The sequence below is a fragment of the Amphibalanus amphitrite genome, unplaced genomic scaffold (assembly GCF_019059575.1).
Source record: "Amphibalanus amphitrite isolate SeventyFive unplaced genomic scaffold, NRLGWU_Aamphi_draft 001041F_arrow, whole genome shotgun sequence".
Taxonomy (NCBI): Eukaryota; Metazoa; Arthropoda; class Thecostraca; order Balanomorpha; family Balanidae; genus Amphibalanus; species Amphibalanus amphitrite.
In genome coordinates, this window is record NW_024882535.1 from 1 (window position 1) to 129390 (window position 129390).

The 129390-nt window shown below is 47.3% G+C and overlaps 2 protein-coding genes and 2 long non-coding RNA genes across 12 annotated transcripts; 3 read left to right on the forward strand and 1 right to left on the reverse strand.

Annotated features, from left to right (window-relative positions):
- Nucleotides 1-166: 166 nt before the first annotated feature.
- On the forward strand, nucleotides 167-26542 carry LOC122369481 (sorbin and SH3 domain-containing protein 1-like). 9 transcript variants are annotated; one of them, XM_043344266.1, is made up of 20 exons: nucleotides 167-280; nucleotides 585-658; nucleotides 1144-1330; nucleotides 1790-1878; nucleotides 4971-5040; nucleotides 5272-5344; nucleotides 7870-7972; nucleotides 8308-8340; nucleotides 9460-9516; nucleotides 11301-11350; nucleotides 11591-11677; nucleotides 13033-13193; nucleotides 20040-20244; nucleotides 20619-20741; nucleotides 21104-21218; nucleotides 21539-21647; nucleotides 22046-22165; nucleotides 24023-24173; nucleotides 24645-24743; nucleotides 25109-26542. In XM_043344266.1, the coding sequence occupies exons 4-20, from the start codon at nucleotides 1858-1860 to the stop codon at nucleotides 25176-25178; spliced, it is 1647 nt and encodes a 548-aa protein (XP_043200201.1). In that variant the 5' UTR covers nucleotides 167-280; nucleotides 585-658; nucleotides 1144-1330; nucleotides 1790-1857; the 3' UTR covers nucleotides 25179-26542. The 9 variants fall into 9 exon arrangements, with proteins under 9 accessions (XP_043200201.1, XP_043200204.1, XP_043200203.1 ...); XM_043344269.1 differs by lacking the exon at nucleotides 11591-11677; XM_043344268.1 differs by lacking the exon at nucleotides 9460-9516.
- Nucleotides 26543-26942: 400 nt separating this feature from the next.
- LOC122369482 (coagulation factor X-like) lies at nucleotides 26943-121572 on the reverse strand. Its single transcript, XM_043344274.1, has 10 exons — nucleotides 121273-121572; nucleotides 96368-96419; nucleotides 94213-94352; nucleotides 76151-76302; nucleotides 74621-74793; nucleotides 72960-73150; nucleotides 71605-71739; nucleotides 28327-28551; nucleotides 27844-27992; nucleotides 26943-27556 (listed from the first exon to the last, which is right to left on the reverse strand). The coding sequence occupies exons 1-10, from the start codon at nucleotides 121429-121431 to the stop codon at nucleotides 27346-27348; spliced, it is 1587 nt and encodes a 528-aa protein (XP_043200209.1). The 5' UTR covers nucleotides 121432-121572; the 3' UTR covers nucleotides 26943-27345.
- LOC122369483 lies at nucleotides 51357-54095 on the forward strand. Its single transcript, XR_006254406.1, has 3 exons — nucleotides 51357-51431; nucleotides 53189-53515; nucleotides 54003-54095. It is a non-coding gene; the product is annotated as an uncharacterized LOC122369483 (long non-coding RNA).
- Nucleotides 61285-63568, forward strand: LOC122369485. The gene is made up of 2 exons (XR_006254407.1): nucleotides 61285-61417; nucleotides 63102-63568. It is a non-coding gene; the product is annotated as an uncharacterized LOC122369485 (long non-coding RNA).
- Nucleotides 121573-129390: the final 7818 nt, after the last annotated feature.

A 129390-nucleotide genomic window follows, 5' to 3' on the forward strand; every position in this document is an offset into this window, starting at 1 on the left:
AAGAGAAACATTTTTAGTTATCCATGAGGCGCATCAAAAATGCTGAATATCCGTTATTTCATGTACATTTCATTGTCCAGTATGTCACGAAACATTCCTATCTGACATTGGCGATCTTACTTCTTCCTGACCTCCCGCTGACCAGTGACCTATGTGTGACCTGTCTGCCCTAGGCGTCTGGCAGCCCGGCAGTACTCCCCCGTCCACCCCCGCCCAGCAGGAGTCAAAACGAAACGGGAAGACGGGCCGCTCATCAAGGAACCCGTCTGGACACCAAAGTGTGAGTTGTGATCACTCTGCCTTCGCTCTTGCAGCTTGCTGCTATTATTGTTATCTTGCTCTTGCTATGCTTGCCTGCCAATTCGACAGAGGTTTTCCTTTGGTGAATTTTCTGGTGAAGTTGAGTCAAAGTAAGTTTTTTAGGATTCCGTAATTTAGCAAATGAATTAGCTCATGTTTTTATGAGGATACTCATAATGGATTGCTTCAAATCGATTTTACGCATAAAATCGTGACCGAATACACCGCGCTGCGCTAGGATATCCCTCATATGGTGTTGTTGACATTACACCCACGTTTCCCAGCGAGTCCTACGTTGGAGAGGAAGCAGTACCGTCCCATCAACTACGACAGTAATAGCCTGGAGAGGAAGAAAAAGGTAAGAGGAAAACTGTTTTTACGGAGCCGGGACTTGAAAGGAGCGATCAAGCAAAATAGAAGGTGAACACTACCCCGTTATTTACATTTATTTTTTGCGATTTGATTGTCACCTAGTTTCAATAGCTTCATCGACCAGACGAAAAGTCCAAGCTTATTTTGGGAGTTGGCAAAGCATTCATGCTGAATTAAATATTTTCAACGCATGTGATGTAGGTCTTCTCGGGTTACGAACTGTAGCTCTTATCAGCGTTCTCTCTCACTCCTGACTCCCCCTCCCGCCGCCAGCCGGAGCTGCCGTCGACGCCCCCCCCCCCCCCCGAGTGGGACTGAATCCCCTGACTCCCCTGCCGGCGCCCCCTGTCACTACTGACTTCTTCGTCCGCCGCCGCCGCCTCCTCCCTCCGAGTGATACTGACTCCCCTGACTCCCCTGACTCCCCTGCCGGCGACCCCTGCCACTACTGACTCCCCCGTCCGCCGCCAGGCGGAGCTACCGTCGCCGCCGCCACCGCCTCCTTCCGAGTGGGACGCCCCAGAGCGGGTCACCGTGCCAGTGAGGTCCTCTTCTCTACCGAGACCCGAGAGCGCTACCGTCACTCTACTGAGGGAGGCCAGACAGGGTCACCTGCCGCGCGGAGCGCAGTATCTGAGTACCGTGGATGGAGGTAGAGGTGAGGAGCAGGGGAGAGAGTGGGGGAGGCCAGACAGGGTCACCTGCCGCGAGGAGCTCAGTATCTGAGTACCGTGGATGGAGGTAGAGGTGAGAGGAAGAGACGGAGAGGGAGGTCAGCAAGGGTCACAAGAATGAACTCTTGCAGCTCATCTGAATAAGATGGATCATGGATGAACAGACAGCCTATGAATGGGGAGAGGATTGGAAGTAGTAAGGGCGCTCAACGTCTAATACCTACAAGTGCACGACGGATGCCGAGCTGAGTAGGGGGAGGAATGGATCAAATGTGATATAAATGTGTAGCAGGGACTGGACAGATAATTATGATCGAAAATGAGGGTTTTTGCGCTCGTCTAATGCATGCTGAAAGATATCACCATAACGTTGGGTGACATACTGGTACATTGATGCCATAATTTCGCTGCTGTCGTCTAATCGTTATGTTTTCTGTCCCCAGTGGTTCCGCCTCGCCGCGCGCCTCCCGTGAAGGAGGTGGAGGGAGTGGGACCGACCACCACTGGTGGTATGCCAGTGGCACTACGCAGCGTGAGTATAGAGGACAGGGAGAGAGAGAGAGAGAGAGAGAGAGAGAGAGGAGAGAGAGAGAGAGAGAGAGAGAGAGAGAGAGAGAGGGGGGGGGAGGGAGGAATGGAGGAGGGAAAATGAGAATGAGTGAGTGAGTGAGACTTACTACAACCGTTAATAAAACTAATGTTGCTGTTTTGTTCTGCTCAACAATCAATACAAATATAACTAAGTACCTACAGGGTGGGGCAGCATAATCGGGAATGCTTTTTGGGCTCTGATCATGAGTAGGCATGGCATTATTTTTATAAATTATATTATGGCAATGAAACGCCCAAAAGTTGTGCATCATCTGACATGACTACATCCATGAGCATGCAACTTCCTGGAAAAGAGCAGCAAAATAGTTCGACGGTGCTCCAAGTGCTTTGCGCGCGCCCATAGACACTAATGTTAAACAAGTAAAACAAGAACATTTTGTTTAAAACCCTGCAATTCCACGTAAAGGTTGCTGGGCAGGTCAACGTGTTATCACGGACGATAAGGATTGTGTGGGGATACTTAGGACAACAGGTTAACGTAATCGTCGTAAAATAACTCTTAGCAGAGGACATACAAGATGACTCACTTGAATATAAGGAAGAAGCACTTGAGCATATTAAAAAGAAACAATGTTCAAAACTTCAGCGACAAAAAATCTTATCACCGACTGGAATACGATAAAAAAGAATGGCATGCCATATAGGGGATTGTATCGAGAATATTCCAGCGGTCATGCAAGTAAACATCCTGTTGGGGTGATGGACCTATGGGTGGTCTTCAAGGGAGGTGCACGTGGTGCACCCTACTTCATCGAGCCCGGATAAAATGAGCACCTCTGGTAAATACAGGGTGGGGCAGCATAATCGGGAATAAATATCAAACGGGATTATTTGGTCATGAATTTAAAAATATAGCTCCAAGCACTATTTTAACAACATCCCATCAATCGGTCACCTTTTACCTATCCCTCATCCTATTTGACCGCCCTTCGCGTCGATGACCTTCTCAAGGCGGGTCCAAAAGCACGCGCATGCACGTGCAGCCTCCTGCTTGTCCATGATCGCCCATCAGCTTCGTACCTTGCACTGAAGACCGTTTTTACTGATGATAAGTTGTTCATTAAACTTCTACCAAAAAACGCTCCATATAAAGAATTTGGTCGGATTTAAATCGGCGGAGTTGAAGGACCAGAAGTTTTTGGTTCATCTCAGGTGGAGGTGCCCTACACAATAACATGTCGTCCTCACTGCAGTACCAGCACGGACAGAGTCCTCGTAAGACGTGATCTGGACCGTCAGTGATCCTCTCTTCCGACGACTCCACGTGAGTCTGCCAGAGTGTGGATGTATTTACCAGAGGTGCTCGTTTTATCCGGGCTCGATGAAGTAGGGTGCACCACGTGCACCTCCCTTGAAGACCACCCATAGGTCCATCACCTCAACAGGATGTTTACTTTGCATGACCGCTGCAATATTCTCGATACAATCCCCTATATGGCATGCCATTCTTTTTTATCGTATTCCAGTCGGTGATAAGATTTTTGGTCGCTGAAGTTTTGAACATTGTTTCTTTTTAATATGCTCAAGAGCTTCTTCCTTATATTCAAGTGAGTCATCTTGTATGTCCTCTGCTAAGAGTTATTTTACGACGATTACGTTAACTTTTTGTCCTAAGTATCCCCACACAATCCTTATCGTCCGTGATAACACGTTGACCTGTCCAGCAACCTTTACGTGGAATGGCATTGTTTTAAACAAAATGTTCTTGTTTTACTCGTTTAACATTAGTGTCTATGGGCGCGCGCAAAGCACTTGGAGCACCGTCGAACTATTTTGCTGCTCTTTTCCAGGAAGTTGCATGCTCATGGATGTAGTCATGTCAGATGATGCACAACTTTTGGGCGTTTCATTGCCATGATATAATTTATCAAAATAATGCCATGCCTACTCATGACTAGAGCCCAAAAAGCATTCCCGATTATGCTGCCCCACCCTGTACAACCGCACTCTGGCAGACTCACGTGGAGCCGTCGGAAGAGAGGATCACTGACGGTCCAAATCACGTCTTACGAGGACTCTGTCCGTGCTGGTACTGCAGTGAGGACGACATGTTATTGTGTAGGGCACCTCCACCTGAGATGAACCAAAAACTTCTGGTCCTTCAACTCCGCCGATTTAAATCCGACCAAATTCTTTACATGGAGCGTTTTTTGGTAGAAGTTTAATGAACAACTTATCATTAGTAAAAACAGTCTTCAGTAGAGGTGGCAAAATGTGGACCCGGGGACCCGGTCCAAAGAACCAGTCTGGACCCATATGGGTCCAGACCGGTTCCTGGAAATTTTCTGACGGGTCCAACCGGGTCCTACCATGAACTATACATCTTGCACACTACACATTATTCAAAATATGAAGTGAATAAAGTGAATGTTTCTTGGCACACAGTAGCTCATGAGTATTCCCAGTGGGAAATAGGCTGTTTTACATGATGCAACTAATGATACCTACAAGTAGTTTGTATTAATTGACTTTTGGGGAACGGGTCCAACTGGTTCCGGTTCCAACTAAGACCGGGTCCGACTGGTTCCAGAAATGTCCAGCCGGGTCTGGTTCGAGTCTGGTTCCCAAAATTTTCATCTTTTGCCACCTCTAGTCTTCAGTGCAAGGTACGAAGCTGATGGGCGATCATGGACAAGCAGGAGGTTGCACGTGCATGCGCGTGCTTTTGGACCCGCCTTGAGAAGGTCATCGACGCCGAGGGCGGTCAAATAGGATGAGGGATAGGTAAAAGGTGACCGATTGATAGGATGTTGCTAAAATAGTGCTTGGAGCTATATTTTTAGATTCATGACCAAATAATCCCGTTTGATATTTATTCCCGATTATGCTGCCCCACCCTGTATTTGAAAGCTAATGGGTAATACTTGAAGCAAAATACATTTATTGATGTTTTTTTCCGGAAACATGCACATGTATAACTGAGCTTTCGCTGCTCACCCTTCCAACTTAGTCGCTTTCGTTGCATGCCGTGCAATGCGGTGAACCTGACATAAGGTTTTTTGCTGTTGTCAGACTGTGAAAGGAGAGAACCGTCAAGACTGGTACCGACGAGTGTACGACAACCTCCACAGGCAGCCTCAGGGTAAGGGCTTACTGCACAGTGCACAACGCACATATCAACGCTCAACAGTAGGCCGGCATCAGAGAGTCGCTATCATTGCCTTTATATCAACTTGCTAAGGAAAACCACTCCTTGAATTACATATTATTTATCATGCTCATCCCATGCCTGTTTTACACAGCTCATGCTCTTACCGGTATCGTTTACTTTCAAACATCGTTAATGAGTATATTTCCCTTCCTTTTTCGGCAGCTCGCTCCAGTTACGGTTTGGGAGGGTATAGCAGCGAACCGGACGGCGGCTACGAGGACGAACTCAATCCCAGGTAATGGTCACAGACGAAACGGAGTCGCCAATGTTCTATGTTCACTGCAAGTAGGTAGTCCCATAGCTGAAGACCCAATATGAAAACTGATCGATGTGGCTTATAGTCAATCGCCTATTGAACTAACCTCGTCCATAGATCAGAAATGTGTGGTGCAGAAAAGTTCATGCGACAGTTGGGTATTCGGATCGTGTATTTCAAGTAATATTGAATTAACATTTGAATTACGTTCCCGGCGTTAAAGGGACTATCCCACCTTCTAAAATGTTGTTAAAACCAGTTAAATTGTGCCCGACTTTATAGATTGGATGACCAGGAGCACGGTTCTGGCATTTATTTTTCACTAAACATCTTAGGCTTCCCATATTCCAAACACAAACTTTCAACTATGTGACGTCACAGCCCAAAATTACCTCCTTCCCCAGGCCACATTACTGTCATAAAGCTGATTCGTTTTACTCTGTAGGCACCACAACAAAGTTCAGACCAAGTTTTAAGCGATTTTTCAACGAACAAACCCATTTAAATCAGAATAACTAAACGAGGTGACGTCACACTAACGGTCGCTCCATGTTGAAGATAGGGCCTTGTACAAGGCCCATTTTCAAATGAAGGGAACGAATTTCTTCAATACCAAGAGGCCGCGGGGGCTGCAACCTAGATAGATAGTGGTTTCTGAACCTCGCCGCAAACTTGGCTATCTCAACTCAAACCCCATGTTAAAGGTGGGATAGTCCCTTTAAAAGCGAGACCTTCTAGTCCTGTCTACACCTTTTTAGGCTCAAGTTCGAATACGTCAAGTTCAAATTCGAATAAGTCAAATTCATATTGGAAGATGCCAAATGCAAAATCGAATACCTCAAGTTCAAATTGAGATATGCCAACATCAAATTGGAAGAAGTCAAACGCAATTTCGACTTACTCAAGATGAAATTCGAATACGTCAAATCCAAATTAGAATAAGGTAAATTCAAATTCATCGCAGCTACCTACCGTAAATAGGTCAAATTCTTATCATACTACAAAGTTTCTGTAGAGATGTAAAGTATCCATGACAGTTGGATAACGACAACTCAAGAAACTCAAGATTACCAACCGATATTTATTTTAAAATTACTTTTAAATACATGTGTATTTTACTTTTAAATTAAAATTACTTTTAAATACATGTGTATTTAAAAGAAATTTTAAAATAAATATCGGTTGGTAATCTTGAGTTTCTTGAGTTGTCGTTATCCTCCTGTCTACATAGAGATGTCAATCGGATACCAACTTTTTGGTATACCGATACCAAACCGATACCAACTTGGTATTTGGTATTTCAATCGTAATGTGTTTGGTATTTGTTGGTATCAGAAACCCTCACTTATATATAAGATACTAAGAAATCGGTAAAAAGTTGGTATTTCCCTCATTTTCCCAAGTTGGTTTGGTTTCGGTATTTTCTCGTGGTTTTGGTTGGTATTTGGTTTGGTATCGGTATTCCGATTTTCCGTAATTGACATCACTATGTAGTCCTGTCCCTTGATGACACTGTTTTTTTTGCGCCTGAAGTTGTGCTGCGCCGCACAGCGCATACGGCGAGAGCTTATAATCGTGCTCCTAGATGGCACCAGTGTGTTGCGCCTGAAGGTATGCTGTGCCGCACGGCCTCATAGATAACTTCAGTCTTCAATACCATCACATAGATGGCACCAGTGTGTTGCGCCTGAAGCTATGCTGTGCCGCGGTACTGCTCTCAGCTTTGATCCGGGGACGCTAGATGGCAGGAGTGTTTGGCGCCTGAAGTTACACTGTGCCGCTAGGCGTTTGCGTGAGCGCATTGTTGTCAGGTATTACTTTATCGAATGCGGGTCTCCTTGCTACGCTTTTCACCGTTCCGTGCTTCTGTCCTCAGGATACTGAAATCCTTCTCCTCCACGCCGCCACCCCCTCCGGGCTGGACAGGCAACTTTATCTCATGCGGGCTGCTCCCTTGGAGCGGCACCGCTGCTCCTGAGGGAGCGCACCCCGTAGCCGGGTGCAGTGAGTGCCTTGGGGCTGGGTGGCCTGTCCTCTGGACGGGCTCAGCCCCGGCGACTCACTAGGGTGCCTGCCCAGACCAATGTCTCCCCCTAAATCCTATCATCCTTCCGGCTCTGCAATGGTCTTGTCGACCGAAAGGGCCTAACCCAACAAAACAAACAAGCTACGCTTTTACAGTCACATTGCGGTCACGTCACTTCTATAAAGGTCTTTGAGGACATATGTCTCGTTGTTATTGTCGTCCCTATTCTCGTCTCTTTTTATTCCGTATCTACGTTCCATGCATAGTGCCAATAATGTGGTGTAATCATTTTTCACAACTGCTTTCCAGTCAGTTTCTGTAGATGTTATACGCCTGATTCTAGATATCATTTTCAAGACTGTCGTCTCGCTAGTCTGTGGAGATGTCGGCCTATTGTTGTTGTTGTTCACCAGATTACCGTCACGCCGGTCATTCTGTATAAGTAGATACAGGCCTCTGATTGTTGTTTCCTCGCCAGATTACCGTCTCGCCAGCCGGCAGAGCGGTACCGCGGTCAGCCTGGTCGGATAGAGGACTACACACCCGGACAGTCGTCCCTAGCCGAACAGGAGGCGGCCAAGGTCAGTAGTGGGGTCAACAGGGGTCAGAGGGTCGCGGAGGGGCCAGTGGAGGTCTAAGAGTTGCAGAGGGGTCGGCAGAAGTCAACGTCAGGGTCAACAGGGGTCAGAAGAAGTCAGGAAGCTCAGTCGCACGATAATATACTTTGTTGACTTAAATTTTTCTACTGTGTTTTCATTATTCCTAGCTGTTATATCGAAGTCACGTGTACGGTGTGCGGTTCGAGCATTGTACCAATTTCCATTTCTATCACACAACTCATGAGATTGACGTTGATTTAAGCCCCTAACTAGTAACTACACACGTTCGTGATATTGGCATCGATGTGTCCTTTCAGTATTGGGAGGAGGTGATGGGCTATTTTGACAAGGTACGCTCACTTCTGCTGCATAACTCGGTGCATTTCGAGTCTTGTAACACACCGCTGGCCTGGCTTCACGCTGATAATGCTATGTGTTACCATGTGCTAGCTTGAGCAACTTTGTCCGCAATTTTTCGTTCCGCTGATTGTTTACGTGAATGATGAAGGTGCGTCGCTGAAAACGCTTCTGTTCTGCACGGTTTGTTGGTTACTTGGTGTCATCAAAGCAACTGGATGGGAAATGTGTATGTAACTGTTGTGAAACGGCACACATCTGCTCATTATAACATATTTATTAAACAACGCATGAAATATAGGGGTTTCATTGGAATGTTCTTCTTAGGCACTGACTTTCCTGTTTTATTTCCACTTACTTATTCATTTATTTTTACGAACTTGCGCTAGATAAACGATTAAATTTGTTTCATTTTAACAGCCTTTTCTTAAAAATAAATGCCTGTCATAAAGGGCTGAATCAAAATCAACATTTCGGCCAATTAAAATGTGGTGAATTTAAATGCATTTTTTCTCCCTATTTGACCAATCACAAATATGAGTAATTTAGGATATCTTTCATGTTCCTGTCCTTCCCATTATTTTTTGTTTGCCAATTTTTATGATCAGTTATGCATGTGGGAAATATAATACAAAACGTAACAACAATTTTTTTGGCATATACAAAGACATTTGCAAGCATGATGAGGGATGACGGTGCTGACTAAAACCAATAAAACTTTATTTTAAAATATTTGTCAAGACAATGGGGATGATTTAACGTGCTTGTACTGACCTAAATTGCACCACATTTGTGTACTGTTATTGAAATGGTAAGGGTGTGTGAAAATTACAGTCTCAATGTTCCAACTATAACTTCCTTACTTTTGCTAATTGTAGCTATACATACATATGAGTTCTTGAAATACACTTGTAAGGTGCAATTGCTTGTACGCAAACTTCAGTGATGCATAAAGGACGGGCTGTGCCGCGTACTCCACTATTTCTTATTTCGCTCCGACCTATTCTGCGCCGCTGTATATCTTTATACTGTATATCTGTTCTGTCACCGTCCGGCCTGTCACCTCCGCTGTCACCATCTGTCACATCTGTCAACATCTGTCATCGCGCCAGTTTTTGGACGACCACGCGCACATTCGGCTGGAGAGGCCCCTGCGCGGAGTGAGGAGTGTGAGTTGGCGCCGGGACAGTTACTCGAAACTCACTCACTCACCCGCGCTCACTCACTCACCGCCGTGTGTGGACGCTGCCGCATGATGGCTGGGCATCGGGATTTTTCCAGGCACCGCTGCTGCCGCTGCTAGTGCCGCTAATGTTTTCCGCTCTTGGCCTGAATTTTTTTTTAATCTGGTTTGATTATTCCCTGTGCTGCTTTATATTGTGTCATTTGTGTGCCTACATTCATGCTGCCTTGAAAAAGTGTATTGTTTGTTGCATACATATGCAGGCATCGGTAAAATCCTTTTTGAAAGGATTGCATTCCCAATCCACATTCCTAGTGCCGAAGTGGATTGCATTCCTACCCGCAATCCCCTTTTTTCACTTGGATTGTGATCAAATCCGCAATCCTTTTTTGCAATCCTGTTGTATTATTATGTGCACTAGTGGATCTGGAGGAGGGAGGGGGGCATAATAGGGCCGTGCTTCCATTCCCAAATCACCCATTTCTAGTACCTAGTCTTGCGAGTACTTCCCATCTAAGGCACAGGTATTTTATGGGAAATATTTTTTGCATTAAACACCCCCACATTTAAACCTCTATCCAACCAGTGTTTTATATTTTTAAAACTCGCCCTCAAATACGTAATTTTGCCCTTCCTATGTAGTTCATCAGCGTATATTATTTTGAGCGTTTAAATTAAAAGCGTTTAAATCATTTCAAGTTTCAATGTAAAGCCCTTGATAGCAACGTACATTAAGCCGAAGAAGCCGATCTCACAATTTTCAATCGCAACAAACCATTTCAAAGCACTAATCAAACACAATCCGGATTGGATTGCAAAAATTGGAAGTATGATGCAATCCAATCCGCAATCAAATCCTGTTTTTTGGAATGGATTTCAAATCCAGGTGCAATCCACCAAAAAGGAATGCAATCAGGATTTTGCAATCCTGCAATCACAATCCTACCGATGCCTGTACATATGTTGATGTTTGTCATCAAATAATGCACAACTTCAATTAATCCCTATGACTGCAAAAACCATCTTGTTGCCCACTGATCAGCGTTGCACGATTTGCATGACGATTCGTAAAGACCGGTTCCATACGTAAATTAAAATTACGTCATCATGCATATTTAATCAACTCATGTTAATTTTCTATGTGATAAAATGAGCCTGATGTTATATTCTGGCCTTGTAATGTATTTCTTTTATATTTTTCACTCCATTTCACCATCTTGTCTTTTTTCAACGTGTATTTCTGATTACTCTGAACTCTGAAATTTCCGAAAGCAAATTGATATTCAAACGGTCTCTTAAATAGTTTATAAATATTTAAACAGAAAAAAAAATATTTATTAAATATCGATACAGTTTTTTTTCATCCAACATAGTGCGCTTAACTTCGTACACTGCATAACGCGCTTTCTGTTCCCCTTGCTGCCTCTTACTAAAGGAGGATACGAACAAAGAAGAGGCAGAGGTAATCACTCAGCGACAGCTCAAATAACTAAGTGTGTTTTGTGCATTGACAATAAAACTTACCTCTTGTTTGCCAGCACACATAATATTACAACTGCTATTTGCTGATTATCATGCTCGTCTAACGTCTAACCTCTAACCAAAGTCTAACCACTAAAATCCTCCTAAACATATGAATTAATCTGGTAAATGCCAAGTTATCCAAGCTGCCTTTACCGGCATCTACTACATTTCCATCGTTTGTTGTATGTTGCCATTTTCGGCCTCACATCCGTTCCCTATCTGACCGGGGTCGGGTCTCTGTTCCAGGCTGCTAATCAGGCTGCCCCTCCGGGGAATAACTCGAATTACGTGCCGCGGTAAGTACTACTTCAGTAACACTATCGTCATTGTCCACTTTTTATATTTCAATGACAAAGCAATTGCAGTTCATCGAATAGGGCTGCAACAAGGTATAACAAATGAAGCCATCAAAGTCACTGTCCTCTCACAACGTATGCTTATAAACTGTCACTGAGTGCTTCATGAATGGCTTTGCCCTGTCGTGAAGTCAGCCAGTCGTCAATATGTCCCTGACGCTGTGTCTCGTGTTGCTGAAGAGATGAACATGACGACTCCTCCACCCCTCGGCAAAACGGCACTGCCGCCAAAAGTCACAAGTCAGAGGTGTATAGATACATGAACAGGTATTTGGAATTACTTGTAGATATTGTGTGAATTTAGGAACATTTACCAAGCCTCGTGTGTCTCTAAACGTCATTTAAACGTGGCTTACACGCATGACCTGAGTGATAAACACGTTTAACAGCATACATGTATATTATGATAGTAGAGCAGAGTCCCATTTCTTGTTTGTACATTGCTGCGTAATATTCATAATGCATTTTTATATTGTAATGCAGCATTGTCAGCCGACATATGATGGATATCGACGGAGCTTTTTTATCCTACATTCGTCCTACCATTTATGTATTCAATGAACGGTGATTCCACTGGCCTGCCCGCTTACCTCTCGGCCTCATTCTGTCGCCGGCATTGGTCTAACGAAAGTAGGAAACTTGCTTCTCACAAGTGACTGATTTTTTTTTCAGACAAAGCCTATATTCAGTGGTTTTAGTGTTTTACGATATTGCTTTGCTCTTTATACCTACGTATGGATAATGCTTTTGTCAGCCAATAGTTTCAGATGATGTTTGCTCGTTTGTTAATGTTTTGAATGATGCTAACATTCTTGGTACTTTTGCCGATAGCAGTTGTGAAGTCCTTGTCACACTGTGACTAATGTCATTCCATGTCGCGATGCGGCGTTCAACCCGTATTTAGTGCAGTTCATCCTCTTTTTCTGGCTCTCTTCCGCATTATTTTTTGTCATTGTCGTATAGATGCGTCTCGTATTAGCCAGCGAATCTCCTACATGCTTCGATATTTGCAATTAGGCGCTGGAACTCGCTTTCATCAGACCATATGAGGAACACATTTTCTTTTAACACCCTTGTCTTTTCTCTTTTGCGTTTTTTCACCACCATAGCTCATTTTCCATTTAGAAGATAGTAGATGCTATATCTACTTGTTTTGTTTTGTTGGGTTAGGCCCTTTCGGTTCAAACCATTTCAGAGCCGGAAGGATGATAGGATATAGGGGGAGACATTGGTCTGGGCAGGCACCCTAGTGAGTCACCGGGGCTGAGCCCATCCCGAAGGACAGGCCGACCAGCCCCAAGGCACTCTCTGCACCCGGCAATGGGTGTGCTCCCTCGGGAGCAGCGGTGCCGCTCCAAAGGAGCAGCCCGCATGAGATAAAGTTGCCTGTCCAGCCCGGAGGGGGGTTGCGGCGTGGAGGAGGACTTCTGTATCCTGAGGATAGAAGCACGGAACGGTGTATGTATATCTACTCTCTTTGCTTTAGATCATAGCACCAGTAAAACGTTTATCAGCTTAGTTTTACGAACACTGTCGACATAGATGTTTCTGTCTCCTATCTCCCAATAAACTGCATCGTCATTGTAGTTGTAAAGCCAGCACGCTGCGTCGCTGTTTCTCAGGGGCCTGGACGGGTACGAGTCAGACTCCACCCTGGTATACCACCGCAACGAGCCGCCGGCACTGACATCTGGCGAGCAGCGCTCGTACTACAACCAGATCCAGCGCGGCGGGGAGGTGCCCCTCTCTGGACTGAGGAAGCCCGCGCCCGAGAGGCCCAAAGGTCAGTCCCGGTCGCCCGTCCTGGGCCCGTGAGGGGAGCAGCTACAGTGTCGGATTTCGAATGATATTGCATTTGTTTTAATAGGTCATATCAGCGTTCCGATTCATTCAAATAGTCTTGCAAGGATTTTTAACAGAGATAAGGATCTTCCTCCAAGTTTCTGAAAATTAGAAATGTTGTGTTATTTTAGCGTGAACAACGCTGCTTACAAAATAGTTACATGTTGTTGTTATTTACACCGTGTATATTGGTTTTTATCATCACTTTTACGCTAAAATGTAATGAAATGTGTTCAATCCCCACGCATTATGTGTCCTGTGCTTTGTAGTATGAAGCTGCCTATTCACCTCAGCATGTTGTTCCGAATTTGAGCTTTTGCATGCATCAATGGCTGGTATTGTTTATCGTGACTTGCTTCTACACCGCACCAAATGCCGAATTGGCCTGCAAATGCCAATTGACCTGCATGCCGAATGAAAAAAGGCTGAGCGCTGAAGCATGATGAGGTGGTATTGATCATGGGGATGTGTGTGCAATGTGCATATATGAGAGATAAATCGATTCAAATAGAGTAAGTAATGCTGGAAGTGGGCAAGTCGCGACACTGCACTCGCGTTTCTCCCAGCGTTTTCAAAGCAACTGCATTGAATGAGATGCATTCCTCATTATGCTGAACAGCACTGAGTCGTCGAGATGTGACCTGCAACTGCTCTTTCCACTTTGCCAGCTTCCTCCAAAAATCTTGAAACGCGCAGCTACGGTCTCCAACAGTGCAGTCATTGAGGTGACCGGGTCTTATCTTGGATGTCACTATGCACTCGAGGTGGCGGAATCTTCGACACTGGATGTGCGATCCGAAGTAATTAAACAAACAGAATGCAGTTCTTCGTTCGCCTGTCCCTTTCGATGTTTCTGATGGATTTCATTTACACATGTACGCTGCTTTCATTTACGGTATGCTGGAAAATGCAGTCTAGACGATGAATTTTGAATCCTAGCCTTCTGATCATGGAACATTTGCATGCCAGAACCAGAACTATTGGTTCATCTCGGTCTCAACGAGATGCTGCACAAGCTGAAGCAATAAAGATTCCACGGTGATGGTAGTAGCATTATAATCCCGCATTCCCCTCTTTTCTTCCCTATCTTCTTATCCCCTCTTTATTTTTCACTTGGCGATGGGAAAATCTGCGTATAGATGTGGACCAGTTAGTGGTCAGATCATGACGAAAAAGGACATATTTCTGATCGGATATTTTTGTCTTGGCTGTCAACATTCGACGCTGTCTTCTCCTCACAGCGGAGGTGGCAAGGCAGTCAGTGACGGCCGAATTGAGAAACTATGACGCAAGGTGCAGCGACAGATGGCGACACCGTCGCCGAGCACCGACCGGTGGAGGCTGTCCCCGAGTCGGAGGGACGGGAGCGACTGCTGAGGCGCGGCGAGGAGAAAACACCCGTCATGGCTGACACGACATCGCAGACCTCCGGGGAAGGTGAAGACGGGGGCTCAAGACGCAGCAGCGGTCAGCGCAGTCAACTGCCGACCCGGGTCAGTCAGCTGAGCCGCCAGCTGTCTTCATCCGGCGCCTCAGGCGGCTGGTCCACCCTGCCCCGGTCCGGCAGGGAACGCGAGCGTCTCAGCCAGCGGAGGGCGGTGACCAGCAACACTTTCCTGCTGCGGGACTCGGGGCGGGCCAAACCTCTGCGGCGACCGGCGAGTGCTGCTGATGTGGACCGAAAGGAAGGGCTAGGGGGTATGTCGGCAGTACCTACTGCCGCAGTCAGCACACCTTCACTGGCCTCACCTTCAGCCTCAGCGACTCCGAGACCGAGCAGCGCACTGAGAACTTCTTCTAGAGCCGAGAGCCTGCCGCGTAAGCAGTCCAGAGTGACAATCCTGACAGAGGAAGAGAAGCGGAAACGAGAGCTTGGCTGGAACAGTCCCCAGAACCTATCCAAGTCCATGCCTCGGCTCTCGCGCCCATCGCCCACAACGAGAAAGTCCTCAGCGCCGGTGGTGGAGCGTCTAACCCGACCTGCGCCCCTCAAGAAATCCCAGAGCTTCGCCAGCTCGCAGCCCACCATCAAGGAAGCTGCGGAGGAGAAATCGTTCTCCCGAGGGGCCAGTGTGAAACTGACGGCTTCGGGTGGGAAAGCGGTAGCAGCCAAAGTTCAGACTGGATTACGGAAAGTGTCGCCGTCTTCAGAAAATGGCAAGCCTGCGACAGTAACCACAGCAAAAGCATCCACAAGTGCAACAGGAAAAGCATCAGTCAGTAGCAAAACTTCTTTTACGAGGGTCACATCTCCTGGTATGCGAGTAACACCCTCTCCTGGTTCCAGGGTCACCTCTCCGGAGGCTCGCGTCATATCTCCTGACTCCAGGGTAACAACTCCTGATTCCAGAGTAACCTCGCCAATATCCAGGAACGCCTCACCTGCCACGTGTTCCCTGCCTGCCTCGTGTCGGAAGCGATCTCGGTGCTCTGCGGTGTCCGATGCAGAGTCAGCCAGCGGCTCCTGTCGCCGCAGTTCGCAGCCTAAGCTCAGCGATCCGTCCTTGTTCCGACCTCCGAGCAGTTTGGCCAAGCTGTCGGTGACAGCGAAATCACCGCCACCGAGTTTCAGTCGGGCTGCCATTCCCAAAGAGGCGGGGACCGAGAAACAGAAGGAACGCAAGCAATCCGAGGCCAGTCGGGATGCTAACACTGTTGATAACAACCAAAATGCTGAGCAGCATGTCGGTCATAATGATAGTGGTGTGGAGATTGTCGGAATGGAGACAAAGAAACAGGATGTGACAGATTCTGAAGAAACTGCTAACAAGACGTATACACTGAGTGAAACAACGGTGAAACGGGTGGAATTTTCTTCGAATGAAGTGTCTTCAGGACGCGCTACAAAGACTGACGGGAAGGAACCCACTGGAGAGTCTGAGTCCATCAGCGCTGCAATCACTCGCGAAAAGCTCTCACTCACGGCTGAGCTTCCTTTACCGTCCTCCAACCTGCCCAGTCCCGACGCCCACGACCTGAGTCACGCCACGTCTGCCAGCGAGGAGACCGGTTACGTGAGTTCTGCGTCCCACAGTCCGCCGAGTCGATCGGCGTCGGGATCCCGCGCCATCGGCATGGTGTCGGCAGAACTGGTCAGAAGGTACGGAGGCGGGTCCTCCGCTCTGAAGGAGCAGGCGTCCAGGAGGGACGTAAGTGCTGAAGGCAGGGAAGGAACTTCGGTGACAGCGCCTAGTCAGAGTGAATCAAACCAGGCCTCCAACGTTGGACAAAAACAGCGCACGGGATCTGAGACGGTTGAAAGAAACGATATCAAAGAATGTGCTGTGTCAGAGAGGCGGCGATACGATGCCTCCAGCATGTACGACATGGACAGAAGGGGTCGGCTGCCTCAGCGTTCCTTCCACGGCCCGCCGCGCGCCGGGGTCTCCTCTGCCACCCTGGACCGGTTCCGCAGGTCCTCCGTGACCCCGGACCGTTTTGGAGGGTCCCTGGACCGGCGGCGTTCTGGGTCGTCTCCCTCCGGCGACGAGGCCGAGCTGGCGCTCCTCAGGGACACCCTGCTGTCGCCCGGCGCCGGCACTCGCGAGGACTCGCCGGAGGGATATCGGGCGGGCGTGGTGCGTCTGCTGCGTCTCAGTCGCCGCTCAGCCGGCTTCCAGCAGCTGAAGCCGAACTTCCAGGCCCTGCAGAGGCTGACTGAGACGGGTCCGCCGGCGGCCGAGCTGCGCCAGCTGGCTGAGGGCCACGTGCGGTCCCTACTGGAGCAGCTGGAGCAGCAGCAGCGGCAGCGTCAGCAGGAGCTGCAAGGCGCTGGGGACCGCAGCAGGGCCAGCGCCCGCTGGTCCGGAGACGTGGGTCTCAGGTTCCGCGGTAGGTCCGTGGAGGACCTGAAGCGGATGTTCGCTGCTCAATCAGAGTCCCCCGCTCGCCCGGAGCCCCGCTCGAGGTCAGCGTCTCAGTCGCGCCGCGGATCCTGCAGCTCAACCCTGACCCAGTCGCAGGTGGGAAGACTGCGGCAGCAGCTGCAACAGCTTCACAGCGCTGACGGGCCGAGACGAGACGTCACCAGCCCCACCTCAACCCGATCCGGGTACTCAGTTGAGGTCACAGACCTAGGCGGCCTGAGTAACGTGTTGCCGGTACGACCGCCGCCTCCGCAGCCACCTGTACGGTCTCACACATCATACTCCCTGAGATCGCGGTCCACAACACTGCCCTCCGTATCGTCCTCGGCTTCGTCGCAGCCTCCGGCGGCTGGTGAGGACCGCCACCAGCTAGTGGAACGATCGGAGCGCCTTCGTCGACTCCGCGAGGAGCGTGTTGGACGGCCGATGACGTCTGCCCAAACAACCACCGCTCCTCCGGCACGGCCCTCAGCAGAGAGCTCTTCGCCACCTGACGCCGGCCTGTCCCCGCACCTTCCAAACCAAGTACAGAAACCTCCGCGGGTCAGGGACATACCAGACGACGGGTTCCGCTCTCTGCCGAGCAGCTCTCGTCTGCGGCGCCAGCGCGCCATGGCCTCGATGCAGTACATTCCGCACCGGACTGTCTCGGAGCAGCTGAGATCTGCTGCTGAAGCTGCTGCTGGTGATGATGGTGGAATGGGTGATGAGGGAGATGGACCACCAGGCGCGCGTGTAAGACCAATTCCTCCAGAGCTGCGCAGGGAGGCCCGGGAGACATCTCACCGCTCCAGCGCGCCACCGTCGTTGTCTTGGGACGTGTCGGATGCACGGAGGAAGCCTCTCCCCACACCTCGCTCCCTGGATGAGGCTAGCGGTGAGGCTCAGGTCGAGTGTAACCACCGGCCGGAGCCGGATCCACCGCGACGTCGGAGACCTTCGGTGAAGAAGATGCTGCTGTCCGGGTTCAGCAGTCTGCGCAGGAAGTTTAGGAGCAGGAGTGGCAGCAGGAAGAGGAAGGTGGAGAACGTGGTGGTTGTGAAGTTGTCCGAGAATGGAGCTGGTGCTCGAGTTGAGGGAAGAGAGAGGCGAGCAGGAAACGAACAGCGTCCCACCCCAGCTCCTGTGGTGGAGACTAAGGTGATGAAGGTGGACGCAGCGACTTCGACCATCGCTGACACAAACGTGAAGCGCGTGGTGGATTCGACTCACCGCGTCCGAACTGTCGGCCATGTTGCCACTGGCCCCAGCGCCCCTACCGGCCGCGCGGGACAGCCCAAGTCGCGCCGGCCGCCGCCAGAGGTCTCGCTGATCGGCCAGATGTTCACCTCCAGCCCCGAGCTGGCTGAAGTGGAGAGTCTGACCCGGGTGTGGCGCCAGACTGGTGGCCCCGCTCTGCGGGACGAGTTCCGCCCGGTCAGCAACTTCTCGGCACGCACTGACGGCAGCGCGCCCGGCTCGTCTGTAGTGGCCTCGACACCAGTTCCTCCGTCGGAGAGCTCGGATTTCTCAGCCGTGTGGCGCGGCCCGGCTGAGATGGACTGGTCCATACACCGCCCCATTGGGCGGTACGTGCCGGACGCCGGACCACCGGGTGGTTCTACTGGGCCGAGTGCCCCGTGCGGGTACCGGTCCCTACCGCGGCCCCGGGCGCGCCGCCACCCACCGCCGCCGACCACAGGCTCCCTGCCGAGACCGGTACCCCGCCGAACACCCTGCCCATGCTGCACCCAGCCGGGAGGACACCGGCGCGGCGGCGAGACGTCCGCCGGAGACGGCGCAAGTCGCAGCGGTGAGTAGATGACGGACAGACGGCTGGGCGGGTGATGGGGTATGATTACAATCAGAGAGCAACAACAGAGTACATATTATACCGTATGCGGCTCATTCTCTGTCAATAAGAGTCGACTCTGGATAAACTATTCGAATGAAAACTCAAAACCGTAACAAACCATAAACGGTTCTTGTGGTTCACAGTTCACTCCTACACTACACCTATCCGTGCTTCTATCCTCAGGATACTGAAATCCTTCTCCTCCACTCCGCAACCCCTTACCGGGCTGGACAGGCAACTTTATCTCATGCGGGCTGCTCCCTTGAAGCGGCACCGCTGCTCCCGAGGGAGCGCACCCCGTAGCCGGGTGCAGTGAGTGCCTTGGGGCTGGGTGGCCTGTCTTCGGACGGGCTCAGCCCCGGCGACTCACTAGGATGCCTGCCCAGACCAATGTCTCCCCCTAATTCCTATCATCCTTCCGGCTCTGCAATGGTCTTGTCGACCGAAAGGGCCTAACCCAACAAAACAAACAAACAAACTCCTACACTGCACGGTGCACACGTGGTTTTATTTATGTCAATCAAGATAGCTGCTTTGGAGTACGTTATTCGAATCAAAAGGTTACTTTATTACCAGCTCCCAATAATGGAAAATTAGAGCGTTTAGGTGATATCTAGGTCAACGTAAGTAGTTGCGTTCAGAGGCATGCTTTTGTGGTGCACTTTATTCGTCTAGTGACGCATCATTGTTTGTAGCATTTGTTTGACACTCGGTTTGTACATTTCTGTTGTGTTTGTTGTATTTTATTTGCTTGCTGTGGCTAACCTATCTTTGTTGGCGCTAACCGGCCTGCTTTGTTGTGTATCACTAACAGAGCTCGGTACTTTTATCCCCGCTACAATTTATATGAGCATACTTTCTGTGTCCCATTTCCAAATCTTCCCCCGTTTCCTAGAGGCCCCAGCTGACCTACAAAGACCCTCTATGACCTCTGGTGACTATGACCGCCGTTGACCTGCGTTGACCCTTGTTGACCCTGACGGCAGCGGCCGGGCCGCGGTATCAGGAGGCGGCCGCCGCTGACCCCCCCCCCCCCCCCACTGACCTCTATTGACCCCCCACTGACCGTTATTGACTCCGACCGCAGCGGCCGGGCCGCGGTACCAGGAGGCGGCTGTGAACATCCACTATCGCTCGCCGGTACGATGGGAGGAGAAGGAGCCGCTCTCGGAAGACGAGCTTCGCAGGCGGCAGGAGGACACGATGAGGAGGGCGTACGAGGAGGCGCGCCGCAGGAAGGAGGAGCGCCAGGCCGAGGACAGGGAGAGCAGGAGGCACGGAGACAACTTCACGTGAGAAATGACGGGGAACAGGGGGCATGGTTTGAGTGGTAGATTAGGGGGAAATTCGGGTCTTTCTTGAGTTTTTTTTTTACAACACTGTCATCTTGGAGGCATTTCAGTGATATACCTATCTTTTGCAGTAAATTTCGTTTTTATGAAGGGCAAATGATCAACGTGCTCTATCTCGAATCTGAATGGCAGACAACACGTTTTGCTTGACAAACAAAGAGTTGTCTGGCCGGGCTGCATATCTGGTCTAATATCACCCTAGGAATAGGGACGGAAAGCTGACTGCAGTTGCCATTTATGCCAAGGAAGTGCATACTTGATACGAGCACGGCACTTTGTGTATTTACGACGCTTTCCCCATGTCCCGCTTTCAGTCCCAGCCAGAAGTCGCCCATCCCGCTGGATCGGTATGAACGGCTGTTTGATGACGTCACTGATGACCGCCGGCCGACGCTGACCGCATCCGTTCTTCACGAGTTCCGCGCCCAGAACAACCGGTCAGTGACGACGTTGTGACGTCATATGAATGGGACGTCGACTGCCTGAGAAGTGACATGTGATTTGATCCGTTGTGCGAAATATGTCGAAATATGTGCAAAAAACGACTATTTTAATGGCTAGTTTGCCATATGAATGATTTAATATAATACTTTACTGAATGAATTATTGTCTAAATATCAATTTTCAAAATGAAAGATACAAATTTTTAAACCAACGATGATGACTTGCTAAAGCGAACTCGCCAATTTTGACCTACATACGTTTTATTTATTCACATAGCCTCTATAACATAAAGTTCTAGCATGGACTAACTATTATTCAGCTGCGGTTGCTGATATCACCGGTCCCACATTTTCAGCGAGCTGAGCCTGTCGCGCGGGGAGACGGTGCGAATCAGACGGAAGATCGACTCCAACTGGTACGAGGGACAGAAGGGGACCCGCATCGGCATCTTCCCCGTCACCTATGTGCAGGTTAGTGACGATCCAGGATGTCTACTGAATTAGGAACTAGGATTCATGATATTTAAAAACCATCATGTTTGGCTCGAAGTCGACGGCGTCGATGGTCGATAGCGAGTGGTTTTCAGATCTTGCTAACACAAAATATTGCCATAATTTGTTGTGATATCGGCACCGTTTGTGTTTATTTGGCCATGTATGTCTTATAGTTGTGTCTTAAGTTTTTGTTCTTGTCCGGTGTTATCATGGATCAGTTTTTTTTCCATCAACTCCGGATGGCTTTGTGTAACCCCGCACGGCCCTATCTGACCTCTGTGGTCCCACGTCCACAGGTCATTGACCCCCGGGAGCGGTCAGCAGACCGGTGGTCGTCCCGACCTCAGGTCAGGGCGAAACACCGCTTCAGTGCCCAGTCGGCCATGGAGCTGTCACTCAATAAAGGTACGGACGAAGGCCGGTAGTTGGTGTGGCAATGGTGGAGTGTCGAAGGAAGACATCCTACCTGCCCCTTATGCCACTTGGGATGTCTTGCTGGTAGTAATCGGTTGGAATTGAAGGAATGAAGGGCTTATAGCGACGAGCTGATATGATGGATATTTCCAGCCATTCCAAGTGACTTGGTGAATATTCACTGAAATATTCACTGTTCACTGTAGCTGACGTGTCAATCATTCCTTACCACCGTTTCAACTTCAATATGGCATATAACCATTCCAGTGGACGTGATGACTATTCCATACCAGGTGACGTGGTGACCATTCCGTTGTATTATTCCAGGTGACGTGGTGACCATCCTGCGCCATTCCAGGTGACGTGGTTACCATTCCCCTCCATTCCAGGTGACGTGGTGACAATTCTGCGCCGGGTGGACGACAACTGGTACGAGGGTCGCCGTGGGGACGCCACCGGCATATTCCCGGCCAGCTATGTGGAGCCGCTCACCGCCGACCACTGCGACGGTGAGTGATATGTGGCGTTGTCACAACTGATGAGCGGTTGGGGTTCAGCGACCTTCCTATGTTTAACCCGGCAGGCGGTGGGCCTACCAGCCACCTTCCGCGCGGTGGGGGGCACTTTTTTGCCCCCCCCCCCCGTATCTCCGAAACTACTGGACGGATCCGGAAAATTCAAACGGCGTTCGATAGCCCTGTCAAATTTGTCGAGGGAAACCAAATTTCATTGACCTCGGGGTCACCGATGACGTCACAGGTCAGGTCAAAGATAAAATGTTTCATCGTTCACGGGGCTTCTAGGGAAAGCGCTATAACACCGAGTAAAACGCATTTTGTCGAAAATCAGCGATAAGGCGTCAGTTGTCTAGTACATATGTTGCTATTAGAGGTCACTGGTCATACCAGGTCAGGTCACAGGTCAGGTCACCAAAGGTCACCAAGGGTCACCACATGAGCCCAACTTTACTAAGGTTATGCGATGCATGTTTTATGGCCAGTTTTTCATTTCCAACTCAATGGTGTTGGTTATAAGACCATCAGGTACGGTTTAGGTCACTTTCTGGTGGAGGTCAGGTCAAGGTCAGGTCAAAGAAGGTCAAATTTCAAAGTTGATATTTTTGCATAAAATGGGTATCGATTCGATGCAGCTCGTCACGGGGAGTCTAATGGTGGTCTTTGTTTTGCGCTACTAGGTCTAGGATTGCTAAAAATTGAGTTTGAAAATTTGACGTCATCAATTTTGAACAGTTTTTTCGCTATAACTTGGCCAAAAAAAAGAGGTATCGATCTCAAATTTGGTATGTAGGTAGAAGGCGGTAGGGGCTATCACATATATTCCGTTTTTTTCGAAATTCAAAAAACTTTTTGGATTTTCTGGCTATTATATTCAAAAAATCTATTTTTTGATTTTTGGGGGTCAAAATCCAAAAAATTCGAAAAACCGAAATAGCAGTTTTGTAGCCCTTTAAATTCTACACCTTTTATGTCTAAAACATTTTTCTATATCTCTAAAGCTGTAGGCCTGACAGCTCTTCCCGCGAAACCTTTTTTTGGGTCGAAAATGGCAAAAATGACGTCACTCTGACGTCATTAGCGGCCAACCTATCATAGCCTTTGGAAAAAATTTGGTCACCATGTGCGCTAGCTGCTCCCGGGAGGGTACCGAAAGTTTGGTGACGATCGGCGCAGCGGTTCTCGAGATATATCGAAAAAAACTAAAGGGGGGGGGGGGCAAAAAAATGCCCCCCCCCCACCGCCTGGAAGGTTAATGGTTTACTTATATTTAGGCGCGTCATCAGACAAATGGGCCGGTAAACTTGCCTTTGTGTGTAATTTATGTAGCCTATGGAAATCTCATCGCAGCTCAGCGTTGTTTTGATAAAACGGATAGGTATTCAACAAATTTCCCCTATTGTTTGGTTCTTGTTTTGTTTGTTTTGTTGGGTTAGGCCCTTTCGGTCGACAAGACCATTGCAGAGCCGGAAGGATGACAGGAATTAGGGGGAGACATTGGTCTGGGCAGGCACCCTAGTGAGTCGCCGGGGCTGAGCCCGTCCAGAGGTCAGGCCACCCAGCCCCAAGGCACTCACTGCACCCGGCTACGGGGTGCGCTCCCTCAGAAGCAGCGGTGCCGCTCCAAGGGAGCAGCCCGCATGAGATAAAGTTGCCTGCCCAGCCCGGAAGGGGATTGTGGCGTGGAGGAGAAGGATTTCAGTATCCTGAGGATAGAAGCACGGACAGGTGTTTGGTTCTCAACTTATGATAATCCACCAACGCTGTGGAGCGACATTTCTCGCCCGTTTTGCCGTTTCGACTGCACTTGCGGCGTTATTCTGAAGCTGCGTTTCTCCGTGTCGCCGCCAGGTGGCCCGCGTCAGAAGCCGGTGGGTGCTCCGGCTGCCCACGGTCTGGTGATGGACGGTCTGTCTCTGCGTGCGCCCGGGGAGCGAGACCAACTCAGGGCGCCCGGGGAACGCGATCAGCTCAGGGTGGACGTCAAACAGAACACCATGCTGTGAGTGGGGATATCAGGGTTTGTGGTGATGATGGTGATTTTGATGGTGAGGTCTTTCTGTCCCGTCCCAGAGAAGACAGGGCGAGAAGACAGAGGTAGCTGAGGCAGTAGAGAAGTTTGTAGTGTTAAAAAGTGTCCCCAAAAACTGTGAGACATTGCGACGTTGTTTTAAGCTAAGAGAACACCTTTTTAGCCTAAAACATGCAACATTGAGTTTCGATGTGTTCCTTAGCTTCGGGGCTTGTCAGCGAAAATATAGATCGTCGTTTCAGAACTATCACGCGAACACTATCTCCAAGCTTTTTAGGCTCGTAACTTATCGTCCGATCAAGGCCGTCACGTGAACGGTGCTTTAGCTTCCCCACCCCATGGATATTACCCGTGACCGCGGCATGCTTCGCGACTCCTCACAAACCCCTGGTAGTCCCACACCACCACACGAACACACAGTAGCTGCGCCCTGTCCCTCAGGTACCGCGTAATGTTCCCGTACCGGCATCAGAACGAGGATGAGCTGGACCTCGAGGAGGGCGACATGATCCAGGTCCTGGAGCAGTGCCCAGATGGATGGTAAGGAGATGAATAGATGATTACTCTACTGCTGCTAATGCTGCTGATAACTCGCGAGTCTTGTGACAATTGGCATGATGTAAATGTGCCCTCCCCCTCGCCTGCCAGCATCATTTATACTGTCATTCTGTGGTTGACCGTTTGATTTATCGGCCTGATGAATCCTAGCGCAGCGGTCCTTTTTTATTGTTCAAGGCTTTATTTGTAAAGGGAGGCTTATATGGGATCGATATTGGGCGAAATAACCTGGACAGAATTCCAATACATTGCACCAAACTATCGTTTAGTCTCACTAGTGAACAGTGGATAGATGAGACGTTATGTCGTTACTGTACCTATAACTCGACTTTTTTCTGTCTCGACAGGTACGTGGGCACCAACATGCGGACCGGTATGTTTGGAACCTTCCCCGGTAACTACACCCGGCGTATGTGACGTCACACACCTCACTAGATGACGTCACACCAACACCGCCCCGTGGAGGAGCGACACACAGGGAGACAAGTGAACCCAGCTCGTCGGCGCGGCCTTTACCGTTGTCATTGCAACGCAGTGTGCGACGGTCTGCGAGGCAAACTTTTGACAGAGAATTGTAATACTGCGTGCAGTTAGCAAGTTCGATTTAGTGACAGGACATTACCTAATATGCATTTTGTCACCTTGAACATGGTGAAAGGCAGCGAAATTTGATTTGCTGGGGGTGTCGTCACGTGTCTGTAAGTGGTTTTGCTAATGTACCGAGCTAAACACGGATGAAAGAAGTAGTTAGCTGTTCGAGGATACGATTTCCGAGTGGCACGAAGCGCAACGGAGTGTGAAAAAATGAGACTTCTTGCTATGAAACATGATCGGCAGACATATATTGTTTATTGGCGATTTTCTCTCGAACTTGGTGTGAATGGAAGGCCGTGTTATGAGCTGATGTTGTTACGAGAAGCTGTATTTTAGCGAGAGTTTATCGCAAGAGGCTGGTGCACTTCATAACTGCGACTGTTTAGCTAGAATTAAGAGACTTGTACAGAACCTGACCCTTACTTCACACTACTAAACTGAGTGCTACGAGTGTTTTTCTATGCATAATCTGAGTACCTATGGATAATACCGTATTTAACTGTCAACGAAGGCAACTGCAAAGTTGCAGCTTTATAATGAACTGGACTTCACCTGATAATTGTATGTACAATGACTAGACTTTGCACGTAGTTAGGGCTTAGGGCCGATACGAAACATGTGCGATTATTGAAGAGTCGTCAACGGCTCTACGTGGCTGAGATCAGGACAATAAATGCACCCCATGCCGGCCTCTGGCCGCACCCGGCTGCACCCAACATGCACCCGGGCTGGCACCCCTTCTGAACGTGGGTGTCACCCTGTTTTTAACGGTAAAGGCCGTGTTTTGCACTAGTCACTGCCCAAAGACGCACCCAGGAATGCACAGTGCTGCGTTCGAATAGACGGCTTGTGTGTCTAAGATTGTAGTTATGTGGGTCTTCTGTGCTCTTTCTTTTTGCGTAATATCTTCTTCTAGCTACTTATTAGTTACCCGTGACTGTGACTCGAAAAAATGCGCGTAGATCACTACAGACGCATTGTTGACACGTCAAATGTACTTCATGTTACGTCGAGATCTGTCACGTCCGGTTGTTGCATCTCGAGCTCTTCCAGGAGTTACCCAGGGTAGTTCACCGTCCCCCCTACTGAACGTAGTAGCAGCACGTGTAAATTCCACTAGTTCACCCTCCTTCGCTGGCCTTTGTCTATTTCTAATGACGAGTTGGCTAAATATAAGGCGAAATCAACCGATGTGTTTTACCGTGATGAGAATAATAAAAAAAAAAACAGGGAGAATGCCACGAATATGCTGACAGATACAGATGAGGAGGTTTCAAGAGTTCAGCGAACAATTTCTAACATCGTCCCCTGTTATGGCCTGTCACTGTGGTAAACAAACCAACACAGAATGGGTGCAAAATATGCAGCAGTGATTATTTACAGAGAATGTAGATATTTGTCAAATATTTCTGCGTTCCAGAAGAGCGGCATCACGAGTCACGACTAATGGGGTATGACTGCATCGTGATATATCTTCCAGGGGTGGTAGTTACAATGAATAAAACGACTCGTCGAAGCTATCCATTGGTACGAGAAATGGGTAATAAATGGGTCAAACAGTTCATAAACGTAATAAAAACGGTAAAATGCAATATTATATAATCCATATAATTGGAAACCAAGTTGCACTTACAACAGGCAGTAGGATAGCGATGAATGGGCACAGACTGGGTCCATGCGTGTCACATTTCAGTCATAAATAATAGCTAACATCTATATACACAACATCAAATATATGACTAGGCGCTCCGGGCACATATCCTTTACATCCCACCAGCTTCAGCTCAGCGCGCTGACCGGGGACATTCACATGCCATTTACAGGCTTCTCACAAACATAATTCGGACAGTAAGTGATGCGTAGAAGGAGGCACAAGAGTCACAAACACTGTCAGTCACCATTGTCCTCCAGAGGATGAGTCCCGACAAATCGTCTATCAAAAAAGAAGGACGGCGCTGTCGAGATTCGAACCGATACCCTCCGTATAACATCACGACTCCTGATTGGCCGGCCGCTTGACCTTGAGCCTCGGGCGCCGCAGGGCGACCTTGGAGCGCCGCCTGCGCGCTCGCCTCTGATTGGTGTAGCGCCGTATCACGTGACGCAGCCACTTGCGGTAATTGGCCAGTTTTACGTAGATACCGTACTTGCCCTTGGCGCCACAGCCCTCGCCAAAGCTAGTGATACCGTAAATGGACCACCTGAAATAAAAGTAGATACCTGTTAGCACATCATCGTTCGGAAAGCGCTTATCATGATATGGCTCATTTGCACTGAATAGGCCAAGCTATCTAACCGACTTATTTCCTGGTTGTTTACTCGTAAGAACCACCAACAAAAACAAGTGCCACTGATATCTGAAGTCGGTTATTACATTTCATACATAGCCAAACCACTATTCCTCCTAGGCCATAACTGTATAATTATTCCCAGAAAGCCTTAGGACTATGCACGCCTTGGTATCCATCCCACATCCCTCCCCTCTCACCCGTCGCCCTGTTTGCAGACGAGCGGTCCCCCGGAGTCGCCGGCGCAGGCGTCCACCCGGCCCTTCTTGTATCCGGCGCAGAACATGTTGCTGGTGATGTGGTAGTCGGCGTAGGTGGCGCGACACCGCGAGTCGCGCACCACGGGCACCTGCGCGTGGGGAGGGGTTGATCAGTGGTCAGTTAGGGAGGGACAGGGGGGGGGGCTCAGACGGGCAGTGAGAGGCATACGGAGTGAGGAAGGTATGGTCCATTGTTCATAACTCATTAGGTAGAGGTAAGTGACAACAATTGCTGTTCAAACAGCTGCTCTCCAAACAGACGAAGAATCCGAAGCTTCTGAACATTCATTGTAGTTCTTGTATCATTACATTGTTCTCAATAGCTTTACGTGATCGCAATGCTGCTAAATATCACGCACCTTCGTAAAGAAATTCACACGAGGCGAGGAACTAATGTTCGGCTGCCACAAGAAGCAATCTCACCTCCGCCTCTCTGAGTACGTCCGAGCCGAACAGGTGAGTAATTTTCGTCTTCCCCCAGCCTGCCACGGTGCACTTGGTGCCCGGCCGGGGGTGGCGGCCCCGCGGCAGGCACACGGGGGTCGCCTCGGACGGCTTCAGAGGGGCGCGCAGTCGGATCATAGCCAGGTCGTTGTCGACTGTCTCCGGGTCGTACCGGGGGTGCTGGATCACCATGCTGGGCGTGATCTGACGGACAGAGGGGTAAAGTGTTGACTCTTAGTGGTCAACAGGTCATGAGAATTTACACAGCAGTCGAAGTCTCTTTGATCCAGGGTTGTATACCAATCAAGTCGATTGAATTGATTGATTTGATTCAACGCGTATTTTGAGTTGATTGGATTGAGTCGATTGACTTTTCGAGATGACTGGTTGACTGACTCGTTTGACTTTAGCGACTGGTTGACTGATTTGATTCCCGAAAATTAGAGTGACTCGTATGATTGAGTCGATTGAATGGAAAGTTCAAATACGTTTTAGTTGACGAAAAATAATGACACCAATTGATGACATCAAAGATCACAAAACAACACTGAAAACTGCTTGTCATCACAACTGCAATATGGGGTAGATGGCCAAAAAAAGAACAGGGCCTAAACATGAACAGCCAACTTTGACTTTCAACTGTAATAACTGCTCCAATCCTGGTGATAGAACCTGGCGATGCACCTACCTACCTTTCTGCACCCAGCAGGAAACGTTTTTTTTTTTTAATCCAGATGATAAAGTGCAAGGCCCTATATACTAATAAAGTGTGATTAATTAATAATTCACATCTCCACATCTCCTCAGAAACAACCCACTGAACTCTATAAATATCTGAAACCCCTAAAAAAATAACTGAAACAAAAGCGCCGTTTTCGTCTCGCTAATTACGTTTAGTACCTAATTAATAGCTAATTTGCTGCATTGTTTAATTTGCAGCAGAACGTTTGTTGATCCTTTTCTCCTGAGAGCCTAAGCATAACATATTTAATATATTTCATTCTCCTTAAAGGGATTATCAGGGTTTAAAAATTGAAAGGAATCGGCATAAATTTCCAATCAATGAACTCCCCAGACTCTGCCGATTCTAAATATATGCATAAAATGTAAATCGGTACCAAAATTTGCGAGATATAGCCGTTTCAAAATTGACAAAATTGTACTTACTCACGCAAAACAAGTACTTGGGCGGCCAAGTTGGCCCATCACTAAAATGTAAACAAAGAGCAGCCTTGGGAAATTTCGCCAAGGCCGCCGCACCGCACTGTCGATTTCCACAAGACGGGCCTTGTCTGTTTTGTTTTTGTCTGTTGTTTTTAGGGCCTTGCAACAAGATTTCAGTGCTTGGCATTGAATTTGGATATGAACAAATTGAAGATTTGCTTTTCAATAAGACAGCAAGAGTTATCAACATTGCCAAAGTTATTATTTTGATTTGGGTGTGATTTGAATAGCTTGAGCTTGTTTGCTGATCATCAAATCTTGATTAATATCATTTAAATGTCAACAATTTTCAAGGGTAAATTTGAGTGTTTTATTTCAATAAATTGAAATGTAAGTGCATCAGGCACAAGAGCTAAGTTTCAATCTGATTATTTTGTCAAACTCAAGAGTGGTCAATCTAATGTAACGTCTTGCGAGAAAGCTTACCTAAGTGACTGAAGAAAGCGCTACCTACAGTTTTTCAAGATCTATGTTGATCTGTTTTTTTCGAACAACAGGTTGTACAACATGATGTTGTGACATGACCTCTGTGTCCTGTACGTCTCCCCTGCTGCTGCAGCAGAGCCCCGGCTTCAACTATAGTTTGTTATGGGTGGGCTCTCCGTGAACGTCTTGGTGCGTTTCTACATATTGCTGCTGTGAAAGGACGGTAGGTACATGAAAAAATATGTAACTTGTATGTTTTTTATTGCCCTGGTACCTACTTAATGTATATTTTTGTTGTTTATGAGTGATAAATGAATATATTTTGAGGAAAATTGAGGCATTTCAGTTTTAGTTTGTGGAACAGAACAGAAGAAGCTGCTGAGTGCGGATCATGCTTCAATTGAGAGAATCATCCTCAGTTATCTACATATAGGCATGCTTTGTAAGCTCCTTGCATTTTGCCAGCTTCTACTTGCTAGTCAAAGTTGTAAGAAGGGTTAGGGAGAACAATTGGTACACATGCCACCATGTGCAATCACCAAACGAATGAACGTGAGGGCCAAGTCCTTCACACAGCATGGATGCTTATAGGTACTGCACTAATGTATAATGTTCATTATGTTCATATTAGCAACTCACCCAGGCAGCCTGCCTTGTGGTATTTCTGAGTTTAAGATTTTGTAAGACTCACACTAATCATAAGGTAAATTATATTGATATGTATGGATGAACAATGTGCAAAGGGGTCGCACGTGCCTGCTCAGTGCTCAGCCATGGATGCACGTGCCTTCTCAACAATGGGCGTGCTTGCAGACATCTCCATGGACGAACAATGTGCAAAGGGGGGGGGGCGTGCCTCCGCGGCCGCCTGTTGGCTCAGCCGCTGCTGCTGCTTGGCGCCGCTGCTGAGCGCTGCCGGAGACGCCGCTCGCTGCCGGAGCTGCCGGAACAGTCACCGGAGCTGCCGCCCGCTGCCGGAGCTGCGGGAGCCGGGCCCGCCGCTCATCTGTCAGGACCGCCGACGGCAGCACGCCCGTCTGTCAGGGTCTGTCAGTGCCGGCAGTGGACGCGCGCGGGTGCGGGCCGGGTACGGACGCGCGCGGGTGCGCGCCAGGTACGGGTGCGCGCCGGCTATGGACGCGCGCGCGCTTGCGTGCCGACGATGGGCGCGCGCGCGTGTATGCCGACCATGGCTGCCGCCCGCTGCCGGAGCTGCGGGAGCCGGGCCCGCCGCTCATCTGTCAGGACCGCCGACGGCAGCACGCCCGTCTGTCAGGGTCTGTCAGTGCCGGCAGTGGACGCGCGCGGGTGCGGGCCGGGTACGGACGCGCGCGGGTGCGCGCCGGTACGTGCCGGGTACGAACTCGCTTGGGTGCGCCCCGGCTGTGGACGCGCGCGGGTGCGCGCCGGGTACGGACGCGGCGTGCTCGCCGGGTAAGGACGCGGCGCGCGCTTGCGTGCCGACGATGGGCGCGCGCGCGTGCATGCCGGCCATGGCCGCGCGCGTGCGCCCCAGCCATGGACGCGCGCTAATGCGCGCCGGCGATGGGCACGCACGTGCCTGCTCGGCAATGGATGAGCGACGAGCGTGCCTTCTCGGAAATGAGTATACATGCAGACATTTCATGGATGAACGCTTTCAATATGTTCAATGTGTTGAGACGGATCTGAGTAAACTGGAGAGAAACTAGGATAGTTTTAGTCCTGCTCAACTAGTTCTGCCAATAAGTACAAACACCACCTTGCTGCCAACTGCTTACCAAATACCGCATCTGTTGTACCCTTGCATGATGCATATGTACATACAGAAAAAAATACAGTCTGTTGAAATCTGAAAACATACACTGCTGAGCACTGTGGATGAATCTGTATGAACCCTGTGGCTCAGCGAAACCTTCTGGCCCAGGTTATAATTGACAGTGAATTAGGAATCAATCCTTGCGAAGAGAAAATAGATCATTGTGCTTTAGATGAGCATAATGAAGAAGCGTTCCTGAAGTTGACTTAGTGGCTTTCCATCATCCATGCCAGATGGCCAAAACACACCATTTCAATACTGTCCCAAAAATATATTTCAAAACACTTATTGCATGGCTATACACACCAGCTTTCTCAGTCACCACACTCAAACCAAGGCCATATAAGGGTAGTAGTATAGCAGGCGTCACACTTGTTTTTTTTTTGCAACCATGAACGAACGAAGAGAGGCGCTGTAGGTTAGGTTTGGTTTGGTAAGGTTTGGTGAGAAAGCATCTCTGGGTATAGCGCATCTCCTTGGTTGCAAAAAGAAGTGTGACGCCTGCTTTATGACTACCCATATAAGTAGACTCAAACACAGTCTACTGATACAAACGTCACTGGTCTCAAGTCTGCGCTCAATGCACCAGATGTACACTACTCACAATACGTCAGGACTCAACGTCAGCCACCAATTTTCTACATCAAAACTGACATCAGGTTTTCAAAGTAACAATGTATGTGCCACTTCTGTACTTTGTGCTACAAACACAGAATAAATGATATCAGTCAGCAATGCATTGCTCATTGTCAGCCAAAGTCTGCAAATTCAGTCCGCAGGCTTTGCAAGTAAGTGCAAAGTCTGCGGAGTTGCTTTACACACCACCCACTGAGAGAAAAATTTACTCTAGGCTCTCAGAATTCTCTGGAACTCCCGCCTAATAAATCTTCGAAACTCCCTCAAATGTCGGTAAGCCTAGCGTAGTGAAGAGTATTTCCAAGAGTTTTCCGGTAGAGTTGCCAATTCGGCTGCGTCCGGGGAGTGTATCGTAGAGTTTACCGAGTGTAATGCTACGAGTGTTAGGTGTACTCCCTTCCGCGATGCCTATCTACACTCCTCATTTCTAGCTGAAGCTTAAAACCAGTTTCTTCAGGTGAGAGTTTTGGAGAGTTTTGAAGAAAAGTAATGTTCTGGAAACATCGGCGGCGCTCCGATTGGCAGTTGGCATTGTCGCCATTTTCAGCGTTAGTTGGTTGTGCCCGTTGTGCCGCTGCGGCGCGTTTGTGCCGGCCTTGGTTTGTGCAGTTGTATCGGTGTCGTGTATGTATGGTGATCTTATTTTTGTTATTTTACATAGTAAGGCCAACCAGTGTTTTTATATACCTTGGGCTTTGATGGCTATAGCTCCAACTTTTTGTATGGTATGGCCTTTTGAGTTCCTTGACGTACCAACCGCGGAAGACTGTAAGTATTCTCCGAAATTCCGTGGTTGGTGACTGAGCTGGGGGAAGTTCAATTAATATGTGCTTGTACCTAACTATTCATTGTTAACTGTTCATTGTCATATCACTAATTGTCTTATATTGACTTAATCCGTCAAGTGTTGAATTTGGCTCCATGGCCCAATCTTATAAAGTGCCGTACTATTCTATTTACGGCATTTGGTAACATTCACAGTGTTACCAGGGCCCTGTTTCACCGGTGATAGCAGCACGCTGCTTTTACACGTGTCAAATTGGGTTTCCATGGAAACATCAACAGGCCCATTGCCCCAACACTACCACAAGTGTGACGTCAGCCCGCGCAATTTGATAGCAGCGTGGTAGCAGCTAGATATTGCAATCCCGGGATCGGGATCCCGGGATCCCGGCAGGATTTTAATCCCGATCCCGATCCCGAAATTCCGCCAATCCCGGGATCCCGAAAAGAATCAGTTTTCACCTTGAAAAGAATGCAGCCGCTGCACGAGTCTTGGTTACACTGTTTATTGTGCTGCGTGACATAAAGCAGATAAACTATTTAGCTGGCACCCCGTATTGGCCGTCCACAATTGACCGTGTTGGTAGCTCTCGGGTATCACCCACAGCGGTTAAGCCGCTACGTACGAAAAAAGGTCCCGAAAGCCAAAAAAATGCAGCATCAGCGCTGCAACATCTTTATCAGGATCACAGATCGTTCAGCGATTCTGACTTGCCCGTCCGTGGCCGGAACAAAGGAGGTCATCAAGACAGTCTTTGAGCTCGTGTCGCAGAAAGATGTCACAGATGTCACGCAAGTGACGGCAGAGCTCACTGATTCAGACGTTGAATACGGTAGAGTGGAGCTCTCCCAGTCAGTGATTCTGCTCTCATTAAGCGACTTTCGAGCAAATTCTGAGAGACATTAATGATGAAAGCGGAACCGGAAGGAGGTGAAGTGACCAAGCGACGTTTTGAAAACACTGTGAAATAGGGAGCTGCCAAAGTTGGCGTACACTGGTTGCGAGTTTTTAAGTAGACCAACATGGCAATGGCTTAAAATGTCGCGCTAACTACGAGTAGCGTAGACGAAGAGTGAGTGAGGCGTGGATGTGCTGGAACCTGTCTAGTAAACGATCTGGTCGACGCACAGTTTAATGAAGGCCAGTTGGGAATAAATGCTAATGCTAATCAAATCGAAACGTTTTATTCGCAAATTCAATCGTTTTTAATGCAAATGACATGGTCTAAGGATCACTGAAAACACTTTGGAAGAACGTTAAGAACGTACAGGGGTATTTAGACCCCTGTGGGGTAAAATGTTATGCCACCGTTTTTCAGAACCTCCATGGTTCTTCACGTAGACGGCTTTGCATTCTCATCAAAAGAATCCACACGATTCTTCCAAAGACTCTTATGAGGTTTAGGGTTTATAATAAGAGCGTTCTTAGCACCTAGATAAGAACCCCAAAGGGTCTGTGAAGAAGTCCCTGAGGTTTATAGGGAAACCACCCTGTGTTCTGAATATCGGTTGTAGAACCCTTTCAGTTCTATTGCAATACCGCAAAATCCCCGTTCATTCGTCTATTGAACCTCCCATGCATGGCTATCGACCTGCGCCGTCACATCTGCTGCGCAAACACAGTACTTGATACACCTTAAAATGTATTACCTTCCTCTTTACTCTGAGCAATCAGCCTGCAAGTCTCCAGTCAGGAACAACCAGCCCATGCGATCAGCCCGCAACCAGCCCGCATTCAGTCTGCGATCAGCCCGCAATCAGCCTGCAGGAACGCTTTCCATTCGGCCGCGTCACTTGCCTTACACATCCAAGCCAAAGAACTCCAGGAGCCAAATATGAGCACATTTTTAGCTTTAGCAAGTGGATGTTTTCACAAACACTATGTTTGCGCTATCGCCCATGTCAGCAGCCGGGTGGCGATATCGCATTCTCCCAAATCACATACAGTTTCTCCTTCCACCACCAGCCTCAAGCCAGAATTTTCGACGATGTCGACGTCTCCGCGCGGCGCGCGCCAGGACGCTCTCCTCAGACTCCAGGGCCTCAATCAGAGCGGAGATGGCCTCGTCCCCTAGAATGAAGAGTCGGGCGGATGCGTTATTCAACAGGCAGGGAGTAAAGAAACTTAGATTGACTTCAGAGACCATGAGCCTACTCCAAAAATAAAATAATGCACTTGACATATAAAGTGCAGTATAGATAAAATATTGCACTAATCAGCACGAACATATGTTTATTAAAATCAGCCAAATTTATACCTAAATCAATTGACCCCAAAATGGTAAGCTGATTCTATTCCTGGTTTATCTTCATTTGGAAGATTTGTCTAAATACCACATGCATAATTTAAGCTATGGGGCATTTATACAACATATAAATACTTACTGCATTGATTGGTCTTGCATATGAATTGTCTTCATCCAATGCATTCATCCATGCATTTGAAGAGCGTTGTGATATTGCTTATTATGGTCAATCACAAGTAATATAAATAATACACAACAATTGACAAGCAAAAAATTAACCTTATTTCAGTTCTTCAATATTTGATTACTTGCCATTCACCCAATCTTGCACCAGCCGCTCGTCACTGCACAAAGCGTGATCCAACGCGATCGAAAAATGGCGATCGCTTCCGGTGGACGCTAGAACGTGGTACCGCGGGCGTGGTCTTGATGAAAGCCATTACACTGATTAAACCACAACCCCTTCTTCTTAAACCCGATGCTAGTTCGTGCAAAACCTTCAAAGGGTTTATCTTTCGCGCGCTTGGTGTGACGTAATATCACGTGACTAGGGAGAACGAAGAAGAACGGGTGTTGGTCGAGTTGAAGCCCCCCTGGGGCCACTAAGATTGCACGCGAAGAAGCAGCACGTGTCTTCGGTCTATGTGAAACACTGTGTGTGTTCTTCTTGAACCAGACGTTCTGCTTCGCCTCTAAGCCAGTTTACCCTAATACCCAAAAAACCTAAGTGTGGAATATTTTAAGATGCTTTTGCATAACGTTCTTTCAACTTGTTTTCAGTGATGGCTTTTGGTTGCCTCTTTGTTTGTGGTAAGCTTAAAGACGCAAAATATGTCAGTAGGAAATCACTCTTACGACATTTAGTGACAATGCCGGGATCCCGGGATCCCGGGATCCCGAAATAAAAACTTTCGGGATCCCGGGATTGGCAAAACGTTCCGGGATTGCAATCTCTAGTAGCAGCGTCCCGTGAAACATCGCCCAGTGCTGACTGAGGCTTATCTGAGTCAACGAAATGATTCTTTAGACCGTCAAATTACGCTGGACAGAAATGTGTGAAAACCATTTTGCATTCGATCGTATGATCATTGATTTGGTCGTTTTCTGCAGCTGAACTTCAGCCAGTGCTGCCAGATCCATTCCACGTCGTTAATAAGATTCAGCCCATGTGATATTGTCACTGCAGTTTCAAACTACTTGTGAAGGCCATTTCAAGGGACATGGCCATTTCATGATTTTGACATGGGATATTCTGATGGTTTTTAAGGGCTGGAAAAAAAGAAAAAGCCTCCCTTGCATCCTATACTTAATGATTAAAAAAAAGCCTTTACAAAATTTTGGTCGGTGACGGTGCATGCTATTTTCTGTAGACAGTCACTCCCCTTAGCTGTGTGTTCACATGTTATAGGTAGGCATGATAATGTATTGTCAAATGTCAACACAGGGGGCTCAGGGCCTGGTGACCTCAGATGAACATTACATACCAACATCATTCATCGTGTAGGGTTTATGATGCGAAGGTAGAATGAAGCAGCTAGGGTTAAATCTTGTCTTGCGCCAAAATTTCTTAAATCGTCTGAGCAAAAATTTCGGTACATATAGATGGAGTCCAAGTGGTAGGTAGGTTGGTAGATAAGTCATAGGGCGGTAGGTTGTAGGTATGAAGGTTTTAGGTTAAAATGTTTTAGGTTAGTAGGTTAGCATTTAGCAAGTAAGGTTAGGTCAGAGGGCTGTTCGGCTGCGCAGCCAACATGAAACATGCTGCAGCACGCATGCGCAGTGAGGGCTATGGCTCCCGTTAGTTCCGCTGACACCACTGCGTCATCGCCTGTGTGACGTCACCTACTCTGCCGTCCAATGGCAAAAACCATTATGTTAGGTCACAGGTCAATGTAACATTATGGGTTTTGCCTTAGGACGGCAGTACTGAAGCATACTTGTCTTTCCTGCAGCACACAAATAGTTATTGCAGGAGACGAAAGTGGCGCGGGTTGAAGTTTACCTATAATATTTCTTATTGTAAGAGGTTTGTATGCTGTTATTTGGGTATCATTATCACTCTTTTCATTGGCACATTACTATTATCCACATTTGAACGCAACTCAACAGTTATTTGAGCAAAAATCACCATTCCCCCACACCACGGTTCACCGCGGGTGGAATAGGCTGCAGCAGCAGGGACACTTGGCCACTGCATACCGGCGGAGAGTGAGCAGAGCCAGGCGGCTGACGCCACCCAAGTATGACACACGCAGCACAGATTTATGCTGCAGGGACCAGAACAGCCCTCAGGTTATATTTTTTCTTCCTTGGATTTCACCTACACATTTACCAAAATTTCTTCATCCACTTGTGCGCCAAACATGTGGGTACATGAATTCTTTTCCATCCTGGGGCACATATGCTGGTGCTTGCTTGGGAGATGGCAAAACTAGGCTTAGCTGGTCATTATTTTGATACATCATTAATTTAATGTACCTGCTGAGGAAAGAACTGGCATAGTAGGATCAAAGTCATAGTAGGATCATAGTGTCATTGAAGGATCAAAGCATTTATGCAGCATTTGCTAACCCCGCATTCGATGTCTCGGACGTTGAAGATTCTAAGTCGTTCAGCCAATCCCATTCAAGGTCAGCTGCGGTTATGGAATGTGATTGGCCGGATGACATAGAATCTTCGTCGTCCGAGAGACATCAAACGCGAGGGAAGTCACAGCTGCTGACCTTGCTTTTTTCTCATCAATGAAGGCAGAATAATTAATATGAGTTGAGATAGAAAGAAAAGGTTGGGACTTAGAAGCACCTTGCTGAGTGTAAAAAGGCCAGACCAGGCTTATAATTATTCGTGTAGCAAAAAACACCTCAGTTTGAAGCAAACTGCTCAGAATTAACCCTCGCCCGCACATGCCATTTTCCCATCCTAGAACGCACATGGGGGGGGGGGTTGCCACCCCCCCGCGCCATTTCGTTCCTGTTGGAGATAGAGCTTAGCAGTAAAGACCAAACAGATTCTTTGGGAAGAGACGAATCCAATGATACCCAGTTTTACCTTCTCAGGTCAGTCATTGACCTTCCAGGTCAGGTCAAACTAAAAAATGTTGCTGTTTTGGGTCACCGTTGGATATCAAGTGCGCTGCTTATCAAATACCGATGACGATGCTGTTTTCTGGTGCCAAGCCAGCTAGAACCTCTTTGTCACACTATCCGACCAGAATTTTGCTGCTGAGGTCATTTCAGGTCAAGTTAGGTCAAGGTCAATTATATATGTTTGTATGTCTGTGTGTGTCTGTGTGTATACTGATGTGTGCACCGATTGTTTTTGGGTCCATATCACATGAAATCACGATCTGAGAAGCTATTACCAAAAATGCAGTCAAAAAACTTCACAAAATGTAAATTCAGCTTGCCTAAAACGCAATTATCTTAGATGACCTAGGTTGACCTTGACCCTGACCTTGACCCCTGTACATTGTCGAACAACATGTTCCATGATAGGTGGGAGGTAAGACTGGCAAAAAAGGCCGAAATCAGGGTGTCAAAAGCTCACAAGGCCCATGGCAAACGCAAGATGTTGAGAATTGGCCATTTGGGTCATGACATGACCTGAAAAACAAGGTCATATCTCCGAAACCAAAAATCACAGAAACTTGAAATTTTCAGTGGACATCAAGAAAGGATAGACGAGCAGCTATACGAAAAATCAGCCTTCTAGCTCTAAAAATGTTGAGTGCAGAGCAGAAAGACTGCCTGGGGGGGGGGGTGGCAACCACCCCCCCCCCCATGTGCGGGCGAGGGTTAAGTATTTCTGGGATTTATGTGGCAACTGTTTGTATATTTGTGTCATTCAGAATATTTTATCATTTTGCCGTATTGTGGCAATTTAATCTCACTACATGTCAAAATAGTCTTAGCTTGTGGCAAAACACCTTCGGATGCAACTACAACTTGTAAAAAAAAATTGCCCCACCTGGTAGACATGATCCAAACCACAGCTAAAATAATATAAAAGTTGTTACTGACTAGATACTAGAAACTGGCAAAGGCAAGGACCCAGTCCTCCCAAGTCACTGACACCGTTGGTGTGGTTCTTCAATGGTTGTCATATTTTCGTGATTTCCCTGGATAGCTGCCTTAGTTTTGCTGTGTTGTATATAAGTTTTGCAACATTTGGACACATGCCATAAAAAGTTTCTGAAATCTGGCAAGATTTCAACTACATTCAAATGTCACAAACTGAGGTATTTTGCTACAGAAGTAGTGAAATTGCTACAGAAACTGAAGTGCTACAAATTGAGGCAATTTTATTATAGAAGTAGGTACAGGATAAAGGACCAAGCAAGCATTTCACCCCATTCGAAAAGTTTATCATTATAATAAGTGGTGAACTAGTGACTTTCAATTTAAAATGATGGAAGATACATACCTCCCTGGTGCTCCAACAAATAAACCTAATCTGGCAGTCCCTATGGGATTGTAGTACTTAAATGCCACCAAATACATCACAATAATGCACTCTAATAAAATTAAAGAAGCAAGGAGTACAAAATATTACCCAGCCTTGCTTAACTGATTCCAGGATATTTCCTGCCAGAGTATGCCAAGTGATGAACAGAAATATATTTTAGCCAATAGGTATTGAACAAATATTTTAGGTTGTGTTTTGCATTTGTATTTAGGGATTCCCAAATAAAAACCACTTGATGTAAAATACAGTAAACCGGAGTGACAATGATATCCGGGGTGCCTATGATCATAGACCATTTTGGGGCCTAAAATGAGCATTGTGCAGCTGTGAACTGTATTTGCTATGCCAATGGTTATGTTTAGCAATGAAGCATTATAGCAGACACTTTGGTCCCAGTTAAAACAATCATGTTCATGTCACATATTGTTTTTTGTCATTGCCATGAAGTATGAATTCTCTAGCATCTCCAGCAATAGGTAATAATGGTAAAGATGAGAAAGACCCAGATAAAGAAAGAGAAAGCAAAGGTCCAGATACGGAGGACGGAGAGTGAGCATTGAGCTGCAGCCTCCATCTGTGATAATTGGAGCATCACAGGGAAGTGAAAAAGTCAATCAACTGGGAGGGACATGAGCAGTGTGGCAAGGCAAGTGGTCCCACAGCCACCTGCAGACAGAGTGTGATGAAGGACAGGTAGCATGTAGCTTAGGAATATGTGACTGTTACTTTACCTTGATGTCAGAGGTTAAAGTAGCTAATCTTGCTGTTTATGGCTCTATCCCGCGCCCCGCTGGGCTATTCAGCCATACGCGCCCTGCTGGGGGGGGGGGGGCAGATTCTGCCCCCCCCCCTGTCTAACTTCCGAACCGATGGTCGTAGAAAGACGGGGAAAACGGCAATCGAAAGCTCTCAACAAGGCGGATCTTAAGAGCCCAATTTTTTTTGCTTAAGTAGGTCAGAGGTCAGGTCAAGGTCAGGTCAAGGGTACAAAATGCAAGTTTCTACAGTATCGGCCTTGAACCGTAGTTGCCGAAGAATGGACTGAGACTGATTGTCCAAAACGTGTTCTTAGACTACCAAGACAATATTCGTTGCACACAATGTCATTCAAAGGTCAAGGTCAAGGTCAGGTCAGGTCACCGAAAACAAAATATAGAAAAGGGCATGTGCGACACATGTTTTATGGGTCATTTTACTCATGGAATTCAATAGGCACACTCAATAAGTGATATGGACCACCTCTGGATGAATTTCAGGTCGAGGTCAGGTCAAGGTCAGGTAAAGTGAGGTCAAATTTTGAAGTTGGTTGTTAAGGCCTAAAAAGATGTCTATCCGATGCAGTTGTTCACGGCGAATCGAATGGTGCTATTTTTGTTTCCGTACGAGGTCTAGAACTTCCAAAAAAATCATTTTTTATTTTTTTTGTGTGTCGTGACGTCATAAAATTTTGAATAACTCCCACATTTTTGAACCGATTCTTCTAAAAATTGGTATGTAGGTGCACATAGACCACTTCTTTGACATATATTCCGGTTTTTTCGATAAACTCAAAATTTTGGATTTTATAAATATTTTCCCAAAAAAGTCAGTTTTTTGGAAAAATTTTGGCCAAAATCCAAAATTTTCAAAAAACCGAGATAGCCATTTGATAGACAAAGTGGAATCACGTATAACCTTTTTTGTTACGTCTTGATTCCTTTAAAAATGAAGATGTTAGCGGCGTTTGAAATTTTGCCGTTTTTTAGGCGAAAATGGCGAACATGACGTCACTAAAACGTCAATTTCTCAAAAATTTCCGACGGATTTCGCTCAAATTTTCAGGGTACGTGTCAAATTGATGTATGATAAGGTACTGAAAGTTTGACGTCGCTGGCGTAACGCGTTTAGAAGTTATTGGCGAAAAACGGGAGGGGGGGCAGATTCTGCCCCCCCCCCCAGCGGGGCGCGGGCTATAATACGAGTTTAGGCTTGGAGGTCGGAGCATTCAACTTTATTGTAATGCCTCAATGATTCATAGTTTTGCTGTGAAATGTGTGAGTTTTTGTCAAGCAAAGCCTTTGATTCTATTTAAAACATATAAGTTGATCACACAAGCCCATTCTGAGGGCTGCTATGGCTCATGTAAGGTGATTTCAATGTAGTGATAAAAGTTATCCTGACCTGTGGGTGAGAATTATCACTTTTTGTAAAATAAATTAAAATGTTTATGATAAATTTCAAGACCTTTACTGTGCTCAGTTAGATAGAGCATTGTCCAATTGGTATGATATAACAGTTTTTTCCCAGAGTGAAAGCTCAAGTGATATAGAAGATATTGTACCATAATGGTCAAAAGTGACAAAGGTTTACAGTAATTGCTTTACCATTGCACTCTCTTAAAACTGAAGAAATTCACAAAACAAAATCAGGAAAAGAAAGAACACATCCTTCCAAGGTAGAAAAGTGAGATCACAGTAGCTCTATCCGTTTCTGAGCTATGCGTCGCTTTGTCGAAAGTTATCAAAGTTTGACCTGGGAACTGGTGAAATTTTACCTTTGGTGACCTCTGGTGACCTGACCTTTGACCCGACCTAAAAGTGAAGTAAATAATTTCTTAATTATTTTTGACGCTCTTTCGAACGCCGCCTACGGCGTGTCGCTACGTGGCCCAGGAGCCGAGTTAAAGGGTGTGTGTGTTCAAACACCTCCCCCCCCCCCAGCAGGGCGTGGAACTCCAGTTCCCCCAGCGGGGCGCTGGTCAACCATGATATGCCATTCAATAAAGCATCCTCTTCATTTGTGCAAATCACACTTCCAGCAAAAAAGGTCATTATTCTTTTCTTTCCTTTACAGGCCACTGACAATGCACCGATGTACATACTGCAGCTTCAGGACAGTTGTGTACAGAAAGTTTTGCAAACATATGCGTTCTCATGAAGATAGATCCGATTTCAGTATCAAGTGTTTTCACTGCCCCAAATCATATGTTACTTTGCGGCAGTTTCAGAGGCATATTGAGTGGCATAATGTTGTAGCAACAAGAGACGGCGCAGATATTCGAAGTACAGACCACCAAAGTAATGAGGATAGAGATGCAGTTACCACTTCTCCAGAAATTATGGGGACAGCAGCTGCATCGGTCGTGGAACTGCAGCCGCAATCATTTCTTGAGCGCCCTTCCACGTCTGTCAGAACAAGCAGTTGCACTGATGTTGCAGACTTTGTGCTGTCTCTTGAGTCCCAGAACGTTCCGCAAAAGATATGCGAAAGCATTGTCGCCGAATTCAAGAAGTTTGGCGCTAAGGTAGTGCAAGAATGTATGGAAAGTAGCCGAGTCAATGCCCCAGAGCTGACCAAGACTGATGGAGAAAACCGAGAAAACCAGCCAGGCATGCCTGCTGCTGTCGGAAGTTTGGCACAATGCGATGTAACTACTCCCTCTATCGATGCGTTGGCTGATGTGGACACTCACCACAAGCTGATGAAATTTGCAACCCAAGAGCGTGGATACATTCCTCCCAACCGTCATCTTCTTGATAGTGCAACAAAGAGAAGCGTTCAGAGCGTTTCAATCGTTGAACAGCTGCGGACGGTTCTAAGCTCTAGTGCTCATGAAATGGACTTTGGTCGAAAGGAACATTCAGGCTTGTACAGGGATGTTCGTGATGGTTCAGTGCACGACTGTAGCGAGGATATGCTTCATCTTATTCTTTACTTCGACGAGTTTGTGATATCGAATCCTATTGGAAACAAGACTAGAAAATACAGTATAGGTGCTGTCTATTACGCCATCGCCAACGTGCGTTGTCGCTCCAGCAAGCATGACGTCTTCTTGGGGGCTCTCTTTCATGCAGTGGACCTGAAAAAATATGGATGGGAAACTGTTCTCTCGCCAATGCTGAACGAGCTGAGCATCTTGGAAACAGTTGGTGTCACATACCGAAAACAAAACGCTACGCGAACCGTTAAATGCGTTTTGGCGATGATTGTCGGTGACAACAAGGGAAGCCACCAGATCGGGGGTTATTTCACATCATTCTTCAACACAAGCCGAATATGCAGGTCGTGCCACGCCACGACTCCAGACATCCAGGAGAAGTTTGAAGAATCGCAGTTTGAATTGCGTACCAGGGCTCAATATGACAGCGAAATACGCCATTTGGAGTTGGAGGGCTTCGATGAGAAAATCCAGCAAATGTTTGGCATAAGGCAACGATGTGTCTTCAATCAGCTCGATTCCTTCCATTGTATAGACGGGTTGCCATTCGACGCAACTCACGACCTCTTCGAAAAGGGTGTCGTGACGCGTACGATTGAGCAAGTTCTTGAAACACATATAAAAGAAAAAGTGGCGTCGTTAGAGGGCCTGAACGGTGGAATACAGCGCTTTACCTATCACAGAACAGATACCAACAAGCCGCAGCCCCTACGAAGGCTTCCGGGAGGAAAGCTATCTGCATCCGAAACCTGCAGCGAAACATGGACGTTGTTGCGGTTGCTACCATTGATACTGCTGGACACGTGTCCAGCAGTATCAATGTTAGCAACCGCAACAACGTGTCCAGATGCACTTCAGCTTGCTGCTAATCAGAAGCATGCCGTTTTGACATCTCTGATCCGGCTGGTGATGGTCCTGATGGCGGATGCCTTCTCTGAAGAAGACGTTGAGGCATTACAAAGGGAGGTCAGTGCTTGGCTGACAGCGTTCCATAGAGAGTTTCCCAGCTTCCAGATGACGCCTAAATTCCACAACCTCATTCACTATCCTCAACAGATACGGAAGCATGGCCCGCCTTGCAAATATGCCTCAATCCGCTTTGAGGCCAAACATCAGGAGATGAAGGGCTACCTTAGCACATCTAGAAACCGAATCAATCCCTGTAAAAGCATGGCTGAGTGTCATCAGCTAAAAACGGCTATATATCTGCATAAGCAGAGTGCTGCAAAGGAGCAGGTGCAGGTCGCACAACCAAGCACTGCTCACCCTACGGAGGTGCATGGGGACGAAAGTTGCTCAAAGTTGAAACGTCTGTTATGGCACGGCTATACCTACTACGCGGGAGATTGCGTTTCTGTTTGTGAAACTGATGGAAGCGTAACCTTCGTTGTCATTTCCGAGATGAGCGATGCAAATGGTGTATACAAATTGGATGGGTGGAAGCTGGTCGACGTCGTTTTCGTTGAAGAGTTGATGGCTTTCCGTGTGCGAAAAGGACCGATGATACATGCGAAGTTTGAAGACCTCTTCCATTACAAGCCGATGGGTGTGTATGAGGTCCGAGACTCAACATATGTTGTTCCTCAAATGATTACTCAGTTCAAGAAGAAATAAAACACTAACCTGTTTAGATCAGGCAGAATGACTCAACCGTACGACATGGCAGTTAAATCAGGTGAGAATTATTATTACTCACACCAGAGTATACCAAGAAAACAGCAAAGTATTGTGATTGAGTGCAACTTGCAATGTATGATTCATTTTCTATATTCTGACTTCTCTAGTCAGAATATAGAAAGTTACCTAAAAGTTTCCTTCTCTAGTTTCCTGAAAAGAAACGTGGGTCCTATGAAATATCAAATATCATCCAAATGATTACACTGTCCCTTTAACCGCAGCCCATTAACAACTATAACCGCTGCCCATACTGTCCATGGTTTTGATGAATCGCTACTATATAGTTATTCCTGATATTTTTATTGTTGTGTTCCAGACGGCAGACCTACATCGAATATGGCTTCTACTCGTGTACACCCAGTGGAGTACGATGGGATATGGAGGAAGATACGCGTTGCTGATGGTGAGAGCCTGTATGATTCTGTCAAGTGTGCTTTCCCGGAGCTAAGCAACATTGTGTTTGGCGTGCGCTACTTTGATGATGAAGTACAGACTTGGCTCGACGTTCGGTCAACGGAAGAGCCGCCAAACAAGACCAAGTTGCTTGTTGTTCATGGCCCCAGTCGACCTTCAACAACTTCCAGTTCTACTACGGGATGCCAGTCAGTCAACAAGTGAGTATATTGGCCGCATAACTAGACAAGAATTAAAATAGTTTATTTGAGATTTACAGTTTATTAGTATACGAATCTTAATTTCCTTGGACGGCCTTCTACGGGTGTTTTCATTTAGTCTGTTGGCCGATAATGCATTGACCCTTCTCGACTCTTCATATGAACTTGCATTGTTTTTTATTTCCTACCAATACTTTCTGACAAGCTTTCAGATGTCACCTGTCGCTCATCGCTGTGAAGCTTAGGAGCCAAGTTAGACGTGGAGGGGATGAGATATTCAATAGGTACCGGGTACCAGCGGCATATACCGTAGCAGAGTATCACACTCGTCGCTTTCGAGCATATTATAGTCAAAGAATAATTTAAATGGTCATCACGTGAACAGAGCGCGTTTTCATAAATAACATCAGAGGCCTCTTGCACCAAAATCCTCTTGCACCAATGCTTGGACTCTGTTGCACGGTACTCCCATTCCAAGACTCTACCGTGACATTTTACCTATCAATCTATCAAACACCTAGGGGTTTACGTTATTAGCTGATTAAAAAAAAAAAAAATACCACCGTTAGCTTAGCTAATTCTGAAATCGGTTTTTCGATTCTACTTAGGTATTTTGGTGCAAAAAACCTCTGGTCCCTAACTAAGTATGAGATAGGTATAGTTCGCACTGACGAGTTCCCAGTGCCAAAAGTAATGATGTTGCGGAGAAAAAAACACAGGTGGATTGAGCGGACGCATAGAAACAACGTCAAGTTTCTAGATACATAGTGCATTCCCGAATTCATCTGAAACACTCGTAATATGCCATTTTTCGAACTCTTAAGCTTATATCTTTAGGAGAGGTAGTCTGATTGCCTTCGAATTTGGTGGTTTGCTGGGGACATATGACATGCATCGCCCTAGGTGACCCTTCACGTGCACACCCCACTTATATACTCATCCCGAAAACAGCCGTATGCCAGTCACGTGCCTCAGTCGGTGGCGTTGGACTCCGTGTGCCGAGAGCACACATCCCTGTTAAAAAAGGTTGGGTTCGAAACGCGACGGGCGCTCGTTGTTTATGGACCTCCTGACGGGTATGGTGACGGTTAGTGGCAGAACGTTGCCAGTCGAATGAGGGGATCGGCCGTGCGCGGCATTTTGTGCACGTTAAACTTTGGGTCCAAATTCTCAAGACACGGCATTGCACGATCGGAGGGTGCAGGGCAGATTCAACGCAACAAGCTCCGCTTAGCGGGGGCTCTGTCCTTGATAATCCTTCCATTCAAGGGATTCGGATCAAATTAAGAATAACAAAACAAGGGATTCAATGCAAATAAGACTGTAAATGCAAACAACAAACGACTTCAACCAGTTCATAAGCGTAACTTTATATCTCTTTGTGGGTGCTCAAGCACCCCCAATCCTGAGCTCAGCACCCCCTGCCTTCTTAAAGCACCCCCAGCCTCCTCAAAACATTCCCAGCTGACTCAAGGCCCTCAATAATCAGAATGTCCATCTCCTAGTACTGTAATGAGCCCAGTGAATCATGCAAATAGGTACTATGCTTACTCAATTCAGTGACTAAGAGAATATACATTGAATAAATCACCACAAATTAAGATACATGATATTTGTGTTAACATTACATCTGATATTATCAGGGGCCCGTGAACGATTTTCAAGTTGGGGGGGGGGGGGGGGTGAGCCTAAAATACCTGACATGATGCATATAAAACAGTGGCATAGCTAGGGGTGTAAGGGGACACGTTTCCCCTCCCCCCATCGGGTTCAAAGGGACGCTTGGGTCCGAGAGGCCCTGCGGCGCCATTTGACCGCTGAGGGTTAACGATGGCCATATTTCTACTCAGAAGGGCCCCGTGGGGCTCTTTAGAGCACCTCATGGGCCCTAAATAGCCACACTAAGGTCTCCATAAGGGCCCCACGCCGACTTCTGAGGGCCTCTTGCGGCTTTTAAGGACACCTCGGTGGTCTCCAAAGGCCCGTTAAGCCTGAAACAGACTCTTTCCGCAGTCAGGAAATCGCATGCGAGAGCCTATTCAAATACATGGAAGCACGCTCGCATCAACCGCACGCACCTCCCGCGAGCGATTGATGCGAGAGGAATTACAATGTTTTTGAATAGGCTCTCGCATGCGATTTCCTGAGCGCGGAAAGAGTCTGCTTCAGCCTTTACTGGCCTCTGAGAGGTCTTACCGGCCAATGAGGGAAAGTTCTAGGTTCATTTCCCACCTGTGATGGTCCCACACTTATTTTTCTGAGGGCCCCATAACGGCAACTATGGGGCCCTCGTCGGTGCCTATGAGGGCCCACACCGGTGTCTCTGAGGGTTTCACACCCCCAACTCTGAGTGCCTACACCAGTGCCTATTAAAACCCTATATCGGCGGCTCTGAGGACCCACCCAACACCTGCGCATCTAAAGGCCACCCACTGATGACTTGAGGGCCCCACAACGGTGACCCTGAGGGCCCCACCGGCGTCTGACAGTACCATGCCGGTCTCTTAGGACCCCGCAGGACTTCTTCTGCCGGCCTAGTAATAAGGACCCCTTGCCGGTCACTGAGACCCCCTGCCGGCTTGTAGAGAGTTCGCGTCAGCAGCTCTAAAGGCCCCACACCCGTCTGTAACGGCTCTACACCAGCGTCTATGAGGGCCCGGAGCAACGCCTGTAAGGACCCTCATCGGCGCCTCTGAGAGAATCACACTAGCACCTCTGATCGCCCACACCGGCACCTGCATGGCGGCCCCACACCGGTGCCTCCCTTACCGGCGGCTCTGAGGGCCCTACGCCGATGATTCTGAGGGTGCCACCGATTACTGAAGGCACCACACAAGCCCTTAGTGTAGCTGAGCTTTAATCCCATACCGGCCCTCCGAGGGCGCCACGTCAGTGCACTCATTGCCCCACACCCCTCCCTCACACCCGGAGCGGGTAAACTGTGTTATACCTATAGCAACGATTTTACCACCGTTGTACGTTATGTATTTCTCAAAGTTGACTCAAAGTGGTCCAGTACAAAATCTGGCCTGCCACACTTATGGCCAAGGTCAGGCCCAAACACGTTTTGGGCAATCAGTCTCAGTCCATGACTCCATTCTTCGGCAACTACGGTGCAAGGCCGATACTGTAGAAACTTGCAATTTGTACCCTTGACCTGACCTTGACCTTGACCTCAAACTTTAAATTAAGTGCATGTATTTAGTTATTCGTGATGAGATCTTTCGATTGGCGTTTGAATTTTCCAAATCGGACCAATAGTTCGGGAGATAACAGGGGGGTAAAATTTATCCCCCCCAGCCCCGCGCGTTCGGCTGGAGAGTGGAGAGTGAGACCCCAGCCCCGCGCGGGTTAATGCATTGGGTGAGCCAAAATTGTTTTACAGTGGCGCTATTAAAACAAGCTCTCGAACCGATTTAACATCATTTCTTGCATGATGCCTGATGGCTACAGTAAAAAGAACAGCTAAAAAGAACTACAAAAACTATGGAATGCCTTTCTGAAAGCTACTGAGCACCCCCAATGATTTTTGGAAAACTACACCCATGAACCAGTTGGAGAAAATGTTACTATGGAAGTCACGCGAGCGAGTGCTGCTGGACCAGTTATACACCTCTCTATTCTGGAAAATATGCGACATATTAGTCCTAAAATGCACATCAAATTTGAACAAAATCCGTCGAATCGTTCTAAGATACAGTAAAAAAAAAAAAAAATGGTAAAGGAAAAGTGGCCTCTTACTTCCCGCAGCAAAGTTGTGTGTCAAATTCAGGTACCCGTGTTGTCCATGGTAGGCGGTATCTCTTCGCGCTCCGCGTTGATGAACTGGGGTTTTGCAGGGTTCTGGCGGCGGAGACTGAGCTGGACGAGTCCGAGACCCAGTTTGATGGCGTGGTTGGCGAGACTCCACCGATGCGTCTGATTCGTTCTCCGGATGCATCACAGTCTGTGATCGTCGGAGATGGAGTTGGCGTGAGGTAATTATCAAATTGTGTTTATCACGCTGGTCTGGTCGTTCTTCGCTGGGGGATGTTAAATGAAGGCGTTCCGATATGTGACAACTGACAAGGTAGTTGGATTGTCATGGATATTGATTGTCATGTAGGCATTCATGTGTGCATACATTTATTGTATGCACACATGAATGACAATATGGCAATATGCCTGTATCTTGCACATGCTCGTATATTGCTGGATTAAATACTGACCCCTGCCAACAATCTAAGTCGTTTTATAACTTAAGGGAAAATTTTAATGACGGTAATACTTTTCATGTTTGTTTTTACAGTGTTCTTGGAAGGGAAGACTGCGTGGTCCTGGATGCAGATCCGGAGTCCGTGATGGACGAACTGCTGAGGTCCCAGACTTCAATGTCGGCCACGGAAGGTGCTGTTCCGAAGACTGGACAGGGAGACGCTCGAAACGCAAGGTCAGCATGTCTGGTTTTCTGCTTGTATAAACTTGTTATGCCAGCACGGACAGGAAAACAAATATTAACGTGGAATATGTGTGGTTGATTTAAGACTTAAGAGTATCTCGCTATGCAAGGGTATGACGACCATCTTGAGATCATCGTGTTTAAAAGGATTGAAGGATATATTAAAAAGTTATTATGTTACACATGTTTGAATGTCTGTAACTTGAACCGTTCACTATGCGTGATGATGAAGTGAACTGAACAAACGCGATTATAAAGACACATGCAAAAATTGTACGTGGCGAAACGAAAATGACGAAAGAAGTGGCTTTGCTAGGCTTCGTTTCAATTGAGGGCTGTGGAGTCGATAAATTTTTGGTGGCTTTAACCCCGACTATGGCTTTGCAAAAAATTCAATCCGCGTTAAATTAGCAACCGACCAATTCAACTTTGACGAAAGAAAGAACAGTCAGTGGAAGGCCTAGCATACTAGTGTCGGTCTTACTTGTTTGTCTGATGTCCGTCCGACCTTCGAACCCTCGCTGTGCCGCTCTCCGGTTATTGGTAACAAAGACTGTCTAATACCCACGCAAAAGCCCAACGAAACATCTGGACAGCCGAAATAGAACACTGTCACCATCTCCGATTACAGTAATAAAGAAGCCAAAGGGTATTTAAAATGTTATTTAAATTATTTTCCGACTTACGGTATTATACCGGCGAAATTTTGTCGAGTTACGACGACACCACGAAAAGAGACCGAATCCTCCGGAGTTAGGTTCGATAGAATTTTGCGCTTCCAGCCTCGAGTGACGACTCGGAAAGACTCCGACTCCGACTCTGCAGCACTGTGTTTCACATTTTAGCAAACCCATAATTTGAAGTTGCGAGGCAAAGGCACGAAAAAGTAACGCAAGCCTATATTCATTAACGTACGGAACTGCTATGTAACTTGTAATGGTGTATTTTTCAGCCTCCTCAACGTTGACCGGCTGACGCGCAGCACTCGAGAGAAGCTTCTGGGTGGCCAGACGTTCGGCCGAGGTGACTGGTCGGCGCTGACTTCAGCGGTCTACGAAGAAAGCCGAGCCAGGAATGCATAGTAAGCTCGATGAACTACGCGTGTTCATTACTAAGATGAATACAAGTTGCGCTTATCATATTAAGGTGGCCATCCTTACAGATAAATGATTTATATACCTTTTGGCAAGGAGGACGTGATGATAAAACATGTAAATGATATGATCTATCAAAAAATTAATTTGGGGAACGGTGCTGCCACCTGCAGGCATACCTGTATCACTATTAGTTCGATACTCGCCACCAGAGGCAGATTGACGAAAAGGGTGCGGGATGCGGATGTTACTGAACGCTGTTGCCGAATCAGTTGAGTTAACACTCGCCCGCACACGCCTATTTCCCATCCTAGAACGCACAGGGGGGGGGGGGGTGCCAAATTTCAATTTTAAACACTGTATCGTTAATCCGCGTTCCACCAATGTTTTCTGAGATAGCACAGGTATAGTTATATTCCCCCTCCCCACGCAGCGAAGGGTCCACCGAAACTCTGTAGCACTAGAAATACTTTCCATGGACTACCAATTTTCTGAACCTCCTTTCTATGGCCACTCTGGAACCCCGCCACTTGCGTTTGGTCGCTATGGGTCTGTTACGCCTTCCTCCCGTCCTCAGCCGAGTTACCGATTCGCCTAACGTGGAGAGCGGTGCCGGGGTGCCTACTGCGTACTGATTATACCAACTGCACGTCCCATTGTCCTTTCATTTCAGCTATCCTTCCAACTACCTACCAATGGCAAGGGATATTCTCACTGCCTTCCCGAGCCTTCGCGAAGAGCTTAGTGATGTGAAAGCCACGGTAAGCCTATAAAAATGCATACAACGTATGTATTCCTTCATGGTCATGTGTCCCATCGTTTCCGCCGATTGGTTTTAATTAGTGCGCAATAGCAATGTTCAGTTCGATCAGCTCCCTCAGATCACATCACATGATTTTAGACACTATTTTTATTCTCGCTATCGTCGTTTTCTTTATTGTATCTCAGTAAATTTTATCTCAGTAACTTTCGGTGTATATGTTTCTCAACGAAGTATCATTGATATCGTTGTATATGTTATAGGCAATGTGTGGAATCAGGCATTCTATAGAATCCGTAGGCATTCTATAGAATCCCTAACCGCTTAGGGATTCTATAGAATGCCTGGCTTAACCCGCGCCCCGTAGGGGTATCGGCGGACCCTACCACCCGTAGCCCCCTAAGATCTCGGAAATTTACCGGCCGATTTTCAAAACTCAAACGGCGTTCGATAGCCCCACCGGGGAACTACCTTGTGACCAAATTTCATTGACCTAGGTCAAACCGATGACGTCACAGGTCAGGTCAAAGGTCGGATTTTCACCGTTCACAGGCATTTCAAGAAATGTGTTGTAAAATCGATAAAATTGGTAAGTTATTGAAAACCATCGATGTACATTGTTCGTCAAACACATACTTTGCTATCCGAGGTCACTGATACCAGGTCAGGTCACTGGGGGTCACAATATGAAAGTGTCGTGTGATACATGTTTTATGGTCCATTTTACATGACAAATGTGATTATGTGGGTCAGGCAGCCTTTGGGGCCAGCTTAGGTCACGTTTTGGTGAAGGTCAGGTCAAGGTCAGGTCAAATTAGGTCAAATTTCAAAGTTGATATTTTTGCATAAAATGGGATGAGTCGATGCCTGATTCCACACATTGCCTGTAACATATACACTCATAATTTCCTACCGATGTACATATGTGATGGAGATAGTGATACGCCAGGAGGAAAATGTTTTACAGCTCTGGTTCCCTTATAGGAACTCCTTGCCGCGAGGCTCAAATCTAAGTTCAAGAACCAGCGGAAGCGGTGTGGGAGCCCCATCGTGGTAGAACTGAGGAAGCAGCATGCCGACAAGCGCCACAAGTCGGACTCCCTGCTCCCCGGGTACTCACCTCCCGTCGAAAACCCGTCTCTTGACGATCAGCGATCCATCAACCGCATGTGTAATGCGCCAGACGTCTCAGAAGAAGACGTCAAACGGCTGATGGCGTCTACATTCGCGGTGCGCCGGCAGGAGGTCATCAAGGGCACTGCCATGCGACGCCTTCAAAAACGGTTTCCAAAACTGTTCTCGCAGGAGCAGGTGAGTGCCTATAAGATGGCTGGAAGTGTTTTTACTGTTAGTAAAATCGAAAACAACATATATTAAATTTGGTTCTATGCTAAGACCCTAACGGCTATCAATACATTATTTCCAATTTGGCCGAGTATATTATATTCAATTGTTATTGCGAGCCGTATACCACAGTCTGTCGGCTTTAAAGTCTTTAATTGGGACTTTTCACCGAATTCATCGTTGGGGGAGGACGAGAAGGTTGAGGGCCATCGGTTATTTTCACAGTCCAGGCTCGTAACATTCACCAACTGTATATTCATTATTTATCTACGTACACTGCAGCTCTGGACAACGGAGACTACATTCCTCCTCCCGCCCTCCACCCTCCCCCTCCCACCTCATCCCTCCTACCATCCTCTTAACACATGGTACAGCGCCGCTGCGATGTCTTAATGGCTCTGATGTTCTGCTAGATGAATTTTATGTTGCTGAAGTGCGGTGCATTTTTTTCCAGCTCTGGCTGGAGATGGGACGCATCACGGGCACTGAAGACGCGGATGGATTCAGAGAAGCATGCTTCCGCCGCCTCGATACCTGGCTGGATCGTGTGAAAGAGAAAACCGAGTGCCAGCCCGGTAGGTAAACTGTTGTACCTTGCACCCATGATGTAAATGTCCCTACTTCTGATAGCCTCATCCCAAGCAAGTCAAGCTTCGTGTCCCTGTGTCCAAAAAGGTCGAGGCAAAACTGGTTGAAAGTACATTAGAACATAGTACGCCGTATGCTGCACATGTTAACCCGCGCCGGGCCGGTGCTCCGCGACTTCCGCGCCGGGCCGGGGGTCGCGGAACACCCCCCCGTCTAACTCGGCTCCTGGGCCACGTAGCGACACGCGGTAAGCGGCATTCGAAAGAGCGTCAAAAATAATGACGGTAACACTTACGCCATTTTTTGGGTCAGGTCAAAGGTCAGGTCACCAGAGGTCATCAAAGGTCAAATATCGACACCTTTTTTTAACCCCACATCTGCTCTCCCGTGAATTTCCGGGAGGCACGAAAGATCTCCTTTTAAAAGTGTCCAATCGTCCGATCCTGATCATATATGTGTTTTCGTAGGCCTGTTCTGGTGTTGCTTTATCTGCCAAGACAGACAACCTTGAGAAAAATCGAGTGATTGTACCTTTTTTGAAGGTCTCTAACCAACTTGTCTGAAATTCACCGGAGAACAAATGTGGGGTTTAAAAAAGGTGTCGATATAGTCAATTTCAACAATTTTGGAAACTGCCAACCGCTATCTCGAGAACGAAAAGAGCTACAGTGCCGCGAAAAAGCGCATTCGATAGCCCTTTTACAGACCTTTCTGAGTAATGTTCAGATTTGACCTGAGGTCAACGGTTTAGCCTCCAGAGGGCAAACACTAAAAAAAACAGTTTTCACGAAAAGGTTTTTCGTTACTAACTTTTGATTCGAGCTAGCTACGACATTACTTTTGCTACCATCGTGTTCCTCCCGTAGGGACGCGTCGAATGAACTATTCGTTGACCTTGAAAGGTCATTTTGAAAATTTCACCTCATGCCAAGGTCATGACCTGACCGGAAAGGGTCATGCTGCATACGGTCGATCCGTATTGTCGAGCTGAATACATCTGACGTGTTTTCATCGCCCCAGCACGTCTCTATCAAAAGTTATCGCCAAAAAAACTGCTGGTGACCGTTCATGACCTGAGATGACCTCAGAGGCAGACAGAGGAGTCACAGGTGCAATTTTCCGATTCAGTGTGTCAATTTTACCTACGAACTGATGTTTGAGAGGGTTTTGTACACCATAGGTCAAAAAGAGGCACATTTAAATTTTCTCCCATTGACTCTTATTTAACCCGCGCCCTGCTGGGGGGAGGGGTGGGGCAGAATCTGCCTCCCCTCCCGTTTTTCGCCAATAACTGCTAAACGCGTTGCGCCAGCGACGTCAAACTTTCAGTGCCTTATCATACATCAATTTCACAAGTTCCCTGTAAATTTGAGCGAAATGCGTCGGATTTTTTTTTTAAGAAAATGACGTTTAAGTGACGTCATGTCACGCCATTTTCGCTTCGAAAACTGCAAAGTTCAAACGCCGCTAACATCTTCATTTTAAAGGAACCAAGACGTAACAAAAAAGGTCATACGTTATTTTACTTTGTCTATCAAATGGCTATCTCGTTTTTTTGAAAATCTTGGATTTTGCCCCAAAAGTTAAAAAAAAAAAACTGTTTTTTTGGAAAATTCAATATGAAATCCAAAATTTTGTGTTAATCGAAAAAAACGGAATATATGTTAGAGAAGTGGTCTATGTGCACATACATACCAATTTTTAGAAGAATCTGTTAAAAAATGTGGGAGTTATTCAAACTTCTATGACGTCACGACACACAAAATTTTCGAAAAATGATTTTTTTTGGAACTTCTTAACCTGATACGGAAACAAAAATAGCACCATTCGATTGGCCGTGAAAAACTGCATCAGATAGACACCTTTTTAGGTCTTAACAATCAAATTCAAAATTTGACATCACTTTACCTGACCTTGACCTGACCTCGATCTGAAATTCATCCAGATGTGCTCCATATCACTAATTGAGTGTGCCCATTGAATTCTATGAATAAAGTAACCCATAAAACATGTGTCGCACATGCCCTATTCTATATTTCGTATTTGGTGACCTGACCTGACCTTGACCTTTGCATGACATTGTATGCAACGCGTCTTGTCTTGGTAGCCTAAGAACACGTTTTGGCAATCAGTCTCAGTCCATTCTTCGGCAACTACGATGCAAGGCCGTTACTGTAGAAACTTGCATTATGTACCCTTACCTGACCTTGACCTGACCTCTGACCTACTAAAGCAAAAAAAAAAAAAAATCGGCCCTTAACCGTATTAGTGGCAGGCTCCTGGCTACCCCTATTAGTGGCAGGGGGGCTGTTTACGACCCCCCCCCTTGATATCTCGAGATCTAACGGGCCGATTTTCAAAATTCAAACGGCATTCGATTTCGCTCAACGTGATCTACATTTCTAAAAAATAAAAAATAAAAAATGTCAATAGGGGGGGTAGAGGGGGGTAAAAACGGGCAAATTGCAGATACATTTTAGACTGTTTATCACGGCCAGGTTTCTGAACCAATCTTAACGCAACTTTTGCCGATCGATAGAGAATGAACCAGGAATTCACATGGATCCTAAAAATATGCATTTTCAAAAATCATAGGCGGATACAGATCATTGAGATTGGGGGTACACAAAAAGTATAGTAAATAAGGTTTTTGTTGGTACTGTTTCTAAAAAGGGTGGTGATGGTCTTGTTATGTTACAATTTTCTTATGAGAGAACGACTAGAATTGTATTGGTCATGCATAGGCGGTGTCAGGGCACCTATGTTGGGAGGTAAAACATAACCCCCCTTTTTGGACGCCTGGATCCGCCTATTATAGCAAAAACGTGTCAAAAGAGGATGCACAATAACTGTATATGTTATCACATGATACCTTTCATTCACTGTTCGTAAAACTGGTGCAGCATCGTGATCTTCGCCCAAATGACTCGCTTCACGAATAGGACCCCCCAATTCCCAGTGCTCTGGAGCCGCCCCTGGTTAAGTTATGAACTTGAAATTTTCAGGGTATGTGCCCAATTTAGGTTTAGGAAAAGTCAGAAAATTTCAGCATCGTAGCTTCAGCGGTTTCGGAGATATTCCCGAAAAACCTGAGGGGTGGATAAAAACAACCCCCCTGCCACTAATAGGGTTAAGATCTGCCTTCTTGAGAGCTTTCGATAACCGTTTTCCCCGTCCTTCTACGACCATCGGTTCGGAAGTTAGACAGGGGGCAGAATCTGCCCCCCCCCAGCTGGGCGCGTATGGCTGAATAGCCCAGCGGGGCGCGGGTCAATGGAGAGGTCGCAAAATTGACCTGACCTTACGAGTAGGTCACCAATATCAAAATTCCGAGATATACATTATACATTGTGCACATACTGTTACTCTTATCATCGCTGAAAGTTTCAAGGCATCCACAGTGATGCAAATGGGGTTCCTGATTGGCCATAAATACTAAAAAGTCTAGTTTACCAAACCGAGTAAATCGCGATATGGCCAACCAAAGAAATGTTTAGGGCATCTGAAATCACATAGCTTTAATGTTTTTGTCAAAACCGGCCTCGTGCATGATTGTCAGAAGTCGTGACATTTTCTATGTCGTAAAATGCCTGTCAGGTACTTGCAGGTTCAAACGCCGCTAGCGTGCCGCGTTCATTTCATACAAACTGCAAAAATTATACACCGCAATGATCCCTAAAGCCTGCTGCTTCTAATGCCGGGTCACAAAAAGCCGTATCTCTTTTGGTTTGGCGGTGAACTAACCATCTGTCGTGCTGCAATCGCAGTTTTTTACTTAAAATTATTTGCTTTCGTTTCACCTACAGTAGTCAACATAGTGTGTGCCCCTTAGTCCACTTAGTCTTAGCCTTCTCCAATCATTTCTGAGCCGCACCGTGAAAGAATTAAGGCGTTAGCACAGGGCAGACCGGCGCTATCGAAGTTTTTGTCCGGCGCGGTCGGGTGTCGCGGTGGGCGGCGGGTGGGCGGATTGCTTTCACTACAGATTCGCAATTTCGACAGACGTTTGACTTTGACCTGCTACAAGTGGGGCACATTGGCGTGCATACCCCAGCGGGACACTGGCTTAGATCAAGAATATATCAACTCTTCTCATTGTGCTTTTGCGTATCATTCTATACATGAACCGCGCCACCCCCACCCCTACCCCCCTCTTCTCCCACCCCTCCTTAGCTGTTTGTGGTGCTTGTCTGTAGATGGCCTTTTTCATTGCGAATGCTTGCTAGTCACGCCATTCAATTATCGGCAGATGAGGCGGTGGAGAACCTGCTGTACCTGGCCAGAGAGGTGAATAGCGTACTGCATGTGGAGGAAGACTCCGGTGAGCCAAATGCCTCGCAACCAACCATGGTCATGCGGGGAAATAAGATATCACTGTACGTAGAAGGGAAACACATCCTCGAAGGGGATGCGGAGGACTCTAAAGAGTTCCTCCTCCTGTGGGGCATAGCCTTCTATGTTTTCAATCAAAAAACAATGCGGAAAGTAGCCAACACAAATTGGTTCCTGCGCTCCAAAATATTCATGCTCAAGGAAGAGCGGACGCCAAATCCTGCGGTGGTGAAAGAGTTCGCGAAGATGGCGGAGTAGAGATCCGGGAGGAGATGGGTATACGCGGATGAAAGCGAAAGCGCTTATCTCACTTCTCCGCGCTGTGACAGGGCAGTCAGCCCGATGGTTTGTACAGAAAGTCATATGTTCCCGAGTGCTGTTACAGCATTTTATGTGATGTGATGCTGACAGTGAAGACAGTCTCATAAATGCTGCTTTCATGGTTCCGTTGCGCCATATCGGTGTAAAGAAAGCGTCATGGTTTTGTCGAAGGAGTCAATGTCACATTTGAAGTTGAAAATGTGAATAAATTTGTATGTTTTCTACGAGGTCTGTCTATGTACGAGTTTTTGACCGTGGTGCGAACGAGGGGGGTTGCGGAGGAGGGAGTAATGGAGTGTTGCGTGGAGGCGTAATGGAGAGTTTACCGGGGAGTTTCGTGGAAGAGTAATGGGGAGTTCACGCGAGAGTTCTGTGGGGGAGTAATGAGGAGTTCACGCGAGAGTTCCGTGGGAGAGTAATGGAGAGTGAAAGGGAGTTACGTGGGGGTAGTAATGAGGAGTAATGAAGAGTTCTAGGGGGAGTATTAGTGGGGAGTAGTGATGGGTCGAGAGAGTTATGAAGAGTAATGGACAAGAGTAATGAAGAGTTCCAGTAAGAGTTATGAGGAAGAGTAAAGGGGAGTAGCTCCCTGGAGTTTTAGGGAGTCATTTTTGGTAACTCTCGATAACTCTCCCAAAGGGAGTAAATTTTTCTCTCAGTGCCAATATCATGCTGCAATGTGCTCAAAACATGCCTATACACCAACAACAAAGCACAACCATGAAGCACCACTGATAACACTTAACCTCAAAGCACACAACATGATAATTTATTTATTTTGAGTACCTACAGAAACAGAATGTCTCAAGGCCATTCGTGCTCACTCCGAAATCTGCCAGTCGCTCAGCCTTGAACATTGACATTATTTCATCTGAAATCTATTTTCTTCACTTGATCAAAGTTGATCTGCGTCATACATCTTACAACGGATGTCTCGAATTATTGGTAACGTTCAGCACTTAGGTGATAGGTATAGGTAGGTAACTTTGATTCAACACTAGTTCCATCCAAGCTTCTTCATTGCTTGAGCTATATCACTTTCAAGTTTAATTACTTGAACTAAGACATTCTTGAATTACACTCGGGATGAGCTTAGTTTGAACGCACACAACACAATTTTTTAATTTGAATTATTTTGATAACCCACAGGATATCTAGAATGAGAAGCTGAGAAGAATGAGAAGAAGGTTGTGTTCGTTGTGTTACGGACCTATGCTATATTTCCCTATTTTGTCTTGGGAAAATATAATGGAGCATGTAATCCATTATATTTTCCCTAGATCCATTATATTTTCCCTAGATCCATTATATTTTCCCTAGAAATATTTAGAAAAGTCTCCGCTAGTGTAAACCCTATGGGCGTTTAGAGATGGACCACCAAGTACTCGCAAGTTTACGCGGCTGGCAGCCGCGAAAACTTTGGAGGCCCACCATTGGAAAATTAGGCAATTTTGAGACGAATGACTTTGGATTGGGGCTTCAGTCACCTTCTTCTACACGTTTCACTGAGTAAGTCCGAAATTTTGGAAAAAACCCTGATAATACCTTTAAAATATTTTACCGAATATTATCAAGTGGTTTTTATTTCAAATGAAATAGTAATTAAAACGAAATTGGTGTTGTACAACCGATTTATTTTATGATGATCTACCATACTACATGATAATCAATGACGTCATCTTACCAAAAAATCAAAAGACGTAGAATAAGCATTTATAAAAGCTTAGCATACTTATTGGCAAAACGTTTTCTTTGTTTTTTCGCAGTCGCACCGTGCCGTTTTCGCGTTTTAATTTTCCGTTCCTACTTCCTTTGTCCTTAACTTTTCCTGTGGTTCCAGAGTCCCTGTCCTCTCCATTTCCTTTTAAATATATTTTTAATGCTCATCCCTATCCCCCAGTCCTAACAGTTTCAAATTGTATTGCAATAAAATGTTTTGAATTCTTCACATATAACCTATCTACCTTCGTTGGTACTGCTGGTAGCCAGTGACACATCCAGGCAGGTAAGTAGGTACCTACCTGCTTTCCTGCTGTCTTCATAAGGCATACCTAATGAAGTTGTCAAATTTGTAGCACATTTTCAACACTTTCATATGGTGTCAGTGTGGCATGAAACCTAGCTAGGTTCATTATGTTCAGGGTTCAATTCAGAAGAGCTCCGCATAAATCGCATAAAAGACAGACAGGGGCTTTACATGGGGTAGATGGCCTGATGACTTAGCTGGAATATGGCCAAAATTAAATTGACAACTTTTAGGTGAAAGGTGGTGATTTGGGTTAAGGGGCGTTTGTTGAAGTCAACTACTGGGTTATTTTGCACCCATTAAATGAAACTTCAGCTCCAATCTTTAGGGTGCAGGCCCCGTGTAAAGGCGGACATTTGGCCAGATGGGGATTAGAAGAAAAAAAACCATGTTCTTGATATTATCAAGAGCTTTGGAAACTGCATACGTTCCATGCGCTTATGAGACATTTGTTGCGCAGTGTGTCCTCCCTGTATATTGCCGCCAATTTCTCGGCATTTCCAGCGATTCAAACGTTTCTTCTGGGTTTCCGTTATTTGAAAAAGGGTGTTTAATCGCCCGATCAATGTAGTGGAAGGTGTGAGTCGGCCAGTGATGTCGAGGTAAGCCACCAATTAAGTGCAGCCTGCTCTTCAGTCTTCATGGACTAGACTGAGATGCTTTTTATTTCTGAGTATAATTATAGCCCCATTAGTGTGACATCGTTCCTCAGTTATTGCAACAAAATTTGTTACTTCTTTATCCATTCATATTCTTTTCCTAAAGCTGCTGTTATTTTTTCGCAACTTGTTGGGTCACAACCCTTTCACTAAGCCTTTACGCAAGCCCTTCGTAACCCTTTCGCAGCCTTTTTATAACTTATTCGAAACAACCCTTTCGTAAACTCATGGTAACCCTTTCTCAGCCTTTTATTAGTTTATTCAGAGTAACCCTTCATAACTTATTTTTAACTATGTGCAATATTTTCATAGCTCATTCAAAATAACCCTTTCGTAAATTATTTGCAACCCTTTCGCGACATTTTCCTGACTCATTCGAAAGAGGCTTTTCATTAACTTATTGTAACCCTTTCGCAGCCCTTTCATAATTCATTCAAAGCAAATTTCTCATAGATTATTTGTGACCCTCTGACAACTTTTTCATATCTCATTCGTAAAATCTCTTCATTAACTCATTGTAACTCTTTCGGAACCTTTTCGTAACTCTTTTGAAGGAACCCTCTTGCAAATTCTTCATAACTCTTTCACAGCCTTTACATAACTCATTTCAAACAACACTTTTGTTAACTTGTTGAAACCCTTTGGCAAAATTTTCATAACTCATTCGCAGTGTCCCAAAATTTGTCAATTTGGGTGGAACAAGACATCCAAATGAAAATAATTTTCCACTCCCACTTCTAACTTTCAAGAGCAACTTACCACTCATGAAAGAGCATCTACTTGCATGATCGCATCAGATTCTACCATTGTACAGAAAAGTGTGCAATTTTTCCTTCTTCTGTTCTTTATTTTTTGGGGGGCAGGGCTGACCTTATCAAGAATATACCACCCTCATCCTTTTTTTGGAGAGGAATTTTCCCCTCTAACACCCAAGCATTAAAAGAATTTTGTGACACTGCAGTCATTCGACACTGCCCTTTTGTAAATTATTTGGAACCCTTTCACAACATTTTCATAACTTGTTTGAAGTGATCTTTCATAACTACCTTTGACATCAGCTTCCCAAGTATGTATTGATCTTCCCTATTTAACATTGATGTAACAAGTAGTGCCTACTAAATTTATTATTATGCCATTACCACCCAATGTCATTACAACATGCTGCTGAAATCAGAACATGTGTCACTCATGTGCAGTTTCAAGAATTGATGTGGTGGCTCTGCAGTCTGCAACCCACTTCATTAAACAGCTGCTTGTTAACTCCTCAGATAGTAGGCATATGCTTCTAAGTCTAACCTGCATATATTAATTCAGGCTGCTTTGAAAAATTGACTTACTTTCTTTGAAATTGGTACCCCATTTGTCAAGTACTTAGGTAATATGCCCTTTTTTCTGTGCTGATTCATAGTAGTGGCAGTGTCAGTTATCAGTTTGTATTTATTGTTTTACAAATTAGAATATTACCATCAGGCTGCTCACGCATGAATGTGAAGTTTCACTGGTGGGGACCGAAATTCCTCATAATATCTATTTACCTAGGGCTAAGGGGTTTTAAATATGAGCCTTCTGGTGAATGACAGTGACACTGAAGAAAATGTTTTTGGGACAATTTGGCTTTTCTTTCCAGAGGAGTGCGACACCTACGTGCATCAACGTTTAGTGGACCTAAAGGACATCGTCAGCACCGAGATTTGCCAGCATGGAGGCACGCACGCAATGGAGGCACGCGTACCACTCGTCCTAGACAAAGAAACGTCCTCCGTGCTTCCGACGAACTTCAATCGGCGCGAAATTCCTAAACCTCGAGTCCACGAGTTCATTCAGAGTAAAATAGCATGGCGAGGAAAAATCACTGTTCGGGACGAAAAGTGGAGTTCAGTAATTTAGATAAAGCCGGCCGTCACAAAATCATATCGTTCTTGTTTTTGCCCTCCTGCCATGGATTTCCTCGGCCTCCAAAGCGGGATGCAGCTGCGACTGCTACTTCTAAAAGTGTGTAAAAGTCATGAACCTATAGGACGATAAGTCGTGATCTCGATTAACTTCGCCACGAGGTTGCGAACTTAATGAAAATGTTCCTGTCGGTGTTCTTGTCCATGATCGGCCCGTTGTTTCTTCGTATTCAGTTATTTCATGTTTGTGATTTAACTACTGGGCGGGCAGAATCTATGCAAGTGTTTACCCAACAACCTGTTGAAAAACAGGACGGAATGCGACATGCCTTGACGCAGGACGGCCGGCGACTGTTGAAGGCAGCTAAAAATTGTTATGTGACTTGAATTGCGAGCAAATGTGCACCTATCAAAATGTTGGCGCATCAGAATCTGGTGCGTGAGCGTGCGTGTCGAAATGTGTTTATGTGACTGCATTATATTTGTGATAAATGTATTGATATGCTACTTGCGAAGAATATACATTCTACATTTACGCGACGTTGATTGCGTCAATATGAAGAGATTGAACATGAAAATAACTGGCCCGCACCCTGACAGGTATCTCCCATCGCCGCCATGCCAAGGTACCTACTAAATGTTTGGATCATACCTACTGATACTTTGATTAGGTAGTCAATTTTTAAGATCAAGTAAATTATGTTCAGGTAAGTGAAGTTCTCCAATTTTACTCTCATTTGAAACGCTTAAGTAGCCACATTTGAAAGAAATAGCTTTAGCGTTTGTCCCCTCACCTTAAAAATCATTTTTGCCCGGATAAGGCCAGAGACCGCTATTGCACCCAGTGATTGGCAATGAAGACACGGGGTAAAAGCAGCTTAGGCTAGGCGCAATGGGGGTATGGGTACCATCATTCGAACAGCAATTAATTGCTGTTTGATTATCTACTGGGGCATTAACGTAATATTCAAATTTGAATGAGTTGTAAGCATTGAAATATAGTAAAAGTGTATGTTATATCGACCGATAACGAAAACAATCGCGTCAAAAGTAGCATAAGCCATCACTGACTTGTGACTAATATGCATTTTTAGAAAGCTTACTTTGTGGGCTTTCGTATTCTGGTGGGGCATTTATCGAAGGTGTCATTTATTTATTAATTTTATTAGTTAATTATGGTGATACCACAATTTTTGCCTAGTGCTTGCTTATCAAGACACGAGAAAAAAGTAGCTTAGGGTAGGCACCATTGAGGCATGCGTAACATCATTCGAACGGCAATTAATTGATGTTTAATTATCTACTGGGGCATTAACGTAATATTCAAATTTGACTGAGTTGTACGCATTGAAATATAGTAAAAGTGTATGTTATACCGACCGATAACGAAAACAATCGCGTCAAAAGTAGCATAAGCCATCACTGACTTGTGACTAATACACATTTTTAGAAAGCTTACTTTGTGGGCTTTCATATTCCGGTGGGGCATTTATCGAATGCGAAATATGTGCAATGATATTATTAGTTAATTGAAGTGATGCAATTATTTACTAATCAAATTATCCATTAAAATACCTATTTACATCGCGAGATGTATCATGAAATTAAGCTATAATATGAAATGCATTTTTCTTAAATTTTCAGTGAAGGTTTCGTTGACGCATAACGTATCGTTACTAAACAATTTGAATTAACGTGCGATCCGTTGCGATAGTTCCGACGAGCCGCCGATGGTGGCGCTGGTGTCGCTCCGGCCGTTATGGCCGCGGCCGCCGCCTATCGTTCTACCCATTGAACCTCAATATCATGATCCACCTGTCCATCACTAGGTATCCTTCCTTATTACAAAGAAACTTTGAATGGCAATTGGCATGGCAATTTATAATTTTAAATGACAATATTTTTATGTTTCTTCTGTAGGTAGGTAGGTAGGTAGGTAGGTAGGTAGGTACACCGGACTGCTATGGACACTTTTCCAAGTTGGTGGGGCAAAAAACCTAATGTACGTCGTCCACTCCAGAAGTTTTGAGACTGGCCTCGTAAAATCCATATGAACAGTGCTAAATACTTGTTCTCACAAGTCCTTACCACAGTTGTTATAAACGTACTTGCGTAATTTCGTTTTTCTGCGTTGCAAAAGACGGCAACGGTGTCACCCTGAACATGGCAAGTCGCACGCGGCTTGTCACAGTGACCAGTGTAGAGCACAGTCAGGTTGTTCATGTGAAGACAACTTGGAGGGTCGCTGTGCAATAAAATTTTGGGATTAGCTTGGCAAAAAATGCCCGAGAAACATAGCAAATTGACTCAAGTGACTTGAGACGAAAGTTTGATGCATTTTTACCCAGGGATGCGGAGCCGGAGCCGGAGTCGGAGCCGGAGCCGCCGGAGCCGGCATATTTTGCCCGGAGCCGGAGCCGGAGCCGGAGCCGTGAAACAATATAGCCCGGAGCCGGAGCCGGAGCCGGAGCCGCCAAAAAAGGGGGCGACTCCGGCTCCTTTTTATTTTTTAAAGAGGAAAAAAATAATTGACCTAGTTCGGTTTGACAGTACAAGGCAGTAAAACATATGGTACTTACGTCATGGGCCATCAAGTGAATGAAAAAAGCCGAATATTCCCAGTACCTATGCAATCAACTTCCTGTCTGCTTCCCCCTCCCCCCACGTCTACTGCATCCCCAGAACATGAGGACCGGTCATCAGGTGACGGCCATTGTTTTCAAGCCAGTGCAGTGGACTGAGACTCCCAGCACCGTCTCTTCCCACCCCCCACCCCCACCCCCACTCCCACCCCCAATGCAGTCGAGACGGGTGTCAGCTTACGATGGCTCAGTGAACTCCGATTCGCGGCGACTGCTTTTCCAATGCCATCGCTTCCTAGTCCTTTGTTCTGCCAGTTCTTTCCAGTCTCCGAGGTGCGTTTGCGCGGGGACGCGGTGAGCCGGTCATGGCAAAGAGTAACGCGTATAACCAATCCAATTTTTCTTCCACCCGTTTGATTGCATAGGGGATGTACTGAGTCGGAGCCGGAGCCGCCGGAGCCGGACCATTTTACTCGGAGCTGGAGCCGGAGCCGGAGCCGCCATAACATTTCACCCGGAGCCGGAGCCGGAGCCGGAGCCGATTTTTTTCTCCGGAGCCGGAGCCGGAGCCGGAGCCGTCTGAAATTTCCACGGCTCCGCATCCCTGTAATTTTACCATCATGAGACCAAGAGACAGAAGGTCCAATGAAAACATGCACTGATTCCTTCCGACCCAATAAAGACAGACAGCGCAGTAGGGTGTTCCATTTTCCCCAACTTCAGCATTGGCCGACATTTCGATGTCGCCCCATAACCTTGCCATATATCCATGATGTGTGCAAAAACCCAGCTCGATTGAACAATATTTAGATGTCGCGCTCTTTTGAAACTTTTCTGTATGCTAGTTTCATGAAGAATGAAGCTAACACTCGTAGTATCTCAAAGTATTGGCTTGAGCTGCTCCGCGTGCAGATGATTGCGTTCCTGCGAAAGGTTCTCCATGACGGAAGCAACCCACGCGAGGACTACGGGGAGCTTCTCCGTCTGTGCCTCGTGTTCCTCGGGGGAAGTGAGGGACAGGTCCGGTTTCGAGCTCCTGGTGCCTATCATCAAGCTAGATGGATGGCCAAAGCCATCTACGCCGTCAAGATGACGCTCTTCATCGACCAACTTGAGCTGCCAGCTCGCGTTCAACAATGCCTCCGTCAAGTGGCACTGTTCGTGAGCCTCTTGTACGTCAAGCACTCCCACGAGGCGCTGATTCCGGAGTACGCCCCGAAGAACGATCTGGAGCTCCTGCAGGCCCTCAACGATTATCCCGACGAGGAAGTCAGCGCACAGGCTACCAAGGCCCTAACCCGCCATTTCTGGTATCTTTCAGAAGACCTCATCGCGTTGGCTTTCTTCGACGACAGAGTCGAGGATTTGGAGAAGAAGCAGATGCTGGAGAACCTGGTGAAGCCTGCGTCCAAGAAGGCGCTGAAGCGGCTCGATGGGAAAGGATTGCGTGTGGATAACACCACTACCCTGAGCAATTTCGTCACTAGTCGCAGCAAACGGTTGTTCGAGCTGCTGGCGGATCGGGAAGATCATCCCCAGAACCTGATCAAGGACGAGGCACTGAAGAACCGCATCAGGGCCAGGGTTGTATACCAATCAAGTCGATTGAATTGATTGATTTGTTTCAACGCGTATTTTGAGTTGATTGGATTGAGTCGATTGACTTTTCGAGATGACTGGTTGACTGACTCGTTTGACTTTAGCGACTGGTTGACTGATTTGATTCCCGAAAATTAGAGTGACTCGTATGATTGAGTCGATTGAATGGAAAGTTCAAATAAGTTTTAGTTGACAAAAAATAATGACACCAATTGATGACACCAAAGATCACAAAACTACACTGAAAACTGCTTGTCATCACAACTGCAATATGAGGTAGATGGCCAAATAAAGAAGAGGGCCTAAACAACATGAGCAGCCAACGTTGACTTTCAACTGCAATAACTCAGTTATTGCAACTGCAATAACTGAACTGCTCCAATCCTGGTGATAGAGCCTGGCGATGCACCTACCTTCCTTTCTGCACTCAGCAGGAAACTTTTTTTTAAAATCCAGATGATAAAGTGCAAGGCCCTATATACTAATAAAGTGTGATTAATCAATAATTCACATCTCCACATCTCCTCAGAAACAACCCACTGAACTCTATAAATATCTGAAACCCCTACAAAAATAACTGAAACAAAAGCGCCGTTTTCGTCTCGCTGATTACGTTTACGTACAATTGATAGCTACTTTGCTGCATTGTTTAATTTGCAGCAGAACGTTTGTTGATCCTTTTCTCCTGAGAGCCTAAGCATAACATATTTAATATATTTCATTTTCCTTAAAATATTTTACCGAATATTATTAAGTGTTTTATTTCAAATGAAATAATAATTAAAACGAAATTGGTGCTGTACAACCGATTTATTTTATGATGATCTTTGTTTGTTTGTTTTGTTGGGTTAGGCCCTTTCGGTCTGACAAGACCATTGCAGAGCCGGAAGGATGATAGGATTTAGGGGGAGACATTGGTCTGGGCAGGCACCCTAGTGAGTCGCCGGGGCTGAGCCTGTCCAGAGGACAGGCCACCCAGCCCCAAGGCACTCACTGCACCCGGCTACGGGGTGCGCTCCCTCAGGAGCAGCGGTGCCGCTCCCAGGGAGCAGCCCGCATGAGATAAAGTTGCCTGTCCAGCCCGGAGGAGGGTTGTGGCGTGGAGGAGACGGATTTCAGCGTCCTGAGGATAGAAGCACGGATAGGTGTGTATGATGATCTACCATACTACATGATAATCAATGACGTCATCTTACCGCAAAGTCAAAAGAAGTAGAATAAGGATTTATAAAAGCTTAGCATACTTATTGGCAAAACCAAACGTTTTCGTTGTTTCGCAGTCGCGCCGTGCCGTTTTCCCAGAGTCCCTGTCCTCTCCATTTCCTTTTAATTAATCCTCATCCCTATCCCCCAGTCCTAACAGTCTCAAATTGTATTGCAATAAAATGTTTTGAATTCTTCACATAGGTACAGCCCTCTGCAAACTGCGTGGTAGGTATTCTTTTTTCGACAAAACCGAGAACAACGCGAATACTATGCTATCGGTTACTCAAAAATCGTAACAGCAAGACGCGCGAGACTCCGCACCTTAGATTGACATTATCATCGTGTTCATTTTCCATCAAGTTTGGCAACAAAATCCAAAAGTTTATATTTGCCCCTAAAACAAACTTTTGCATTTTGCTGTCACACAAGGCGTATACTTTGTTAAGTGATAAACCCATTCGAAGGAGTAGAGCATGGCGCATCTATTTGCAGTGAGTTCCGACCGACTGATAGCATAGCCTTTGAGCTATTATCGGTTTTGTCGAAAAAAGAATACCTACCACGCAGTCTGCTGAGGGCTGTACCTAACATTGACATGCCACGTCCAGAATCGTGGACCGTCAAATGCTTCAAATCCCTTCCTTCCCAATCTGACAACATCCCATGTCTCAAATGCACATTGTGTGGAATGATTTTTCAGGCTGCCCGTCAGTCTCTGTCTAACCGAAACCGTCACATGCATGATGCAGGTAAGATATTTATTTCTATTTCCCTATGGTTAATATGTTATTGATGCATATTATCCATTAAAATAGACATGATGTAGGGTAAATGGCCAAATCACGAACACTGCCAAAATCCGAGCAGCCAACTTTCAACTGCAGTATCTGATATTGAGTGTAAATGGAGTTGGAATATGGCCAAAATTAAATTGACAACTTTTAGGTGAAAGGTGGTGATTTGGGTTAAGGGGCGAGTCAACTACTGGGCCATTTTGCACCCAATAAATGACACTTCTGCTCCAATTCTACCCATTGAACCTCAATATCATGATCCACCTGTCCATCACTAGGTATCCTTCCTTATTACATAGAAAGGTTGAATGCCATGGCAATTTATAATTTTAAATGACAATATTTTTATGTTTCTTCTGTAGGTAGGTAGGTAGGTAGGTAGGTAGGTACACCAGACTGCTATGGACACTTTTCCAAGTTGGTGGGGCAAAAAACCTAATGTATGTCTTGGTTTGAGTCGTTTGATTGAGTTGATTGATTCCTTTCATTGTCGCGTTTGAGTCGATTGAATCAATTCCCGAAAACTGCTCTGACTTGATTGATTTGATTGGTTTCCCAAATTTGTCGTGATTGAATTGATTGCTATTGATTGAGTCGTATACAACCCTGATCAGGGCCCTGAAGGTGGTGAATGACAGCGCCGAGCGCGGGATCGCCCTCATCAAGCAGTTCGCTGGCGCTGTTAAGGATGAGGAACAGCGCCAGTACCTCCTTCGCGTCGTCCAGCTTCACCGCAGCCAGGTTCCTAAGCGGACCAAGGCCGCCTGCTCGGCCTTCTCACTCTTAGAGTGCTATGGCGGTCATGAGCGCGACATCTAAATATCGTCCGATTTTGTTCAACGAGGTGTCAATCGCTTTCATTTGAAGTAAGAATACAGGGCAAAATCGAAATGACGATGTGTTTTGATTTTGAATTTTTCCATAGTAATATGGAACACAGGTCCACTGGGAAGCTCAAATTAGTCCCTTACTTAGAAGAAAAAGGCAAAAACTTCATAACCTGGGTCCCCTACACGGCCAGATGGTCAACAAGGAATGATTCGTGAAGGTTCTGAGGGAGTTGAGAAAGAGATTTCGCCGCAAGAGGTCGGAACTCTTCAACTCTGGCCAGGGGCTCCTGCACCAGGACGGCACACACACCCACAAGTCCACCATGGAGACGAACAATCTGACACAGATGTGCGTCAAAACCGTCCGTAACCCTTCCCACTGTCCTGAGCTGGCCCCCGTGGCTTCTGGATGTTCCGCAGACTGACAGGGAAGCTCAGGGGCCGTCTTTCAGAGGATGTGGAGGAGATGAGTGAGGCTGTGACAGAGGCCCTGGGCACCTTCACTTTGAAGGCCTATCAGCAGGGCTTCAGGCAGTGACAGGAGGCTAAAGCAGGTGCATTGGACTCGGGAGGTTCCATTTCGAGAGTCATACAAGTTTCATGCTTCTCTGAAACAGACAACTGTCTCTACTGAAAAAGTCTCAAAACTTCTGGAGTGCACCACGTGTCTTGGTTTGAGTCGTTTGATTGAGTTGATTGATTCCTTTCATTGTCGCGTTTGAGTCGATTGAATCAATTCCCGAAAACTGCTCTGACTTGATTGATTTGATTGGTTTCCCAAATTTGTCGTGATTGAATTGATTGCTATTGATTGAGTCGTATACAACCCTGCTTTGATCATGTGATGGGTATCTTAAGGTCAGAGCAACTGACGGTCAAGGTGTCTGATGGTCGCAGTTGACTGACGCTTAGGGATCTGATGTCTCTTTGTCAAGTGAGGGTCGCTAAAGGTTCCACCTTCCTGACGGTTCGGTGCTTCATGATAGGATCTCTGACGTTCAAAGTTTTTTGGCGATCAAGGTTGACTGAGATTAGGGATCGTTGACGTCGGAGCTACAGTCAGGAGCCTTGGAGAGTCCTTTGCAGTCTAAGGCTGGAAGTTACGTCAGTTACTGGAGACGAAAAGTCCATCACTAGAGCGAAAGCTAAGGATAGGTAACTAGAACTCTAAAACACCAGCCTTCCCCAGACGACTTTTTGTGCTCTAACTCTACTCCCTCTGCTGACCTTGAATCCCCTCTCGCTGTTCTCTGGCCGGGTGAGGTCGTACTCCCCGAGTCGAATGTAGAGCAGACGACGCAGGCAGTGAGCGGCCGTCAGCACCCACTGAGGGTGGACTAGGGTGCCCCCGCAGAACGGCTCCTGTAGGGAGAAGAGGTCAGGGGTCAGTGGGTGCAGGGGTCAGTGGGCGGCCGTCAGCACCCACTGGGGGTGGACAAGGGTTCCCCCGCAGAACGGCTCCTGAGGGAGAGGAGGTCAGGGGTCAGTGAGGGTGCAGGGTTCAGTGAGCGGCCGTCAGCACCCACTGGGGGTGGACTAGGGTACCCCCGCAGAACGGCTCCTGAGGAAGAGAAGGGAAGGGGTCAGTGGGCTGCCGTCAGCACCCACTGGGGGTGGACTAGGGTTCCTCCGCAGAACGGCTCCTGAGGGGAGAGGAGGTCAGGGGTCACTGGGTGCAGGGGTCAGTGGGCGGACGTCAGCACCCACTGGGGGTGGACTAGGGTTCCTCCGCAGAACGGCTCCTGAGGGGAGAGGAGGTCAGGGGTCAGTGGGTGCAGGGGTCAGTGGGCGGACGTCAGCACCCACTGGGGGTGGACTAGGGTTCCTCCGCAGAACGGCTCCTGAGGGAAGGGAGAGAAGGGGTCAGTGGGCTGCCGTCAGCACCCACTGCGGGTGAACCAGGGTTCCCCCGCAGAACGGCTCCTGGTGGGGAGGAACGCGGGGGTCAGTGGATGCAGAGGTCAGTGGGCGGCCGTCAGCACCCACTGGGGGTGGACCAGGGTACCCCCGCAGAACGGCTCCTAAGGGAGAGGAGGTCAGGGGTCACTGGGTGCAGAGGTCAGTGGGCGGCCGTCAGCACCCACTGGGGGTGGACAAGGGTACCCCCGCAGAACGGTTCCTGGTGGGGAGGAACGCAGGGGTTAGTTGGTGGTAATCAGCACCCAATGGGGGTGCACCAGGGTACCCCCGCGGCCCGCAGAAAAGCTCTTGAGGGAGAGGAGCTGGCACTCAGGGCAGGGGTCAGTGAGGGTGCAGGAATTCGGAGGCAAGCGATCACAATGCGTCAAAATTTGAAAGTCATCGCAGGTTAGCTTTTCAGGTCAGAGACAGAGGCTACTGAAAGGAAAGAGCTCGGGAAGTCGGCGTTCCAAGATATCAAAGATATTCTCAGAGTTCAGAGAGTTCGGAGCTTTCGAAGGATACGAGCCTCAGAGGCAATTCCATCAAACCTTGAACGTCATGGGATCAGCATTTGACGGAAGAACTCTCCGCTCCCTAAAACTGAATCTATTCTGTTCAGGGGTGGTATGATCAAACTGCCCGACACCTCAGCCAGTCAGCACGTCTCTACCGACTCTCACCATGAACTGGTTGAAGATGACCGCCTGCCAGGGCCAGGCGCCTCGACTGGACCTCCGTCCGCCCACCACCCGCAGTAGCCGGCGGACGGAGCTGCCGCCGCCGACACCGCACGTGCCCGCGGCGGCCACCTTGGAGCTGATCTTAGTGCTGCTGCTGATGCTGCTGTTGGTGCTGCTGTTACTGGTGACATCTGGTGGGCGGCAGAAAAATAGTGAAGTGTTTTAACCCGCGCCCTGCTGGGGGGGGGTGTTTGAACACCCCCCCCTTGTGGTTTTTCGCGAATATCTCAAAAACGGCGGCGCGGAGCGCCGCCGTTTTTGGTACACCATATCCTACATCAATTCTACACATGTTGTGAAAATTTCAGACCAAGGTCATTCAAGGTCAGGTCACCAGGTCACTTGAAGTGACCTCACCACATAAAAAGTTTCAATGTCTGTCATAGCTACACCGAGTGACCGATCGCTTTGAAACTTTCAGCGATTGCTAAGAGCAATAGCATGTACAAAATGCATATCTCAGAATTTTGATATCGATGACCTAGGGTCAGGTCAATTTTGCGACCTCCCCATTATAAGTCAATGGGAGAAAATTGAAATGCGCCTCTTTTGGACGAATGACATTATAAACACTCCCAAACACTGAATTACAAGTGGTTTAGACACACTGAACATGAAAATGGTGTCCGTGACCCCTGTTTATGCCCTGAGGTCATCTTAGGTCACGAATGGTATCTAACAGTTTTTCGCAAATAACTTTTGATAGAGGCATGCTAGAGCGATGAAAACGCCTTAGATGTGTTCCGCTCGACGATACGGATCGACTGATATGCAACATGACCCTTTCCGGTCAGGTCATGACCTTGACCTGAGGTCAAATTTTCAAGTTGACCTTTCAAGGTCAAGTTATAGTTCATTCGATGCGTCTTGACGAGAGGAACACGATGCCGGTAAAAGTAAGCTCGTACAAGGCTTGGGTCAAAAGTTATTGCAGAAAAACTGTTTCCAAAAAAAATCGTCTATTTTTGCAGTTTTTGCCCCCTGCAGGCAAAACCGTTGACGTTAGGTCAAATCTGAGAAAATTACTCAGAAAGGGCGTTAATAGGGCTATCGAATGCGCTTTTCCGCGGCGCTGTAGCTCTATTGGTTCCCGAGTTATGCGTTGGCTTCTTGGAAATTGTCGACATTCGACCTGGAAATCGGCGAAATTTTGCCTTTAATGACCTCTGGTGACCTGACCTTTGACCTGACCAAAAAATTGACCGAAGTGATTTCGTCATTATTTTTGACGCTCTTTCGAACGCCGCCTTCCGCGTTTCGCTACGTGGCCCAGGAGCCGAGTTAGAAGGGGGGGTGTTCAAACACCCCCCCCCCCCCCAGCAGGGCGTGGAAATCCAGGACCCCCAGCCGGGCGCGGGTTAAGATACCGTCAAGAAAGCTAAAGTGAAGCAGCATACAGCCTAGGTTGATTACATTATAGCTGTTATATTTTATGCATACCGTCACGTTTTATGTAGACGGATATCCAGTGGTTTGTGACCTGGAAAGCTAACCTGCAATGACTTTCGGCCCTTGTGATTCGTCGTCTCTATTATTCTAGAATAATAACTTGGGGCAATGTTTCCAGCTTCCCTCATTTAGTCTCCCTCTCCCTCGCTGACCTCCGCTGGTGACCAGCCGCGCCTCGGCCGGTCTCTGCGTGGTCCTCTGTTTGTAGAACTCCTTGCGACTCCGCTTGCGCTGCCTGCGGCGGTGACACCTGACCCCTGACACTGAGCAGGAGGTAGTATCCTTGACACGCGCCGCGCCGCAAAACTGCGGGTACTGACACTTCCTGCAGTAATAGACACGGCTCAGTCATTGGTACGTTCAAATGATGAGGGCGAGACATGCTGTTGCCAGCTCTGTTAGATGTGCTTAGCCTTCAGGCGCTATTTCCAGCGTTAACCCTATTCCTGGCGGGCTCCGCCGGGACAAGAAACTGGCGGGGGGGGGGCCGATTCGGCCCCCCCTTCAGATCTCAAAAACTACACATCGCAGCGACAAACGGTAAACGGCATCGGATACGCACGGTCAAGATCTACAATTTTTACAAAGGTCATTTTCAGCTCAGGTCAAAGATGACGTCACAGGGGTCGAAAAAGTCAAAATGGCGGCGCTAGATATGGAGAGAGTTTTTCTCGAATAACTTTCGAATTAGTCAAGATAGGAACAAACTAAGGGCATCATCGTGATCCTCTCGTCAATCCGCATCGAATGATAAATATGTTGACCTCGAAAGGTCAAGGTCAAAGGTTGACCTCAGGTCACGTGGCCTCGAGGTCATCATGTATATCATTCGATGCGTCTTGACGAGCTGAACACAATGAGACCATCCACGCGTCTGTATCTTGTTCCTGTACGGAGTTATTGGCCAAAAACCTTTGGTGACCTTTGATGACGTCACATGACCTCACAGCTGCCCAACAGCAAAATAGACCTCAAGGTAGTGAAGGTTGATCGTATATGAAGTCATGTATGGTATATGGGGCCATTCCGACCCGTTTTAGTGGTAAAAACAGGGAGTTGATTTTTCCCCCATTGACTTATAATGGGGAGGTCGCGAAACTGACCTGACCTTAGGTCACCGATATCAAAATTCCGAGATATACAAATTGCACATACTGGTACCCTAACTAAACCCTGAAGAGAAGAAATTGATCGGTCAAAAATTCTAGCTCTGGCGTGATTGCAAACTTTTCTGAGGTAGGGTCACCAAACCGCCTCTGGTGACCTGACCTGAGGTCAGATCAACTCAAAATTTTCAGACATGTTGCGTAGAAGCCTTTTAGGAAAAGTCAGAAAATTTGAGCTTTCTAGCTCAACGCGTTTGGGAGAAATAACCAAAAAACCTCAGGGGGGGCTCCTGAGGCCCCCCGCCAGGAATAGGGTTAAGGGATTCCTATGAATGAACCAAATTAAACCTCTTCTACAGGTCAATCAATCAAACCAATTTGTTTGTTGTGCTGCTCATGATTAATATTTTTCATTGTATTTTGAAGAAAAAAAATGCACCAGAAAATTAGGCAATATTGTCGATACAGTACACAATTTAGATATCAGCCAATCTCAACAGACCTCAAAGTATCCACTACTGACATCTTGGACACCGACGCCGCCTAGCGGCGGTCACCGTAAGCTGCAGTTCTGACCTGGTCCGCCGGGTGACGCAGCGTCGGGAGCAGGGGCTCCACCCGGACCACGGTGTGAAGTAGACCCAGTTGAAGTGGCGCGCCTTAGAGGGTCGCTGGGAGCGGGTGTGGAGGCGCTGACAGATAGCGGCGGCTCCACAGGGCCGCGTGTGCTGCCGGAGAGAGGGAGAGGAGGTCAGAGAGTGGAAGGAGGAGGTCAGACTTGGAGAAAGAGATAGAAGGTCAGAGATGGGAGTGAGGGAGGTTAAGAACGAGAGAAAGGGGAGGTCAGAGACGGGAGAAATTGTGGGTCAGAGGGAGAGAGAGAGAGAGAGAGAGAGAGAGAGAGAGAGAGAGAGAGAGAGAGAGAGAGAGAGAGAGAGAGAGAGAGAGAGAGACAGAGAGAGAGAGAGAGAGAGAGAGAGAGACAGAGAGACAGACAGAGAGAGAGACAGAGAGAGAGAGACAGAGAGAGAGAGAGACAGAGAGAGAGAGAGAGAGAGACAGAGAGAGAGAGAGAGAGAGAGAGAGAGAGAGAGAGAGAGAGAGAGAGAGAGAGGGAGAGAGGGAGGATGATCAGAGACGAAAGAGAGGGAGGTCACGCAATGCTGGGAGATGTTCAAACTTCAGGCATTCATGATGTTTATGAGCATATTTGATTGACCGAATCCTCAATATAATCTGAATAAAATGGCAAATTAGCAAAATTCGGGTATATTTGATCACAGATCTTTGTCAACCCAAACATCTTTGTGGGTTGACAAAGATCTGTGATCGAATATACCCGAATTTTGCTAATTTGCCATTTTATTCAGATTATATTGAGGATTCGGTCAATCAAATATGCTCATAATCATCATGATTATTTTCCTCACAACGCTTAACTCTCTTAAATTCAGGCATTCAGTCATTCCTTTTCCACCCCCATCCCAATCTACTCTCGTTTCAGTTCAGTCATTTCCATTCTCAGTTCCATCACACAGAAAAATATTGACACCGTTAGCGGTGTAATTGCACAGTACATATCTGAGCACTTGAGGAAAGTTAATTTAGTCCCTTCCCCGGTTAAATTACTTGCGCTTCTAAATGAGCACCAGGAAGAAGGTAATAGAACACTGTTAGGAGGGTTGGGTGTTTTACTACATGTAGCAAAACACCCAACCCTCCTAACAGTGTTCTATTACCTTCTTCCTGGTGTTCATTTAGAAGCGCGAGTAATTTAAGCGGGGAAGGGACTAAATTAACTTTCCTCAAGTGCTCAGATATGTACTGTGCAATTACACCGCTAACAGTGTTAATATTTTTCTGTGTGATCTGGGCTGATCTAGCTAGACCCATCCCAGTCCCACCCGGGCTGGTCCCTGTTCCATCTCAGTCATCCCCATCCCTCAGCACGTGTAAACAGGAACTCGCGCCGCCTCACTCCTCAGTCCTCACCCAGCGCACAAACACAAACACCGCCCAGCGCACAAACACAAACACAACCGCCGGGAGATGAATGGTGGTGTTAGCGGAGAGGAACGCGAGCTGCCGTCAGCGGCAGGCGACCACAACAAACAGAGCGTGAGCGCATTAAAAACGCACCGAGGAGGGGGTGGAGTGGGGTGTAAAATAAATCAGGGGTAATGGTATCTACATACTACCTATGTATGTTCAAGTCATCGTAATGGAGTCGATTTTTCGTTACTTGGCCCTAACCGTATTTATCAAAGGGAGGTCTTTCGCTCATAACTTATTATAGCGCATAACTTATTACTCTGTAACCTCTGAAAAAAATCTGCTATGATCATCTCACTGTATAATTGCAAGTTCCTCAGAAACGGTTACCGATGATTATGTCACGTAATGTGAAACCAGATGGCATTGATGGACAAAACCGAAGGTACAGGACTCAGCGTTAGTGGCTATATCATATTACGCGACTATATTAGTGTTTCAATGTCACGGATGTCTTTAATTACTGGCCAATTACATTTAATTTATCTCATCGCCTTACCCTTCTTTATATTGGGAAAGCTATCCTACAAAAGACCGTTACTAACAAAACTTCTGAGCACCACCTCATTAGGTGTCTGGTGTCTTACGTCATTCGATATCGGCGTCCAAATTACTCACGTCATTTCACGCCACAGCTTCCGAAATATCTAACCGCTAAGTCACGTAGCTCAGACTGCCATATTGAAAGATCAGGGAGCCCACTCACGCTACCTTTCGATCGTGGCCAATGGCTTTGCAAAATCGAATCACGCGATCACGAATCGAAACCGCGGCGTTAGATGCTATGACGTCATCTAGGGCAGCTAGAATATAAATGGTTAGTGATTGCATCACTAATGCCTTGCAAGAGATACGAAGAAAAAAGGAAAAAAGATAAATATATTGAGAGAAGAACATGGCATGACGAAAATAAATCAAGCGATCATTTTCTAAATCATAAAGATTACAAAGTTGAACGCGAAATTATCGGTCATCGCCATTCGCATTGTATGTATGAGCTGAATTTCTTTAAAGTGTTCAATGTTCATGAAGCTGTATTTCTTCAAAGTGTTTGTTCCACTCGGGAACACAGCCGGTTCATGGCTCAAAATCCTCTCCCTTCGTCCCAATATATCTCAGTCTCCGTCGGCCGGACGAGCCCATCTTCCCGTCTCCAGCGCCTGTCTCCAATCCCGTCACAGTGATATCACCCGCTGTCTGCCGACACAGCTGACATCTAACCAAGCAAGGGTTTACACGGGGACCAATGACGTCACAGCTCGGACCAGTGATGTCATCCGCTGGCGACAGACAGCAGACGGCCGATCACGGGTTTACCCGGGGACCAGTGGTGGCACAGTGCAGCCCTGCAGAGGCCAGTGCAGAAGAAAGGTTAAGGGGTGGCTGTGACACCAGCGCGGCGGTGCAGTGGTTCTGACCCTCCAAAACAGTTGACTCTGACTCTGCTGAGTCCGCGGAGTAGTGCCCCGCCGATGGGAAAGTCCAACAGCTGGTGTACAAAAGAAATAAAAATCTAGCATGACTAAGCGAGCCAAATATGTACAAATATGTATATTGAGTACCCAAGGTAAAAGGAAGTTAGGTAATAATGAATCAGTAACTTGATTTACCTAAGCCTTCAAGGCTAGATCGATGAAAAATGGAAATAAATGTAGTTCTTGTTCCAAATGCTTCAGCGCGTTTAGAAAAAAGACCTAGCGACTGAAAGAAAAGAAAACAAGTTTCTGCGCTTTGCCCGTGCCAAGGGGTCTACCGCAAACAAATGAAAATTTATCGGGCATTGTCTGCAATGGACCATTAGCTGGTCCCAAAGCCATAAAACAACTCAATGGCGCTAATCTGCTCGCATCAGAATACCTGCGGTTCGTTCGAGCTGCAATGTTTTAGGGAAACCCTCGTCTCCATAAAATCTTAAGTCACTTAAGTTTACCAATGAAGTAGGTACTGGCAGCATGTCATGACACGGGAATGTTCCAATGTAAGGGTGGCACGTGTTTGAACGGTAGCGAACAAGGAAAACAAAACATCACGTGCAGCAAGTGACTCAGGAAAACGACACGTGGCGGAGACGCCCCGAGGACAATCAGGCGGACAGGTGGGGCCTGAGACGTAACTCCGTACAGGTTCAGTCAATTGTGAGTCCTCGAATGCTTACAAGCTGTCGCTAAACCATGACAAACTTACACGTTGTAGGTACGATTGTATAAAAAACGGATGGACGTATAACGACCTCTGCGGTGTCATCAGTGGCGTATCTAGGATTTCTCTCAGGGGGGATCCGCAGTCAAAAGGGCCCTTGACTGACTGGGTTGAAAGGGCCCTTCAGTGGCAAAAGGGCCCTTGTAGCCTGAGTTGAAAGGGCGTTCAACCCGCGTCCCGTGGCGGGGGGGGGGGGCGAAACGGCCCCCTGTCCTCTTCCGTAGCTATCTCCTAAATGACTGCAGATATCCCCACCAAACTTTCAGGACCTCTACGGGCATCCATTTTACACATTGTGACCAATTTTTTTCCAGAGGCTATGATAGGTTGGCCGCAAATAACGTCATGTTCTGTCATTTTCGACCCAAAAAAAGTTTCGCAGGAAGAGCTGTCAGCCCTACAGAGCTGTAGAAACATAAAAATGTTCCGAGATAAAAGGTGTACAATTAACAGGCCTATGTCAAATCTGAGCACAGTTTAGCCCCGCCTTGGGTTGGGCCCAGGCTGGAGCGTTGACCCTAGGTCAAATCTGAGCACAAATTACAGAAAGAGTGTCAAAAGAGTTTTGTTTGTTTTGTTGGGCTATGCCCTTTCGGTCTGACCAGACCATTTCAGCGCCGGAAGGATGATAGGAATTGAGGGAGACATTGGTCTGGGCGGGCACCTTGGTGAGTCACCGGGGCTGAGCCTGTCCAACAGGACAGGCCGACCAGCCCCCCAAGTGCTCACTGCACCCGGTTACGAGTGTGCTTCCTTAGGAGCTGCAGTGCGCTCCAATGGGAGCCGCCCGCATGGTATAAAGTTGCCTGTCCAGGTCCAGCCTGGATCATGGGTTGCGGCATGGAGGAGAAGGATTTGAATGTCCTGAGGATGGAAACGGCGAAACGGGTCATGTTAACCCGCGCCGGGCCGGGGGGGTTTGAACACCCCCCTGCGGTTTTTCGCTAATATCTCAAAAACGGCGGCGCGGAGCGCCGCCGTTTTTGGCACACCTGTTTGTGCATTACTTTCGCACATGTTGTGAAAATTTCAGACCCAGGTCGCCTTAGGTCAGGTCACCAGGTCACGCCAAGTGACCTCACCTCAGAAAAAATAAGAATGCTCGTCATAGCTACACCGATTGATCGATTGCCTTGAAACTTTCAGCGATTGATAAGAGCAACATTATCTATAAAATGTTAATCTCGGAATTTTGATATCGGTGACCTAAGGTCAGGTCAATATCGCGGCCTCTCCATTACCTATCAGTCAATGCGAGAAAATTGAAAAGCGTCTGTTTTGCACGAACGCTATTCTAGACACTCTCTAACATCGAGATGTAAGTAAAATTGGCACACTGAATCGGAAAATGGCAACTGTAACCCCTCGTTATGTCCCCGAGGTCATCTCAGGTCACTAACAGAATCTAACAGTTTTTCGCCAATAACTTCTGATAGAGGCGTGCTAGAGCGCTGAAAACGCCTTAGATGTGTTCGACTCGACGTTGCGGATCGACTGATATGCAACATGACCTTTTCTGGTCAGGTCATGACCTTGATCTGAGGTCAAAATTTCAAGTTGACCTTTCAAGGTCCAATTATAGTTCATTCGACGCGTCTCGACGAGAGGAACACGATGCTGGCAAAATTAATGTCATGACTCTTTTGAGTCAAAAGTTTTTCGAAAAACGCTTTGCCGAAAAACGCTGCTCGTAAAAACGGCTATTTTTGGAGTTTTTGCCCTCTGGAGGCTAAACCGTTGACCTGAGGTCAAATCTGAGAACATTACTCAGAAAGGTCTGTAAATGGGCTATCGAATGCGCTTTTCCGCGGCGCTGTAGCTCTATCGGTTCCCGAGATAGCCGTTGGCAGTTTCCAAAATGTTGAAATAGTCAACATTTTACCTTTGGTGACCCCTGGTGACCTGACCTTTGACCTGACCCAAAAAATGACCTTGGTGTTTTCGTCCTTATTTTGGACGTTCTTTCGATTGCCGCTTTTCGCGTGTCGCTACGTGGCCCAGGAGCCGAGTTAGAATGGGGGGGGGGTGTTCAGACACACCCCCTTCCAGCCCGTCGCGGAATCTCAGAGCACCGGCCCGGCGCGGGTTAAAGGGACCCTCCCACCTTCAAAAAAGTTTATGAATTGGCATTAAAGTGATGTCGCTCGGTTCAGAAAGAGCGAAAACGAATATCTACCAAATTTCACCGAAAAATATTCACCGGTTTTCAAGATATTAGACTTTTACTTTTGTTTACTTTTTTGGGATCTCCGCTGTTTCTAGCGACTTTATTTTAGAAGTGCGGCGTTTGCGGCAGATGTTGCGCGCAAATAGCATATACCACCGCGTGCTACAAAACGTTTTAGTCAAACATTTAAAAATCGTTAGATATCTGCGCTGACGTCACACATTCAGAGGGGTATTCCTCAGCATTAGCCCCTCTGAATCAAAATGCTGCAATTTTGAAATTCAATATTTCCGATTTAAGGCATTTCTCGATGTTGTGAGTGCCGAAACCGGTAATTGTGAGCCAGGGACCCCATTTTGGCTATCTCAACTCAAATCTAATGTTAAGGTGGGAGGGTCCCTTTAAAAGAGCTATTAAGTACGCTTTTCCCCGGCACGGCATTCATTTCCGAGTGATGCGGTGGCTTGTTGAAAATTGTCGAAATTGGACCAGAAAATTGGCGAAATTTAGCCTTGGATGACCTATGTGAACTGACCTTTGACCTGATCTAAAAAGTGACCAGAGTAATTTCGTCATTATTGTTTGCGTCCTTTCGAACGCTGCCTTTGGCGTGCTGGTACGTGGCTCAGAAGCCGAGTTAGAAGCAGGGGTGTGGAGCCGGGGCTGGAGCCGGAGCCGTCCAAAAAGGCGGCGACTCCGGCTGCTTTTTTGAAGAGGAAAAAATTATTGACCTTCATAGTTCGGTTTGACAGTATGTACAAGGCAGTAAAACATGTGGTATTCAAAATAGCCTTGTTATGCAAATACAGAAGCAACGTGAACCAATCCTTCATCTTTTCTCTTCCACCCGTATTTAGGTAATTGTATAGAGGATGTACTGAGTATTGGAGCCGGAGCCGCCGGAGCCGGACCATTTTACTCGGAGCCGGAGCCGCAGCCGAATCAGATTTTTTCTCCAGAGCTGGAGCCGGAGACGTCTGAAATTTCCATGGCTCCGCATCCCTGGTTAGAAGGACCCTGGCCGGCCGAGTGGGAGGGTGGGTGCCACCACATCGTTTTTTTTTTTTTGCGACAGCTCGGAACATGTCGGCAACAGAGAGCCAAAACTGGGCATAGCTACCTGACCTTTGATGCAAACCGGGCCTTATGACACCTGCATTTTCAAGGGGGGGGGGCCTATGGTCGTCTTAAGGACCCTCTGTTACCCTCAGAGGGACCCTCTGATGGCCTCTGCAGACCATCACTGGCCTCAAAGGGCACTCTAGTGGCCTCCATGGACCTTCTGGGTACCTGAAAGGGCCCTTTGTTTTCTCTCCAGGGGCCATTGTTTACCTCAAAAGGTCCTCTTTTACTTCAGATGGCCGTATGTTTGTCTAATACATGAGGCCCCTGGTGGCCTGAGAGGCCCTGTTTGTGTCCCAAAGGGCCCTTTGTTGACCTCTTAAGGCCCCTAGTTGGCCTAAAAAGTCCTCTGATTGTCCTAAAGGGCCCTCTGTTCCCCTCAGAGGGCCAGCCTTTACCTCAGAGTGCCTGCTGACCTCATAGAGCCCATAGTGGCCTGACATAGCCTTCATATCACCTCAGAGGGCCCTCTGGTGTAAGGCTCAAGTGACCTTCTCAGAGGGCTCCGGCTGCCCTGTGACTGACAATTGTCCACTCTTATCCCCCTTTTGGGTGACCTATTTCCCCCTCTGACACCCAAGCCAAAATACAATTTTGGGACACTGACTCCGAGGGCCAGTTGATTTTCAGAGGGCCCTCTTTGAAGTGGATGTGAGGACCCGCTATTCGCCTCAGAGGGCCCTCTGGTGGCTTCAGACTTCAGAGGACCCTATTTTGGTATCAGCGGGCGCCTCTCTGTGGCATCAGAGGGCCCTCAGAGGCCTCAAATGGCCCTATTACATCTCAGAGAGCTGTCTTTGAACTCAGAGGGATCTTTTTTACTTCTTTGTGGTGTCTAAGGGGGCCCTCTGGCCTTTGTTCGCCTCAAGGGGCCTCAAGGGGTCCTCCGATGACTTCCAAGGACCCTCTTTGATCTCAGAGGGCCTGATGACCTCATAGGGCTCATGGTGGTCTGACATAGCATCATATCACCTCAGAAGGCCCTCCAGTGGCCTGAGAGGGCACTTTGTGGCCTTTGAAGGCCCTCCATTCGCCTTAGAGGGCCCTCTTTGATCTCTTTGATCTCTTCGATCTCAGAGGGCCCTCTTTGAGGTGGCTGTGAAGGCCCTTTGTTCACCTCAGAGGGCCCTCTGAGGTGGGCCCTCCCTTTGTTCACCTCAGAGGGCCCTCTTTGAGGTGGCTGTGAGGGCCCTTTGTTCACCTCAGAGGGCCCTCTGGTGACCTCCAGGGACCATCTTTGATCTAGGGAAGGGCCTCATAGGGTACCTTGTGGCCTGAAATTGGCCCTTTTTGACCTCAGAGGGCTCTTTTCGACCTATTCCATATGTCTGATAGGGCCCTCGGGGCCTGAGAGGGCCCTCTGAGTGCTTGAGAGGCCCCTCTGAGTGCCTGAGAGGGCCCTCTGAGTGCCTGAGAGGGCCCGCTGAGTGCCTGAGAGGGCCCTCTGAGTGCCTGAGAGGGCCCTCTGAGTGCTTGAGAGGGCCCTCTGAGTGCCTGAGAGGGCCCTCTGAGTGTCTGAGAGAGCCCTCTGAGTGCCTGAGAGGGCCCTCTGGGCTTTGGCCCCCGTTCGTCTCAGAGGGTCCCTTTATTCGCCCCTTCAGAGGGCTCTCTGTTTGCCTCAAAGGGCCCTCTGTTTGCCTAAAACGACCCCCTATTCGCCTCAGAGGGCCCTTTGGTGACCACAGGGAGCTCTATTGTTGCATTGTAGGGCCCTCTGTTGCCTCCGAGGGCCTTTTTTATCTCAGAGGGTCCTCTTTGAGCTCAGAGGGCTCTTTTCGACCTCTTCGAGATGTCTGAGAGGGCCCTCGGGCCTGAGAGGGCCCTCTGAGTGCTTGAGAGGGCCCTCTGAGAGCCTGAGAGGACCCTCTGAGTACCTGAGAGGGCCCTCTGAGTACCTGAGAGGGCCCTCTGAGTGCCTGAGAGAGCCCTCTGAAAGCATGAGAGGGCCCTCTGAGTGCCTGAGAGGGCCCTTTGAGTGCCTGAGAGGGCCCTCTGTGTGTCTGAGAGGGCCCTCTGTGTGCCTGAGAAGGTCCTGTTTGTTGTAAAGGGCCCTTAATTTACTCTACAAGGTCCCTCGTTGGCCTAAAGGGGTCCTCTGATAGTCCTAAAAGGGTCCCTAAAAATGTAATTGTTACTTTTCATTATGTAAAAAAATGTAAGTGGTGAAAAGGGCCGTCAAAGTGTTTTCAATTTTTTTTTTTCGAGTAAAAAAAAAAGATTTTTTTTGCTCCAGGGGGGATCCTAGGACCCCCAGGGTCCCCCCTTGGATACGCCACTGGGTGTCATACGTTTTTTATATCAGTACCTACACAGCTTGGCACTACTTTACGATGACCTATTGTTTAGAGACATATCTCACAGCTCCTGTACCGGCAGATGCTGTTCCTAAGCAGCCTCGCTGCACCGTCCAACTACAAAGCTGCCGCAGCGGGCACACGGCCGGTCCGCACCCGACACCCTGCATATCTCCGTGTCACGTCGTAATCGTTAGAGGGACCGTCGCCAGTCGGGCACCGTGTCATCTTTCCGCGGTCCGCTGAGGACAGGGAGCGCCGTCACTGACGCTGCCAGGGAGAGCTAGTGGAGGGTGACGGCCAGGGGAGGGGGGGGGGGGCGAGACGGGGGGAGCAGGGGACACACCCTCTGGCACACCCAGCTCGGTCTGTCACCCGGGCCCTGTTTCAAGACGCGCCGCTAGCGGCGCGCTCACCAGCGCTTTTACGCTTCCGGTTTCCATGGAAACCTCAACAAGCTCGGACGCTCACAATGAACTTTGTTGATGTGTCCAATGGAAACCGAAAGCGAAATGCGCCAGTGAGCGCTAGCAGCGTGCCGTAAAACAGGACCCCAGTCAGTCCCAAAACCAATCTTTCCGTCTGTCAGTCAGTCTCACTGAATTCCCTCTCTTCTCACTTTTTGTGTTTATTTGTCTATTTCATTTCATATAATTAAATTATTTTGGCGCGGGTAGGGTTTTCTGTGCCTCTGGCTGTTCTCTCCGCCTTTCTCTTTCTCTCTCTCTCTCTCTCTCTCTCTCTCTCTCTCTCTCTCTCTCTCTCTCTCTCTCTCTCTCTCTCTCTCTCTCTCTCTCTCTCTCTCTCTCTCTCTCTCTCTCTCTCTCTCCCTCTCTTTCTCTCGCTCCCTCTCCCTCTCCCTCTCCCTCCCTCCCTCCCTCCCTCCCTCCCTCTCCCTCTCTCCCTCTCTCTCTCTCTCTCTCTCTCTCTCTCTCTCTCTCTCTCTCTCTCTCTCTCTCTCCTACTCGCACTACCCCCTCCCTCCCTCGGTATCACCCCTCTACCCCCCGTCACTCCCTCCGCCGATCACTCTGCACCCTCTCACCCCACGTCTTCAGTCAGCTGGTCTACAGTTACCGTGCCAACATACATCCACTCCGACACTGTGATTCATCTCACCACGGTGTTAAATCGGGGCGACGGCACCCACCCACTCATAACACAAACTTTGGCCCGACGGCGGTACGGGGCACTTTGGCAGCCTGGTGGCTGGAACTGGGCGCTGAACAGCTCGTCGGGAAGGGCCGGGCAGGCTACTGGTGGTGTAGGACCTTGTCATTGCTGAATCCAGGCAGTGTAAGGATGTTTCAACAAACGAGCTTGGGTAGCCCGCCGCTGACAGGGTCTGGATAGATTGGAGGTGGTAGAGACTGGACAACACTGAGAGGCATGGGTCATATATGTACAGTACACAGCCCGACAGTTGAGGACAAATTCGCTGCGTCCTCCACTGTGCGCCGTGCAAGTGTGCCAAGCTGCTCCTAGCGAGTGGATGGTATGCCGAGAAGTGAGGATGAGGTGCCCGTGTCGCGGGCTGGGGGCGGAGTTGAGACATAAGTGAGCACTGGTGAGCAGTGAGCACTGAACACTTTCCAACCAAACATCAGACGTTGTGTGCACTTAATGATGACCTCACCACAGCGATGGCTGCAAACCCAGCCACAGCACTCTGCTCCGTAAGCGCTGTTCATATCACCCCATCGATACGATCAGTTATATTGAGTCAGCTAATGCGGCCCGCCATAAGGAGCCGGGCACTATGAGATGAGTCGATAGATGTGTCCAGCAGCGTGACAAGAGTGATTTAGCACTGCCTGTCCTTACCTCCTCCCAGCCAGGGTCGACTCTAACAAAGTGACATCCGTGTTTGGTCAGAACTGGTCAAACAACAACATCATTCAGTCCTCGAAACAGCCGATAGGCTCAGGCTGATGACTCACTGAATAGGTATTTCAGTACCTACTTATTGATCCAGTAGTTAATTGAGAATGATCGAATTAGGGACATTAGATGAAAGTGAAGTTCGGATGAGTTGTTTCCCGTTAGCTTGTCGTAGTTACCATTGTCCCAGTGCCTTTTTCGTATAATGCCGACGAAATTAACGGTGTTTTTACTTACGACACATGAGTGTAATGTGAAGAAGATGCTAAGCACATCTTCCCAACTAAAATCAATTTCTAGCAAAAACAAGAGGGCGTTATCACTCAATTACAGCAATGAAATCAAGTGCCGGAAAACATCGGCTGGCAACCACAAATGCCAAATTACGATAATTACCCAAATTTACAGGTCCACCCCAGCCGCCCGCCGCGCTCACCCCAATCTACGGACAGCGATTAAGTCGTGGGTGAAAGTCAGCGGATAGAGTTTCTTCTATCGTCACCTCTCCCCACTGCAGCAGTCGATGACGCCAGCGGCTGGATATCAGGTTATCGGTAAGTTTACATACAAACTGATACCGCGATACGGGATGACGCAGCCAAGTCGTAAATCACCCCAGTTACCTCGCCTGCTTCATTAGAGTAACCGCGATGTCAAAAGATTAGATCCAGGGCAAGCAAAAATACTAAAAATAATACGGCCAAACCATGACAAATGAATAAGTAAAAATGGGCCTGGGTTGCATAACAATGCATCTGAACTATCATCTTGATTGCAATATTTTTGCCTTCATTTTTATGACTTTGTTTTGATCGATTTCAGCCAAAAGTTGCAACCGTGTCCCCGCCGTCACCTACCCCCCCCCTCCCTCCTCCCTCCCAGCTGTTGAGCAGCTCCAGCTGGGGTGTAGGGTGTCCGTCATGCATCCCCCTCCCCCTCCCCAACACCAACACTGGCCTGTCGTGCCGGATTGGCACGTAGCCAACACGGCGGGGCGGGGGACCCTGTGACCTGCAGGTATCAGCCACCCCAGCCTGACCGGAGAGCTTTAGGTACTCACATTCTCCTTCAGCTTCCACGAGAAGCTACACGATATCTTAAAAATAAGCGGAAAGTTCGAAAGATCGATCGGATCTTGCGGAGAGATAAGCACAATAAAGTTATTTTCCAGTCCGGATGTCAAAGCATTCCTTGTGATCTTCAGCAGTTTCGCTCATTTATAGCGGTTGAACATTTAACTGCTCTCGAAAAAAGAGCCTGTTTTTTACTCGTCACCCATTATCACGAACAAAGCTTGTTGCTTGCACCACCGCCCGACGAACTCCATATTTCCGTGAATGAGGCGGCCGGTCGGGCCGACCATTCATTCATGCGTGTCCAGGCAAGTACGGTCGTTCATTTCAGGAGTTGGCGCCTTCGGTGGCGTGACGAACGGTCGTCGTCGACCAGCGTCCTGTGATTGATGGTGGCCTCAAATAGCGCTAATTCGGCGCCGTTTTAGCGGCTGTGACAGCCCGCTCAGCAAAGGATTCAGTTTCGGATGTGATGGCCTAAACGGTAGTGGAAATGGGTTTATCGTGCGGGTGTATTTTTAGACTGGGTGAAACAGATATAGCTGGAGGTATCGTGATGGGAAGCGGTCGCAAGACACGGAATTATTCAGGTGGGTTTCAGTAAGGTGAAGCTATTCAGAGAGAACTGCGATTAAAACTATTTTGTGCTTGTATGATGGTGAGCGTTGCATTGACTTTACACCGACGTTCACCTCTGGTGATTTATCACATTATAACGCATTATCATATCGAGATAAAAGGCAAGTAACACAAGCACGAGCCGAACTAAGTTCACAAGAATACCACAATTAAATGATTAGACAATTAAATGCTTGCATTATTATATATAATTAATTAAAATTATATATAATAATGCTTGCATTATTATTATATATAATTAAATGCACAATTAAATGCTTCGATTCGACAACTGTATGCTTCGATGAATGAAAATTCTCTCAACCATCCCCCGATCCCAACACAAGTAAGTCAGACTAGTCCGCCACACACTGGTATCTCCATTCAGCGCTCTTCGCGTTAATTATCACCTCAGCTGACTCCCCGGGCTGCGATTCAACTCACAGCCACGAGCGCATTGGGCTGCGATTCAACTCACAGCCACGAGCGCACCGGGCTGCGACTATACTCACAGCCACGAGCGCACTGGGCTGGGATTTAACTCACAGCCACGCGCTACACTGCACAGTGGGCCGATATGCCATTCTATTTATTTATTTATTTATTGAACGTCTTTGGACCATCCACAGGAGCCGTGGCTATTCTCAGTCCAGTGTCACAATCGTTGAACAGTAGTAAAAGTGGGTAAAAAGGTACATGCATTCACATACACACATAAAACGCATAATAAAAGAAAAAGAGAAACATCACAGCGCAAGTTACAAGTTTCACAAGCGGTAAATAAGCCTCACAGACGATAGGTAACTATACCGGAACAGCACCTACTCGTACTCTCTCTTGAGGTAAAGACGCAAGTTCTTTTTGAAGGCATCATGCTTGAGGGCAGTCAGCTCCACCGGCACACCGTTGTAAAGCTGCGGTGCCCGGTACGCAAACTGGCGTCTACCTGCCTCCGATCGGATGCGAGGTAGGTAAAAACTGTTGTCCTGTCGCGTTTGTCGTATACGTAAATTCGAGCTTTTGATAAAAAGTGAGGCAAGTGGAGCCGGTTCTCCCCACCGGAGTGTTCGGTGGACTAGAGAAAGTGTGTGGTAATCCGACAGCTGTGTAGATGTAAACCAGTCAGGACCTTTCAAAATATCCGAAATATGGTCAAATTTGCGTCTCCCAGCAACCACTCTCGCGCAAAAGTGAATAATCTTTTGGAGTTGCCTATGATTTTTGCCAGTACAATTACCGAACACAGTTATACAGTACCTAACGTGAGAAAGTACTAGACCGTGCACTACTGTTGGTATCACCCTCTGAGGGAGGTAATGCCGGATATGGCTGAGGGCAATCAACATTCCGAAGCACTTACGCACGACATGTGCCACGTGTTCGTCCCATGACAGAGTAGGGTCGAATATCACGCCGAGGTTTCTCACACTCCGTTCCGGGCGTAGAGTCTCGCCACGGAAACGCACCTCGATCGTGGGGACACTGCGGAGGTTCGGCCTGCTGCCAAATACCATTAGTTGGGTTTTCGAGGCATTCACCTTCAGGGCATTAGCCCTGAACCACACGTCCAAAGACGTGAGGGAGCTCTCCATGCGCCCTACCAGAGCCGCAATGTCATCCTTACCGCCGGACACAAGCACTTGCGTGTCATCGGCGTATTGGACGACATGGGCATCAGGCGCGCAGAGGCTCAGGTCATTGGCGAACACTGTGTACAACAATGGCCCGAGGGCAGACCCCTGGTACACCCCCACACTGTTTCGCAGCGGTCGCGAGAGGCACCTTCGACCAGAAACAGGGTCAGTGATGGAAACACTCTGCGTGTGGTTTGATAGGTAAGAGCGGAACCATTCAGCGTCAACTCCATGCTGCTCTAGTTTGGTCAATAGTTTGGAATGGTCGATAACGTCAAAACATTTACTTAAATCTATCAGACAGAGTAGAGTAAGATCACCTCTGTCTGTCGCAGATAAAATATGGTCCGATAAAAAATGGTCCGATAAAATATGGTCCGTGCTTGTGTTACTTGCTGAGCAATGCAGTTTCTGTTGAGTGTCGTGGCCTAAAACCGTGTTGAGCTGAAGCTAAGAGATGATTGGATGACAAATAAGCACAGAGTTGACGCTGAACGACCTTCTCGACGATTTTGGACATGACGGGGACTAAGGAGATAGGTCTGAAGTTGGCTGGGTTGGAACAGGGACCGGATTTGTGAATAGGATGGATTATGGAGTGTTTCCACGCCTCTGGGAAAGCACAGTTTGACAGACAGGTATTCACGATGTTCAGCAACGGCACTCCAATCGCGTCGAAACATAGCTTGATGGTGCGTATGCATAAACCATCCATGCCACAGGCCGAAGTGTTACGCATTCCGACAATCGTTCTAGCGCGACAGGGCCTGAATCTTCGAACGGAACCCTTGGTTTTTCGCGAGTAATTCGCGTAAAAAGCGGCCGATCGCAACGAAACTTTCAGTACCCTCGTGATCACTACTTTTACAGCTAACCTGAAAATTTCATGACCCTGACCTTAATGATCTTTGACCTGTGACCTGCTTTCGAGACCATGTTTGGCCGGAATCGCGATTCAGCGTATGTCGGCTCGCATTAGCCGCGGGTTTGCAGTCTTTTCTTGGCTTAAAGCGTTCAAACATGGGATATTATGTTGCTCCCATGCATTGGGGTGGGTGTCAAGGTCACCAGAAGGTCAGGTAAGGTCATTGGCCTTTGATGACCAATTGGTTCACTTTTTCGAGTTTTACATGTTTCTAGGCTAGTTTTTGGGTCTGAATTCGAATCTAGCAACCATTTGAACATTTACTATGTAGCTTTGGTGCCTTCGTAACATGTTACAAAGCTGTCAGAGGCGGTTGCCACCTACAAATACCCGGCAAAACCCTTACTGGTTGACCTGACCTGACCTGACCCGACCTGGCCTAAATGTATGAAGACATCATCTATGATCGTAAATAACATTATATTCGTGATCAGCACCCAAAAAACCCATAGCAGCCACCCTTTACGACGTTCTAACAGGTCCCGATTTTCCCGACTTTTGGGTCATTGACCTGACCTGGAAGGTCAACCGATGACCTAGGACCTTACAAGTGGGTATCATCAGCTTCCTCTTGTCACGGGCAACACGCTCGTCTTTTCCGCGAAGCTCTAGCTCGATCAGGGGCGAAGCGGCGGGGGGGTCCAACGGACCTCTTCTATACTTTCGCGGCTGGAAAAACACCACTAGGGGCGAGGGTTAAGCCAAATCTAAGGGCTTGTTTCAGAAAGACCGCTAAAAGAGCAATTGAATGCACTTTTCCGCGACGATGTAGCTCTATTGGTCCCCGAGGTAAGAGCCGGTTTTCGAGAAATGTTGATATATGCAACATTTTACCCTTGATGACCTCTGGTGACGTGACCTTTGACCTGACCTAGAAATGACTAATTACTCCATCTGGAATTTCGGGCGCTCTTTCGAATGTCACTTACTACGTGTCGCTATGTGGCCCAAGAGCCGAGTTAGAAGGGGAGTGTTCAATCAACACCTCCCGGCCCGGCGCGTTTGACGCCGAGCACCGGTCCGGCGCGGGTTGATGTTTGGCTGCTACATCCAAAGTCGCAAAAAGTCGCAAAAAGTGACTGTTGGATCTTGTAGTGCAATGAATCATTGACATGTAGCGAGATTTTCGAAGCGGTACTCCGCGGTACTTTTTTTAAAAGTCTATTTGTGTGTGACATCAATTATGTGAAATTATATTTTCGTCTTTAAATCTTTGCGGTGCCAATACATCATAACCAAGTAAGAGTTCGCTATTTTCATGTGGTTATGTGTGTTCTGCAGACCTGGAGCTATCGTTTGATGTATATAAATGTGGAATTCGTCCTCAAATTGTGATTGTTTTCGTTGATCAAAGATACGTTGTCGAAGAGTGCGGGGGGACGAGTTCGGTCCAAACGATTCCGAAGTTCGTGTTTAAGCTGAGTTTTCGCCATGAAATAACAATTGTGTTGGAAAACAAAGACCACAGCAATGTAGTATGATCATTTTTGAACAAATTGGTATAGGTTTCATTGCACATCCACAAAGTTCGATTTTTTTACCCATGTCGTGCTAGACCTGGCGATCGGCCCAGTGTGCACTGGTAACCGGGTCAGGCGGACAGTCGATCCCCTGCAACAACACACGCCCACGCACGCTCCTGCGTGACACGCATCATACGCTCACAGTGCGGCGTCACGGGCCGGGTCACGCAGCGTCACGTCACGCTCGCGGTGTCACGCGTGTCACGCTCACCGTCACAGGCCGCCGAGGGCGCGGCTTAATCTAGTCACGTGCCGAGCCGGTAGAATGGAGGCTGGAGCTCGGTAAACGTTGGTGGCGTTGATCGTTGGTGTTGATAGCGGGTGTTTGAATTCAAAATGTGTTGGGTGTGCTTATATCTAACGACCGGAAATGTATGTATGCATTGAGCTGAAATGTTGCGGTGAGTAGGAGTGGGTAAGCATACGGAATTTACATAGGAATAAGTGCTACGCTCTAAGACTTAGCTGAGTTGGATATTTACTTTATTTTTTGCTGTGACTTGCCTTGTGATAATCAGTAATTAGTTGAGGCCATCTTTGACAACTTGTCTAGCGGAAGGCACACGCTGCACAATACTCTTTTCCCCGAGTGCCAAATCACGGATCCATTTGGCGGTGACGCGAAATGGGCAAGATGCATGAAGCTGAGAAAAAGTTAGGCGTATGTAATGTCTCAATCTGTCTAATTTCATGACCCCGACCACCTTGCACTTGCAAAACCACATAATTAACATCATTTTCTATCCACCGAGATGAATTTTCTGGACTTCCTTTGCGAGTCTCTGTTTCGCCGACTAACTTGTTGTCGTCGATGGTGGGAAAGCCCCGCTAACCCGCGGTCGTTGCTCCCACTACAGTCCCAAGGTGTGATGAGGCTGCAAATTGCAACCGCTTCTGTTCCCGCGAGCAGGAACTACCGCCTCCCGTGAACAGGCGGTCTCTGCACTGAGTGTATGCACGTCCAGCAAGGTGACCCTAAATCACGACACGGACAGTGGACACGCAATGTTACTGGTAGACGGCAGCTTTCGACATTTCTGCTGTCCTCACGGGCATTTATCCGTGATCCGTGCTCACGGATATTACCCATAATAATTAGCATTTACCCGCGCTCACTGTTGTTTGGGCTCCAGTCACGAGCTTTACTCACCACCAGTTTCCTCTCGCCGCACTGTTCGGGTCGGACGCAGCGCCGGCGCCGTCTCTGGCGACACTTCTGACAGGCTGACCAGTTGGACCAGCGCTCAAACTGCGCCGATATCGCCAGCTCCTCGTCTCGCCACGCCGCGCCTGTAGAGATGCGGCCAGTGACGTCAGAAATATAGACCAGTGACGTCAGAAATGTAGACCAGTGACGTCATAAACAGAACAGTGACGTTATAAGCAGATCAGTGACGTTATAAACAGAAAAGAAGACATGGATATTTAAATCATGTAAACATAACCTATCTTATAATTTTTATTTTTGTTTCAATTGGATGTGAATTTCGTACATTCACTTCCAATATGCTCTGTTAGAGAGTCCATTACATACATACTATCGGGGGATAACTGCGATCAGACAGTGGGCACGATGATGGGAACAATACCAACCATCATCGCCACGATTTATGGAGACGAATTATTCATCATAATTAGGAATATTTGCTATGTGTGGGTAAATAGGATTGACATAAGCGACAGGATGTCAACAATGTGGAATGTGCATGAATCTCGAGTCAGTAAATAAACCAACAAATTCATCTCCCACGCAACATAAGTACAGCAATCGATTTGAGTCCAAAATGACAGTGATTGGTCTAAATAGAGCGCCAAGAAGATGAAGCCTACGTTCCGTTTATTGTCACACTGCAGTTTGTATTAATAGATCCTCGTCCGAAGCATGTCAATATTTGACATCTACCTACCACATAAAACAACGGTAATCATAATAATCGAATTTTTTCTCCGTAGAGCTATAAAAACATTGAGAGAGAGTGACAAAGAGAGAGAGAGAGAGAGAGAGAGAGAGAGAGAGAGAGAGAGAGAGAGAGAGAGAGTGACAAAGAGAGAGAGAGAGAGAGAGAGAGAGAGAGAGAGAGAGAGAGAGAGAGAGAGAGAGAGAGAGAGAGAGAGAGAGAGAGAGAGAGAGAGAGAGAGAGAGAGAGAGAGAGAGAGAGAGAGAGAGAGAGAGAGAGAGAGAGTTGAATGCATTATCTATATTAGTAGCAGAAACAGCATATTGGAAGCCAAGTGGGATTTGTCGTCTGTCTGGTGTACCCTTCCCACCACAAATGAACATCACACATCAGAAACGGCTAATACCCGCATTCTGCGACGGTGAAAACAATGGGGTAATATACAGGGTGATCCAAAAAATTTGGAACCCCTAACTTAAAATGGCTATAAGTCCGAGAGTATTCATTTTATTGACAAATTGCGAGCACCATTAGAAAGATCATTACATCCTCCATAACATCACGTCAAATTGGTGCATGTATGTTGTAAAGCATTGGCACACTATTAGCTTTTGGAATGAGCGTCAGAAAACTGAGTGAAACGAAATAGCCAAATGTTAACCATGCGCTGAAATCAGTTAGCACTCTATCTGTTGTCTTTTTGCGAATAACACCACATCCAAATTCAATTTTATTCCATAAAAGTTTACCCAGAAGCACACAGTAGAAAAGATACACGCGTCCTAGCTTCCGCTGTTCATCACAGCATGTGCTCAACGCGATCTCCGGGGGCCGTCACGCAGGCCTGCAGTTGCTTTGGGACAGCTCCGACTGCGCGGGTCAGCAGTCTCTGGGACAACTGGCCCCAGCAGGCCGTCGGCCTTTCCTTTCCTTACAGTAGCACGTGAATGAGCTATTTTTATTCATGAACCTCCAACAAGCGACATGGTCAGAACCCAGAACAGCGTCAGCAACCGTCAATCACTGATTTGCGCATAATGTTCAAAACCGTTTCACTGAGTTTCGTGACACAAATTGTATAGGCATATATCTAGGGCAATATTTATAATAATAAGTTACTACAATCAACTTGGTTTTATAGAGAAATGAACGCTCTTTCTAATGGTATTTGCAATTTATCAATAAAGTGATCATTTTTTGACTTACAGACATTTTAAGTTAGGGGTTCCAATTTTTTGGATCACCCTGTATACCACAGACGTGATTTATTTATACGTCTGTGGACCCGACACACCTATTTATATTCTGCACTAAACCACGATGAAACCTAAGTAAGTAACAAACATATCAATAAGCAAGCAAACCCTTTGTTATTTTTGTGCTTCTTTGATTGACCCCAACACTTACCTAATCGCTGTCGATGTCTGCGTCTCCTTGACGCTGGAGCTTCGTTGGTGACCTGAAACATAGAAGATTGTATATTAGAAACAAGTAATAGGGCGGTGTTTGCAAATGGGAGTGATTCGTCAGACTTGTGATGCGACATTGCTACGCTTTGGTGATGGTAGAAAAACAATTGCTGGTCCGATTCTAACTGAGAAAGTAACAGAGCCCTTCATGTCAGTTTGGCGATTACTGGTACAATCTAGGTCATTCAATTTGTTAATCATATCATTTTTTATCTAAATCAGTTTATAAGACAGTGTTTTCATAATAATGATGCTATAGCCTATAGCATCATTATTATAGGAAATGAATAATGATGCATCCAATGCACAAAAAAGTCGTGCCTCACAAATTGCTGACGCAGGAACCTAGCTAGCCTAAAAGGTCATCGTAATTTGTTGGGGCTAAACCCTTGGAACCCACTGTCATTGGACACCATCCCCGCGAAGAATAACACAGCTTCTAACGTCAAATCATCGGAGAGGTCATAAACATGGTAGACACTTCACTAAGCCATTTCGCCGTTGAGAATGGCAGGATAGCCAGTAAAGAAGCATCGTGACAAATCACATAACCAAGACAATGGATGAATAAATCTTGCAGAAAGCTGCAGTAGCGGTTATTCATTGCTGGCCACCTTCCTTTGGAATCTGAAGACAGACAGACCCCCGAGATGCAAATCAGCTCCAAACGAGTGTCGTATCATTGTTTATGGAATGTTGTCAAAGCTGTACGCGCCTATTTCCGCTGACAAGCTGAGCTGTGTGAGCATTTGCAAATATGGCTGAAACATGGCGAGTTTCCGAGAGCTTATCTCATGTTTGGCACACCTACGAGACATGCTGCAGTGACAAAAGCTTCGCCAAGCGTTGTTCCGGTTGGTTAGCTTATACAGCGCCTTTGGAATGCTTCAAGATTGTCACATGTGGCAACGGAGACAAGAATCGGAACAGCTTTCTTCGCTGGTTAGCTCTACAAAATCTGCAAGCCAATCACTGCAAGTAGATATAAACTGTGTCTGTATACAACGCTTGTCAGTAGTCATAGCCCTAAGCTATGCACGTTTATTTTAGAACGCTTCGGAAATCCAGCGAATAGACAAAGTCATCCGGTGCGGGTGCAATAAAAAGTGATCAGCAAAGAGCACGGCTGCTAGTCGTATTTGCGACATAAATCACATGTTTACCGATTCGGTAACGAGCAACTAATCGGTCTGCAGCTTTTATTAAGGTTAGCCGGAGTGAATGCACCAATGTAATTGTAGTCCGGGGAGCGTTAAACTGTGGGTAGAGGAAATTGGCTTGAAATAAGTAGGAATGTGCTAACGCCTAAAGAAGAGAAAGACAGAGAAATAGAGAGAGGAGACGGAGAGAGGGATGGATTGATAGGATGGGATGGAACGGAATTTATCGATATTACTTTCATGCAAAAAAAGCAGCTCACTAAGTTCAAACCGTCGAAACGCAAAACGCAGCTACGTGCAGCACAGCTCAAACGCCCACACCAGTACCTGAGCACATAACGACCCGTGTTCAGTGTCCACTTTTAGCGCTGTGTCTAGGTGAGCGGCTCACCCGGCGGTGAAAATGTATGTGCCGATCATTATCGCCCGTATGGCTGGAGACATTACCGAACGACTGTCGGCCAAGTTCAGTGAAGTCGTACTGAAAATAGCCGCCGCAATGTTCGCCGTGCAATGCCACCCAATTCGGGTGGCCGGCCCGCCCTGACGTAAGTAGCAAACGATATCAAATGATCCGCTGACTGCTCAAGTTTGCCAAACAGACGTTCGCACGTCTTTCAAATGTGGGCATGGTGTGGGAGGTGGGTCGGTTTTCCAATGATCGTCCATTACACTTGCGGCACGTGAAACTGCAAACGGATGTCGTACGCGATCGGAGCGGGGTCTTAATGACACCGTGGGCGATATGGGGAGGAGGGACGGCTGGCTGAGTGGGAACACTTGGCACAGGGCGATGTAAGTACAGCGCAAAGAAAAGGAGCGCGAACACCCACGCCGATATGGCACAGCCCACTCCTAATGCTGAATCGATGACTAAACGATGTGATCTGAATCATACTGACAGTTTGTGCTCAAAATATGTGCTGCATCGATATCAATGCACTGAAAGATGCTGATATGTCCTTGACTGGGTTTGGTTCTTGTTCTATACTCGTAGTCAGTCCCCTTTTCAAGCATTGTAAAGTTACACCAGCCCCAGTGACTATCCAACTAGTATACGAATACTGCATGGGGGAGCGGGCAATAGCAAAAAATATTGCCCGATGTGACGTCACTGTCGCCCGAGGGTGAAGACCGAAACAAGTGCTATTGCCCGAGGCGAAGCCGAGGGCAATAGCACTTGTGGAGGTCTTCACCCGAGGGCGACAGTGACGTTACAGAGGGCAATATTTTTGCTATTGCCCGCTCCCCCATGCAGTATTCGTTTTATTACATGGCCAACTCTCGGAATCTTTACTTAGTACTCATTCATCCCGTAATAAAAATATCCAAACACAAATATCATGGTACAATTGAATGTATTGGATATACAATCATAGCCACGTCACATGTCTACGGCACACACTTAGTTGCTTTACATGTTAACCCTCGCCGGACCTATTGGTTTTCTACATACGCGCCGGCCGAGGGGGGGGCGGGTACGACCCCCCCTCGCCGTTTCGCCCCTGGTGGAGCTAGCGCGTCGCGGAAAAAACGAGCGTGTGCGCCGTTACGAGACGCAGAGATTGGTACCCGATTTTAAGGTCCTAGGTCAACCGGTGACCTCTGAGGTCAGGTCAAGTGCCCCAAGGTACGGTTCAGTTTTTGGTGAATAACTTCGCAAAAAATGGCCGCAGAGCCGCGATTTTGGCAGCATCGTGTTCGCCTCGCTCAGGCGCGTCGAATGATATACTTTTTGTTCGGGTCAGGTCAACTTGGGGTGTTGACCTCAGGTCAAGGTCAGGTCAGCACCCTAAGGTCACGAAGTTGGTCGAAAGGGGTCATGTCGCATATCATTCGATTCGGCAGGTCTTCCTGAGTCCATTGGTGGCTTTCCCGACTCGCTAGCTCAATTTGATCAAGAGTTATTGACGAAAAACTAATATGACCTTGATGACGTCATAAATGACGTCACGCAAGGTCAACATTGCAAAAGTGACGCATCTAACCTTGCAAGGAGTGCATCAAATCACGATTCTGTGTGCTTGAGATAGTTGGAGATCGTTCCCGGCGCCAGAATAGCAGTTTGAATTTTTCCCCATTGACTTATAATGGTGAGGTCACGAAAATGACCTGACCTCATATGACCTTTAGGAAAAATCCGAGATATACAAGTTGTGAGACTCATAATGGATACTAGATCCTGCAAGTTTCATTTCGCTGTGACATCTCCTCTGGCAGTGAGGGCGTTGCGAAGTTGCGACATCTGAAGACCGTGCAGAGGTTCACTTATGACGTCATAGGTCAGTGACCTGACCTGACCCAAAAATGCGGTTGGTGTCAAAAGATGCGGCTTGGATCAAAGGTCAGGTATGCCAAGTTTCAGCTCTCTATCGCCAGCGTGTTCGGAGCTATCGCGAAAAAACCCTATGGGGGGCGGCACCCGCCCCCCCCCCCCCCTCGGCCGGCGAGGGTTAAAGTTGAAGATGCAGCCTGTGAAGAGCTGGCCGCCGCCGGTCTGAGGCTCCGCTGATGTAGATGCTGTGGATGTCGTTGCATCTCCCACGAGGCTGAGCGTTCTGCTCATATTCCTCAGTTGATCGTCCGAGACCATCTTGGCGTAGAATTGGAGAGACGACAAGGACTTGTGGCCGCTGATTTGCTGTATATGTCGACCCTCGAACGAAGCGCGATGAAAATAGCTCATCCAATTCATGCGGCTCCAACAAATTAAATCGGGGTATTTGAACGGACATGTTCAAATGACGGTCCAGTTCTTGACTTGACTAGCCAATCACGAAATCAAACTGAATAGTCTGAGAAAACGACGATAAAATTACGACATTTGAATTTTTGTTCAAACACCACTGCACGAGCAACTTACTATTGACCGTTGACATGGCAACCGCTTCTCACCTTCAGAAATGTCAGTAACCTGACACTGAAAGGTCAGTAACCTGATGCCGGGCAATAGTAAAAAATATATCATGCCAAATTAACACAGGAGCCATGTAATAATGTTCTTTTGTGCCCCGAAACGACACCTCACCCAAGTCCAAACCATCAGAAAAAGAACACAGACAACACTGGAAACACCCGGCGTCGGGTGGCGTGAAAATAAACATTCCGCCGCCTCTCATCGGCGCTGTTTTCAACACTGCACTCTGCCAGCCTCCCTGAGGTTTGTTTGTTGAGTCCGAGTGCCTCCTACCAGGGGGCCACACCTCTGAGGTCTGCATGGCCGCCTGTAGCTGCGGCTGACTGGACTCCACACCTCTGGCCAGAGGCCTGCACAGGCCGGCTGTGGCCGCAGCTGGTTGTCATCCCACAACTCTGACAGAGCCTTCAGGTCACCCCAGCTCGCGGCATGGGCCCCTGACGTCACTTACAACTCTGCTTGCGTCAGTCGAGAACTCCCATGACCATGACGCTCCCATGTCCGTCCGTCCATCGACGTGGAGTAAACCGCTTCTACATCCCATCGACAGACAAGATATTTTTACACTCGCATCCGCTCCCCATTTGTAAACAGAACCCCGCGTGCCAAGTCACCGTCCCATAGGCAAAACCCGTCATGTGTTCAGCTGCATGAAGGTATCCAGCCCTAAGTCCACAAAGTTCTGCATCCCTTGATTTCTTACAAATGCGCCACTGACGACATCGTCAGCTCATCCTGAGGACAAATCGGCTCTGGGCGCCTTCAGTGTCCACCCCATGCTTCGCCCAAGTACAAAGATCGGAGATCACTGATCAGCGTGGCTATCCCACCTTAGCAGCTTGGCATCTTGCACTAGCGTGACGTGTTTAAATAAACGTTAGGCGACGACGCTAAGAGCCGATGCAAAGTGCGGTGTTTTTCATTTACGTTTCAGATTTCGGAGGCCTCCGACAAGTCAAATACACTGACTAGCCCAAGCTGTTCGAAACGTTCTGCTTGTAGATAAGTTCCATATGCTGGAACGTCAATGTTGATGAGTTTCAAACGAAACGGAATTCCGCTACACATACTGCAGGATAAACAAAGCGACTTCCAGAGGGTGTGCACTGTGCACTGCATGTGCATTGTGCACTGCGGTGTTAAGTACACTTTACTGAGTGAAGTAGGTTTGCAAGTGACAATCAGAGGTCATTTGATTGGTCTTTCATTTGTTAAGTGGCCGTTGATCTTTGGAAGAAGAAATCAATTGGAATGATTAGCCTGAAGATATGGGTGGGCGAAAATTCACCTAAATACATCATTTTCGACATTTGAACTTTCTATATTCGAGGAAAAGGTCATTCATTTTGAATTACTATGGATTGATTAGCCTGTTTGGTTCGTCTTCTTATTTAGGACAGAAAACCTTGCACCATACAACACCCTCTCAAAGATATCTATCCGCATCATTGCAATCTTAGCAAAACCATTTTTTTTTTTTGCATGTCCGGAGTCACCGGTATTGTATTAGGTAATCATCGGATAACTGATAATGTGCATATACAAACACACGTGTAGGTATACACCGATCGGTGGCACCGCCAAGCAGGAATGGCTGGAAAAGGATTCGCAAGTTAGTATTGTTAGAGCTCTGAAAAAAATTCGCGGGATACACGCGAATAACCTTTTCTGTGAGGCTGTTTTGGCAATCAAGGCGCACCTCGCAAGTCTGTAAACATTTAGATCTTATCGCCATTAGCGATATATGTCCCGCTAAAGTCTACCAAGATATAATTAATATTTACGGCTTGTGGTATTCCTGGGGCATTCCAACGGTATTGCCTAAAAACATTTAAACGGCAGATAAATGCAGGGTTTTCTGGGCAGTACATTTTGAGGGCAGATGGATAGCACTTGTGACGCTCGAGTCTAGTGGGTTTGTCCATTTCTTATTTTATGACGTCAAGCTTGACATTCGAACATTAGACAGTGCCGGCCATGGCATGTTTTTTTTTCAGCGTTCATGAGAAGTGTTTCATATGGGAACTGGATTAGGTTGTTGTCTCCTTGATGTCAAAGAGGACACATAACTATTTGCCATGCATGTCTTACAAACGTATCTAATAAAATAGTTTGCGATATGCGCTGTTTACTTTTACGCTATTCACACTGTTCACTGCACGGGCAGCTCCTGCAGCTGTCAGCGGTGTCACTAGCTGCATTAGCTGCACGGGCAGCTCCCGCAGCTGTCAGCTGTGACGTCACTAGCTGCACCGACAGCTCCCGCAGCTGTCAGTTTTGACTTCACGAGCTGCAGAGGCTGTGTTGTGACAAGCTGTCCTCGCGGCCGCCGGGCTGATCGGATTCCCGTGCTGGGCGCGGCGGTCGGGGGCCGCTGATCGCGGACTGACCGAGGATGTCGGCACCCCGCCCTTCCGTCGGTATTGGTGCCCTGCATGCTCCGGTGACCATACACAGCCACTCAATCAACAGATCAACAGGGTCAACAGAAGTCGGCGGTGGCAGACAGGGGCAGACAAATGCACGGAAAAACCGGCACAATTATCTATACAAGGCGGACCTAACTGTGTGCAAAGTTCTCTAATGAATTGATCTTCCACTAAAATGGGAACACAGTGCACATATAATTTGAAACTGCTAGGTATAGCACATGGAGAAAAGAAAAGAAAACTGTAAATACTTTCTCGAAGTCGAGCGTTGCCAACCACCTACCAAGCGAAGAATAATGTTGCACATACAGTACACCATACGACTTTACTATAGTTCGTTTTTCTTAAGTTTGCCCCTCACTGTAAACGTCTTTTTGAACACAGCACGAGAATTGCTAGCTGAATTACTGAGAAAACTGGTTGGCGCACATTGTATTGGAGATATGAATAATATTTTCAAAATAAGTTTTGAACACCGACGATGTAACGTTAATGTTAAACGCCGTGCAATTTATTAATTAGTTCAGACATGATTCCTGAGAAGTCGTCTATCACTGTGGAGCTGTAGGTATGGGTAAATACGAGCTATGAGTCTGTGAAATAGTAAACAAATTTGATAAAATTGATCGTCTGTGAAATCTGGTGAAATCAATGTGCGCCAACCAGTTTTCTCAGTAATTCAGCTAGCAATTCTCGTGCTGTGTTCAAAAAGACGCTTACAGTGAGGGGCAAACTTAAGAAAAACGAACTATAGTCGTGAAAAGGATTAGCTACATTTGCGACCTTTTTGTGCGACTACTTTTGAAATGTTTATACGCACATGTTGTAAAATTTGTTATATTAATGTATGACTTTACGTTTCAAAAAAGTTCGGGCGGGGTCATAATCCTTCTATGAGTACTGAAAAGGTAAGAGGCGGGGCATCAACTAGTCTGATGAAATGCTATGCATAAGCCAGACGGTCCTTTGAGAAGCAATAGCCTCCCACTTCACATAAATCTGATGAAAGATATGTTTCAGGTGCACCCGCTGCTGCGTTCCCATGAGAGGGAGTGGGAGCCAAAGACAACCTCATTTGCCTTAGGATATGCGTTGCTTGTTGTAATTCAGCAATTTAAGAATCATTGAATTGTTTTCTTAATGTTTGAGTTTAATGTTGAATGTTCTGTTGCACCTTATTGAGAAACATTTATTGGTGGTTTTGATATTTTGAGTTTATCTTATACCTATCTTATAAGAACCTAATTTCTTACATTTTTGAAGTTCTTCCTAAATCAACAAAATGCAAAACTTAAAATAGCTCGCAGATTGTATGTACAACTTGTCGAGACGGACGTTCGCTGACCGCTGAACTATCTCAGCAAGTTTGACCGACAGTCCAAACAATCGCCATTCGTCGGTGGTGTCACCAGAGGCCTGGTGTCGCACTGGTTCAAGGCCAGTGTCGCGGCTGGTGCTGGGATCGACACCACCCTGGGAGGGTCCCGTGTCCCTCCGTCAAGGTCGCCAGCACTTCCAGACAGGCGGGTGTCGACCGACAGACGCGTATGCGGAAATAGTCAGCGTGTCAATCGCGTAATGTATACTGTCGGAGGCTGAGATCGGCACCCGTTTATGTCGCGTGGACCATGTCAGCCGTGGTGTCCCGAGCTGAAACACGTCGCGCCGTATCGGGAGATTCTGGCAGGGGTGCTGTGTGGGACAGAAGAAACGCCAGCCTTGCGTTATTTTTCACTTTGAGGGTGGCTGTTTATGATCTGATACTGAAAAATCACGCATATTGAAAGACATTGTGTCTGTTAGTATTCTGTTTTGTGACGCATTGGCATGCTCACGGAAAATGAAGTGGCAAGTTTCACGAAATCGTAGCTAACAATCACAAAAGTACTGAACGGCCGTTTTCACGACGGAATAGCAGGCATCTATTTAATCCCCATTTAATCCTTTAGTTCCTCAGGAATTTTAGTAGTTCTTTTTAGTAGGTTCCCCAGCTTTCGAATGAATGGTGCGTTAGTTTGCTATTTTTCTATTAAATATCACATCGATTTACTTTATCTAAGGATTTATCACTAATATCAACATAAAGCGTAAGCACAAATATAAAATTATGAAATTATTAAATACTAGTACAATAGTTAAAAAAAGATACTGAGTTGCCAGGCTACAAAGAATATATTCATTTATGGCGCACGACAGACATTTAGAAAGCAGCGCCCTGTTTTATTGCACGCTGCTAGCCGCTTCCATTGGGTTTTGCAGGCCGACGTCATTGGTCGTTACACGTATGATGTCACGCGACTTGTGGCCTGTCACGGCTCTTTAATGATCTCCACTAAATGAATGCAACAATGGCCTTTTAAGTTGATCTCTGTGGCCATCTGTTTATGGAGCGACCAATATGAAAGTTGGGTGAATTTACCGGGGTTACATGACTATAAGCAAGCAAATGTGTATCAGGAATGGATTTAGGTGGAGAATTGCGCTGGACCATGAGTGCTCGAACGCTCCCAATTCCACGCCGGTTTGGCTTTGGAGCCGAGACAGACGATGCGGGTCAAGGTCACCGCTGGGGTAACTGTGGATTGGCTGCGCCCGAGCACCCGTAACGCGGCACAATTCTCCATTTATGGATTTTTCTATTCGCTCAGCATTGTGATAGGCGTTCGTAATAGCATTTACTCTGCTCATGTACAGTCCTCAGCAGACTGCGTGGTAGGTATTCTTTTTTCGACAAAACCGATAATTACTCAAAGGCTGTGTTATCAGTCGGTCGGAACTCACTGCAAATAGATGCGCCATGATTCACTCCTTCGATTTGGTCTATCACTAAACAAAGTACACGCCTTGTCTGGCAACAAAATGCAAAAGTTTGTTTTGAGGGCAAATATAAACTTTTGGGTTTTGTTGCCAAACTGGATGGAACATGAATACGATGATAATGCCAATCTAAGGTGCGGAGTCTCGCGCGCCCTGCTGTTACGATTTCCGAGTGACAGATAGCATAGTTTTCGCGTTATTCTCGGTTTTGTCCAAAAAAGAATACCTACCACGCAGTTTGCAGAGGGCTGTACCTATCCCCGGTTATTTAAAAGAAGTTTTTGTGGGGGAATATCACGGCTTAAGGTACTCGGTGGCCCTATTCACGACTTTCAAAGAATGCTCCGATAACTAAACACCGCACAGACCTACTGCATTAGTGAATCTGACAGAAGGTCTGTGGAATTACATCCCCCCTCACCACACCCCTAAAAACTCATCCAGTGTCCAAAACCACTTTTATCGACTCGCAAAAAAAAAAAACACACACACACACACATACACACACAAAGCATGGGGCATGTCAGCTCTCAGTTCATTTATCATTGTCTTTACCATGGTTCAATTGCATTGCGCGATTTAAAGCACGTGAGTGCCTATATAGTATATATGTAGAAAATAATATCTACATCAAAACATCCAAAATTACAAAGGCTACAATGCTTAAAAAGTAGGTTCATCAAGGAAGCCCATTTTTACTTGCGTTGTGTTCCCAACCATGCGATTCCAACGCGGGCTATTCGCAACGTCTGTTAACCCGCGCCCTGCTGGGGGGGGGTGTTTGAACACCCCCCCTTGTGGTTTTTCGCGAATATCTCAAAAACGGCGGCGCGGAGCGCCGCCGTTTTTGGTACACCTTATCATACATCAATTCTACACATGTTGTAAAAAATTTCAGACCAAGGTCATTCAAGGTCAGGTCACCAGGTCACTTGAAGTGACCTCACCTCATAAAAACTTTCAATGTCTGTCATAGCTACACCGAGTGACCGATCGCTTTGAAACTTTCAGCGATTGCTAAGAGCAATAGCATGTACAAAATGTATATCTCAGAATTTTGATATCGATGACCTAAGGTCAGGTCAATTTTGCGACCTCCCCATTATAAGTCAATGGGAGAAAATTGAAATGCGCCTCTTTTGGATGAAAGACATTATAAACACTCCCAAACACCGAATTACAAGTGATTTAGACACACCGAACTTAAAAATGGTGTCCGTGACCCTTGTTTATGCCCTGAGGTCATCTTAGGTCACGAATGGTATCTAACAGTTTTTCGCAAACAACTTTTGATAGAGGCATGCTAGAGCGATGAAAACGCCTTAGATGTGTTCAGCTCGACGATACGGATCGACTGATATGCAACATGACCCTTTCCGGTCAGGTCATGACCTTGACCTGAGGTCAAATTTTCAAGTTGACCTTTCAAGGTCAAGTTATAGTTCATTCGATGCGTCTTGACGAGAGGAACACGATGCCGGTAAAAGTAAGCTCGTACAAGGCTTGGGTCAAAAGTTATTGCAGAAAAACTGTTTTCAAAAAAATCGGCTATTTTTGCAGTTTTTGCCCCCTGCAGGCAAAACCGTTGACGTTAGGTCAAATCTGAGAGAATTACTCAGAAAGGGCGTTAATAGGGCTATCGAATGCGCTTTTCCGCGGCGCTGTAGCTCTATTGGTTCCCGAGTTATGCGTTGGCTTCTTGGAAATTTTCGACATTCGACCTTGAAATCGGCGAAATTTTGCCTTCAATGACCTCTGGTGACCTGACCTTTGACCTGACCAAAAAATTGACCGAAGTGATTTCGTCATTATTTTTTACGCTCTTTCGAACGCCGCCTTCCGCGTATCGCTACGTGGCCCAGGAGCTGAGTTACAAGGGGGGGTGTTCAAACACCCCCCCCCCCAGCAGGGCGTGGAAATCCAGGACCCCCAGCAGGGCGCGGGTTAAGGCACGTTAACAACTGACAAGCCGCCACCGCTGCCACTTATTCATAGATGGTTGATATCGCAGCTTGGGCGTCAGCAGCGCGGCCCACAACGCGTCGGCGCCAGCGCACGCAGCTGTTGGCACTCGGCAGCCGGTGTTGCGACTTAACGGCTGGCCGGCCCCATGAAGGAGAAGCTCTTGGTGAAGCTTTGTGATCGCCTCATAGCCGCCTTGGATGTCATCTTTCTTGGCAGATCCATCCGTTCAGATGGTGCGGTGCAGTCTGGATAAAGGACGAAGTCCAACGCCGCTAACCCCGCGACCGCCACCCCACAACGTGGCCGCAGACCGAACGGGCGTGAGGGCCGTAAGGGCCACCCCGCCATCCGGTAGGTTGCTGAGCAGCCGGGTGCAGCGGCGCCTGGGCGGCGGCCGCGCTGAGATGAAGTCCCAAACCGCCATGTCGCCATCACCGCCATCACCATTGCTGCAGCTGTTCCCAACCGCCTCAATCGCCGCCGTTTTGCCAGCAGTCGCGCCGCGGAATGGCAGAAGCTCCAGAGTAGCCTCCAGCGCCCCTCTCCGCACGTGTGCAGGTGCACTGCGCCGCCGCCGGGTCCGACGTCCAGGCAGAACATGATATTTCCATGCTGCTCCGACGGTGGGCTGGTCTTGTTTGGGCGTTCCTCCACTGTGACGTCGGTCACGCCTGCCCCGGCCAGGGCGCAGAGGCCGACGTGTCACCATCCGGTTGCAGTCCTCAGTCGGGTCGCAACGTGTACCTCTTCCGCAGCGTGGAGCGCGCTCCCGCTGGGCAGCGATACACTGATACAGCCAAAAGTAGCATAGCATGCGGGCGGTCAGCGCTGCGCCGGACAGCGGACCCATGCCGGGGGTATGCCGGTCTCGGCCATTAGCGGGGTCGTCGGGGCCGAGGCTGTACATACAGCTGGTGACCGCGTGAGCCGCCAATCGAAGCTCACGGCTTATAAGCTCGACGCGCGCATCACACGCCGTCCCGATGGGAGCTCCACGACGCCGCCGCGAACTCCAGCGCGGCTCGCAGCGCGAAGACCAGTACGGACGGCCGGGGCAAACGGCGTGCGGGAGTCGCAGGCGACGTTCTGCGGACAGAAAGGGTTGGGCATAAGCTGGTCGGCAGGACACTCTTGAGCCGAGCCTTTGATGTAATTACAGATGATCCAGAAGCATGCACAAAAATTCATGACACACTATTCTCATTTATGTATTTGCTACATATGATATGATATACCAGCTCATGATCAGTGACGCATTCTGGGCAATATGTTCTAAAGTGAAGTAACTGAAGTTACAGCTTAAAAGCTTTAAAAAAAAAAACAGCTTAAAAAACACACACACACACACATTCGATAGCTTATGAGAATAACATGCCTTGTGTGCTTAATGCAGGAAATATTTTTTCCACTTTTTTAGAAACAGCAAAAGAGTTGTCAACAAGCCATGTCAACTATCTAAACAATTTTTATGGAAACTGCTCTAGCTAGCTTAAAGTTCCACAACGTTTCCGGAGCACCGTACCCAAACTCAGTTCATGTTACAAGAAAAAACAGTAATAATGCCTCCTAATTTTGAATGAAATATAGGTATGAGTAATTTGATTTGGAAAGCAACAAATTTCCGCACATCATTTTAGCAAAATTACTATTTTCTTCAGCCATCAGGTTACACAAAACTATAGTAAACTTTATGATCTAGTTTACACAAAACCAAAGCCCCGATTTTAACAAATGTAGATAAAATTTAAACAATTTTAAAAAATGTATCGTGGAGAAAATGAAAAGTGTAGATTTGTAAAGCCGGGATATTTCAATTTCACGGATTAGGCACTTAAAGAAATATCTTCACCTTTCTTTGAGCCACCAGCCTTCACCCAAGTTTTACACGAATGTAGTGAAGCCGACAATGTGGCAACTCAAAATTGTGATGGTTTGAGATAATTATGACGGTAAAAGAAAAAGCAACACAAGGTTCCTTACCCTCGTTTTTTTCACATGGGTTCAGATGAGGCTTCAACTGTTGCCGACCTGAGGAGCTATAGGGACTTGAGCTTTCCAAAACTCAATTTCTAAGGGCACTGAGCAGTGTTTGGCTTTCACACGAATGCGATAGTAAGTTATATGAAGTTGACAAAGCAAGCAAAGCAAAGCATGATGCCCCGCGCGTCCGCCCGCGACCACGCCCCGCGTCCGACTCCCGACCGCCGCGTGACCCGAGGCGCCCGGCGGTCACGTGACCTACCGGCCGGGAATGCAAACGGCCTTCACCACCATTCTTGTATGACGTCATATCCTACTGAGGTGCTGATTGGTCGGAATTAGATACCTGAAGGTAATTATCTGCCGTAGTTATTTTTGTTTCATTGTTTTGCGTGTTTTCTTATATGAAATGTAATTAAAAAATTTGTCATATTTTAATCACCATTAAAACATAACTGAATAGGTATAAAAGAGAACTCGATATATACTTTCCTTGTTTTTAAGAATTCCGGAATTAGATACCCGAGGGAGCAAAGAGGGAGCAAGTTGCCACGCTGATTTAATACCTCATAGTCGAAAGGTGGGCTACTAGAACCAAAAATTGCTGTGTTTGTAAATAAATAAGTGATTTGAGGGCAAAAAAATGCCCGGATTTAAACTTCTAAAATTATTTTGAACATAAAATATTTCAGTTTGAGGGATGTTAAGGCCTCTAAGGGTAGGTACTTTTTAGGTATCAAATAAGTTCCTCTGCGAAAGTTCCGTCGTGAAAACGGCCAACGTGTCTTATCCGAAGGTTGGAACTTTTCAATTAAGACAATCACTATTCTTTAGAATTGTGATTTTCTAATTTCTATTGAAAATCCCAACCTGAGCTACCTCTCTAGGGTATTCTTGTAAACATAGGTATGTTTTCAAAGTTCTTGGATAGTTTAAAATAACCTATAGGGATGTCAAATGTCCCGCAAGACCCACTTTGTTGCGCAGGTCCCGCGCTCTTCCGTTTCATCGGGAAGGTTCTGGGAAACTATTATTGAAAGTAGTATCGGAACGGAGCTGCCAAAGTTGAGCGGATGTGTGGTCCCTCCCACTCACTACCGGAACGGAAGCCATCTGATACTGTCCCCACCAACCATGCATATTTCACTGTCATCCCGTCAGGAGCCTCATATATATCGCGCGCCGAAGTATCTCGAATCAGCGCGGTCTCAGGCCCCATGGGGTTTGACGATCTAGAACATTTTAATGATCTCTCTCCACACTTGTCTTCTTTCAATTGTTGACAATGAAATGAATACGCCCCCAAAACCGTTTTTTTAGTGGGATGCATGCAAACAGTTGTAGTTTCTAGGTCTACCTGCATACAATACCTAGCGTAAGCTTCCACACCTGAGTGGCGATGATGATGCCTTTGCGAACCGTTAAGTCGTCACTTCTTGTTTTAAGCTTGTTTCTCATGGCAATAAGAGTCTGGAGATTCCAGACAACAAAGTAGTACACGAAAGCAACATGTCCTGAGCTCAGCTTATTATAGAACCCGCTGATCTCTCTGGTATGATGTTTTATTTAATCAAATTCTTCATCATAATGCAAATGAATGACATGAAACTTCTAACCACCAACCACCATGCAGAGGTGATTTAGACCAAAATATTACAAATGATGAACATGAAGCATTGTTCAGTGAAGTTGCCTGATCATTTTATGGCATTATTTTGTGTTCAATCTACAACGTATGTATAACTTGTTCAATCACACTTTCCAATTTCCATATCGGTGCGCGGGTAGGTCGTGGCTTGTGTTGGGGCACATAAACCAGTTATTCTAATTAAAAATGCACGCTTGGGTGGTAGCTGTCAAGCCCTGCGCAGCAACTAGTTCAGCATGAATTGTGACCTCAGAAATACTCCGCATTCGAGGCATCCGGGCTAAATGTATACAGAAGAGCTATGCACGTGACGCAGAATCGGTGCTGGAGGGACCTGTAAAACCAGTTGTCGCCAAGCTGCTAAGGCGTGGAGTACTTGTGATCCATAATTCATGGGTAGCCACCACGGAGTGCTCAGCCTGGGAGCCCCCAGTCAAGACGGAGCCCAATACGAGCATAGCACAGGGGCTCTCGGTAGATCCCTGTTGACATCCACATCTGTAGGGGACTCGAAATGAGCGGAGATGTTGAAATAAATTTTTTCATTGGTGCATATGATGATGAAAAGCATTAATCAATAAAAGGGAAGGTATTCATTCTTACAAACGACGAAGGTGTTAAAGATGTTTTCAGGTGAATTATACGTTCAGTTATTTTCAACGAGACTCTTTGTTGAAAGAAATATAATTATGAAATCATATACCCGATTTTTATCAAGAACGCAGATTAATCATTCATTAAAAGTGGCAATATAACATATTTTAATTATTAGTGTTAAGTCCCGTTACAGCCCCCATTTAATTGCTCGTTTCAAACAAGCATAACAAAAGCCAGTGATCAAAAGCCCGGGTGATTCCCAAGTAGGATGAACTGTGGGCGGATCCCTTTCTCCACAGAATACGGGGACCATTGCTTTGTGAGATAGCCATGCGAGATAGCCAAGAGAGGCCCTCCCTCTCGCGATTTTACTCATTTGCGGCCATTCGGGCATCGCTGAGGTCACGACCTGTTCGGAAACGGGCCGAACGTTTCGTGTCACGTGGGAGGAAGGTAGGACCGACACCCAAACTGTACCGGCCGAGATAGACAGCTGTATTCATAACGAAGATCTCCCCGTGACCCCTCCGTCCCTGTCACACACACACACCCGATCCCGATACAAGCAGCCACCTCTCTCCCCTCGAGTGATGAGCGTGATTGATGACGAGTTTCTCCTTCCTGGCTATGTAGCGCCGTATGAGCCGGGCCTAATCGCGCGGTGTGAGCCGGGCCTAATCGAGCCGAAGGGAGGCATGGTGTGACGCGAGCCTCAGCCGGCCGGGAACGGGCGCACGTTCTGACAACAGGTGAATAGGAGGCGCAGGTGCGGGGCTCTCACTGCCGCTCCCCTACTTCCGCGTTGGCCCGCGTATCATCCATCCCCGTTCGTCGCTCCTTCCGCGTCCCGGGAGGGAGGGGGGAGGGGGTGACAGTCCGAGATGTCTCCTTTGTGTCTATTGTGACCAGAACGCGGAAACGAATCCGATATTTCGTGATTTATGTGATATAAGAGTGATTTTTACGTCTCAAATTTTTCAAGATGCAAAGAGGATATAAAAAACGATATAGGCCTAGTGATGTAGGCCATAACTTGCATGAGAAGGATGCAAGGAGGTAGAGTATGTAGTTCCTTAGAACGGCTCAAACATTGAACTTACCAGCACTTTGGATTGTAGAGTGGATCTCCTCTACAATCCACGTAGTAACAAATGCATTCCGCAAGTGCCTTGACTTCCGATTTCAAAGCTGAGTACCTACTTGTTCCGTCGGTAGCCCATTGTTTCCTCGTCAATACCTGAACAGTGCTTATCTTTTTTTAAGCACGAAGCCAAGCAGTATGGAACTATGATAATTACGTTTTTGCTTTTTGATCTAATCCTAATTAAAAAAGTGTGACACCAGTAAGCAACATGAAGGAAGTCCCAGCGGTTACCAATGCGGAGAGCTTCCGAGATGCTCATAATTGCAACACGGCGCACTCGTCCAAAAGGAGATGTGATGTGTTACATACGTTACCGGTTATATGAACATACGGAGAATGACCAGAGTCCAGAATGCTGCAGCAGGTAGGGTAACCTGATGGAATTTGGAACCACATCCGCCTGGTGTCAATGACACCGTCTCAGAACTGGGGACAAGAGTCATATATTTTCACCAAGGGAGATGGCTAATTTTCGCAGTGATTGTACCACTACTCCTGGTCACATTGTCCCCACGGAGCCTGGGGACGGCACGTTTCCTATTCGGTGCCGCAGTAATGTTATTATTTGCAACCTATATGAGTCGTATTTGACATTCATCTAGCAATACTGGCTATCCATCCGTGTTGTGCGCCCACGTCCAGCGCTCGGCTGATCGGTTTCTGCGCCCACGCAGAGGGCGGTGACCGGAAATGTCACACAGCAAGCACATCTACCTCTGTATCAGAGGAGAGAGGGGCGTGGGAGGGGGAGGGCAGAGCGTGGGAGGGTAGGGCAGAGCGTGGGAGGAGCGTGGGACACTCGGTGACCCCCGGACGGAGTAAGACCGGTACTTGGACACCGCGGAACCGCAGCGTCTCTGGGGACTGAGAGGTGCGTGTTGCGGCACCCAAACTAAATGGGCCTGGAATTGCACTGGAGTTGGTGGGCGCACCAGGGATTCTATATCGAAAGGAGTGCGTGGGCTTGTAGGTGGAACAGCTTTGGTTGCAGTGCTGCCGTGGATTTCCTAAAGATAATATCACCGAAGGCAATGCTGTCCTGCCGCTGATGACAACTCCTAAAATAGGCCTTCCCAGCTTCCAATTGATCCTCCGGTGGTACAAACATCCCATTCAGGCTCGCACTTTTAGTGGAACGTCTTGTTAGGCACAACCTGGCGACTTGAACCATGTAAAGTAGTTGTAAAAGGCTCAGAGGTAAGCAGACTTGGGCATAATTATAAGTAGGTATTAATAACATCAACGGAGCCAAAAGTCAGTCCACATGACGGACATCCTAACACATTGACAACGTTTCCATGGGCACTCGTCAGCCGGATCAGCAAATTTAAATCGTATAATATTTCTCGAACTCTTCGCTACAGGTTATAATTCAGAGCATGGATTAGGCTTATATGATCATATAATCCCTTATTCTAATTTTCATATATGGGCTAACTAAAATGGATTAGCTAATCCACTTTTACTGGTTCGGCTCACAGGTGCCCATGGAAACCGTACCGGGTTATACGTAATAACTTAGTGCCCAAACCGCTGTATAACCCAGCTCAACTATCGGAAATATGACGACTTCCGGTCCCTAGAAGCCGTGACCGTCAATATCCCACGCCCTTTGGGGATTTCTATACACGAGGGGAAGGCCTCTCGGCGACCACCGCGCCAAGCAAACAACGTCGCGGCAACATCCAAACGGTGTTAGACGCACCGGCGACCTATCGGCTGGCAATAAACACCCCCGCTAATACCCCATTTCCGACACCCACGCGTTTCAATACAAATGACTCCATCACGGCTGTCTAAACTAGGGCGTGACTGTGACGGCCGGCGGAGGGGCCGCGGCGCGTCAAACTATGGCCAACTAGTCGGCGAACTGACAGCCATTTCGACACCGTGACTTTCGTGAGAATTCGCGCTCGTTTCGCACAGATTGTTGCTTTCTGAATTTCTGAGAAGTGTGTCTGGCCGTTTCCGGTGCGGGAAATAGTGCCGCGGCAAACAAAACACACCGCTTCTGTTCACCGCTCTTCCCCGAACCGGTACCGAACCGAACCGAACCGGCAGGGCAGCGGTGTAGGTGTGTAAGATTCGGCGTGGAAGCGATCTATGGCGAGAAACGAGCGAAACTGTCACGGGAGAGCAAAGAGTTATCCATTTACGAGGAAGCATCAATATTAGACACGTTCATTCAGCTATATTGCTCGTTCCGACACAGATGTCACGTGTCTTTCCATTCCGTTCCCATCAGTCCCGTTCTCTCAGGCTATCTTCCGTTTCGCTAACTTCGTTCCATTCGGATTTGCCCCACCCTTATCCCTTCTTATCCCTCTCACCTTCCTTTATCCCTCGGGCATGTTGTGACAGCGATAACACACCTGGGCGGATCAAGTTACCATGGAAACTCACGGTAACATCCCGGTGCAACTCCACGCCGTTTCCGCTCCCCCCCCCCCGCCACATACCACCCCGCAAGCCGAGCCGGGCTGGGGTGTGGGTGGGGGGCTCTGTAGCGACGATTACAGGCATGATTGGGTGCAGCATATGATGGGATCTATTTTGAACACATACACCGGACACCTATCATTTCCGCAGAGGAAGGGCCAAGGAACGCATCGATATGAGAGGATAGAAGAATTAAAAAGCATCAACGATCATTGCGATATTCTATTTTTTGTAGGCATGGAATGGAGCCGGCATCCTGCGAAAGAATGAAATAGGCATAAATGGATTTCGTGATAAGAAATAAGTCGCCACATGCGTGCAACGCTGAAAAAGGTTTGTAAATAATTCAGTGAGATATCTACTGTAAAGGACAAAATGCCATAACTTGCAATCATGCGCCACAGAGACATCATGGATGCCAGAACAGAGTCATCGGAGAGGCTACCACGTGTGTGTCACTCACATATCCGGAACTGCTACTGGCAAAATAGTGCGGCTTTGTCTTCCGTTGTCGCGTATATAGGGACAGTTGTGGCTACCAGATATTGCCCTACGCGTGGAAATATGAGTGTTTGGATGTTTCACGTTGTATCAGCATCCTTTCAGACAACTTATTGGTGGAATAAGGACAGATCAGCTTGGGCTTTCACCTAATATCGTAAGTACACAACAGGCGTCAACGAAACATAGCATCATTCATGCCTCAGCCGTCAATCGCCCCTTGTTGGATAGAGCAGTTGGCACTGTATTATTTCAGAATACTTCAAGCTTACTACAGGAATACTTCAAACTATCACACTCTAAGCGAACACTCAGTCTCCAATAGTCGGTGCTCGAGGTAAAATCCCCGAGCATGTACCGGGTGATCATTTGGGAATGAGATAAAGTAAGTGGCACGTGCAGATGTGTATTCAATAGCACACCAGACAGAAGACACGTCATTAGACTCGTCATCGTGGGACATTTTGTACTGCACACTATTATACACCTGCAAGCCACTGTTCATCTACAGCAGGTGCTCAAAGTGGCCACCCCCTTCTGAGCGGCACAGCTCAGCCCGACGGCGTGTGTGACGCGCCATCTTTCGCAGCTGCTCTTCGTCCATGTTGCAGGCGAAGTCCTCAACCAGTTCCTTCAGCTGTTCCAGCGTTTGGGGCTCGCTGCGCACGATCTGAGCCGTCACCAATGACCAGAAACAAAAGTCCAGACAAGACAGGTCGGGACTGTACGGCGGCCATCGGTGTTCACTGTTCCGGGAGATGACGCGGATGGCCAGGATGGACTCCTGTGAATTCTGGCTAACCCATGATGAGGAGTGGTTTGAGCGTGTACTCTGGAGTGACGAAAAGTGGTTTGTTCTGCATCCGTCTCCAAACAAGAAGAACACCGTGTGCTGGTCGCCAGAGAATCCGAACAAGCTCGTGCCATGCAAGGGCCCAGGGGCAGAAGGTGATGGCGTGGGTGGGCGTGGTGGATGGGAAGTGCCTGCCAGTTCACTGGTTCACTGGCTCCGTCAACAGCGACGCCTACCTGGAGATGCTGCAGACGGTGGTGTGGCCTGCGGTGAGGGCTCGGGCGACGCGCCACCAGTACTGGTTCCAGCAGGACGGCGCGCCGCCGCACGTCACTGCTCCCGTGATGGACTTCCTCCACTCGAAGTTCGGCGGCCGCGTCATCTCCCGGAACAGTGAACACCGATGGCCGCCGTACAGTCCCGACCTGTCTTGTCTGGACTTTTGTTTCTGGTCATTGGTGACGGCTCAGATCGTGCGCAGCGAGCCCCAAACGCTGGAACAGCTGAAGGAACTGGTTGAGGACTTCGCCCGCAACATGGACGAAGAGCAGCTGCGAAAGATGGCGCGTCACACACGCCGTCGGGCTGAGCTGTGCCGCTCAGAAGGGGGTGGCCACTTTGAGCACCTGCTGTAGATGAACAGTGGCTTGCAGGTGTATAATAGTGTGCAGTACAAAATGTCCCACGATGACGAGTCTAATGACGTGTCTTCTGTCTGGTGTGCTATTGAATACACATCTGCACGTGCCACTTACTTTATCTCATTCCCAAATGATCACCCGGTATTTGAACTGCTCCTCTGGGCCTCTCACATTCCTCTGACCGGGTTAACCCCTCCCGTGGGGTCTGTTACACCTATCGCGGGACGGAGGCGGGAGTACCACGCTACCGAGCGGTGTGACCCGACCTTTCAGTACGGTGTGACCCGACCTTTCAGTGCAGTACTACCCTTGTAGCGTGGGCAGAAGATGGACGGGAAGAGCTTCCATGACACCATATCCGACACCGATGGCAGAGATACGCCCTGAGGGAGTACTTTGCTGGATGAGGCACTGAGGTGTGTTTTTAGCACCACGCCTACTTATTCTATTGGTCACTTAATCAACGCGTACCTACAGATGTCCTTGTCGCCATACACACACGCTGAATCCACATTTAAATCAAATGCATATTGCTTTGTGTTTAGCATCAGGGGCACTGCACAAGTCACAATGAGGCAAGAAAAACAGCCATCCGAGCGAAAACACGTCACTGCTGCTACTTTGACCAATGAGCTCCTGTTCGTCTCCATTCATACACAAACAAGACATATTTTTTCTTCAGACGGCTATCCCATTTCTGATTGCAGCAAACTTGTACTTATCATTGAAATGTCTTCATAAACAAAGCTGCTCCGGGCCTCTCCTGAATACCAACCGATCCGCGGGCCGGAAAATGTTTAGAGATTAGCACGGAAGAGAGATTGTTGCATGTCTTTCATTCCAGAGTGACGGTGCCAATGACGTACTGGTGTGATAAATAGGTGCGGCGTACATGAAAACCGTGGTATTCCCGCTCATGTTTTCCCAAAGGGTTTCCTTAGCTAATCATTGCGAATCAGTATTCGACATGGGACGGGCCAGCCCTGGGCCGGGCTGGGCTTTGACGCTTTTTCTATGAATGGGCTCGGGCTGGGCCGGGCTGTGAACCCATTGGCCTGGGCCGGGCTTGACTGGGACTTTGTGACCCGCGGTGAACACTGTTGCAAAGGCTTACCTATACCCACTGATTTCCTTGCAGCTGGTGTACTTATCGTTTCACATGCACAGACGTCTTCATGCACAGATGTCACAGACGTCAGAGAAGTATGTGCTTCACGTAAATAGAACATATTTATCAAAATATGACTTTTGAGGTTCTGAACATCAAAAAGGCTGCAGGAAATAGTTTCGCCTATCAGCACTTTTTGTAGTAATGTGCGGAAGTTTTCACAGTATTCCTGAAGATGTGGTTGGCTTGAACATGTTCCACGTCTTGGCAGTCAGACACAAGGTGAGCACGCTCACAGCCCTGGCAGCAGCGCCCGGTCATATCCTATAAAAGGTACCGCGCTGGCATCCAGACTATACGGAGGACGTAACTTTTGTGGCATCCGGACTACGGAGGACGTAACTGTTGAGCGAGTCTACGAGAACACGGAACAGGGCACAAGACACGGGACACTACACAATAAAGGGACACGGAAACGGGACACGGGACACGGGACACGGGACACGGGACACGGGACACCGGACACGGGGATGGGACACGGAACACGGGTTGGGACACGGGAGCGGGACACGGGGATGGGACACAGAACACGGGAACGGGACACGAGAACGAGACACGGGAACGTGTCCGGGAACGGAGCACGATAATTGGACATGTGGGCAGAGCACGGGAGCGGGACACGGAACGGAACACAAGACACGAGACTGCGGAAAATGGTTTCGACTTTTTGAAAGAGAGGGTTTTTGGCCGGGAGGAATACCTATTGCATAAGCCTCGACACGAGATCGCAAATAAACACATTCCGAACTCTTAACGACTTGTAACTAAGCGTCTGAGCGCATGCCATTATCGTCTTCCGTGCAATGATAATTGCAGCTAGAGTGACTACGCGCATTCTTGCCGGCTTTCCTCAGGCTCTTCTCAGCATTGGCCAAGCGTCAGCGTGGAACCATAGTGTGTGGAACCTTCTGACGGATTTATGAAGCATTCTGACGGAATCCCAAGATGACATGTAGGTATGCATTTAACTTAAGTGCGTCATTAATTAGATTTCAAACAAATCGGGGCACCGAGAGGTCTGGCTGACTTTGGCCGGGCCTCTTGGCCCGCTCGGGCCTGCCGAGGGGCGCCGGCTAGTGTTGAAAATCACGGGAGGGTGAGGCCACCGTGGCCCAGGATAAACACGCTGTCTGTGGTGCTAACTGCTGCGCACCTCGGGGACAGATGTCCAGGCAGACAAATTGCCTATGGATGATTGATTATGTGACTGGTACCGACCACACACGCATCACCGAGGTATATTTGAGGGCAGCACTTACATAGTTTTATAATAAATAGCGATATATGGTTTACACTTGACAGTCAACAATGTCGCGGGTTTCTCGGGGGTCATTTGGCTCGGTTACCTACCGAGTTGGCGCGTAATAATAACCGCGCGGCAGCACGTGGCGCACGTGGCACGGGTGGGGGTGAGGGCGGCGTGGCGTACGGCACGGGCGGGGGGTGAGGGCGGCGTGGCGTACGGCACGGGCGGGGGGAGGGCGGCGTGGCGTACGGCACGGGTGGGGGGTGAGGGCGGCGGACCCTCCGTGGCGGCTGGCCAATCGGGCTGGCAGAGGCCGCGGCCCGGAAGGGTGAACGCCCAGGAGTGCTCACACCAGGAGTGCAGGCACTCATGCCAGTGAGCGGCGTCTGCTAACACTCAGAGAGGCGCGTCAATTAGGCGGCTTATCAGCTGTGGCGGCCACTGCTCTAAATACGCCACCAGACAAATCGAGCGAAGATGTATCTGGACACAAATCAGTTCCTCGAGAATTCACGGGCCGGGTTTACGTAACTCAGTGCATCCTTGCTCTCTGTGGATCAATGATGCAAATTTTTTTCTGTTCGCGAGAAATAAACTGAGAGTAGAAAGGAAACGATTGAGCATGGGTCAGGTCAGCATGTGTGACTCGCAGTTCTGCACTAACAACTTGCAACATCTTATCCTCGCCGAATTTTTCTCAATAGCAACATGTGTATTGAAGACACCATCACCTCAACTGAAAAGCCATAGTGCATGTACATATGTGGGTATGTCGAATAAATAGGTATAAAGCAAATAAATAGACCACTGAGTGCTGAGTCCCGCGGGGCGCCAACGTGTGTCCGGTCAGACATTCTTCGGCATTCGACATTCTTCGAGTTGTTTGCTTGTTTAGGGAGATGGTCTGTGATCAATCATAAGTCGACAGAATAAGTTGGCTTTGGATTTGATTTAGCCACCATCTCACCACTATCTAGGTAAGCTATTGTTGAAGTAAGACATCAGTATTCTTCCCATTATAGCATTGCATCTCACTTGATATAGCGAACTTGTTTACCTACCGTGAAATCGTAATTCTCGTCCCTGTATGTGTTCCGGTCGAGATGTGGTTTTTGATCGGGATACATTTCATCGTCAGCCAGCCGGGATGACTGTCGCATGAATAGCGCTGCTACAGTTGTGCATGTGTACACAATACCGTCAATAATTGTGAGTGGGCTTCAGGTGCTATCCATAATTTGTAACATCGCACTTCAGTCTTCAGCAGTAAAACCATGAGTTTTTGCATTCAACAATCTTTGATTGTGTGTTGCATACGAAAGAAATTTACTAAAGCTCTTTCCTTGCATCCGCCATCCGGTTTATGCACTGATGTATGCACGTGCACCTTGCACTTACCTGATCGCTGACTAGGCTCGTGGCGTTAGCCCACGTGGCGGCCGCGGTCGTGGCGTCCTCCCACGGGGTCGTCTCAGTCGCCGGACCCTCCCCTGTTCCAGCTGTGGTGCCCAGCCCGCACCATCCCAGCACCAGAGCGCACACCAGCCGTGGCCCCATGGCACTCTGTGCTCCGGGCCGGTGCCGGAGGAGCGAGCCGTCACCGGGCGGGGGCCGCCGCGCGACTGCCGGACGGAGCGGCGGTACCGCGGCCAGAGACCTCCTCCCGGCACACACCCCCCCCCCCCCGCCCCGCCCCGACCACCTGAGGAGTCCGTGTGACACCCCTCACCCCCTCCCACACCCCCAGCGCTCAGCTGTGAGTGACGTCATCGACCGGTGAATGATGACGTCACCGCGACGGGAGCCGATCAGCTGGGTATGTTTATCAGCTGATTATATCTACTGCTCAGATCAGCTGATCGCGCCTGGCTGATAAGCGTGATTTTATTAAGATCATAGGTTTTTGTAAACAGTTGCAAGAAATATGCCACTTTCCTCAGATAACTTTAGTTTTTGCTACAGTTTTCCGATTTTCTTGTGCTTAAAATGATCAAAATAGAAAATACGTGTAGGTAATGTTTACAAAAGGAATTTTCAAACCTATCTTAACCCTCGCCGGCACAGGGGGGGGGGGTTGATGCAACCCCCCCTAAGGTTTTTCGCGAATAACTCACGTGAAAAGCGGCCGATCGCGACGAAACTTTCAGTACCCTCGCATTGTTCAATTTTACACCTACCCTGAAAATTTCATGACCCTGACCCCAATGACCTTTCACCTGTGACCTCTTTTCTGTGACCATGTTTGGCCGAAATCGCGGTTCGGCGCATGTCGGCTCGCATTAGCCGCGCGTTTGCAAGCTTTTCGTGGTTTCAAACGTTCAAACATGTGATTTAATGTTGCTTCCATGCATTAGGGTGGGTGTCAAGGTCACCTGAGGGTCAGGTCAGGTCATTGACCTTTGGTGACCTTGGGTGACCTCGGCTCACTTTTTCGAGTTTAAATGTTTCTAGGCTAGTTTTTGGAGCTGAATTCGAATTTAGCAACCATTTGAACATTTACGAAGTAGTTTTGGTGCCTTCGTAACATGTTACGAAGCTGTCCGAGGCGGTTGACACGTATTACGAATACCCGTCACAACCCCTACCGGTTGACCTGACCTGACCTGACCCGACCTGGTCTAAATGCTTAAAGACATCATCTATGATCAAAACTAACACGATATTCGTGATCAGCACCCCGGAAAACCACATAGCAGCCACACTTTACGACTTTCTAACAGGTCCCGATTTTCCCGGTTTTCGGGTCATTGACCTGACCTGGAAGGTCACCCGATGACCTAGGACCTTAAAATTGGGTATCATCGGCTTCGTCTCGTGACGGGCAACACGCTCGTTTTTTCCGCGAAGCTCTAGCTCGATCAGGGGCCAAACGCGAGGGGGGGTCGTACTAACCCCCCCCCCCCTTGTGCCGTCGAAGGACTCAAAATGGCCTGTGCCGGCGAGGGTTAAAATATATTTCCAGATAAGAAGAACTACATAAGTTTCTTCTATATGTCACCACATTCCATGGGTGAAACTTTGACATCACCATTGGGGTCCCAAACGTCCAAGGGGGACTCCATTTAGTGGGGGCCTCCAATTGCGGAAGCGGTAATTTACGAACCACGCCAGGGGCCCAGGGCCTCCTCTAAGAAATTTTCACTTGGGGACCAGAGGCTCAGAAGCCAAACCTAGGGTACCCCCAAATCCAGTTTTCTCATCCGATTTAGGCCACTTATTTTTCGTCACAACCCGTATGCCATGATTTTTTTTTTAACCCGCGCCCTGATGGGGTCTGCCGAGCAACGCGGTCTGATGGGGGGCCATTTGCCCCCCCCCCCTAAGATCTCAAGAACCACGCAACATAGCGACAAGCGGCAAACGGCGTTGAATAGCGCCAACGGAGAACTACCTTTTGACCCAATTTCATTGACCTCGGTCTAACTGATGACGTCACAGGTCAGGTCAAAGGTCAAATTTTCACCGTTTACAGGCATTTCAAGAAATGCGTTTAAAATCGAGTAAAATGCATTTCATTGAAAATCATCGATGGGGAAATGTTCGTCAAACACATATTTTGCTATTTGAGGTCACTGATACCAGGTCAGGTCACAGAGGTCAGGTCACTGAGGGTCACAAATTAAAAATATCACGTGATGCATGTTTTATGGTCCATTTTATATGCCAAATGCGATTATGTGGGACAGGCAGCCCTTGGGGTTAGTTGAGATTATGTTTTGGCGAAAGTCAGGTCAAGGTCAGGTCAAATTAGGTTAAATTTTATAGTTGATATTTTTGCACAAAATGGGTATCGATTCGACGCAGCTCGCCACGGGGAGTTCAATGGTGGTCTCTGTTTTGCGCTACGTGGTCTAGCATTGCTAAACATTTAGTTCAAAACTTTGACGTCATCAATTTTGAACATTTTTTCGCTATAACTTGGCCAAAAAAGGAGGTATCTATCTAAAATTTGGTTTGTATATCGAAAAGCAAATGAACTATAACATATATTCCGTTTTTCCTGAAAATCGAAAACTTTTTGGAAGTTTTTTGAGTTTTTCTAAAAAATCAAATTTTGGTAGTTTTTTGGGTTAAAATCCCAAAATTTTGAAAATCCGAGATAGCAGTTTTGTAGCGCCGTCTTTTCTCTACACAACCCCATAAAGAACATTAAAATTGCTTGTTAACTGTAGATTTGGTGAGCGTTCCAATATGTCATGTTTTTGCTCATTTTTACTCGAACATGACCTCAGTTTGACCTCAATAACTCCTGACCCAAGGTGACCTGTGACTTGAAATTTTGTTTGAAGGTGTCAAATTGATGCCCGGGAAGGTACCAAAAATTTGGCGGCGCTGTGCGCCGCCGTTTTCTCGCTATTGAAGAAAAACCACAGGGGGGGGGGGCAAAATGGCCTCCCATCAGGGCGCGGGTTAATATTAACCCGGCAGTTGCTGGGGTATTTCGCCACCCACCGTTTGCTGGGGAGGGGGGGGCCGTTAAACGCCCCCAGCCGATAACTCGAGAAACAATAGGCGCAGCGAAACGCACGAGGCGGCAAACGAAATAACGCGACGAGACGCTTCAGATGAATACTTTAAAGTTGAATTTTGGGGTCACAGGTCGGGTCAAGGTCAGGTCAAACACCTGAAATCGGGCTTTCAGTAGCATGGACTTCAGGACTTCGCAATGGGCGCCTCTCGTCATAAACTCTGTCAAAACGGTGCACAATCCATCATATAAGGCCTACAAGAGTGTCAGCTCCATGTAGGGCCGGGGTCAGTCAAGCATAGGTCAGGACTCAGGGTCAAGGTCAGGTCAACCGGGTAGGCACATATCCCCAAAATCAAAACTGATATTCGCAGCCTGTGACACATGTTTTATAGGTAATTTGGGGCGTAGAACACGATAGTGACATTCATTTTATCATATGTGTACGTGTTCGGCTCAAAAAGTTCAATTTAAGAAATGCATGTTTCATGGTCGTGAAGTAGTTAGTCACGAGAAATTGCCAAGACTCAGTTCAAGATTATGGAAAATGCGGAACGATAATCAAAAATCGAAGATAGCTATTTGATTGATCATGGTATTGACAGTCTAATGGCGTTTACGGCATGTCTGTATGTCTGTTCTGTGATTTTATATGATTTTTTGAACATATGCCCTTTTTGGTCGAAAACTCAGAAATCATGACGTCACTAAAACCTCGATATCTCAAACATTTCTGACCGATTTTTTTTTAAACTTAGTCGCAGGGGCATTCCACGATAGATCGACCAAGGCCTAACACCCGACCATTTTTGATTTTGATGAAATCTTGTCTATAGGGTTCTCTTATGCCCTGAAGTCAATGGTGACAACGCCAGGCCCCTACGTTCAGCGGTTTAGGAGATATAGCCCCGGGCATTTTGACGAGGTCACTCTGCAGAGTGATTTTTGAAGTGCTATATCTCCTAAAGGAATGAAGGAAATGCATTAAACCTTTGCATCGTTGTGATCGTGGTGAAATGGGCAATTAATTGGCCATCTCGGATTTTCAAAGAAATGATTTTGATTTTTAGCTGTGACGTCATCAATTTTTAAACTTTCTGGCTACCCCCCTAGTACATTAAAATTTGTCATTATTTTTGCTCAGAAATATAGATCGGTCAATGTTCTTTTGACTGTCAAAAAATAAAAATGGTTATCTTTCTATAAATATTTTATTTTATTTTTTGAAAACAACTCTGCAATATGAAATTTGCATACATTTGCTCTGAAACGACAAATAGGTGCAGCTGGCACGGACAGTGGAAGGACTGGATTTATAAAACACCTAAATAATATTTTCTTGAATATTTTTCGCAACTGGAACAAAGCGTAAGATATTTTAATTTAACCCTCGCCGGCCGAGGGGGGGGGGCGGGTGCCGCCCCCCCCCATAGGGTTTTTTTTTCGCGATAGCTCCGAACACGCTGGCGATAGAGAGCTGAAACTCGGCATACCTGACCTTTGATCCAAGCCGGATCTTTTGACACCAACCGCATTTTTGGGTCAGGTCAGGTCACTGACCTATGACGTCATAAGTGAACCTCTGCACGGTCTTCAGATGTCGCAACTTCGCAACGCCCTCACTGCCAGAGGAGATGTCACAGGGAAATGAAACTTGCAGGATCTAGTATCCATTATGAGTCTCACAACTTGTATATCTCGGATTTTTCCTAAAGGTCATATGAGGTCAGGTCATTTTCGTGACCTCACCATTATAAGTCAATGGGGAAAAATTCAAACTGCTATTCTGGCGCCGGGAACGATCTCCAACTATCTCAAGCACACAGAAACGTGATTTGATGCACTCCTTGCAAGGTTAGATGCGTCACTTTTGCAATGTTGACCTTGCGTGACGTCATTTATGACGTCATCAAGGTCATATTAGTTTTTCGTCAATAACTCTTGATCAAATTGAGCTAGCGAGTCGAGAAAGCCACCAATGGACTCAGGAAGACCTGCCGAATCGAATGATATGCGACATGACCTCTTTCGACCAACTTCGTGACCTGGGGGTGCTGACCTGACCTTGACCTGAGGTCAACACCCAAAGTTGACCTGACCCGGACAAAAAGTATATCATTCGACGCGCCTGAGCGAGACAAACACGATGCTGCCAAAATCGGCGCTCTGCGGCCGTTTTTTGCGAAGTTATTCACCAAAAACTGAACCGTACCTTTGGGCACTTGACCTGACCTCAGAGGTCACCGGTTGACCTAGGACCTTAAAATCGGGTACCAATCTCTGCGTCTCGTAACGGCGCACACGCTCGTTTTTTTCGCGACGCGCTAGCTTCACCAGGGGCGAAACGGCGAGGGGGGGGTCGTACCCGCCCCCCCCTCGGCCGGCGCGTATGTAGAAAACCAATAGGTCCGGCGAGGGTTAACATTCTGTATTTCCCAAAAGTATGATTTAAATTGATCGAGCGTTACAATAACGTAAAACAATGTAGTTTGTTTGTAGTAATGAGTGCAGACGATCAAGGGGAAAACCCTTGAAGCTGAGTCCGAGTTACTGTGAAACAATTGTACTGACTGTATCATCTCTTAGAGTTCACGAACTCTCAACGGATGAGGGTCGTGTCGTGAGCATGCATGCTCGGACGAAACGTTCCAAGTAAAAAGTGTGTTTGTGTGGCCGTGATCTCGTTCCTGTCTTGGTGCTTTGCCGTCTGTTATTGCAACTGCAATAGAAATGCACTCCGTTGTTTATGGCTTTTATTGCATCCAGCGTTGAAAATGATGATTCGCTGATGAAATACCTAGTCACATTACACCACCTTTTGCCTTCCTGAAACTACCAATTATTTTGTTCGTTTATAATTAGTCGGTTCGTAAATATGCTTTGCAAATCGACTGTCGGTTGGTCATTTGAGCTACGTTGATAAACAAGGCAGCTGTGGCAGCTCAAAAGTATGTATAATTTTGCCATTATATTGACTCCTGTGCAAGTAATATTAAAGTTCTTTTTTTTGTTATCAAAAGTGAAGTTAAAGAGAAGAATATTATATGCCGAAACCCAGATAACCTCTTTTTGGAAGTAACTGGTCCTCGCAGATGTGTCTTATATTGCTTAATAACCCGATTCTGTAAATCAGAGTTTGTAGTGCGATTTTCAAAAAATAAAATAAAATATTTGTAGAAAGATTACCATTTTTGTTTTTTTCCCAGTAGAAAGGAAATTGACGGAACTTTATTTCTGAGCAAAAATAATGGCAAATTTTAATGTACTAGGGGGGTAGCCAGAAAGTTTAAAATTGATGACGTCACAGCTAAAAATCAAAATCATTTTTTTGAAAATCCGAGATGGCCAATTAATTGCCCATTTCACCACGATCACAACGATGCAAAGGTTTAATGCATTTCCTTCATTCCTTTAGGAGATATAGCACTTCAAAAATCACTCTGTAGAGTGACCTCGTCAAAATGCCCGGGGCTATATCTCCTAAACCGCTGACCGTAGGGGTCTGGCGTTGTCACCATTGACTTCAGGGCATAAGAGAACCCTGTAGACAAGATTTCATCAAAATCAAAAATGGTCGGGTGTAAATCTGATAAAATTTTGGTCGATCTATCGTGGAATGCCCCCGCAATAAACGTCAATCAATTCCCTACAGGTACCAAAATTTTGGCGCGCCTGCGGCGCGCCGTTTTTATGCTATGGCCCGGCGAAAAAGTGGGGGGGGGGGCGTTTAACGCCCCCCCCCAGCAACTCGCAGGTTAATAAAGAAATGGTAGGTCACCTGACCCTACTGGTGGATCCAGGCCAGCAGGGTGATATTGTATGTAAATATCCCCCGCGTCGTCCGAAATCGACGAAAATATCTGGCTTTTTCACTTTCGACAATAAAACGAAATGCCTTTATTAGAGAAAAAAGAATTTAACGGCACAGCATTGCGCAAGGAATCTACCCGACCCCAGAAAGTGTGAGGGTTAACCCTCGCCCGCACCTGGGGGAGGGTTGCCACCCCCAAGCTAGTTTTTCTGCTCTACACTGAACATTTTGCTAGAAACCTGATTCTTGGATAGCTGCTTTTCTATCTTTTCTCAGCGTCCATTGAAAATTAAGTTTCTGTGGCTTTTGGGTTTGGAGATATGACCTTGTTCTTCAGGTCATGTCATGACCTAAATGACGGATTCCCAATATTTTGCGTTGGCTATGGGCCTTGTGAGCTTTTGACACCTTGATTTCGTTTTTTGCCAGTCTTACCTTCCATTTATCATTGAACATGTTGTTCTGCGATGTACAGATGTCAGGGTCAGGGTCAAGGTCAACCTAGGTCATCTAAAATTATTGCGTTTTAGGCAAGCTGAATTTACTTTTCGTGAAGTTTCTGCATGTTAAGTAAAAGCTTCTCAGTTCATGATCTCATGTAATAGGGACACACAAACCAATCTGTGCACACATCAGTACATACACAGACATACACAGACATACAAACACACATCTTTGACCTTGACCTAAATTGACGTGAAATGACCACAGCCAGCAAATTATTATAGTCGGATAGTGTGACAAAGAGCTGTTCTAGCTGTCTTGGCACCAATACGGCAGCGTCATCGGTATATGATGGGTTGGCCCGCTGCTTGTTACGAGCGAGCGAGCCCAGCGAGCGAAGCGAAGTCTTTTCAATGTGTATAACGGAAAAATCTCAGTATGAGCGGCCCGGCCCGGCCCGGCCTGTAACGCTTTTGAGAGGCGTATATCTCAGCAACCGCTGGACCGATTGGCCTGCGGTCTTTTTCGCTGTGTAGCCCCATCCCTTCTACCCCGTACCTAATTGACTACTTTTGATACATCTCAGTGACCGTCGTGGCACGTGCCAGTTGCCACGTGAGAAGTCAAGGGTGTTCAAGCAGTTTTGCAAAAGTAATGATTTTGAGAGGCCCATATCTCAGCAGCGGCTTGAGCGATTGTCTTGCGGTAATTTTTATAGGGTGGTAGCTGCATCCCTTCTACCAAAGGTCGGATACGCTTGATCTGTGTGAGTGACCTCCACTGCAGATTCAGG

Excerpts from the sequence above, each read along its gene's own strand:
- LOC122369482 (XM_043344274.1), bottom strand. The coding sequence starts at position 121,431 with ATGGGGCCACGGCTGGTGTGCGCTCTGGTGCTGGGATGGTGCGGGCTG. Across the intron at positions 96,420-121,272 it reads CGAGCCTAGTCAGCGATCAG|GTCACCAACGAAGCTCCAGC; the intron begins GTAAGTGCAAGG and ends TCTATGTTTCAG. Across the intron at positions 76,303-94,212 it reads GCGGCGAGAGGAAACTGGTG|CACACGCGGCCCTGTGGAGC; the intron begins GTGAGTAAAGCT and ends TCTCTCCGGCAG.
- LOC122369481 (XM_043344264.1), top strand. The coding sequence starts at position 14,536 with ATGACGCAAGGTGCAGCGACAGATGGCGACACCGTCGCCGAGCACCGA. Across the intron at positions 21,648-22,045 it reads GGAGCTGTCACTCAATAAAG|GTGACGTGGTGACAATTCTG; the intron begins GTACGGACGAAG and ends CCTCCATTCCAG. Across the intron at positions 24,174-24,644 it reads GTCAAACAGAACACCATGCT|GTACCGCGTAATGTTCCCGT; the intron begins GTGAGTGGGGAT and ends CCTGTCCCTCAG.